The sequence below is a fragment of the Trachinotus anak genome, unplaced genomic scaffold (genome assembly GCF_046630095.1).
Source record: "Trachinotus anak isolate AG129_WGS33_773 ecotype Australia unplaced genomic scaffold, CSIRO_AGI_Tana_v1 ptg000015l, whole genome shotgun sequence".
In the NCBI taxonomy this organism is placed as follows: Eukaryota; Metazoa; Chordata; class Actinopteri; order Carangiformes; family Carangidae; genus Trachinotus; species Trachinotus anak.
In genome coordinates, this window is record NW_027273866.1 from 8,183,307 (window position 1) to 8,321,645 (window position 138,339).

General features: G+C 39.9%; 11 protein-coding genes and 1 long non-coding RNA gene across 22 annotated transcripts in view; 5 read left to right on the forward strand and 7 right to left on the reverse strand.

Moving 5' to 3' along the window:
* The first annotated feature begins 754 nt into the window (after nt 1-754).
* On the forward strand, nt 755-5,834 carry col10a1a (collagen, type X, alpha 1a). Its single transcript, XM_071498243.1, has 3 exons — nt 755-874; nt 1,271-1,415; nt 3,347-5,834. Exons 2-3 carry the CDS (start codon nt 1,286-1,288, stop codon nt 5,167-5,169), a joined length of 1,953 nt encoding a protein of 650 aa, XP_071354344.1. The 5' UTR covers nt 755-874; nt 1,271-1,285; the 3' UTR covers nt 5,170-5,834.
* Nucleotides 5,835-9,031: 3,197 nt separating this feature from the next.
* On the reverse strand, nt 9,032-14,971 carry marcksb (myristoylated alanine-rich protein kinase C substrate b). Of its 2 annotated transcripts, none has more exons than XM_071498245.1 (2): nt 14,836-14,971; nt 9,032-10,368 (listed from the first exon to the last, which is right to left on the reverse strand). In XM_071498245.1, the coding sequence occupies exons 1-2, from the start codon at nt 14,854-14,856 to the stop codon at nt 9,766-9,768; spliced, it is 624 nt and encodes a 207-aa protein (XP_071354346.1). In that variant the 5' UTR covers nt 14,857-14,971; the 3' UTR covers nt 9,032-9,765. The 2 variants fall into 2 exon arrangements, with proteins under 2 accessions (XP_071354346.1, XP_071354345.1); XM_071498244.1 differs by lacking the exon at nt 14,836-14,971 and adding an exon at nt 11,419-11,806.
* Nucleotides 14,972-15,489: 518 nt separating this feature from the next.
* On the forward strand, nt 15,490-34,749 carry fyna (FYN proto-oncogene, Src family tyrosine kinase a). 3 transcript variants are annotated; one of them, XM_071497976.1, is made up of 12 exons: nt 15,490-15,672; nt 24,100-24,356; nt 26,986-27,082; nt 27,426-27,524; nt 27,777-27,880; nt 28,298-28,447; nt 28,579-28,743; nt 29,753-29,932; nt 30,305-30,381; nt 30,907-31,060; nt 32,426-32,557; nt 33,141-34,749. In XM_071497976.1, the coding sequence occupies exons 2-12, from the start codon at nt 24,110-24,112 to the stop codon at nt 33,347-33,349; spliced, it is 1,614 nt and encodes a 537-aa protein (XP_071354077.1). In that variant the 5' UTR covers nt 15,490-15,672; nt 24,100-24,109; the 3' UTR covers nt 33,350-34,749. The 3 variants fall into 3 exon arrangements, with proteins under 3 accessions (XP_071354077.1, XP_071354078.1, XP_071354079.1); XM_071497977.1 differs by lacking the exon at nt 15,490-15,672 and adding an exon at nt 15,776-15,912; XM_071497978.1 differs by lacking the exon at nt 15,490-15,672 and adding an exon at nt 15,806-15,929.
* Nucleotides 34,750-35,386: 637 nt separating this feature from the next.
* Nucleotides 35,387-39,420, forward strand: LOC139632782 (uncharacterized). The gene is made up of 10 exons (XM_071497979.1): nt 35,387-35,528; nt 35,780-36,255; nt 36,366-36,499; nt 37,152-37,257; nt 37,510-37,709; nt 38,121-38,209; nt 38,321-38,389; nt 38,652-38,756; nt 38,841-38,915; nt 39,043-39,420. The coding sequence occupies exons 2-10, from the start codon at nt 35,813-35,815 to the stop codon at nt 39,211-39,213; spliced, it is 1,392 nt and encodes a 463-aa protein (XP_071354080.1). The 5' UTR covers nt 35,387-35,528; nt 35,780-35,812; the 3' UTR covers nt 39,214-39,420.
* A 1,048-nt stretch (nt 39,421-40,468) lies between these two features.
* LOC139632648 (axoneme-associated protein mst101(2)) lies at nt 40,469-65,720 on the forward strand. Of its 5 annotated transcripts, XM_071497717.1 has the most exons (44): nt 40,476-40,847; nt 42,751-42,957; nt 43,051-43,134; nt 43,223-43,327; nt 43,422-43,577; nt 43,743-43,886; nt 44,249-44,392; nt 44,528-44,647; nt 44,804-44,923; nt 45,054-45,098; nt 45,250-45,297; nt 45,403-45,429; nt 47,196-47,339; nt 47,437-49,425; nt 50,825-50,884; nt 51,059-51,211; nt 51,416-54,805; nt 55,106-55,201; nt 55,726-55,821; nt 56,198-56,251; nt 56,506-56,571; nt 56,823-56,870; nt 57,294-57,335; nt 57,458-57,514; nt 57,624-57,683; nt 57,804-57,851; nt 57,937-57,981; nt 58,091-58,132; nt 58,216-58,284; nt 58,447-58,494; nt 58,758-58,808; nt 58,931-58,975; nt 59,355-59,387; nt 59,481-59,528; nt 59,613-59,675; nt 59,907-59,951; nt 60,119-60,160; nt 61,049-61,096; nt 61,298-61,339; nt 62,475-62,513; nt 62,680-62,721; nt 62,794-62,838; nt 62,920-62,955; nt 63,087-65,720. In XM_071497717.1, exons 1-44 carry the CDS (start codon nt 40,838-40,840, stop codon nt 63,170-63,172), a joined length of 8,382 nt encoding a protein of 2,793 aa, XP_071353818.1. In that variant the 5' UTR covers nt 40,476-40,837; the 3' UTR covers nt 63,173-65,720. The 5 variants fall into 5 exon arrangements, with proteins under 5 accessions (XP_071353822.1, XP_071353818.1, XP_071353819.1 ...); XM_071497718.1 differs by lacking the exon at nt 56,198-56,251 and having other exon boundaries at nt 51,014-51,211; XM_071497721.1 differs by lacking the exons at nt 47,196-47,339; nt 47,437-49,425 and having other exon boundaries at nt 40,469-40,847.
* Nucleotides 65,721-67,634: 1,914 nt separating this feature from the next.
* fabp7a (fatty acid binding protein 7, brain, a) lies at nt 67,635-69,009 on the reverse strand. Its single transcript, XM_071497723.1, has 4 exons — nt 68,852-69,009; nt 68,414-68,586; nt 68,212-68,313; nt 67,635-67,932 (listed from the first exon to the last, which is right to left on the reverse strand). Exons 1-4 carry the CDS (start codon nt 68,922-68,924, stop codon nt 67,882-67,884), a joined length of 399 nt encoding a protein of 132 aa, XP_071353824.1. The 5' UTR covers nt 68,925-69,009; the 3' UTR covers nt 67,635-67,881.
* A 3,476-nt stretch (nt 69,010-72,485) lies between these two features.
* usp40 (ubiquitin specific peptidase 40) lies at nt 72,486-85,294 on the reverse strand. Of its 2 annotated transcripts, none has more exons than XM_071498393.1 (31): nt 84,570-85,294; nt 84,393-84,460; nt 84,195-84,308; nt 83,134-83,298; nt 82,754-82,900; nt 82,383-82,526; nt 82,063-82,191; nt 81,745-81,861; nt 81,302-81,409; nt 80,995-81,177; nt 80,708-80,843; nt 80,409-80,490; nt 80,030-80,201; nt 79,846-79,930; nt 79,682-79,752; nt 79,182-79,588; nt 78,952-79,105; nt 78,769-78,829; nt 78,209-78,262; nt 77,885-77,973; nt 77,607-77,693; nt 77,463-77,499; nt 77,251-77,315; nt 76,595-76,669; nt 76,309-76,506; nt 75,851-75,969; nt 75,652-75,717; nt 75,286-75,496; nt 74,862-74,957; nt 74,678-74,772; nt 72,486-74,435 (listed from the first exon to the last, which is right to left on the reverse strand). In XM_071498393.1, exons 1-31 carry the CDS (start codon nt 84,763-84,765, stop codon nt 74,327-74,329), a joined length of 3,840 nt encoding a protein of 1,279 aa, XP_071354494.1. In that variant the 5' UTR covers nt 84,766-85,294; the 3' UTR covers nt 72,486-74,326. The 2 variants fall into 2 exon arrangements, with proteins under 2 accessions (XP_071354494.1, XP_071354493.1); XM_071498392.1 differs by having other exon boundaries at nt 80,708-80,846.
* Nucleotides 85,295-86,330: 1,036 nt separating this feature from the next.
* On the reverse strand, nt 86,331-94,570 carry LOC139632900 (thrombospondin-type laminin G domain and EAR repeat-containing protein-like). Its single transcript, XM_071498171.1, has 13 exons — nt 94,203-94,570; nt 92,765-92,988; nt 91,819-92,186; nt 91,292-91,382; nt 91,005-91,161; nt 90,774-90,905; nt 90,615-90,685; nt 89,698-89,859; nt 89,393-89,600; nt 89,058-89,290; nt 87,680-87,858; nt 87,473-87,574; nt 86,331-86,992 (listed from the first exon to the last, which is right to left on the reverse strand). Exons 1-13 carry the CDS (start codon nt 94,291-94,293, stop codon nt 86,839-86,841), a joined length of 2,172 nt encoding a protein of 723 aa, XP_071354272.1. The 5' UTR covers nt 94,294-94,570; the 3' UTR covers nt 86,331-86,838.
* Nucleotides 94,571-96,595: 2,025 nt separating this feature from the next.
* Nucleotides 96,596-100,905, reverse strand: sumo3a (small ubiquitin like modifier 3a). 2 transcript variants are annotated; one of them, XM_071498215.1, is made up of 4 exons: nt 100,746-100,905; nt 99,711-99,839; nt 99,465-99,536; nt 96,596-99,282 (listed from the first exon to the last, which is right to left on the reverse strand). In XM_071498215.1, exons 1-4 carry the CDS (start codon nt 100,764-100,766, stop codon nt 99,220-99,222), a joined length of 285 nt encoding a protein of 94 aa, XP_071354316.1. In that variant the 5' UTR covers nt 100,767-100,905; the 3' UTR covers nt 96,596-99,219. The 2 variants fall into 2 exon arrangements, with proteins under 2 accessions (XP_071354316.1, XP_071354318.1); XM_071498217.1 differs by lacking the exon at nt 100,746-100,905 and adding an exon at nt 100,370-100,556.
* A 1,054-nt stretch (nt 100,906-101,959) lies between these two features.
* pttg1ipa (PTTG1 interacting protein a) lies at nt 101,960-108,631 on the reverse strand. The gene is made up of 7 exons (XM_071498196.1): nt 108,391-108,631; nt 107,411-107,463; nt 106,958-107,066; nt 105,478-105,580; nt 104,422-104,487; nt 103,308-103,354; nt 101,960-102,692 (listed from the first exon to the last, which is right to left on the reverse strand). Exons 1-7 carry the CDS (start codon nt 108,476-108,478, stop codon nt 102,655-102,657), a joined length of 504 nt encoding a protein of 167 aa, XP_071354297.1. The 5' UTR covers nt 108,479-108,631; the 3' UTR covers nt 101,960-102,654.
* Nucleotides 108,632-108,713: 82 nt separating this feature from the next.
* LOC139632917 (uncharacterized) lies at nt 108,714-114,753 on the forward strand. The gene is made up of 3 exons (XR_011693641.1): nt 108,714-108,845; nt 114,012-114,187; nt 114,615-114,753. It is a non-coding gene; the product is annotated as an uncharacterized lncRNA (long non-coding RNA).
* The window catches only part of myo10l1 (myosin X, like 1), a 48,794-nt gene continuing 20,031 nt past the window's right edge, over nt 109,577-138,339 (reverse strand). Inside the window, exons 3-43 of one of the 2 annotated variants that reach the window (XM_071498195.1) lie at nt 133,254-133,412; nt 130,712-130,899; nt 128,845-128,979; nt 128,176-128,300; nt 127,993-128,006; nt 127,793-127,877; nt 127,368-127,474; nt 126,632-126,761; nt 126,433-126,551; nt 126,169-126,315; nt 125,965-126,065; nt 125,350-125,416; nt 124,908-125,000; nt 124,715-124,783; nt 124,536-124,618; nt 123,860-123,962; nt 123,675-123,755; nt 123,458-123,582; nt 123,198-123,315; nt 123,003-123,109; nt 122,616-122,898; nt 121,656-122,519; nt 121,353-121,476; nt 121,125-121,263; nt 120,259-120,363; nt 120,025-120,120; nt 119,826-119,919; nt 119,624-119,679; nt 118,928-119,070; nt 118,281-118,475; nt 117,901-118,058; nt 117,675-117,795; nt 117,115-117,263; nt 116,688-116,836; nt 116,390-116,597; nt 115,901-116,037; nt 115,583-115,706; nt 114,600-114,953; nt 113,997-114,173; nt 113,709-113,900; nt 109,577-113,146 (exon numbers count right to left, since the gene is read on the reverse strand). In XM_071498195.1, coding sequence (XP_071354296.1) covers nt 113,042-113,146; nt 113,709-113,900; nt 113,997-114,173; nt 114,600-114,953; nt 115,583-115,706; nt 115,901-116,037; nt 116,390-116,597; nt 116,688-116,836; nt 117,115-117,263; nt 117,675-117,795; nt 117,901-118,058; nt 118,281-118,475; nt 118,928-119,070; nt 119,624-119,679; nt 119,826-119,919; nt 120,025-120,120; nt 120,259-120,363; nt 121,125-121,263; nt 121,353-121,476; nt 121,656-122,519; nt 122,616-122,898; nt 123,003-123,109; nt 123,198-123,315; nt 123,458-123,582; nt 123,675-123,755; nt 123,860-123,962; nt 124,536-124,618; nt 124,715-124,783; nt 124,908-125,000; nt 125,350-125,416; nt 125,965-126,065; nt 126,169-126,315; nt 126,433-126,551; nt 126,632-126,761; nt 127,368-127,474; nt 127,793-127,877; nt 127,993-128,006; nt 128,176-128,300; nt 128,845-128,979; nt 130,712-130,899; nt 133,254-133,412 — 6,129 coding nt within the window. In that variant the 3' untranslated portion in view covers nt 109,577-113,041. Of the gene's footprint in view, nt 113,147-113,708; nt 113,901-113,996; nt 114,174-114,599; nt 114,954-115,582; nt 115,707-115,900; nt 116,038-116,389; nt 116,598-116,687; nt 116,837-117,114; nt 117,264-117,674; nt 117,796-117,900; nt 118,059-118,280; nt 118,476-118,927; nt 119,071-119,623; nt 119,680-119,825; nt 119,920-120,024; nt 120,121-120,258; nt 120,364-121,121; nt 121,264-121,352; nt 121,477-121,655; nt 122,520-122,615; nt 122,899-123,002; nt 123,110-123,197; nt 123,316-123,457; nt 123,583-123,674; nt 123,756-123,859; nt 123,963-124,535; nt 124,619-124,714; nt 124,784-124,907; nt 125,001-125,349; nt 125,417-125,964; nt 126,066-126,168; nt 126,316-126,432; nt 126,552-126,631; nt 126,762-127,367; nt 127,475-127,792; nt 128,014-128,175; nt 128,301-128,844; nt 128,980-130,711; nt 130,900-133,253; nt 133,413-138,339 lie in introns of those variants that run through there. The other variant, XM_071498194.1, reaches the window with a different exon arrangement.

The following is a 138,339-nucleotide window of genomic DNA, read 5'->3' on the forward strand; positions in this document are numbered from 1 at the left end:
CCAGGAAATGTACACAACTAAATATATGAAAAACTAAATTTGTCGGTCCCTTAAATGATGGCATTACTTAAGGAATAAACATGATTTTTTTTTCTTTCAACCAAGGTACTCTAGACAAACTTTGCCCACCACTTCCCTTGTTTACCTTATCATGGCAGACATAGAGGTGTCCAGACGGCCAAGAAAGGTAAAGGCGTGCCTCCACCAGCTGGCTGGACAAGATGTAAATTTGGAGTCTGGTGCTGTACATCCTCAATGCAAGCTTTGTGAAGCAGCACAGGTACCACTACAAATCTGGTGTCTTTTTGTTTATTTATAGATGTGCTTTGACTATTTTCAGACATTTTCCTATTTGTACAGGGTGTCTTATAAACATCCTTTAATATAAACATAAAAACCATAAAAAGTTTAAAAGTTGCAGAAAGTGTGTGAATATCATGCTGAAAATGAAAAGGTGTCATCCCTTTATTCCCCTTAAAATGTTTGTGTTCTTAGTTTATGTATTCATTTATTTATTTATGTATTTATTTTGCTTTGAACATGATGGTTTTCTAGATCAGAAGAAGACTGAAATAAGTGATAATCATGTGTCTGGATATTCAAGACATGGAGGCACCCTGATGTGTCATGCCCGCTTTGGGCAGATCTGCCTGCTAATTACAGCCTAGTACTGAGGAGGGAGGTACTTGCATGGTGGGGGCCTCTTTTTTTTTTTTTTTTTTTTTAATGATGCGAGGGGTAGATATGGTATAAATACCCACATCACTGTACTGGGAGGCAGCATATCCTCAGTTGTGCTCCTACCCTAAGGATATACAGCAGCACCAGGAGTTCACTGGTGCTGAAGAGATTGGTTTCCCTCCTTTGGATGCTGGTATGTGTGTTTTCTCTTCCTCTCTAAACAGCTCTATCTTTAGGGGAGTGTAGTCAGCATCTTGGCTGTATCTAGGCCTACACTGGTTCCTATTGCACACTGGGGAGGGAAGAAGATTTTGGATTGCATTGAGTTTTCTGGGTGATATTCAGACAGTCCTGGAGGATCCAAGATGCTCTCTGTGATTCAAAAACTGAAATTTATACCCTGGTACTCAGGCTTATTCTATCTTATTTGTTGCTTATTGAGTTTCTGTAAATATGTATAACATGTACACTTAGCTGGGACAGTTTTTAATCTCTGTAAAGTAACTCAAAAAAGAGAGAAAACTAAAGCTTGCTGACACTTTGTACCTTGAGACTTGTTGTGCTGACTGCCTCCATGCTTCCCCTGCAGGTTTGACATTGCAAGATGGACATACGAGTAGCAAGCATCCTCCTCCTCATGGTGACCATGACAGCGGCCCATGGGGAGCGTTACGTGGTGAAGAAGTTTGTGAAGGCCGCCCCTCAGTACCAGCCCTACTCTGTGAAGAGCCAAGGTAAGAAATCACAACCTCCTGCCCTCTGTACAGTCTCTCTTTGACCGTGTTAGCATTTCTCTAGCAGATTTGTCTTCACAAACAAAGCCTCTAAAGTCAAAATTTCCTCTTTAAAGACATATTTTTCCGTGAGCAACATTTCATGACAGCCTTGCCTTACCTTTGAATCTCCAGTGAGGGAATAAGCATCTTTGCTGTGGCCAATATGAGCAGCACAAGCAGTCAGACAGATGCTAGCCACAGCCAGCCAGCTGCACTTTACTCTGAAAACTCAGCTCCACCTTGCTCTGAAACCATCATGTGTTCTGATTGGCTGCGACGGAGTGCATGCTTCTCCAATCACACAGTCCATTTAGATCTGGGATTTGAATAACACTTACTTAGTGCAGAGCTTTTCAGTTTTCTTCTGGTGGAAGTCTTCAATCCTCAGGCAACAACATTAGCAACGTTTTCAATGAAAGGATTTTCAGACTTTTTTTCATTTTGCGATTATGAGGATTAATACAATAGTCACTATTTAAATACTTATTGTAACTGTCTTTTTAAAATCTGGCACTGAATATTCATGTTTCACTCACAATTCTTATTAGTTGTAGTGTGCTGGTTTAAATGATCAAAACTGAATATTTTGAGAAGCATAATGTTATAAGACTTCTCTTGTTCTCTTGTACTAGTGCATTTTGCCTTTAAAATCTGTTTTTTTTTTCTCATTTCAGTCATTTTAGCTGTAAATGTTTCCAGTTCTTTTGCTTTCAGACACTCATACTAGTCAAAGCACATTTCACATATTTTCAAAGATAAATTAACTACTTTTTATGCAAGATGGACATCTTGCATAAATGAAAATATCCATATTAGAGTCCTGCAAAAATGTATTTACTACTTTATAAAAATGTTAATTACGGAGTGGTCAGTGCTGGCTAACAGGCATTACAAAATAAAAAAAATGTTGCTCTTGTGTGAGGCAACATACTGCTATTTTTATTTGAGAAAGTAGCTGTTAGTGAATTATTTTTAGTTTGACACTGACAATTACAGTCAAGTCACCCAGCATTGTGGTTTGATTGGGTGTGCCTGCTTAACACAGAAGTAGAAACATCTGTTTGGCTTTATCCAAACTCGGCCAAGGAGTGAGCGTTTTATACTCAAACACATGTGACCACATTAAGGCAGCAAATAAAAGACTCCCTCTCATCTAGACACACGATCTTGTAAAGCTCTGCAACCAGCACACATAAAATCATTTTATTTTATTCATAGATTTTTAAATAAATGCCTAAATATTTAAATAAATATATAATGTAAATATTTAAAGAGAAAGCAGAGACACATTTCTACATTTGATATGGATAATTTGCAAGTTTAAGATTAGATGGAGAATTTAATGTTGTTAATGTAAAGTTGCACCAGCGGAGCAGCTCCGTGTACTCATAACAAAAAATCAAAAATACAAGATTGCGTCATGGGACTAAAACCTGCCCCACCTCTAATTAGGATCAATTATCAGTAAATTATTTTGTATTGCACCCACAATTTTTTACTTTATGGAGCAGAGAGCTGGCCTTGTTCCTATATTTTCTCTCACCTAAATGGGATGTAATTAGATGTGCTAGAGCCTGTATTCTAAGATATCATTGTATGAATATGATGCTAAGAATACAGGTTCACATTTCTACTATGAAGTCATAACAAACTAAACAAGGGGTTTCAAAAAGAATATTATAGTTGATCCTAGTTGTCACTCACTCTTTTAATTTTAGTGCTACATCATACCAGCACATTTCAGTGTAACTTATAGTGACAATATCATGTAACACACAGTTAATAAGTGCCTCCACTTTGTGTACATTTTCACCTGTCAGTTCTGTGGGGTTTTGTTGTTGTTTGGTTTTTTGTGGTACTGATTAAGCTCACTCTTTCACTTCTCACAGTAGGTGAGCCTGGACCTCCAGGTGAGCCCGGCCCTGAGGGACCTGCTGGCCCTCCTGGCCCCCCAGGTGAGAATGGTGAAGGTCTGCCTGGACCCCAAGGACCTCCTGGGCCTCCCGGAGCTCCTGGCCGCTCCATCTCTGGCAAACCTGGATCCCCAGGTGGACCTGGCAAACCTGGCAGCCCTGGAGCACCTGGTGAGAGGGGAGACACTGGAGCCACTGGCTCTCAGGGACCTAGGGGAGCCCCAGGATCTCCTGGTAGCCCTGGACCCGCTGGCCTCTCTGCTACTGGCAAGCCCGGACCTTCAGGTCTTCCTGGAGCAATGGGACCTAGAGGAGAGCCTGGCCTGAAAGGACATCCAGGTGTGCCTGGACTGCCCGGTGCTAAGGGTGATAGAGGGGTAGGAGTTCCCGGACCTCAGGGTGAGACAGGACCTGAAGGGCCTGTGGGCGCACCAGGAGAACCAGGTGCAGCTGGAGTTGGAAAGCCAGGCAAACAAGGTGCACCCGGAGAGTCAGGAAAGCCAGGTAGCCCAGGTAGGGATGGTGCCCCTGGTCCCATGGGTCCACAGGGACCTAAGGGACACACTGGTGCCCCAGGTGTAGGTCTGCCAGGTAAATCAGGTGAGAATGGTGCCCCCGGTCTGCCCGGCCCAGTTGGCCCTAAAGGTCACCAGGGACCTGCTGGAGCCCCTGGTGCTCCTGGAGTCCCCGGATATGGAAAGCCAGGTGCAAATGGAGAGAAGGGAGAGAGGGGAGCTACAGGTAGCCCAGGAGCAACAGGTGCAAAGGGTGAGCAAGGTCCAACAGGATATACCGGTGCTACTGGTGCAACTGGCGCCACTGGTCCTGCTGGACCTCAGGGTGCAAGAGGTTTCCCAGGTGAATCAGGTGCTGTTGGCCCCAAAGGTGACACAGGTGCAACCGGAGCTCAGGGACCTAAGGGAAACAAGGGAGATCAGGGACCACAGGGTTTCCAGGGAAAGCAGGGTTACCCAGGCGCAGCTGGTCCTCCTGGACCTAGAGGAGCCACTGGATCCACAGGTGACAAAGGGGATGCAGGTGCCCCAGGTACCCCAGGTGCCCCAGGTATCCCAGGCCCTGCTGGACCCAAAGGTCTTCCAGGCCGTGCAGGTGAGCCAGGATCCGCTGGTGGTGATGGTGCTCCAGGTGCCAGAGGACCTACTGGGCCTCAAGGTCCCGCTGGTGCTCCTGGCCTTAAGGGACACCCAGGTCTCCCTGGTGCTCCTGGCCCTGCTGGTTTAGCTGCTAAGGGTATAGCCGGACCTCAGGGTCCCCCTGGTGAGCCCGGTGAGCCTGGTTCTGATGGAGAGCCTGGCCCAGCTGGCCCTCCTGGTCCCCCTGGTCCTCCTGGTGAGGTTATGTTTGAGAAGGGCAAGGGATACGGTGAGGTTATGGTCAAGGCCCCCATGTCTGCTTTCACTGCATCTCTGGCTACCCCCTACCCTGCTGCTGGCACTCCCATTAAGTTTGACCAGATAGTGTACAATGCTGAGAATCACTATGACCCCGACAGCGGCATTTTCACTTGCCAGATTCCCGGAGTTTACTATTTCGCGTACAGCATCCATGTTAATGGAGCTCATGCCCTGGTTGCTCTGTACAAGAATGGCCAGCCTGTCATGTTCACTTATGATGAGTACAACAAGGGCTTCCTGGACCAGATGTCCGGTAGCGCTGTCCTCCTGCTTGATGAGCAGGACACAGTCTACGTCCAGATTCCCGATGATGAGGCCAATGGTGTCTTTGCTGCCGAAAATGTCCACTGCTCTTTCTCTGGGTTCCTCATTGCTTCAACGTGATACGTTGATACAGTAGTTCCCAAAAGCCAACCAACTAAATTTGCAATCTATTTCTCAAACTAAAGTAAACTCCCTGTTCATTTTTCCTCAGCCAAACAGACAGGCAGTTCACCCTTCTTTGAGGAATAGTAGCATCCCGACTTGAAAACTACAAGAAATAGGTGCTTAGAAGAAGGAAAACTAATTTATGAAAACAGGTGATCAGGGATGGGGGAAGTAATCCACAAAGTTACCAGTGAGCTTTTGTAATGGAGACAGCATGTGAAATTGAGGTGTTATAACTGTGTTGTGTCCTGACTTTTTTCTTTTCCATTCTGTTCCTTTTATACTGACATCAACTGGCTAGTCTCAATTTAGTGTTTGTCTGTTTTTGTTTTGTTTTTTTTGTTTGTTTGTTTTTGTACAACCTTGTTCTTGTTTGGGTGACCAATAATCTTATTAAAAGTACAAAAATACTTTCTGTGCAACATGTTGTAACTGTTGTCCTTGTATGTGACTTGAATATTGTGAAATGGTAATGGTCAAATTGACTGTTATAATGAAATAAGTCACCAGAATACTGTCATAAAAACACCAACTGTTTACCTGCAACATTGTTATATCCCTGAACATGCATTATGTCATGTAAAGCATAATGACCAAAATAAAAGATGTCTTAACAAATATTTTGTCTCAGGAGCACTTTTTCAATGGGAACCATATTAATATTGACAATTAACTATTTTTTCTATAGTCAAATTACTTAGAGGGACATGTGAAATAATACAAAAATGTGATAATTCATTTATGCAAGTTTCTATCAAAAAAGTAGGTCCACTCTAATCTGTTTTGATAAAAAAAGAAGTATTTTACATTTTGTACCAGCCTTACGAGCTTCCTCATACACTGGGGTTAGAGGTCAAATTCAGAGCAGCACCTCTTTGTGCTGGGGGGTATTTCCTCTTCGAGAACACTTGGTAGCTTGAAGAAGGAGTGGGCGAGGAATTGTTTGTGGCCTTACTGGCTGCCCCATAGATTTCCTGTACAGCACTGGATCAAAGATCCACTAAAGAAAAAGGAAATGAGCTATGATCTCCAGAGTAAGTTGTTATCATTTCTGCAAAACATTCAGCTGCTGAAAAAATATAAAAGGTAAGATAAGATAATAAGAATAATAATAATGATAATAATAATAAGAAGAAGAATAAGATAATCATAAAGGATTATGAATGGATGCTGACATATTAGGCCCACACAGCCACATGGATAGGCAATAGTATTTGCCCATAGTTGACAACAATAATATAGTGTACGAATAATATAACACTTAAATATCACATTTATTCTCCTAAGTCCATGTCAGTGGTAGAAGAATTCAGTTCCTTTTTACTGAAGTAAAAGTTGTAATGTGCTGAAGGAAATATACTCTATTACAATTAATGACAGCAAAATTTGCTTAAATATCAAAAGTAAAAACCACTCACCATGCAGAATGACCAGCTTATTAATATAATATATATTATGTTATTTTATTATTAAATTTTAAAGCATTTTATTCTTCAACATATTGGATTTTTTTTCCTGTAACAAGGCACCACAATTTAGAAGTTTATCATATGTATCGTAAGCAAACCTGAACAAAGCAAAGTAACTAGTGTAGTAGAGAAGTATAGAGTAGCACAGAATGGAAATACAATGACCGAATTAACCTGTTAGGAGGCCCTGGGACAAACAAAATTGCTGCTGAGCCCCTGCAGAACCACCGTGTTCTGCCCTCTGTGCAATGTGTGTAGTCATATGCTGAAATATCTCTTTACTTTATTAGAAACCTGAAATGTGAACACAGTATAAAGTAAAAAAAAAAACAAAAAACATATTAAGAAACAAAATTAGCTCATAATGCAGGGTCAACCTCAGTTGAAACTGTACTTTAATAGTTTAAATTCTGTTACAAACCTGCAATTAATCAAATTACCATTAACGATGAAATCCGGCCTCTGGGGTCCCAGTTTGCCCAGTTGGTGAAAAAACCCTTGGGAAATACTCACTTAATTAAAGTACTTGAGTAAATGTACTTAGTTATTTCACACCATTAGTCCCTGTACAGATGCTGAGATGAAGATGAAGATGACAAAATATGAATCTTTTCCCCACATGATGGCCACTGGCCGTCTGCTTGGCAGCCAAAGTTTACAAAAGCTACTCTACCGTGCAAGCCTGAGTTCGGGTGTGCTGAAAATAGTCGGCCTGCAGGATGAGGCACAGGGATGGTCCTCTGGCAGGGCAGCAGCTCTTTGATCTTCCCTGGGAGAGAGTGAGACGGTGGTTAGGTGAGAGGCCCGAGGGACAGAACAGAAGAGGAAGCTGGTGGAAGGAAACCACTGGGGACTGCCATCTGAGGGGACTGCCATTTGGAGATGGTCTGTGGTTGGTGCATGAGGTGGGATAGACAGAAACACAGACAGAGGGCTGACTCTGGTCAACTCCACAAGCCACACTCCAAAATTATCTGCTGCTCTTAGAGGAATATTTCACTTTGATATATGTTTGTTTTTTAGAAGGCTCACTTTTCCGTATTTCTGTGTATGTATCTATGCTCTCATGTAACCATCTGCCCAAAAAGAAGCAAACAAAGGAACTGAGGAAGGAACTAGTATGAAGACACCCTGAGCAGGATGGAGAGCAGTGTGTGGCATGATGGGCTACATCATGGCTGTGAGGTGCATTTGAGCCACACCGGGGGCCAGAAAGGGAAGCAAATCCCTCAACAACGTGACCAAGGTGGGTGTGTAGACCAGGAAGCAGGAATAGAAATATTATGTGTAAAACACACCCTTCTTGCGGTGACCAAAGCTGCAGTACACAAGGTTAAACTGGGTGCAAAGGAAATAGATGGGTTGAAATGAGCATGGACACAGATGTGGGCGGCTAAAAACACCCAAGTTTGCTGCAATCTCTAAAAGTCCTTGTGTTTTTATGGGTTTTTGGATTTCGTAGAAGGAATCCCAACATGTTGACGGTGAGTAAAAGCATCAGTTAGGTCAGTGCTGCAGACACTAAAACTCTGCCCAGCGTAAAAATGTTTGTTAGAACAATTTATGGTGCAAAACCAGCAGCTCTATGATTTAATCAAACAACTCAAACGCCGAATCTCTTCACATAATTATGCTGTGGCTGCTCCCCAAGTCATTTCCTAAAAATATTGTAGGGTGGCAAACACTTCTCACTTTATCTCACAGCAAGTTAGAGTGGTGTAGAGAAAATAAATGTGCTTCTGATAATCACATACTTTCTAGGATGTGTTGTAGAAGACCTAAAATGGACAGTTCACAAGCTATTTTGTTACCTTTGCTCAAATTCAATCAATAGCGATACTTTTTGTGAAAACATATTCACTCTTGCACTCCATATTAAACAACACCTTCCCTACTTAATTTTAAAAGATGAGACTCCACATACAACCAAATGCAGGTTTTAAATGCTTAAAAGCTCATCTACATATCCAATTTCTTTTTTCAGTAATGAACCACATGGGGGCGCTGTAGAGCAAAGAATCCACGGGTGCATTTTTTTGTCTAGTGGCTGATCTCAGCCATGAGCCAGAGAGATTTATCTGAGGAACATTTGATATTTTCTTAACACTCTATAAATGAGCTCAGAGTGGTAATTCAAACTTCATTCCTTTATTCTTCAGTGCTCACAGAAAAAAAAAAAACTGACTGACTGACCTTAATACCACTTTGTGGGCCATGCTACATTCAATATTGAGGTGAAGGCTCATTATATACAAAAAGATGCTGTTTGAAGGCTGCGCCCCTGACTCCTCATTTGTGTGCTTTGTAGACTTTAAGTGGTGTTGTAGTCATCACAGCTTGATGCAAAATTTGCTTAAAACATCTCCCAATTTTATTCAATCTTACAAATGGTGAAAAACAAGAAAACTTCATTTACAATGGGTAATCTGTTAAAAACTTCAGTCATTTAGGTACATCTCAGTCATAAAACCAGTAATATCAAAGTCTATACAACGTGCATTACTACAGAGTTCTGAAATGGTGGAATCTAATGGAAAGTGATGAGCATCTATTGTTTTGACAGTTAACTAAATCTATTCATTCAGGAATGGTCGTGTCCACAGGAGCGTTGAGCTTAAAGAGTTGTAAACAACTGTGCACTGCAAAGACAACATTTAAGACTTGGTTTAGGACTTTCCCTTTAAATATCACAATGTGTCAAATCTTGCAGACACAGCTTTAGCTGCTACATCCAATTGCCCAGCACCAAATACTTTGATTAAATATGTCAAATTCAGCAACATGTCAACACAGTCATGGTTTCATGTAGAAAAACATTCACACTCACATTCGCACTTTCACACTCACCCACGTCACAATTGCAAGCACCAATGAGCAGTGAGGAAGCAGCACACTCGCCAGCACACCTCCTGTCCATCACTGCCACAGGACGCTGCAGTCATTATGGATGAGATGGTTGCAGAATAGTAAACAAACACCAACAAAAAAATAAACAAAAAAAATCCCTGGTTTTAGACAAGTCCTCGCATTCCTTCAGACGGGCTCCATCGTCTCCTTCATTCCGGTGTCTCGCTCAGCAGGATTACTCGGCGGCGGCTGTGGCCTCTGGACTGGCTGCCGTTTCTGGTTCAGTGGGTGAAGCTTCAGCTGGTTTCTCCTCTCCTCCTCCTGCTGCTGCTGCTGCTGCTGCTGCGTCTTCTTCTGCCTTCACTTCCTCCTCAGCCTTTGGCTCCTCAGTTGCAGCCTCCTTGGCGCCCTCCTCACCAGCCTCAGCCGGCTTGGTCTCCTCAGTAGCTGCCTCCTCGGATGCCGCCTTCTCTCCTTCGGCTGGTTCTGCTGCCTCTGCTGCCGCTGCTCCTTCCTCTGCTGCCTCCTCAGATTCCTTCTTGGTCTTCTTGAAAGAGAAGCCGCTGAGCTTGAAGGAGGGTTTCTTGAAGGAGAAACGCTTTTTCTTTTGCTTGCCATCCTCGCTGGTGGATGGAGTGCCTTCCTCCGGCTTGGCAGAGGCTTCTCCGTTTGTGGCCGCCGGCTCCTTCTCTCCATTGGCCTCAGCACCCTCTACTTTCTCGCCTTCTTCTTTTGGAGCCTCCTCAGTAGGAGTGCTGCCGTTGGCCTGAACATCAGCTTTGTTGGCCTCCTCTGCAGCTGGAGAGGCATCCCCATTGGTCTTGGCATGGCCATTCTCCTGGAAGAAAACAATGCAAATTTCATTCCTGAACAAGCACATCACCATGTCATTTAAGCAAAAACGAGTTGAGTGTTCATTGTTTGCAACCTTGCATTTGAGGCCAAACACTAGCCTATATATGATAAAGCTACCAGCTGCGAAATCTGACGTGCTCGTATTTAATAAAATGCATTGACTGGTAGTAACCAATAGGAAAATACTCTTAAAACTGCAGCAACATCTGTTACCAGGAGAGTGACGACAGATCTGTGGCCTTCAGCAGTAGGCTACTCGGTTAGACCGCAGTCCCGCCGGAACCCAGCAGGGGGCGTTCAATGTGAAGACGGTGGAAACAACACAGGAATTTGGGGATTTTTTTTTTCCTCCCTTCCTTCTTTTAATGTTCCATATAGTCAACCAAAGTGTGTAATTTTACGTTGGAAATACTTCTCTCATCCCATTCTCTGTGCTTTTTTTTTTTTTTTTTTTTATAACTGATTGATTTTGTGGGTTGCGTGTGTGTAAGAACGTGGCTTTCTTTCTTGGACCTGGCAACAAAGGCGTGGTATGGTTTTTTTTTTTTTTTTTTTTTAAATGGCCATGCCACAGTGAGAGCAGCCACAAACCCCCGCTGCAACACATTTCAACCGAATGAATTAAAACAACCCCGATGTGCAATGAGCTGAAAGAGCTGTGAAATCTTTATAAAAAAAATTAATAAAAATAAATGCAATTTCATTCATTCCGTCATAGACACTCATTTCCTACAAATTCAAAAGATGAATTGGAGAAATTTATACATGTAACTATTAAATGCATTTCAATTATGTAGGGGAAAAAAAAAAAAATGAGAGTTTGAAATAATGTGGCGTTGCATAAAACGTAAAGCTGGAACAAAGCAGCCGCCGGTGGAAATGGATACATGTGGCCACTTTCCCTGATGCCGGCGAGCGTGGGGATGCGCCACAGGGAACATGGAGCACGCCATTGACGCAACCCATCGCCAAAACTGAGACAAAATTCCGCCTGAGCGATTAAGATTTAAATGGTTCAAAACGTAAAATGTACCTGTCCGTTTGACTTTGCTGCGACGGCTGCACCTTCCGCTGGCTTTTCCACCGCAGCTTCCTCTTTTCCAGCGGTTTTGGAGATTTGTGCTCCCATGCTTTTGGTCCAACAAAGGAACCCAACCGATTCGAATGAATGAACAAAGACCGCAAGCTTCCTCCACCCCCCAAAAAAAAATTCAAGTCAAACGCCGCCGACACCTCCTTCTCCAAGCGAAACCGAGGAATCAGCCCGAAACCGATGTGACCGCGAAGGGGACGTGTGGGAACTTGCAAGAATATGTGGCGAAGATGCGAAAGGGACGAGAATTCTGTCGATTTTTTTTTTTTTTTTTCTCGAGAGCGGAGTTTGTAAATGGAGAAATTGGCCCCGCCGCAAATGAGATGCGGAGTACAACGCCCAAGTCCGCTGATGAATGGGCGATGGGGCTATGACGACACAGCCACCCCGTCTCCACCAATCACAAGTCCGATATCCAACGAGTGTGTGTGTGTGCGTGTGTGTGTGTGTGTGTGTGTGTGTGTGTGTGTGTGTGTGTGGGGGGGGGGGGGGGGGGGGGGGGGGGGGGGGGGTCACAGAGTGGGGGGGGCCATGGACAATGGGAGAGACACAACAACATGGCCAGCAACTTGTTTTATATCCTCGCTACAATGCACAAAGTTGATTAAAAAAAAAAAAAACTAAACTAAAATCACGACTGAGATTTAATAGAGCTTTAGAATGTCAAGTATACTTCATTTAATTCAATATCCCAGAAATATTCTCACTCCAGACATAGTTGCTCTTCCCATACCGAGGTAAACAATGTGTTTAGAGATGTTTTTTAAAAAGCTTTTCATGACGTTCAGCTTATATAGTTATTGTGGACTATTTACTTTGCACTGGCAAATGTTTTGGCCACTCTTTCATTTCTAAGTGCAGCAAGTGTCACAAACAAGTTCAATAGAATTGTCTTTATTTCATAATATAGCTTACAACGTAACTCAAAACTTGTAGGTTAATATATGCCAGCACCAAAACAACAGCATGTTTTGGACAGCTGAGCTGACAAAGCAGAGCTCAGCTGGTCTCACGTTATATCATCACGCACCCTCCTGACATATGCCCCGCTCAGTAAACAGACGTCCCCTGTAACTCTAAGCCCCTGTGCCCACAACGTCCCTCATCCCTCCTCTTGCATAATAGCGTCTTGTCTGCTTGTTGCAGCTGGAGCATCCCAGTGACCCAGATATAACGATAGTCTATGGCCCTGTGCTGCTGCTGCTGCTGCTGCTGCCTTCTCCAGCAGCCTGCAGTACTCTGACTCCGCCACCAGCCACAAGTCTCCCGTCTCCCTGCCATCACTGCATGACCCACATCTCCATGGTTACCAGTCCAAAATGGCCCCAAGGAAGAGGTTGCACGTCGAGGGCTGAGTGATCATGACTCCTGGTTATGGAGAAGTAGGGTGAGAGTGAGTTGAAAACTAAGCAGTACAGACAGCAGTTTGAGGATTAGGGTGACTTCTTTCACCCACCCTCTCTTCATCAGGCTAACTAGGCCACGCTCATTGTTGTGATATTCTGATTACATGCAAAGCTGTATTTATTATGTTGAGCTGCCATGAATAAATAAACCGAGGACAAAGCCAGCACGGCATGAACTGTCTTCAAAAACAGCCAGACATTTAGATGTAAAGATTTCACCTGCCAGGAAAAAGACACTGTTACCGTGTCTATGATGTGTATGTCAATATCCTCGGCGGAGCATGTGTGTGTGTGTGTGAGTGAGAGCAAGAGAAATTTGCACATAAACTGATGCCTTATCTTATAAAAGGCTTCAAATCAAATCACACCTCTTTTTATGGACAAGAGAATTGCTTATAACCAAAAAAAAAAAAAAAAAGATTTTACTAAAATCATATATCATATCATATCATGAAACTTTTTTAAAAGAGTTTTACAAGGAAACTTACTTTGAAACTATCTGGATTTTGATGCATTTACTAATAGAAAACTGAGAAAGTCTGAAAAAGTAGTCCGGAGTAGCTGGTCCACTCTAATCTGTGTAATGATACCTCCTGGCCACAAATATATAACGGTATTTAAAGAGGTTTGTAGATACAATATTATATGTGTTAGACACTAGAACAAGATCAGAAATTGTAGCAAAAATTTTAGGTAAAAAAAGAAATCCCTCATAGATTTCACCACACTGTGACAATTAGCCAGTTTACTGAGTAGTCATGCAACAAAAAAATTTGTCAGCAAAAATTTTCATGGATGATTAGGCCTAGTTCTAAAGTAAAAATGACAAGCAGATTATAAAGTGTGAGGATTTGCAGGTTTTTTTTCACTCTTCATTAACATTATTGTAAACTTAATATCTTTGTGTTTTAAACAGACAGAACAAGACGTCTGAAGACATCACCTTCTGTGACGGATATGTTTCACTATTTTTCTGACGTTTTACTGACAGAAGAGTTTGAAAAAGGAAATAACAGATCAGTTGATTGTTGCTGCAGTCCTGTAGTCTGATATTCTGGAAGTCAATGGAGTTGCTGTCTTAGGCGGCAGTGGGGGCCGACCATTAATAGTAGGGTTGGTAGTATCATTCCTGGCTCCCCCTGTCCCCATGTCAAAGTATTTTTGAGCAGGTCACTGAACTCTGCGTCTGTGTTTGCGAAATATGTAAAATTTTTTATAGCATCTTTCAAATGAATGTGATGTGTAAAGCAAACCATCCTTATAATAGTATATTTGAATGACAGTGATTTTCAATATTTCTTATTATCATCTAGGCTGATCAGTATGAACACCTGCAAACCAGGAGGATTGTCATGTGAAGGGAGGTCAGAGGTCACTGTCCTGATTCATTAATACTTTACTCAACAGCTCTTGTAAAGTATAAAAAGGTATATCATATTCTAATCTGGGCGAGGGTTGTTTTTTTGTCCTTCCACCCAAATTCCCTCTCAGTGTTTGAATGCTGCTGATCTTCTCCAGTTTCAGTTGCTTGGTAAACTTCTTGTGAAAATAGTTAGCATCTGAATATTGACTGAAACCTGAGAAACCTACATAGAGCATTTCAGTTTAAAGAGGTACTTTGCTCTGCTATTATTCATGTCATGTGGAAGGCAAACTGGGTATGCAGATTTTAATCCCTCAGCAGGTGATTTCACTTATGAGCAGCCCTTCAGGCAAAAAAGGGAAATCACCTGCTGTTGATTTTAGCTGGAACAAAAACTTACACACTCAGACCTGAATAGGAAATTGTTGAGCACAGCTGGATGATACAAACACCCAAAAGGTTTATGAATATTTTCTCTTGGTTCTAGTTTAAATCGTAGGTCTAATTAATGGTTCTGTTTATGTATGATGGAAATAAAAGCAACTGTGAGCTCTAATTGACTTGAACGAAAACAGACAATTTCCCCACCTTTCCTTGTTTTTCAGTCATTCCAAAGGCGAGGTGGCGTCCTACTAAATATTGTAATTTCTGGTTGGCGGTAAACGGTGTCAATCATACCTCTTGGTCGATGTGGATCCGCATCAGTCGTACGCAATAACAGCTGCGTGAAGACTACCATGGATAAACCGGAAAACAAAAGATTTTACAGGTCAAAATAAAATCAGAAAATTATCATTTTTAAAATTATGTATTCGACGTGCTTATTATAATCGTACCCGTACTAATGTAGGCTTGGTGGAATTATTACCTTACAGGTAAAAAAAAAAAAAAAAACAACCTTATAATAAACTTAATCCATATAGTACGTTTCTTAACAATGGTGTAAAGTGCTTTACAAAAATAAATAAAACCAGACAAACCAAAAAGGACGTGAGCATAGAGGAAGTAAAAACAATAAAATGAATTAGATAAAATAAATGGGAATAAAACTGCATACATAAAAAAAACTATGTACGCAACTTAACCTGTGTAAGGCGCGTTAAATTATTTTTTATTCGATGAAAAAAAAAATTCAAAAGAAAAAAGAAAAATAATAATAATATTGAGAAATGGGAGTTTTATTGTGAAAGGCTTCACTGGAAGTGTTGTCTGTTATTATCGCGAGCTTGCCACTAGTTCGCCATCGTCATCATCTGTACGCACGGCGGCGACAGGACTTCTTGAATCGGCAGCAGGGACGGGTCTCCCACCGCTATTCTGTCTCAATGCGAAGAAAAAACACTGACAGAAAGTAGAAACATCCCAGCGAATTACCACACGCAAGTCTCTCTGGAAACTCCGATGGATTAATCTGATTTTTCTGCGGTAAGTACGTCTCCCCCCCCCCCCCCCCGTGTTGAATTTCAATTGGTGCACCCGCCTCGTCCCCTGTTTTGCGCTGTGAACTGCGAGATGAATTCATCTCGGGAGAGCCGAGGAGATAAATAACACATTGTAGGTCGCTGCATTCAGGCCGGCATTCACTCTGGATATTCTGCACATGTAGCCTCGTCTCTTTGACGGACGACTTTGCCCTCAGATGGGGGAAGACACAGCGAGAGAGCGGTGATGGTCTCGTAATTGTGGGTGATGTTTTGCAGTGCTGTGATTCTAGAGAGGGGGCTCTTGTGTGTTGCAGCAGCAGCAGCAGGGATGGACGCGCTGCAGAGCCGAGCTGACCGCTGAGGCCATGCACACACATGATAAACGCCACGCCGGCCTACAGGCAGCCTCCTGTTGATTTTTTCCCCCAAAATAATTGTCATGGGCTTTGAGTTAATTGCATTGCCACGCTGTTAACTATCAAATTAAGGCTGCCCTAATCGGGTTATCTGATGTGTCTGGGGGTGCAGCCATCCATCTTGTAGGCAAACACAGGGGATGATATACTGTCTGTGTGTGTGTGTGTGTGTGTGTGTGTGTGTAGCTGGAAGCTAACCTCAGTTTTATACATGTGCAATAAGTTACGCAGTAGTGGTGTGTTGGTTTACAAATATGCACATAGCGCCCTGCAGCTCTGAGCATTCACTCTGTCACTGCTCCATGAGTGACTCCACAATAGTTTGCGTGACATGTATCAAGTCTGAATTAAAGGACTTGCACATTATGGTTCATGGACCATGTACATTCCCCCTCTGGCCCTCAGTGCTCATACAGCACCAACTTATCACTTACGCTGGCACATGAGCTGCCACTGGTGAATCCAGGATTTTTAGGTTCCCATGAAATATGTCATCATAAAGGTGTAATGTTTAGCCCAGTGAGGGGTTAATTAATCACTTTAGTTAAAGCAACATGTGTTGATTTACAAGATAACTAGTTGTCTGCTTGTTTTTGTGTCAGTCAACAAATGTCAAAACAGGCAGCCAGGGCTGTAAGTACTGACTTTCATGTAGGGTTCCAGTGATTGGAACGATTAATCAACTTCAATTTGACAGAAAATGAATTTGAAAAAACTAATATTGATTTTTGTTTCTGCTTTTTGAAGCCAAAATGCCAAACGTGATTGCTCCAGCTTCTTCAGTGTGATGATTTGCTGCTTTTCCTTGCCTTAACATTACAGCAAATTGAATATCTTTGGGTTTTGGGCTGTTGCTCAAACAAAACAAGACAGTCAAGGACATCACTGTGGCATTTGGGAAATTGCTTGTTTTGTTGTTTTCTGCTATTTTATAGTCTAAACGATTAATTGCGAAAATAATCTGTGGCTTAATGGACTATGAAAATAATCATCAGTTGCAGCCATATTTTCATTATGGATCAATCTGCCAATTATTTACTTGACTAATTGATTTAACCTTTGGTCCATGTCAGAAAATCGTGCAAAATCTCCATCCTGGTTTTCAGAGTCCAAGAACAAGTGCAGAAGTCTAGTTTTGTGTAACCGGAGATATTTAGTCTTTAATACAAAACAGAGAAAAACAGTAAATGCTCACATTTGTTATTGTTATTGTTGTCTAGACACAATTCTTAAAATAGTTGGTAATTAATTTTCTGTCAAGTCGACTGATCCATTAATCAGCACTTATACACCACGTGGCTCGTGGCTCAGTTTGCACTTTCCATCAACCCAAGAGTTATTCACTTCTGCCAACTTACATTGCTGTAGGCCCACGACATCATTATTTCCATTGGGTTCTTACATTGACCATTGCCCTGCTCTGGCACAAGACTTGGAAAGAATCATTTAAACCCCCCAGAGCAGACTGACAGGCACAAGCAGCGAGAATCTGCTCCTGTTTCTGGAAAAAAAATTAAAGAAAAAGAAAAAGTTAGTTCAGGTTTCTCTAATTTGCCCTTTTATCCCTTTTGGAAAATGTCCATATGAGGCACAAATCTCGCTGACTGACTGGCTGTTTACAATGGGCTCAGTGATTTAACAACATGACTCAACATACTCAACTGTGAACACTGTGACACCAAAGCACAGTAAGGCTTAAACCCACACATACGTACTGTATGAAGCTCAGCTGTGGGTTTTATAACTAGCTGTGTTCATTCAGTACGTGAAGAATGCTTTGAAAGCCTAAACACTGCATTTCATTGTGCAGATAATCTTGTAGCTGAGTGAAATGTGGCCATTGTCTTGTTGTTGATACACTGAATGAACTCAGTTGTCCGACACAAGCAAATATTGTAACTATTCAGAGAATGGCAGCCATAAGGAGGAGATTGTCAGAGTTGTACCAAATCCAGTAAACACTGCAGTGAGTTTTATACGCATTCAAATGGCACACAACTGAAAATGATCCTCACTGGGTCATTTCTTTGATAACGTACAACAAGTTGTATTTTGCAATTGAATAAGGTCACTGCAAATGCGACTTCAGTGGGATGGGTGTGGGTGGTTTGACCTTGTATTGAGGCATGTCAATGATATGAGTGTTAAGGGACCCACACTCCACATTAAACAGGCCTCTCTTTTCTTGAATTCCAAAATGACTGCATTCTGAGGAAATTTGTAAATTCAATGGGGTCAAATAATGAAGACATTCCTAGATGTAATAACCAGTTGAGCGCAGTCTCACAGTTTATTAGTCAAATTTCAAAGGCTCAAAGCTTTCTCTTTTACTTAGAGTTTTACTATGATTTTTGCATCACTAATAAAGAACAGAAATAACATCGGGTCAGCTGGTTACCAGTTAGATAGTGTGTCCCCATTAGAGTAATTAGCCTATAAATGGATTTGTCGATTGGTGGAAAATTAAACAGGAACTCATTTCATTCACTGGTTTCAGCTTCTTGAATGTGAAGGTTTTCTAATTTTCTTCGTCATTTATGAAAGTAAACTTAATATCTTTCCATTTGGACTGATGGGGAGATAAAATGAGGCATTTAAAGAAACCGCCTTTACCTCTGGCAAATTATAACGACCTTTTTTTTCCTACTATTTTTGACACTTAATAGACTAAACGATTAATTGACCAGCCTTGGAACATACAGCAATTGGAAGATTCATCAATAATGGAAGTTAATGTCAGTTTCAGCTCTAGTTTCCATTGTAGTATTATAAGAGAGATTTATTTTATTAATCCTCAGAGGGGAAAATGAATCTCATAGCAAGGTAAAAAGCAGTCTAAGGAAGTATGAAACAGATAAAGAAGTGTTTAAAAGATTACATCAGAGTAAGAAATTTCATAAAATGTAAAAAATGACATTGAACAAACGCTATATCCATATACATGATTTATGCGTTACATAAATAGCTGTGCAAATATACATGTGCAGAAGTAATGAGGCTAGTAGTGCAACTTCACAGGCCTTATTAGTAATGAATTAGGGCTGCAGCCAATGATTAATTAGTTAGATTAGATTCATCTGTAATTTATTTTTTCAATTATTTATAGTACATAAAATGTCCACAGTGATACATACCTCTCATAATTTACCAGAACTCAAGGGGATGTCTTCAAAATGATGTTTTTTTTTTTTTATCAATAGTGCAAAACCCAAAGATATTTAATTTGCAATTATATAAACAGAGAGAAGGAACAAATCCTCACATTTGAAATGAAAAATAACTTAAATGATTAATCAGTTGCCAAAATTGTTGTTGAATGCTTTTTTTTTGTTTTTTTTGTTGATAGATTAATCAGTTACTTATCCAATTGTTTCATCTCTACAGTGAATTAAAACCAGTGCTGGATGTGCACACACATGCAGATATCAGTTTTCATCTGTGTAACACATTAGACTGCACATATGTGTGTTTCTCAGGCCTGACTGACTGTCTCTTGTCTCTTGTTTAATCCATCAGTTACGCTGTGTGACCCTGACATGTCTGTCCTTTTAATTTAGTATATTGATCTCGCAGCTTCACTATAAATGGCAGAGTATCTCATTATGGCTCCCAGCTCTGTGTGTGTGTGTGTGCGCATGTGTGTTAGTATAGATGATTAACACTTGTGCACATACAGCATCAGTATAAAGGCCTTCATTTCAGTAAATTAATTTCCAGTTGAGCCCGACAGTTGTGACTAATGTAGTAGCACTGACCCTGTGCTGTTACTCTTTGTTCAGATGATATTGGCTTCTTCGTCTCGCTCCATTCTTCACTTCCTGATGTGAATGAATCCTGCAGCAGCGTCGACAAATAGTATCCAACAGACTTGGCCGGACATCAAAGTCAGATTTCAGACTGCGTTTTGAGTCAATCAAGATGGGGAGATTTTAATATGTGAGCTCGGCCCGTCTGTGTTTGTGTGTGAGAGTCAAGTCCACCCCCTCGTCTCCGCCTCGTGCTGTTAACTGCTACAACACATTATGTAGCTACGATCCTGTCCCCACTGGACCTTCCTAATGACGCCAGTGTGGTCCTCTTGGAGGCAGGATGTTCATTTGGGTCTGAAAATAGCGTGATGAGGTGGTCATGCGATACCCAGGCGGTGCCACTGAAAGGAACAAGCCCTGTGGCTGTGATGCCATCATCTGCTAGTTTTCCGGGGGGTGGGGGGTGGGGTGGGGGGGTTGCCACAGGTTAGGAGGGACAGAGCAGGCTAGCACGTGTCTGAAATGATGAAATGCAAGGAGAACACCCACGTTACATCATGGTGTTGCAGGGCTTTGTCTTGACATTTTGAGATGATCCATAGCGTTGAATCATGCATGTAATTGAATAACAGACAATAGTTGCCCCTCGGATCTCAAAGCCAGTGATGAATGCTTGTGAAGCTCTGATTATATTATATTGCATTGAAAATGTGATAAAGCAGCCAGTTGCTGTCAAATGCACTTCGCATGTTCCTGATCTCCAAAGATGGCGGATTTTCATTGCACCTATGCAGCGACTTCAGTCACAACACAACCTGTCCACAGACATGATTCATATGCAAATGCTTACTAAGCGAAGACTGTGCCAAAAAAAACAACACCACAAAGGGAACATGTGTATATAAACAAAACAAGATGGCCTAGATTCTGTGCAGCAGATACATACAGGTGTGCTCGAGCTATGGTAGTCCCTGGCCTTTTTACGACAAGAGCAGGAAGATTTTCATAATCCCCACAGGCAGCACGACGACATGAGATCTTCCCTCAATTACTCTGATCCCTCCAGGAGTGGGGGCAGTGCTATTTCGATCATTCCAGTTAAAGAGAAAATCCACCAGAAAACAGAGTCTTCCTCAACTATCCTGTCTCAGTCAGTTCATTTAATATTTCCAAGCTTGTGCAATCCCTCACCAAAATTGTCAGACTTACAAAACAGAGTTTTCATCAGTCAAGCTGATGGGCTGAACTGAATGTCTTTGGATTGTGTTGTTGTTTTTTGCGTAAGATAAGATATTATTCCCAAAGTGGTGAAATTTGCAGTGTTGCAGCAGCAAAGTGGAGACTGCAAGGAGAAGGAAAACTGCAAAACGTTGATGTAAATACTTTTAAAGACAAGACAAACAGTGTATGCATAGAGGTTTTGTTTTAGACTCATGCCTCCTGTTGTTATATTCCCATAACTCTGGAAAGTTTAATCAGTCTGCTGTGTATACTAATGATTATTTTTGATCATTTGTAATCTATTAATTGTCTAGAAAATGGTCTGAATGCCCATCACAATATCTCAAACCCCATAGTAATTTATTTAAGTCCGCAAAATTCTAACATTTTTATGAGATGTGAATTGTTTTTACATTTAAATTTTCTTTGACAGTCTATCATTTATCTAAACAGTTGTTTGCAATTTTTTATTGACTAATCAATATATTGTTGACAGTTGACAGTATAACAGTAAAACAGTAACTGTCACATTTCGACAGTTTTGGGGAGGCCTTTGTGTTTCCTAGAGGCTAAACATTTGTTTCAAAGAGGGTTTTTGCTTTAGATATAACTGCTATGAAGAAGGGTGCTGTAAATACCAGAAGATGGGAGATGTAAATATAAATGTCAAAAAAGATTATCTAGAGGAGCAGCAGTCATCCTCCTCTGCCTTCTCGTGTTTCAGGCTGTGGTCTCGGCTTTGGTCGGGGCTCATACTGTAATGCTACCGCTGGGCTTGTTTCTTCTTCTGGGTATTTAATGGGGTTTTATTGGCAGCAATGAATCACAGTGTTCTCCTTCTCTCTGCAGTGGTTCCCATCTTCTTGCTAGTGAGGTATGAATCCTGTATTTGGTGGGAATGTATTTCATCAGTTAGTCTCCATCGCGAAGTTGGATCATTTTAGTCTTTTGACATTGATATCTCAAAGACAACATAGATAAGAGAATGGCAACATAAAGCAGATGTTCAGATTTGAAATGAGTGCATTTGTTATAAGTGATATTCAAATAGTCTGCTTTGTGTTTTCTTTTTCTTTTCTTTTAAAGACTGTAACTTTCAAATCCACCATCACGTCCACAAATGGAGCCATTATAAAGAATCATGAAATTTCCTGCTTATTTTCGATAGACATTAGCAAAGAAACAGACAAAGAGTTGGTGTCACAATATTAAAAATGGCCACAGCAGTGGTGCAGTCCCTGAGAAGATGGTGGTTTTAAATGTGGTGGTGTAGTTTTTAAACTTCACTTTGTCTGTTGCAGTGCTCGTGGTGTGCAACGAGTGACACATCTGTTTACACTTTTTCCTTTTCTTGCTTGTAAATGTAAAACAGGCCTGAAGGAATCCAGTCATATACTGTGTAGCTTTCTTTGTAACCATTAAGCTCCGATGTCCTTCAGAACATGCCTCCGACTGCAGCTCCTTTAGGACTGAAAACTGAGAAAAGATTTCCAAAAAATGACAGTATCATTTTCAGATAGTTCCTTGGTTCCACATCAGGGCTGCAACTATTATTATTATTATCATTTCATCTACCAGTTACTTTCTCGATTAATCGTTTTGTTTATAAACTGTAAGCAAATAGCAAAAAATGCCCATCACAAGTTACCTGGGCCTGCGGTGACATCTCACAATGTCTTGTTTTGTCTGACTAACAGTTACAAACTCAAAAATATTCAGTTTACTAATCATAGCAGACCAAGAAAACCCAAAAATACATTTGCACATTTGAGAAACTGGAACCAGGAGTTTTTTTTTTTTTGCCATTTTTACTTGAAAAATGACAATTAATTGATGATCAAAATATTTAATTCTCGATGGACTGGCTAATTGTTTCAGCTCTAAATCACTCAAAGTATCTTCTGGCTGAAACCATTATCTTGAACCTTCATCTCTTCATCATCTGGATATTTTTACATATTATATATTAGTTATTCCATGTGCCGTTAACCCAACATTTACATTTTATTTTATAACACATTTCTCTTAAGATGATGATTCTTCTTGATAGATTCATTACTCTTAACAGAAAAGAGGCACCACCTGGGTGTTACACTGGATCAGGTTTTAGCTGGGGTTAGGGTTGGGGGGCAGGGGGGGTACTTTCTTCCTCTCTCCCTGCAGCAGTGCTGGCGTTTGCCCCGAGCACCACGTCTCTCCATGCTCAGCGACTGTAAACAAGTGTGTTTCCAATTAGTTGTTTCCGAAGTCAGCTGGCCACTAATGCTGATGAAAGGCGACTGTGCTGTCAGCGGTCTCTTCCCAGCCGTGCTGTCCTGGATTCATGAGCTTCCAGAAGTGAAAGGAGGAGGGGGGGGGGGGGGGGGGAACGCACGGTGAGCCAAAGTAACGGTGGTAAGGCTGTTCTTAATTGGCAAAGCGGACTGCCTCACTCATTACAGAAACTGGTTTCGCTTTGCTTTCGTGAGACCAAACACAGTCCCCCTCATGAGACTCTGTGTGTAAAGCCAAAGAGCAGTTTGCTGTTAAGGGTCTGTGTGCATTTAAACTCTGTGCCATGAATCTACTATAGATGGGTGTGCGGCTGCTTGTAAAGAAAAAAAAAAAAAAAAAGGAATAAATAAAGTGCATACCAACTTGTAATTGCTGGGTGTAAAGTGTAGTCTTGCTGTAAGATGGAAAAATAAAGCATGGTAAGTAGTGCTGTTAAATTCTTTTACAGCAAGTTAAGCTGGATATTCTCAGGACAAAGTATCACGCACCAGCATCAGTGTGTATGCATATTTACATCAGTCATCACATTAGCCATACACTGCAGCTCTCTCACATTATGTCCCTCTGTTTAATTAGTAATGGAGTTTAAAGTAGCGTGTTTAATTTCAGCCTAATTGAAAGATTTTTCAGAAGGCTTTGTAGCTCTCAGAGGAAGCTTTGAAATAATGGAATATTGAATCATAATTTCCCCCCGTGGAGATGGCTTTTGAGCTGTTACTTCACCTGCGTATTAATTCCATCTCTGTCTCTTTCTGCTCACGCCCACAGAGAGTAGAGAATGGGCTGTGTCCAATGTAAGGATAAAGAAGCAGCAAAACTCACTGATGACCGGGAGACCAGCCTCTCGCACAACTCGGGGTACCGCTATGGATCCGACCCCACGCCACAGCACTACCCTAGCTTTGGGGTCACCACCATCCCCAACTACAACAACTTCCACAGCGCCGCCACACAGGGGGTGACCGTGTTCGGAGGGGTCCACACGTCCTCGCAGTCTGGGACGCTTCGGTCCCGGGGAGGAACAGGTGAGGTTGGAGAGGATAGGCGCCTGTTAAGTAGCCGGTGGTTTGATTTATCCAGATTTTTGAAGGCTGCAGCTGTTTTGAGAATAATAACGTATTTGAAGATACTTTTTACACTTGGCCACAATGAAAAACCCTCTGGCAATGACATTTTTACAATTCAGTTTTTGTACAAATGACATAAACAATTATATCATGTATTCATTATTGAGCTTTAGAGGTGTTGGTAGGCTGATTTTGTTACCATTGGACAGAGCCAGACTAGCTGTTTCCCTCTGTTTCCAGTCTTTATACTAAGCTACGCTAACAAACTGCAAGCTGTAGCTTCAGATGTACCAGACAGACAGTGGCAGTGGCTGTCTTCTCATCTAACTCTTGGAAAGCAAGTATATTTCCTGAAATGTCAAACTGTTCCTTTAAAACAAGGTGACACTGTATCAGTGAAATACGCTCCTGTCACTAAATGGGGATCAAATTACAAACAGAGCAATTAAAAGAGAAATAAAACGTCAGTCTAGGTTGTAAAGCTGTAAACGTCTCTGAAGACCACTCACTGGCTGGCTCTTATCCAACATTCAATACAAGGCTGATGTCAGCTGAATATGTTGACTGACCAGTATGTTTGTCTAGTTAAGAGTCATCACTTTTAATTTCTCAAGTTTCTGAGATACTAGATGGTCTTAAATTAACTCCATGAAAGCTGGAATTGTCATCTTTATCTGTCTACTTTTATGTGTGATTCTTGTCTTGTTTGTGCATGGACACTGTCGTTCTGTGATGAGTTTTATGTTTCTTGCTGGGAATCAATGTCCACTGGCTGCGAGTTAATGGAAAACAGAGTGACCTAAATTATCGCCGGTGCTCTTTAAGGCACATCTGACGACCAGAAAGATCAGAGATCAGACATTGTGCTGAATTGTGCAAAAAAAAAAAAGAAAAAAGAAAAAAAGAAAACGTGTTTCTGGAGTGGAGAAAATGTGCTTCACAGCCTCTCACTTAAGATTTTAAAGATACATACGATGTGTGATGTATAAATTAACAGCATCTCTTGCTTTGATGTCAACTACTTTGGGCCTTTTTTTTTTCTGAAGGTAGATCCCAGCACAGATAAACACCCTCCATCTGTGGAGTCAGCACCACCAGCGTGTATGAATAAGAAATTATTCCAGGAGGGCAGCACAAAGCAACATTCATGTCTAAGATTGTGGACTTAAGTTAAAATAAATGAATAAATAAACACTCACAAGTCAACTAGGACAGACGTAGAACAGAAACCTGATCTGACCCCTCTGTGAAGATTTCAGCATGTCTGCGGAAGACGCAGTGTGCAGTTTTGGTCATTGTAAAGTGTGTTTTTCCGAGGTCACTGCGCTGACAGGGAACTGTGCAGGGTCTTCTTGCAGCTCTGTAGCTCAGGCTGTCCAGGGATGATTCAGATCAAATCAGAAAATGAAATCATTTTACAGTTTCAGGCTTATTAAGAGATACAGGGACTCCAGCGCTGTTGCAAATCACATCAGATAAATTTGATTGGCCCATAATCTAGACCTCGGCAGCATTAACTGTTCGCTCGCCATTCCCAGAGAGGCTTCGTCTGGTAAAGAGTTAGGTCAGTTTTCAGTTTTATTTGTATGCAAAATGAGGAGTTTTACTCACATGCATTTTAAACCTGCAATAATTTATTATTTATGTTTTGGCCACACTGGGGCAGCTCATTGTGCTGACATTACAAAGTTCATATGGCATACATGTCAGCAAACACACATCTGTTTACACATTCAACAGACATGGAGCAATATTGACATTAATTTGGAGTCGTCCTTTTAGCCACCAACATTTACTCCGCCTCTAGCTCTGTATTTGTGTCCACTAACTCTTGAGGGAAATATTTATATCTTTAGCTGCTAAATGTTCCACTATCTAACAGCTAGTCGCTGTGTTTACTTGCTGTTTGGCATTAAGCAGGTAGCGTACAGTCTGTGGCTAAAACCCAAACTATTAAAGCTGCAGGCCATAAAGCCAAAACAATGAGCTGAAAGACACAAAATTGTTAATGAAAAATATTGATTAATGCAGCTTTAAAATCAAACAAATAACAACGCATGAGGTGGGGAAAAAGCCTAAAAACTTTGTTACCTTCATCTGAACAACAATTATTCACAATATCACAAACATAAGTTAGGAAACATAAAATATTATTAGCGGGCTAAAGGACTTAAAGAAAGAGATTATTTTGACTAAAAAGGAGTTTCTTATTTGAGGATCTCATAATCTTTTAAAATGTACCTTTGCTAATGAGATAGTGGGAAAGATGCCGATTAGATGACGTCTTATTGGGTGAATTTGTAAGTTAGTTTGAAAATAAGATTTCAAAACTATCGTATCGTAAGTACATGGATGGAAAACGTTAATATCATAAATTGTAAGATTTTGAATTTTCTAAAATAAAGCAGCAGATGGGGTGTAAAGAATAAACGAAGACGACAGTAAATCTTATTGCCGTTACGTAACAAGCGGCCCATGTGTGAGAGAGATGAAACGACCCAACAATAAAAACCGCAATGAAAATCCCAACATAATACTTCATCCATATAATTCATACCACCACATGTAACGTTTTGTTTTCCTGCAGGGGTGACTCTGTTTGTGGCTCTTTATGACTACGAAGCCAGGACCGAGGATGACCTCAGTTTCAGAAAGGGGGAGAGGTTCCAGATCCTCAACAGCACGTAAGTGTGAAAACATCTGTGTGACACCATTTTAAGGGTGGCGGTCGTGTTGTCCTCTGTTATGTCTGAAAGCTGCATTTGAAATGAAATGTTGTTGAAAACAGATCTGTTACAGACTTGACCTGGTGTGTTTGCACCATAAACGTACGCAATGCAAATGTGGTTTTGTAGTTTGTTTTTATGGTGAGGTCTCAGAGGCATGCAGCCTGTAAATCTGTGTGTCCACCACAGTTGAATGTTTTATTTGTGCCTGTCTGTGTAATGTGTTCATCTTGATCTGTCTCTCTGTTTGTTCCAACCTGCCTCCATCCTCCTCCGTCGCTCTGTGTCCTCCTCTCCTCAGCGAGGGAGACTGGTGGGAGGCTCGTTCTCTCACTACAGGTGGAACTGGTTACATTCCCAGCAATTACGTAGCTCCGGTGGACTCGATCCAAGCTGAGGAGTGAGTGAAACTTTTTTTTTTTTTTTTTTTTTTTAATGTGAGGGCACACTTCACTCACACGCAAGTCTCGGAGATACGGCAACTTCACCAGCAGAGATCATATCATGAATATTTGAGAGCTCATCTCGCTGCCTTTTGTTAAATGTGACATAGTGGCACGTACAGAGAGAATAAGGGTCAGCAGATTGGAAAAAAAAAAATGTTCAAGCCAAATATTATACTCCATAACTTGATTCCTTTTTTTCCTTGCAGCTGGTATTTTGGTAAATTAGGTCGAAAGGATGCAGAGAGGCAACTGCTCTCCAACGGCAACGCCAGAGGCACTTTCCTCATCCGTGAGAGTGAAACAACCAAAGGTACTCTGATGTAGCTGCGTGCTAACATGCTGATGTTGGATGCTTTTAAACTTTAGGTAACAGTCAGATGTGTGAATAAATTGAGATTTAGGAAAGCTTTATTTTAATGTGTAAAATAGCTGTTTATTTATAGAGGAACTTAAAATGAAATCATCAGACGTCAAAACTTAAAATTCAGTCTAATATCATATCATTAACAATGCAGTTGCTCCATATTCATTGCCCTAAATCTTTTGCACATTTGTGCTATATATACACTCATTAAAAAAAACTGACACACATCACATGTTACATAATCCCTTATGAAAACCCACATGGTGAAGTGTCACCAGATATTTTCCTCTATTCTACATGAATCTGTTGGTTCTGTTTTTTTGTTTTTTGTTTTTTTGAATCGTTGTGCCGTCTCTGTGCCAGGGGCCTACTCCCTCTCCATCCAGGACTGGGATGACGTGAAGGGGGACCATGTCAAACACTATAAGATTCGCAAGCTGGACAGTGGAGGCTACTACATCACCACCAGGGCTCAGTTTGAAACGCTGCAGCAGCTAGTGCAGCACTACTCTGGTGAGACTCTGGGTGTACAGAAACTTCTTGACATGACATCTATTGTATTTCCTCTCTCTTAAAATCACATTGTTTTATGGTTTAATGCTTGTTTAATACAATTTTCAATTCAAACTGCATTGTCGGTCCAGCCAGGGCTGCAGGGCTGTGCTGCCGCCTGATCGTGCCATGCCACAAAGGCATGCCTCGTTTGACTGACCTGTCTGTCAAAACCAAAGACGTGTGGGAGATCCCACGAGAGTCGCTGCAGCTCATCAAGCGTCTTGGAAATGGCCAGTTTGGAGAGGTCTGGATGGGTGTGTACTTCTTTTTTTTTTTTTTGGCATACTCTTTTGGCACCAATGAAGAATTTGACAGCTGTGAGTAGGGTTGCAAAACATACTGTATGTGTTGGATCATTCAAAGCTAACACCCAGCTAATGTTACCCACAGGGAGTGTTTGCTTTCAGTGATTTCATTTAACAAATTTGAGTTTTTGCTGGATACGAGTCGGCATGATGTCAGTGTCCACTTGAACCAGATTTTCAACCTTCCCATGCTTTTTTGATCGGATTCAGGATCTGAATGGGCCTTTAGACCAGTTAAAACTTGGTTATATGTGGTAATTGATATATCTAAATAATTTTCTGTGATGATGGCTCTTTGAAAGTCAGTTCTGACACATGCTGATTTAGTTCATTTGAGTTCAGTAAACTTGATTTGTCCCGTATCCGGCAGCAGAATGCTCCATATGTGTTGGATTTGCTGAGATCTGAACATTTGTAGTTGGTGCCACAAACATGGATTAAACCAAATCCTAGAATAGTTTTTGAACAAAGTTTTCAATTGAAAACAATTGTTTTTCATCTAGCTTCAAGCTTAAGTCCTTTAATCTTGTCAAGCATCATTTTACTCAACATTAGAAGTAGTCTGTATATAAGGAGATGTCCGTTTGTTTGTTTTGTGTTGAACAGTGTAATATTTTGTTAGAATAGTTAAAAAAGTTGAATAAACTATAAGAATAATCCTTCATTTATTTTTCTGTTATTAATACTTTAATTTTGATAGATTGTAGTTAGATTGGTTAGCCTGTTGCACAACACTGTGCCTTACTAAGTTTGATATGTCAGCAGCCACTGTTTGTTGCCAGTTGTCTGCTCTACCCTTTATTTGAACACAAGCAATAACAATCTCAAGGTTGATGATAACTTGGACACATTGTACTTTACAGTACAGTGAAAATCTCACAATGCAAATGCAATACAGCTGAAGACCCACTTGCTAACCTCTGGAAAGCTTAACTTGAACTTAACTTTTTCTCGTCAGGCACGTGGAACGGCACCACCAAGGTGGCAGTGAAGACTCTGAAGCCCGGCACCATGTCACCTGAGTCCTTCCTGGAGGAGGCTCAGATCATGAAGAAGCTCCGACACGACAAACTGGTGCAGCTCTACGCTGTGGTGTCCGAAGAACCCATCTATATCGTCACTGAGTACATGAGCAAAGGTAGAAGTGACACTTAAAAAGACAGACTGAATATTACAGACATGCCTACATGCACACACCCACACAGTGTGTACATCATTTATACATCTGCATGGACAGTACACTGTGTGTGTTCTACTTCATGTGTGTTCTGCACTCAGTGCCTCAGTTACCACAGCGATAACTAACAAATAAAGATCTGAGCCAAATGTAACTCGCGTGGCAGGAATCCCAGAATTGATGTCACATTAACTACAACATGTTGCTTCAGTTCTGATCCAAATTTGAGTTGATATCTAGAAGCTGAAAATGATATGAAACATCAGGTCCTATCCTTTTTTTTATTCCTTTTTTATCTGTTTTCTTTCTTTCTTCTCTTTTTTTTTATTATAGGGAGTTTGCTTGATTTCCTTAAGGATGGAGAAGGACGAGGCCTCAAGCTGCCAAATCTAGTGGACATGGCAGCTCAGGTACACTGCTGAAAATAATCAGAAATCTTCATGCTGTGGACTTGTTACGAGACAACACTGACTGAGATTTTTTTTCAAAGAGCATAATCCACTTTAATCATCTCCAGCTGTTACCAGCAAGTTTACAGTTTCATTAGACAGCTTCTCACTTCAACAGGCAGAAAGGGCAGCATTTCAAAGGTTTTATGTTAAGTAAGAGCCCAAGGAGACTGTATGTGGCACATTGTAGTTAACCAGTCTGGCATATTATCTTTAATTAGTGATTTAACATGAGCAATCAGTCGCTGAAGTTTGTATTTTATTCAGAAGCTGTGACTCATCACTTCCTGTTGGTCGATAAGTAATTGGAGTTTATTTTGTAAATCTGGCAAATCTATGGGTTTTCATTGACAAGGTGCTCCTCTGAATTTCAGCCAGACTTTTATTTTGGGCCGATAAAACGGCTGTAAATCCACATAAAAATCTTGTTTAGCACAGATCACCTTGAAAAAAACAATCACTGGAAAAAATAACGTCATTTCCCAGGTGGCAGCGGGCATGGCGTATATTGAGAGGATGAACTACATCCACAGAGACCTGCGCTCTGCCAACATCCTAGTCGGAGACAGTCTGGTGTGTAAGATCGCTGACTTTGGTCTGGCCAGACTCATCGAGGACAATGAATACACAGCAAGACAAGGTAGGCATGTTGGATTGGGTTGCACCAGCTTTTTGTATAAAATCCTGTTATTAGCTACGGCTCGCCAGTTTTAAAATACTGATTCACTAAATCGTGTCGCACCATTAAAACCGACATCTGATGTGCATTTCAATAAAAGAACAAGACAATCAACCGTGTAAACGGGAAGTCACCGTAGCATCACGAGCTGTAACATAACTTCCAAATTAAGAGTTTCAGACCAAACTAAATATCAAACTCGTAAATGTAGATATTAATGATATTTATTTATTTTATGACTTATTTATTGACGCAATCTGCATCAAAATCGTACTCCTCCTCCTCAAAGTCATAACTCAGTCAAATCTGAACACACAGACATTATACACATATTTTTTAGATTCAAGGTGACCTGATCTTCCCGACTGATATCATTATCTCTGATGTTCGTCATAAATGAATGTCCATAAATCTGTTTTCAAATCACTAAAACAGATACTCCTTATAACTCAAGAGCTCCCCTAAGAAACATCAGGTTTTTAATTTTTCTTCTGTATTGAAATAATCCAGTGACAGTTGTCTGTATTTTATCTGTCGTCTCACTTTAATGTTTCTGTAGTCCCCAACCACAGCATCTTGTAAAAACCTCATCGTCAGAGGAAAAAGTTGGCGGGCTGGCAGATGATTTATTCCATGTAGTCAATTCCAAGACCCATTTTTTACACACACACACACACAGACACACACACACACAGACACACAGACTAATTTTCAGAATAAGTACAGTAAATGAGCAGGAATATGTCCTGGTGACACCAGTGGAAAACAGAAGCACATGTGGTTGCGCCATGGCACAAAGGCAACAGAATATCACATTTACAAAAGGCCACTGTGAGGGTTTAAGACAGTGCCCACTTTGTACATGCAAATCAATCTGTCACTGTGTATCTTGTTGGAAGGAAGTGGCCGTACCCTGAGTCACTCAAACGTTGTTCTCCTGAGTCTGTGTTGGCAGACGTGAACCACACCAGGAGGACTTCCAGACTCCGTTAGTCACTCTGTCAACATGCTCACTTACTCATTTGTTAGCGTTTTAAATGTTTACTTGTTCGACCTGGGCCAAATACAAACTGTGCCGGCTAGAGATAATGGAATCTTTCCTTTTTTTCCCTGGTGGGATGTTATCATGTCCTCATGTCTCTGCACTAATGAAATCACAGATGAAGGAAAAAATCCTCACAGAGAAGACTGACCTACTTATTCCTCAGGTTTTAGGAAAGGTTGCTTTATTTCTCTCTGTATTTCTGTTGAAATCACAAAAGGGACATTACAAAACTAAAGTGTCATTTCAGAATTTATCTTTTTTTTATTTTTTTATTTTTTTAGGTGCAAAGTTTCCCATAAAGTGGACTGCTCCTGAGGCTGCTCTTTACGGGAAATTCACCATCAAGTCAGACGTGTGGTCATTTGGCATCCTGCTGACGGAGCTGGTGACCAAGGGCAGAGTGCCCTATCCAGGTGAGAGTCAGCTCAGTGGATTATGCAATCACTTCTCAATTCCAGTTGATTGCTCATGTTTGATTAATGCAGTGTGTGTGTATGTGAGTGTTTAAGTCTGCTGGGACCTTAGCCACGGCTCTGTATGCTAAAAAAAGAGCAGCATCTTGCATAATGTACAATACATTGTGCATTATGCAGAGACATGTTGCCAGCTGCCTGTGTGAACGTGTGCAATGATTCGGTGTTCCCGTTTACCTGCCATACATATTATATTTGAGTCTTTTAAGCATCCAGCTCTAGTTGCAGAATAATCAAAGAGAAGAAAAAGCTCAATTTCTGAACCGTGGGTGGAAAATGACAGCCAGCTCATGTACTTTCACTAGTTTAAGCATCTTCTTAAATTAATGATACAACTTGAAATTAAAGCCCCTGCAAAGCCACTTAGATGTTTCACTTCCCCTGGCGAATTAAACACCAGGAAAAAAAACCCAATAAAATGAATGATGGCTGAATTCCATTCAACTGTTTCGGTTTCATAAAATATCCCAACATTGTTCATGTGAGCGCAGAAACTTCATGAAAAGAATGTTCCTCTCTCCAGGCATGAACAACCGCGAGGTGCTGGAGCAGGTGGAGCGAGGCTACCGGATGCCGTGCCCGCAGGACTGCCCCGCGTCCCTGCACGAGCTGATGGTGCAGTGCTGGAAGAAAGACCCAGAGGAGAGGCCCACCTTTGAGTACCTGCAGGCCTTTTTGGAGGACTACTTCACTGCCACTGAGCCCCAGTACCAGCCAGGGGATAATCTCTGAGCGCCGCTGCCCTCATCTCATGTCATTTCACTGGCTTTCCACCAGAGGGAGCCAGACTCCGCATATTCTCCTTCATCTTGTGGCCCTAACGATCTTAAACGCTCATCGACTGACTTCTTGACTTCCAAGCTACACACACACACACACACACACAGGGACGGATGGCTGCTCTGTCAGCAAACTGACTATCAATTCAGCGGGTGTTTTTGAGGTGGGAGGGATCGTTTGAGATGACTGAGGAGTTCAAAATGACTGCCATGATGAGTTGTGTAACTTGTATGTAGTGTAAATATAAATTGCTTGTTTACTTATCTCTTTTTTTTTTTTTTTTTTTGTTTCATTTTATATTACTTTTGATATTTTGGAAATGTGTGGATTTTTTTTTAATCCAAGGTTAAAGTTATTTCAGATTTACGGCTCGTAGAGAAACGTGTGAGGCTCACAGTTGGTAACAAATCGTGACATAACAATTGTAGGTATGGTAATAGTTAGACATCGTGGACCGGGATATCTCTGAAGTTTTTCTGGGAGTCCGCTGACCTTTTTTACGAGGTTAATACGATGATACTGCTCTCCTCTTCTCAAGGAACTTAGATGTACTATAATACCTGTTCTTGCCTTTTCATGTTTAGTAATATTCTTATAACATAAGGGAATGCCTTCATGCTTTCTACACACTAACGTAGTGCATCATGGACTCCTCCACCAAAACTTGTATGGCATCTGCACTGATGTTAAGTGCATTCATCACATTTCAGCTTCAGCTAATGATTTATAGATCAACTTAAAGTAACTTTTAGTTCAGCTAATCTCTGGGGGCCGACTACCCCTCCAACTGCAACCATTGTTCGGCTGACTGCTTATTATACTGACGATATTTTAAAATGTATGTTGCATTATTGTATGGCAGCAGGCTGTGTAAGAATACTGCATTGTCTTTTAGCTTCAGCGGCCAAACAAAACAAACTGCCACTTACATGACGGGAATGAAGGACACGTACCTGTGTTTGTCCCTCCATAATGTGTTCCATGTTGTTAACGAGACCAAACATGTTTATTTCGTTGCTTATTTTACTCAGCGTTTCGGCCAGTCTTACATGTCTTTTAATGTTACATGATTATGTGATTTTTGCCAGAGAAATCTGCAGCGCTGGACGACGTTTTATCATCCTCAAGCATCGGACTTCTCCCCCTGAGTGAGAAGGAGCATTCCAGGACGGTACACCATTTGTGTGTATTTATGTTGCTTTTCAAGTGAGCGAAAACTAGATTTTGTATCACTTTATTTACCCTAATTCAGTAGATATACAGAAAATGTTTTTGGTCTCTGCATTATTTATTGTCTCTGTCTGTCTGTTACCTGTACACAGCTGGTTTTGAAATAAACAATCTTGCCATCATCATCATCATCATCCCGTGACTTGGAAACAATCATCAACACTTGTCAGTAACTGGTTTTCAAGCTCCCGTGACCACTGACTTTGTCTAGAGAACACAGCGTGACAGGGTTTGTTGTTTTGTTTTTTTTTTTTTGTCCCAACACTGTGTAAATACATGCAGCTGTGGTGTCTTTCTGGTTTTCCTTCAGTCTGAACTTGACACAAAGGCAACGTGACTGAACTCAAAGGAATATATGCAAATCACTTTGAAGGTGTCCACCCTACAGTTAGAAGCCTAGAGGCCAGTCAGCCTTGTGCACTGCATACAACACAGTGTGGAAAACTCTGAATAAGTTCTTGTTTAATTAGATTTTTAATTTTTCTTTTCACCATGATTTGAGTAGTTTTTCTTCTTCACAGTTTTGATTTTCTGTTCCAACCAAAACTGATCTGTTAAGGGTTTGATTTTCATCTTCATCTAACCTCCTTATAGCCCTTTGCATGAGAATGTACTGTTGCTTTAATACATTGTAGCCTCTTTTTCTTACTCCATGTATAATACTCCCATAGCTAAAGAATATTAGTCAGGGCGAGATTACCCTGAATCATCATAAATTCCATTATGCTCCAAGACTAAGACTTCGCTCAACTTTCCTCGTCGATCTGGCTGAGCAACACACACACTACATTCTTGGCTGTGATTGGTTCCATTTCAAGCATGGAAGAATTTGCATATAACAGGCTGTCACACACACAAGCCTCGGCACCCGCAGGAGTGTGAAGAATCCAGCCAAGAACAGGTAAGTCATTGTTAATCTCTTTATTTAGACTGAGTCCTATTGGCCTGGTAGGTACAAAAGACATTTTATGTGAGAATACTTTCACGTGAAAAGATTTCTTGAGAATGATTCTTGTACGTTGTGTGAGAAAAACGTCTCAGTTCAACTATATTTTAATCATGCTGAAAACTTCCCTTGATTTGTTGTTTCTTCAAATTTGCTCTGGGTCTAACTGTAAAAATAAAGGGTCTTCCTGCCTCTGTCTGTTGCAGGACTGCAGGATAAGCTGATGTCACCTGGTAAAGATGAAGAAATTTGAAAAAGTACCAGAACTGAAAGTGTTTTCCGCTCCAGATAAGTCCAAAGATCCCTTTCAACTTTTGAGCCCTGAAGTCACCGCAAACCAAACTTTTCATGCCAACCCACATATTGAAAACATCAGGCCAAGCTGTTGCGTAGATGCACATTATTTCTGCCAAAGCCAGTACAGCGGTGGACAAGAGAACCAAGGGCTTCAAGGGAGTCTTGCTGCTCGTGTGGCGCAGCACGTTGAGCTGATGCACCACAGACAGCCAGAAGATAGAAGAGCGAGTTTTGCCCGTGTACATTTTCATCATCAACCCCCTGAAAGCTATTGTCCACATCCTGCAGGGGCCAGGCGGAGTGACGTGAGAGGAGAGTGCAGCTGCTGGAACTGTGGACCAAACCAATGTAGATCAACAGACGCTGCAAACAGCACTACATCTGGGTATCTGAGAAGAAACTGTCTTTCTCTGATTCAAAGAACAGAGTAAAATTTATGTTTGCTTCTAGGATAAATTTGGATGAAATGATGAGGGTATTTTTTTTGACACTCAGAGGGGACAACGGATACAATACTCAGCTTCAGAGCGATGAAGAGGAGCTTGAGTCTCCACTGCCGCTGAGATCTGATGATGAGTGGCAACACTACAGTCCCTTTCTACCTCCTCACCACTATTTCCACAACTATGGTAAGGGAGAAAATGTTTCTTGTTTGTTTCTATCGGTAAAAAGTAGTAGTAGTGTTAAGTTTTGTTTTGAAAAGTACTATATATCTCACTACAGTTGTTTTATCTTTTAGCAAGAAACAAAAAGCACAGTAATGAAAAACATTACCAGAGAAGGGTTACAATATTATTATTATTGTTATTATTATTATTAACCTTTATCCAGGTGAATCCTATTAAGACAGGAATCTCATTTTCAAGAGAGATCTGCATGTACATAAAAAAAAAAATCAAACAATTCATGAGGAGATAGTCCAAAAATAATTATATAGATACAGATACAAAATAAATATGTTTATAGTGTGTGTGTGTGTGTGTGTGTGTGTGTGTGTATATATATATTTATATATATTAGTGTAAGAAATTATGCCATTAGAAGCGCCTATATTTTTAATTATTAACCTACATTCTCATGCTTGTACTGGGATTAGGGTTTTACTCATTTTGTGTCTTAAACCAGTGTGTTTAATTTTTAGACACTGCTTTTATGAGTAAACCTACTTAGTTCTGCATAGACCACCGACTTGACACATGTGCTGCCACACAGACATGTTTGAACTGTATCCACAAGCCTTCATCATACTCTGAATGTCAGGTATTATGTATCATGCTGCAGGAGAAGGGCAGTACAACCTCAGCCCGGTCAACAGATACCCACCTCAGCCATATCACCACTCTGCTCCCTGCCAACATGGAAGATCCTGGGATGACAACCAAAACTGGTAAAAACAAAACCGCTCTTGAAAGGAAATACAGAAACAACAGTGTCTTTCACAAATAGGTGCACTCCCTGGCTTTGCAGCGTTATCCACACAAATCTCCAAATTCCCTCCAAGGTCACTGTTATTGTTTTTGAAAAATTCAGTGAGCCAGGTGCTGCAGCAGTCCCTACTTTCAATATTACACAGGCCTATCACATGTCAGCATGATTCAACTGTAGAGCCTTTGTTTGTTTTTCTTTCTTGCTGCCTCAGGCTCCGACGTCATGGCCTCAGCTGTATGTCTGATGGCGTGGCTCAGGGTAGTGTCTCAGTTAACGTGCCTCAGTTCTCCGTTCCCCCTGAGGACGGCGTGTCACAGGTCAGTGTGATGAACCTGAGCTCAGCCGGAGCAGAGGCGTCTGTCTCACATCCACATGAGAGAAGAAGGACCATCAGCCTGCCTGACGAGTGCCGTGAGTCGCTCTGTTCCTTCAATTAAACCTACTCTGCTCATGTTTTTGGAGTGTGGCCTATTTGGGCTGCTCAATTTATATTTGAGGAAAATAATACTTGTGAGCACGATACAATTCTGTGTAGGACACGTCACAGTAATTAGCCTAGTTTTCATAAAGTTACAGCACGAGATCAAAATACTCAAAAATACATCAAAATACAATCAGTATTGTCTCAACAAAACTTTGTAATAAAAATTCAGATTCACTTTAACCAGGATAGCAGGCCTATTTATTGCAGCATACAGGAATTACAGCATGAGTTTCTATTTTATTGTAATTCAGTATAATTTACTACTGTGAAATGGCACCATCTACAAAACAATAAATTCTGAGGTAAATATTTGATTTTATGATCTCCTCCCTTCTTAGGAAACATCTTTATAACTTATTCTTCGGATGTGTGCTCAGAGATGGTCCCTTTTGTGGACTTCCTCACAAAGCAAGGTTTTCGACCAGCGGTAAGCTACTACTCTCTTCACTTAAGAGTCCGATTTCAAAAAAAGAAAAAAAAAATCTGAGTCTCGTAAACATGTAGCAGTTCACTTAACGCCCTGACTTCAATTTCATAGATTGACCTATTTGACAACCCTATTAGACGCATGGACATCAACAAGTGGAAGGACAGTTACCTAAAAGATGTAAGTCAACCACAGTCACCACAGTTAAAACCTGATTTTTATTTACATTTATGTGTTGCTATTGATATGTTGTATCTATAATGTTTGGAAATAGTATTTACAGTAATTTCTATAAGACAGAATCAGACTAAATGTGACTTTGTACTTCAATTGTTAAATCAATATGTCATATTTCATGTTTTGTTTTTTCTTTTGTATTACACTTTTCTTTTTAGGCTGTGAATGAGTCTAAAATGTGTGTGTGTTTTCTTCTTTTTAACAGCCATCAAACCTGATTATCATCGCCATCAGTCCAAAGTATAAGGCGGACATCGAAGGATGTGTAGCAGACAGCCATGGTCTACACACTAAATATATTCACTCCATGGTGAGACAGCTTTGTGCTTTATTTAAATGAGACATAATTTTGTGAAGAAATTAACTACCTAATTCTTAAATCTAACTTTTCCAGATGCAGAATGAATTCATCCAGCAAGGCAGCTTGAACTTCAGATTCATCCCAGTTCTCTTCCTCAATGCATCCCAGGTCAGAGAGCGACTGAAAGCATTTTTACACACACAAATCTTTCCATAACTTTATATTTTTCCACTATCTACCTTCCTTAAATGAAAATGTAATACACAACACCTGAATCTACATGCACTCTTTACAGAAGCATGTCCCAAGCTGGCTTCAGAACACACGTGTTTACCGCTGGCCACAGGACACGGAGGATCTGTTACTGCGGCTGCTGAGGGAGGAGAGGTATGTTCCTCCTCCTGTGCCTATGGAGCTCACCCTCATCATCAGGCCTGTGGCCCCGAGTGCTGCAGCTACACAGTAAAATACACACCTGTGTTTATGCAAGTGTGCATGTCTTTGATGTTTCTGTTTCAGACTGATTTTATTTGGAGTTATTGTGCAGCTTCTGTATTTCATAATCCTCAGAATTTTTCCAGTACAAGTCAATAACAGCTCATGTTTTAAGTCGTGTTGTATCTAATTTACAGTTGTTTTTCAGATGTTTCAATAAAGTTTTGTTCTCTGTCTACCTGTATACACCATGTTAAGATTTTTAAGTGTGCTAGGGTGTGGCTCTATCTCTACGAATGGCAATGTCAGACTGTCAATCCTTCCACTCAGATCCAGACTGAAAGAGCTCAGCAAATACTGGAATTGCCATGAACCTTTGTACAAATATTTATTGTGTTAACTACATGTCTCAACAGCTTTTGGATGAAATATGAAATCTGGTACAGGCAGGCGTTCAGGTTTCCCTCAGGATGAACTGTAATAACATCAGTGATCCCTACTCTTTTCATCTATCACTGCTATCACGTCAAAAATGTCATTTGCATAGTACTTTGATGTAACTAATGACATTTCCTCTTGGTGTTTAGTAGTAGTTAGCAGATGTTAGAAAGCTAACATGCTTTAAGATGTTTAATGATGTAAACATTACATCTGCTTAGCATCAGCTTGTTAGCATTGTCACTATGAGCATGTCAGCAGTTCAGTGCCTAACAGAACTGCTTTTCATGCTTTTGAGGGAAAATGCGATTTTTACTTATTTACCTTGTTTTAAACTGCTTCTGGAGTATATTGTATGAATGCCCCGAGACTAACATAGGGTGCTAAAAGGAGGACTAGATGGTGCTGTTGAGTTGATGAGTTAATGGGTTTTTTTTCACGCTTGTGAACAAACAAAATATTTTGCAATCACACATAAGCACCAGTGGCGGTGGCAGGAAGCATGATGTGTCCCGCTGGGCAGTGAACAGTTTTCATCTGTGTCGTCCATTCCTCACCATGGGCACCTGCTTTGTTCCAGTTTAGTGGGCAGATTATAGTGCCCCACCAGTAGGGGTGCCCTATTCAGCCAACTGATCCTTCTCACACCCCTCCAACCGCCAAAAAAGGCCTGCCAGAGCGGCTGGTGTGCAGACCTCAAGCTAAGAATAACCCGGACTGTCCATCAGGGGGATAGAGTTACCTTGAAGCCTCCCTGTGCTCTGCTCTGACCTATACCCATGTGAGGCACCAATAACACGGGGTGGGGTATTTTGTCTGCTCCCCCTCACCCTATCCAGCTCTGTGCTTAGCTTGGCTCTTTCCTCCCCTGCGTTGCTTTCCTTTGCTCCACCATCCCCATACCCCCCTCTGCAATGCTGCCACACTGGCAGCTCCAAATTCCCCAACACCTGTAAACTTAATTTTCAGTTTTCCATTCTCTTCTTCTTTTTATTTTTATTTTGGAGAAGTTCAACCCGTGGATTACATGCATCAGGAAACAAGCCTGTGATCACCAAATGGAAATGGAATAATTTACTAACTGGAAGTTTTTTTCTACTGACAAGTGGATGCTGATTGGATTGGATTGCCGAAACTGTGTTTTTCCAGTCAGTTCTGCATGAGGAGGCTTAGCCCCCAACTCATAGGATTATACCTGAAATAGTCTCCATATCACCATGGCTGAAGGTAGGAGTGTTGCACCTGAATTACCCCTAAAACTAACAACACTTACTGTTTGCTATGGCAAAGAAAGCCTCAATAATATACGGTCTGTAATAAAGACAAGGCAATGTTTTGATAGGCTGTGTCCTCTTAGGAAATGTGTTGAGCGTTGGTTGCTATAAATACAGGATATCACATAGCCAGTGTATTAGCAATGCTCTCTTGTGACAGACATGACTGCTGCTGGGGTTGACCTCTGGGTTTTCAGCTGTGGTGGTACTCAGATTCTTAACTTAAGTAAAATTACCAATAAAGCAGTGTAAAATAACTAAATTTCAAGGAAAAGTCCTGCATTCAAAATCATATCTGGGTGGTATTAGTGGAATATACTTAAGCTAAAAGTCCTGGTTCTGCAGTAAACTGTCCCCTGTGACTGTACAGTGCTACATTATTATACATGACATTAGATTGTTAATAGTGATGCATCAACATGTATGTAACATTTTACTGTTTCTGGTTGCTGGAGTTGGTTTTAACATCTGGGGAAACTGCTTTCAACTCATGGTCATATGTCTAATCAGTTTTCTTGTGAGTTGTCACAAGAATTAGTTTCCAGACACTTTTTTTGATTTAAACTTTTTAGTCTTTTGTAATCTGACAATAGATTTTGATTTTGAATAAACAGTGTCCACATAAAGCACAATAACAAGAAGTTTTCTGTCGTAATTAGTAAAAGTTTATAGTGAAACACTGACACCAACTGTCCATTCTGGATAGTTCAGTTTAATGAAAGGGCTATTTTTTAGCATTTATTATGAGGAAGTGAATCATGAGTCCGGCATGCTCCGAGTTCACTCACAGGTGTCTCTAACATCCTGGCACCAGGTCGATGTTGGAAAGTACAGCAGTCTCTCACTCTCTGTTGATTAATGATGGCGAGGCTGTCATTAAGCGCCGCCACAACCATTTTCCACAGTACTAAACAGATGGGAATCATGTGTAGATATGTTTTTATAATCTGCGTGAAGAAATTGGAACAGCTGAGTTCTGTCAGATAATTGTTGATTAGGATACAACACTCTTTGTCGGTGTCATCTGACTGACATAATTATAAAATGAGCGTACATGTATTTGGCAACCAGAGGAATGGGATGTCATTAAAGTTGGTCACTTTGTGTGAGTGCTTTGGTCAAAAATGAAATATCCTTCACCTGTCGGGGTACAGCTGCAGTGTGAAGATGACAATACTGGAAATGTACAAGGTGATAACATCGTAATACAGTAGATTATATGGAATATTCAGGAATTTTGTTGGGAGGAGGAGGAAATTTTACAGTTGAAAAATGAACCAGCACTGTGGTGGACACGCTGTTTAATTTTGACACATATATTTGATAATTCTATACCATCATACACACTGATCCTGTTATATTTGTAATAAGCTGGTGTTGGGTGATGTATTGGCCCTGCTGATTTATTGGTTTAGCTCTAGTATTTTTCAAAAAAGCATACACACACACACACACATACACATCTATACTTGCTTTGAAGGTGTAGGTTTAAAAATAACCCTGAGAAAAGTGCAAAAAATTAACATCATACAACACTTTTCCAACACGCCTACTTTTTGCACTTTGTTTTGTGTATTTAGTTTGTACCATGAAAGTAGATGGTAAGAACTGGGCTGAATATACTGATCATGTTTACAGTCTGAGTCAGACTTAAGATTTATTTAAAACAAAGCATAATAACTTGTTTCATGGTCTCAGCATTAGCTTAGCATAGTTATATATATATATATATATATATATATAGTATATATATATATAGTATATATATATATATAACAGTCAACAATAGTTTGAAAAAGACAAGATCCTAATGATATTAAGAGTTCTCACAGTGACTTTGTTTTTTCATGCAAAAGGAAGCACGGCTGCCGCCTCCTCCTCTTCAGCCGGTGGGTCCAATGGAGCAGCGGCGCCACAGACGAGCTCTCTCCAGTCTAAAGGTCTGGGCCTCCTCAGGAAGGTGAAAGTGTCTGTGGAGCTGTTGCTCGCACTGGCTGCTCTGCTGTCCTGGGTGGTTGTGGGAGTGGTGATGTTTGACTTTGTGGAGTACAAGGCAGTCCCTGGTATGTAACAAATAACCTCCAAAATGTTTCTTTTTTAGTGTCAGTCTACTGATATGCAGAGTTATCAGTCTATGCATGTATGTCTTTTCTCAGACATTCAGCAAATCATTACGGACCCTGTGCAAGCTGTCAATGACGCTGTTGACGAAGTATCCAGTCTGCTCAATAAATTTCAAGGTACAGGAGAGAAACAGCACGCATGGCACACCTTTATGTGTTTAAAAGAAAGTGTTGTAACACCTGACTCTCCTTTCTGGCCCTCCAGAGTGTGCACCTGATTTAAGTGACCCCATGTCCACTGCCACTTACGCAGCTGAGGAAATATCAGACGCAAAAGATGTATTTGTTCGATACTTTTCAGATGAAGAGGGTATGACAGCTCATTCATACTCAAAAATTATGCACATTTTTCAGGAGGCAACCATGTCTGTAATAAACTGTAATAATCTCCCTCCAAACTGCAGGAAACTTCTATCTCAGCTATGTTGACCCTGTGGTCATTGGGAGAAAAGCTTTCCATTCAACTAATGACTTCATGTGCGGAGTGGTGGGCTCCTTCAGGGACGCACTGTGTGCTATTGTGGATACTGTATTGGACACTATATCAGATATAAATAAAGGTATGTATTCCATATTTTAATACTTTCAAACTAAAGATTTTGTTTGGCCTTATGTAAATAAACTGTGCTAATTACCTGAGTATGTCTTGATAAAAAAAAAATCTAGTTCAAGTATCAATAAATTAATTTGAAATTTTCCTCAATAAGTCTCTTTGTTTTTCTCAGGACGAATTGACCTTAGCTACATTGACCCTGTGGTCATAGGTAGAGGTGTCTTCAGTGTTACCAATGACACTGTGAGTGGAATAGTGGGCTACATCCAGGACGTCCTCTGTGCCATCTTAGACAGTATACTGGATATAATAAAAGGTACCTGCTGTGTATTGTTTACATGTCATATGATCTTGTCTGTCATTGTCTATTATTGTTCAGTCGGTATTTGTTGCCTACATGTATTGAAAACCATAATGGGAATCCATTACTAAGTCAACATCATAACTAAATAACTGTTTGCTTGTGTTTGTTATTGGTGCATAACAGTGTCAGTAGATCTAAAATGGTTGCTAAAATACAAATTTGATGGTAATTGTTAGCTAACCTCAACCCAAGATGTTTGTTTTTGTAGTGAAAATGATTCATTACTGACCAAAAGTGTTTTCTTTTTGTCTTTAATTGTCTTTTCTAATGTAACTCACTGGCGCGCTGCCCTAAATGTGTGTTGTTCTTCTCAGGAACCACTGACATTAGCTTCATTGACCCTGTGGTCATTGGCAGAAATGTCTTCAGTGTTACTAATGACTTTGTGAGTGGAGTAGCAGGATATATCCAGGATGTGCTTTGTGCAATCTTAGATGTAATACTGGACACATTCAAAGGTACAGTATCAGCCATGGTTTTTAACCTTTACCTAATCTGTGTGTCCCATTGTAATGTAAACTCTACTGTAGTCTGCTAACTAAAGTTTTCACAACCTTCACAAGCCTAATTGTTTTGACTTCTCTGCTGATCAGTTATCCAGGATGCTGCGGGATTCAGTCCCATGTCGGTTCTGAAGAGAACGGCAGAAATCACCACTGAACAGATAAACATGCTCGCGAGCTACATCTCTGCAATGCTGATCGGGGAACAAGGTATGTTTTAACACATGATAACATATGATTTACGTACCAGCTCAATCTCGTACAGTGACCACCTTTTGCAGAATTAAGAGATACAGTGACATAAATAAGTACAATGACAGATATTGTGAAGAGCAGCTTTTACTGATTATGTTGTGTGATTTTCAGGCATCATGCCGGAAGTGTCCATCGACCCCATGAAAGTTGTTGAAGATGCTGTCCTGGAGTTCACAGACAAGAAGGATTTGTTCGTGGCATACATGTCAAGCATGATTGTGGGTGATCAAGGTATGCTTTAGTTGTGTACAAAAGTATTCCAACTCAAATGCTTCAATATTATTGATCAGAAAAGATAAAAAGTCACACACTTTTAAAATATACTGACACCTCTCATGCATGTTTTCTTTACTTGTTCTAGGTGAACCTGTTGCCGCACCAGTTGTAAACATAGTAACTGAAAAAGGTTTCACTTTTTATTACAGTTTTAATACAACTAGAATCATATTATCAGCATATTATTGTTATTCATTATTCTTAAAGCTAGCTATTCACCATTAACAATTAATTTACAATTGCATGACATGTCTTTGTTTCTGTTTCCTCTCTCTGTTTAGATGAAACTGCAGCTGCTCCATCTGATATAAATCTGGTGAGAAGAAAAGGTAAGTACTGACATTATTTTTCTGCCTTTCTTTGCTGTAACATTTAAAATCATTCCTTCAAGATAAGGTAATTGTCTTCTATTACCATTTCTTCTTCAAATGTAGGTGAATTTCTGCCACCTTTGGAAAAAGGTAAGAGAATGCCATTATATGTCATTGATTTACACTTGTTCAAAAATGTTTTTTTTGGACAGGTGTGATGTGTGTTGCTAGCAAATAGTGTGCATAGACTTGTTGAGTCTCTTTTCCCCATATTATAGTGTGGCCTTTCATGCATGTTGGCATTGACTTTTGTTTTTCTTACCACTTTTTATGACCTGATTTAAGTCTGCCTTATAGTGTCATGTTCAGTGCAATACAACAACCCTGAAGTATTATGAAATTGTATGTCAGCCATGTTTGAATAAACTCCATTTGCACATTTTGCACTTATATTATGGCATGAACAACATGCATCATAACCACTGTACATTTCCATTATAATGAACCAACCCAGTTGTTGCAACTGCATCCCTCCCTCTGTTTGTCCCACTGACCATTTGTTGAATGTGGCTATTTGTTTTCACATTAAGTTGTTTTTGCTCCAGTCATCATGTTTTGTGTGTAATAGTAATATTTCACATGACTATTTGTCTTTAATATGTGTCCTTTTGATTTTCATTCCACTGTTGCCCTCTCATTTTCCAATTATCTTCTGTACAACTGACATCTGTATTCCAACAATTTACACATCTGTGATATACTGTATGTATGTACCTGGATTGTTTGTACGGGACAATGTGTGATTTTGTGTGGAATATTTCATTTTACCTTTGCATGGAATCATACAAGTTTACACCACATCTCAAAAATTAGCAATAAGAATTTATTGACTATCACCGTTTTAGACAATATTTAGATAATATTTTGGGAGGTGCTAATGGGAAGAAAAAACTGGGCACTGTAGTTTATTTTGACTCAATCCCATATGTACTGTCCTGCCATTCAAACACACTAGAGCACCAAATCTGTATTTCATGATTAAAGGAGCTATTTGTGAGTTTTGTCTACATAGCCAACATTAGCATTAACAATTGGTTACTGAACAGGATTCTCAAAAGCTTCAGCCATCATTGCGTTTACAATATAAGAGGTTATATTATGCCCTCTGGGAAGCACTACTTCTTCAGGGCAGACTGGATGCTACAGTGATTAGAAAGTGACCAGACAGTTAGGCTGGACTAAGACAAGCTGGTTAGCATGCTAACTTCAGTAGAAGAAAAGAAGTGATAATAGTTGAAGCAAAACAAGAGTTAACACTGGCATTGCTTTCCACCATTTCTTCTAATCTGGTAAGTAAACAGTTGTTAATGCTATCGTTGGTTAGCAAAATATACAAATAGCTCCTTTAATTTTTTTGTGGGTTTTTCATTATCTGATTTGGGGGTGTAAGGTCATTGGATGTTGTATGCTATACAGATTGTAAAATCCCTATAAAAATAAAATGACTTGAAAATGATTGTTATTATGCGATGCTAAAATAGTCCAGAAATGTACAGTTTACTCCTGTTTGATGTTTGGTTAAAAACTACAGTGCCCAGCATTTTCAATAAATTATTTAGCCTCACTAAAAGAGCACTTTGAGACTAACACATTATCAGTTTTTGTCTTTTCATGGGATTTGATGAAAAAATACAACGGGTTTCTCCTTTAAGTTCATTTTAACAATATCATAATCAAATAGGGAGAATCACTAACTGAAGAATGTAGTGTATACTATATGATGCTATGAATGGTCACTGTCATTGTTGCCATTTCATCCCATCAAATTCCTTCTGTACCTTTAACAAGACTGGATGAGGATTTCCATGTGAAATACCAAAGTCAGATAAGCGACATGACAAGGGTTGATGATACAGTTACAGAGATTATGCACGCTGCCAAAGATGAAGCTGCTCCTGCTGCAGAGCTAAGTGAAAACTCAAAGACTGAGGAGGAGGTGGAGGAGGCTGAGGTTACCACCGAAGCTGCCAGTGAAACAGCTGAGGCAGAGGAGGATGATGGTATTCACATAGTTTTTCTTTAATAGTCACATTCATTAGTGAGACACAAGATCAATAACAGGCATAGGCACTAAATCTGTTGCTATCACATCACTAGCAAAACATGTCGACCTCGAAGAAACTGAACATGAACTACCACTGGAAGATGAGGGAGACCTTGATGATGACAGCAAGGAAGGGGAGAAAACAGAAGCGGTAGATACTGAGGAAGAGGAGGAGGAAGAAGAGGAGGAGATTAAAATAAAGGAAGAAGCACAGGAGAAGGAAGATGAAGGTGCTGAAGAGGAGGGGGAATTAAAAACAGAGGAAGATGAATGCAAACAAGGAGAGGGGGATATTCAGCCAGAGGTGGTTGATGCAGAAGAGGAGGAGGAGCAGGAGGAGCCAAAAACAAATGAAGAAGTGGTGGACGATGACAAGGAGGAGGAGGAAGCCAAGACTGAAAATTTGGTAGAAGATGAGGAGGAGGAGGAGGAGGAGGAGGAGGAAGAGGAGGAGGAAACCAAAACTGAAGATTTGGTAGAAGATGAGGAGGAGGAGGAGGAGGAGGAGGAGGAGGAGGAGGAGGAAGAGGAGGAGGAAACCAAAACTGAAGATTTGGTAGAAGATGAGGAGGAGGAAGAGGAGAAGGAGGAGCAGGAGGAGGAGGCCAGAACTAAAGATATGGTAGAAGATGCGGAGGAGGACAAAACTGAAGATTTAGGAGAAGATGAGGAAGAGGAAGAGGAGAAGGAGGAGCAGGAGGAGGAGGCCAGAACTACAGATATGGTAGAAGATGCGGAGGAGGACAAAACTGAAGATTTAGGAGAAGATGAGGAAGAGGAAGAGGAGAAGGAGGAGCAGGAGGAGGAGGCCAGAACTACAGATATGGTAGAAGATGCGGAGGAGGACAAAACTGAAGATTTAGGAGAAGATGAGGAAGAGGAAGAGGAGAAGGAGGAGCAGGAGGAGGAGGCCAGAACTACAGATATGGTAGAAGATGAGGAGGAGGCCAAAACTGAAGATATGGTAGATGATGAGGAGGAGGGGGAGGAGGAGGAGGAGGAGGCCAAAACTGATCATTTGAAAGAAGATGAGGAGGAGGAGGAGGAGGAGGAGGAGGCTAAAAGTGAAGATTTGGTAGAAGATGAAGAGGAGGAAGAGGAGGAGGAGGAGGCCAAAACTGAAGATTTGCTTGAAGAGGAGGAGGAGGAGGAAATAAAAACAAAAGAAGATGCAGTAGAAGATGAGGAGGAAGAGGAGGAAAAGGGGGAGGAGATAAAAACTGAAGAGGTTTTGGCAGAAGAGGAGGAGGAAGTGGAGGAGATAAAAACTGAAGAGGTTTTAGCGGAAGAGGAAGAGGAGGCAGAGATATCTGAGGATGTTTTGGCAGAAGAGGAGGAGGCAGAGATAAAAATTGAGGTTTTGGCAGAGGAGGAGGAGGAGGAGAAAAAAACTGAAGAGGTTTTGGCAAAAGAGAAAGAGGAGGAGGAGGCGGCGATAACTGAGGATGTTTTGGCCAAAGTGATGGAGGAACAGATACAAACAGAGGAGGTTTTGGCAGAAGAGGAGGAGCCAAAAACAGTAGAAGAGCCCGAAGAGGAGGAGACTGACGATAAAGATCTTCATGTGGGTGAAGTAAGAGAAGAAGACAACATTGAAATATCTTACACTGATGTCAAAGATCAGTTTGAAAAAACTGATCAGGATGATCAAGATCTAGAAGAAGCTTTAGAGGAGGAAAGAGAAAAACATGACAAAATAGAAACTGAGATTGAGATAGATGACAAAGACGAAGATGAAGAGCCATTAGTCCAACAACTTCATCTTATAACTCTGTTGGCTGAAAAGCTTGATAATGTCACTATTGTACCTGAATATGATGATGATGAAGATGAGGAAGAAATGACAGCTTATCTACCTGGTTATAACCAAGATGAATACTCTGACATCATGGATCATCATGATGAAAACAACAACAACAGTGAGAACAGAAAAACTGAACCTAAACAAAAGAGGAAAGTTCATATTCCCTTTGAGAGGCTCAGAAGAGTCGGTTCAAGAGCGGCTCACAAAGAGGAAGTGCGCCACCACAAATTTGACAAAGGTACAACACTCTTCCCATTATCATCACATATTTGTCATCATTTCCTTCATTATCAGGTAATGAAAATGTTTCTGAATGGTGTGCTAATAATGATAAATGTATGTGGAATGACGGTGACATTGTTTGTGACATGATATGACAAGGTATAAGAACCTAACACAATTATTGACATAACATTTGTCATATCTTCATTTCAGTACTTTTTTTGTTAACATTGTGTGTGTGAATTTATTTTGCGACCGTGTTAATCATCAAGCAGAATATCAAGGTTTCAAACCAAAAGAATTATTTTCATCACAGGTGTTCCAACCTTCTAGTTTCAACATTTTACTAAAATAATCCTATGTGTTGTTTTAGAGAATCAGTTCTCAGAGTTCTCAGAATCAGGAAGAAAGTTGATTATCAGTTTAACGTCTGTGTGTCCAGTACCAACAGGTCCAGAATTTGTTTAACCTAGCTTAGCACAAACTGGAAACATGCGTTAATTACCTAAAATAGCTAAATTGGAGCAACAGCAATTGAATGCATTTGTGGTTATCAGGATAGAATTAAAGAAGACATTTTGAAGTTGTTGGAAGGCTTATATTTTCACTTTTGATGACGTTTTGCAGTTAAATGCATTCTGGAGGCAATATTTTTTTTTTTCCATGTATCCAGACATCCAAATACATTTGGGTGTCTGGCCAATCTTTGTACTGGAGACACTGGAGATTAAACTGATATTAACTATCTAACTATTATCTGACTGCAGATAAATGTTGGGGTGTTCCTTTAAGAGACTAACTATAGACAGTTATAATTGAAAAGCAAATAAAGATGGACACAATAAGGGCAAGTTTTATTTAGATCAAAAACTCATACTAAATTAGATGTGAATAGCTATGTGGGAAGATGATTCGAGGACTAATACAGCACAGCACCCATGAATTCCAGCTCCTTCAACTGTTTATTTTTTGTTGACTCAGTAAAGACAAATCTATTTTCCAAGGCGCTAATTGCGTACTTGAGTGCCCTTCATTTCAATCAGACAGTCTTTGCCTTAGGCAGTGTGCTAATATTAGTACAAAGTGCCACTAGATGGAGCTAATAGGCAAAGAAAAACATTGATAGGTTTCTGGAATTTGTCTATATACTGATGTATTGTCCAAACATTCCTCCACAGTGAATTATGTATCAATGAAAATAGTTACTGAACTATAGCAAAACTAAACTAAAGTCTGATTGTTTTAACAATGTGACATCTAGCATGTGGTGTGGATTTGATCATAGTGTTTTAGTGCTGTAGTGCTTCTAGTGCTTGTGCAAGCATGATATGTCATGGTCTTACAGGTCTGATGACTGGTCAGAACGCCACTGTTATATTCTATATTGTTTACATATTGCTGTATGATATACTTAGTTCTCAAAGAGGCCAAGGAAAGACATGCAATAAAAGAAGTTAAAGAGGCCATTATTAAAGGTAATCTTCTTGAAACCTTGCAATTTCTACACTGCTTACTTTCAAATTAATTTGATATCTCCTCATGTTCTTATTAAATGTAGTGATTTGGTGTAATTCAGAGAAAACAAGAATATGCTCAATGTGTAGGGGCACCTGATGGTATTGCTTATGAAGATTTATTGTTGCTTGCAGACCTCAAAGCAGCAGAAATTGAGAAGGTGGAGAAAAAAGAGAAGGAAGCCAAACTTGAGGAAACCATAGAGATGACATTAAAAGAAGAAAGGCCAAAGGAAGAGACCAAAGCTGAGAAAAAAACAATTGAAAAGAAACTAGAGAAGCCCAAAGGTAATCACACTAATGAAATTACAAAATGCTGTTCAAAAGTGTGTGTTAATGATGTGCTACCTTTTGTAGTACAAACTATGAAATGTGCAACCAAATACTAATACTGGTCACCCTGAAAAACAAAAAACAAATATGCTCCAGCCTATGTTTGTTAAAGACATCTTAAAGTACATGAAAAAATGACACTTTCACGATTGCTTTTAGAAGAAGAAGCAGTTAAAAAGCCTCCCAAAGAGGATAAAGAAGTCAAAAAACCACCTAAAGAAGACAAAGAGGTCACAAAACCACCTAAAGAAGAGGTAGAAGTCAAGAAACGACCCAAAGAAGACAGGGAAGTTAAGAAACCTTCCAAAGAAAAGAAAGAAATCAAGAAACCTTCCAAAAAGAAAACACTTAAAGAAGACAAAGAAGTAAAGAAACCATCTAAAGAAGAAAAGGAAGCCAAGAAACCATCCAAAGAAGAGAAAGAAATCAAGAAACCACCTAAAGAAGAGAAAGAAATCAAGAAACCATCTAAAAAGGAGAAAGAAGTCAAGAAACCATCTAAAGAAGAGAAAGAAATCAAGAAACCATCTAGAGAAGAAAAGGAAGTCAAGAAACCACCTAAAGAAGAGAAGGAAGTAAAGAAACCATCCAAAGAAGAGAGAGAAGTCAAGAAACCACCCAAAGAAGAGAAGGAAGTAAAGAAACCATCCAAAGAAGAGAGAGAAGTCAAGAAACCACCCAAAGAAGAGAAGGAAGTAAAGAAACCATCCAAAGAAGAGAGAGAAGTCAAGAAACCACCCAAAGAAGAGAAGGAAGTCAAGGTACCACACAAAGAAGTGACAGAGGTCAAGAAACCACCAAAAGAAGAGAAGGAAATCAAGAAACCATCTAAAGAGGAGAAAGAAGTCAGGAAACCACCCAAAGAAGAGAAGGAAGTCAAGAAACCACTTAAAGAAGACAAAGAAGTCAAGAAACCACCCAAAGAAGAAGTCAAGAAACCATCTGAGGAAGAGAGAGAAATCAAGAAACCACCAAAAGAAGAGAAGGAAGTCAAGAAACCGCTTAAAGAAGAGAAAGAAGTCAAGAAACCACCCAAAGAGGAAGTCAAGAAACCACCTAAAGAAGAGAAAGAAGCCAAGAAACCACCCAAAGTAGAAGTCAAGAAACCATCTGAGGAAGAGAAAGAAATCAAGAAACCACCAAAAGAAGAGAAGGGAGTCAAGAAACCGCTTAAAGAAGAGAAAGAAGTCAAGAAACCACCTAAAGAAGAGAAAGAAGCCAAGAAACCACCCAAAGAAGAAGTCAAGAAACCATCTGAGGAAGAGAGAGAAATCAAGAAACCACCAAAAGAAGAGAAGGGAGTCAAGAAACCGCTTAAAGAAGAGAAAGAAGTCAAGAAACCACCCAAAGAGGAAGTCAAGAAACCACCTAAAGAAGAGAAAGAAGCCAAGAAACCGCCCAAAGAAGAGAAGGAAGTCAAGATACCACACAAAGAAGTTACAGAAGTCAAGAAACCACCTAAAGAAGACAAAGAAGTCAAGAAACCGCCTAAGGAACAGAAAGAAGTCAAGAAACTACCCAAAGAAGAGAGGGAAATCAAGAAACCATCTGAAGAGGAGAAAGATGTCAAGAAACCATCTGAAGAGGAGAAAGATGTCAAGAAACCACAAAAAGAAGAGATGGAAGTCAAGAAACAACCCAAAGAAGAGAAAGAAATCAAGAAACCATCTGAAGAGGAGAAAAAGGTCAAGAAACCGCAAAAAGAAGAGATGGAAGTCAAGAAACAACCCAAAGAAGAGAGAGAAATCAAGAAACCACCTAAAGAAGACAAAGAAGTCAAGAAACCACCTAAGGAAGAGAAAGAAGTCAAGAAACTACCAAAAGAAGAGAAAGAAATCAAGAAACCGTCTGAAGAGGAGAAAGAAGTCAAGAAACCACCCAAAGAAGAGAAGGAAATCAAGAAATTAGTTAAAGAAGAGAAAGAAGTCAAGAAACCACCTCAAGAAGAGAAAGAACTCAAGAAATCACCCAAGGAAATCAAGAAACCATCTAAAGAAGAGAAAGAACTCAAGAAACCACTTAAAGAAGAACAAGACGTCAAGAAAGCTCCTAAAGAGGAGAAAGAAGTCAAGATACCACCTAAAGAAGAGAAAGAAGTCACGAAACCACCCAAAGAAGAGAAGGGAGTTAAGAAACCACCCAAAGAAGAGAAACAGGTGACAAAGCCTCTCAAAGAAGAAAAAGAAGTAAAGAAACCACCCAAGGAGGACAAAGAAGTCAAGAAACCACCTAAAGAAGAGAAAGAAGTCACAAAACAACCCAAAGAAGAGAAGGAAGTAAAGAAACCACCTAAAGAAGAGAAAGAAGTCAAGAAACCACCCAAAGAAAAGAAGGGAGTTAAGAAACCACCCAAAGAAGAGAAACAGGTGACAAAGCCTCTCAAAGAAGAAAAAGAAGTAAAGAAACCACCCAAGGAGGACAAAGAAGTAAAGAAACCAATTAAAGAGGAGAAAGAGGTGAGAAAGCCTCCCAAAGAAGAAAAAGAAGCCAAGAAACCTCCCAAACAAGAGATAGAAGAGGATGAAGAAGTCAAGACACCACTCAAAGAAGACAAAGAAGAAAAGAAACATCCAAAAGAAGAGGAAATAACACCCAAAGAAGTGGTAGACTTGAAACCATCTAAGAAAGAGACAGAACCTAAACAACCTCAAGAGGAGATAGTACAAAAAGAGGCCAAACCTAAAAAACTGGAGGAAATAAAGAAGCCCTCTAAGGAAAGGAAAGAGGTGAAAAAACCCTCTAAAGAGGAGAAAGAGGAGGTGAAGCCATTTAAGGAGGAGAAAGAAATTAAGAAACCCACAAGGGACAAAGAGGGAAAAGAAGTTAGGAAGCCCTCTAAAGAGAGGAAAGAAATAAAGCCTTCTAAGGAAGAGAAAAAAGTGGTGATGCCTTCAATGGAAGTTATAGAAGTGGAGGAACCTTCTAAAGTAGAGACAGAAGTTAAAAAACCCTCTAAAGAAAAGAAGGCAGTGACGCCTTCAAAAAAAGAGATGGAAGACAAGAAGCCTTCTAAGGTAGAGACAGAAAAGAAAATGCCTTCTGCTGTAGAGAAAGAAGTAAAGAAGCCCTCTAAAGAAGACACAGAATTGAAGAAGTCTCCTCTTGAGGCAAAAAAGCCTCTCAAAGAAGTAACAAAGCCGGCAAAAGAAGAACCAGAAAAGATCTCCAAAGAGAAGAAACAACCAGCTAAGCCTTCTCAAGAGGTGAAAGAGAAGGAGAAACAACCTTCCAAACCTTCCAAAGAAAAGGCAGTACTAAAGAAGCCTTCTAAAGAAAAACAAGAACCGGAGAAACCTTCCAAAGAAGAAAAAGAACCTAGAAAGGTAGAAAAAGAACCAAAGAAACCTACCAAGGAAGAGACAGAACAAAAGAAGCTCCTGAAGAAACAGGAACAGGTCAAGGTCAAGAAGATTTCTAAAGAAGAAAAAGAACCAAAGAAGATCTCTAAGGAAGACATGGAACCAACAAAGCCTTCTAAAGAAGAGAAAGAAATCAAGAAGTCTTCTAAAGAAGACAAAGAACTTCTCAAGAAAAGAGACACAAAGACAGGTACACCAGTTTATTTTATTATATTATATTATATTATATTATATTATAAATATAAAGCATAGCTGAGGCCAATGGAATTATCATTGCCATTCATAGAGCCAATCATAACAATACAATATTTGTCAACATTAGTTGTACTTTTGATGTGGTTACTTATAAAGGGTCCCAAAGAGAAGCCCGACTGGGATCTAAAGAAGGCTAAGTAGATTAATATGCTTCATTTGCCCAATGAAGGACATAGTTCTTTCTTCTTTATGATTTATGTGAAGTTTATAAATCAGCTTTTCTTTTTTATTTCAGATGCTAGACCTAAAAGTGCTGCAAGAAGAATTAGAGTAGTCAAGAAAGAGGTTGCATCTGTCCTGAAGAAGGAACATCTTAATGCTACAAAAGAAGGTGAGATTAAAAAGAATTAGTTTTTCATTTGTTCATTACCTCTGGCAGTCATGCTGATAAAGACTAATCTCACCATATAAAATGCCAGCTTGGCTCAAACTGCTTTAAAGGACTCTAAATTAATTAGATTTTTTGAGATGAGCAAACACAGCATGTGACTGTTGTTCAGGTCCTGTTTCTGACAGTGTTAGTTTCAGATGGCAAAGTTTCCTTACCTTAACCAAGTAGTTTTAGTTCCACCATGCTATGTCTTCATTCTATTGATCAAGGCACCAAATCAGTAAACACACAACCTATTTTTTCATTTAGGTATGACTTGTGTTTTTGATTATTAATAGACACAGGAACGGAAGTTTGTGCCCAAGATTCTGTCAAAATTCTGAAATTAAAGTGAATTCTATGTCATAATAATAAACATTCTAACATCAAATCAGGGTGAAATTCTGGGTATAAACCGAACTCAACAACACCCTAATTTAGCATAATACTATAACTGTGACATATCTTCACGCATTTCATTTCAGCTGAAGAGCCCAAGAGGCCCGTAAAGGTGCTGAAAGCAGCTAAAAGGCAGATAGTTCCTATTCTGAAAAAGGAACATATGAATGTTACAAAAACAGGTAAGCAATAGGTCACTTGGTGTGCATCCATACTGTGTAATAACTGAAAGCTACAGCATGTAGGATAATAAATGACCATCAATTCCAGCTTCAAATACACATCAGAATGTGCTGGGAAATTTACCACCACCTGGTGTACTGAAGGTGTTGCTGTCAAGGCTCTGGCGTGTTTTTTTCAACTGAGAATTAACAATGTAGTTAAGAGGCTCAAAACACACAATGTGATACCTTTTTATCACGCTGCAAAAACCTAACACTGAACTTGCTACCATTACAAGTTGCTCATGCCTTCGGTGATGCAGTGTTACGATTACAGTAGATGCGTGTGTGAGGTGACGATGATGTTATGGATTTTATCGTTAATTTTCCCCAATAGCAGAGGCTCCTGAAGTTCCTCAGGTGAAAGCCAAACGAGAACCTGCAAAGAAAGGTATAAGCATACTTCTGTAAATTCTGTTTAGATGCTCCATAATCTCATTTCCCCTTGGCCTTTAATTAGCTGAGGGGCATATATTTAACCATATTTTAGTCAGATATTATGCATAAGATTTATTTGCTGACAGTTATTTTTTATGTGGGGAACTCAAAGAGTGATATACTATAAAGTGTCACATACTGAGTAGAGATCTACTGTATACTCATGCCTTAAACTTAAGGTTTTTTGATGTCATAATTTGTCACCAGTGGCAGCTCCCAAGGAGCCCAAGAAGGAACCAAAGCAAAAAATCAAAGCTAAACCTGTAAAACCAGGTAATGAAAAGACTCACCGATGCTGCAGTCTAACCCATTTGGTTAGACAGCATATTCCTCTCTTACTCAGAGAGGAATATACAGAAAGACATCCCAACTGAAACACTGGAGATCCTTTCATCAACATCTCATATCAATATCCTATATAATACTAACTTAGGTAGAAAGGTAACTAAGGTAGTACTAACAACTGCTAACGCCTGCTGTAATAATAAAAATAAAGGCTACATGTGTTTTCATTTTATCCACAGATATTGATGCAGTGAAGGAAAAGTTAAAAACAACCCCTGCAAAGAAAGGTAGGATTTATTAATAAAACAAGACCTTTATCAATAATGTATAATGTAAGTTGATGATTACGGTATAACATGAAAATTACATATTCTGCTGTAGAAGATGAAGTTTCTTTACTGTACATTCAATATACCATATTTAAGAATGTTCCTTAACACCACGCAAAAAAATGTCTTTGTTATATGTGTTTGTTCTGAGAATACTTTGGTATAAAGAGAAAGCTTCTCTCATGAAGGAAAGTATAGATTCATTATACTCTGAGCATTGTTATTTATGCATGAAACATAGAGCAGCAATGTGGCAGTTTACATAATTCAGATAATTAATTAAAAAGCAGTGTGACCAGGATACAGGTTTTTAAAGTAAACTGACTAAAGATAACTGATCAAAATGCAAAGCTAGTACTAACTATGTGATTTTTGACACAGAAGTTCAAAAAGAAAAGGCCAAAGCAGCTCCTGTCAAGAAAGGTAATATTCACATTATTAGTTTGCAAGCTACAGTGATATTCTGGTCATCAAACAGTACAATTATTAATTGTCATAGTGTGAATAAAACTGGGTCATTGTAAAATTGTGCTTTTCACATACAGAGGTTGCTGCTCCAAAAGAAAAGGCCAAACCAGCCATGTTGAAAAAAGGTAAGAATGGTGTATGTCAAATAAACATAAAAATATCAAGCTTACTACATCTTGAACTGCAATTATTTATTCTATGTATATTTTATTCCCAAATCTTTTTTTTTGACGGAACAAGAAGGCACTCCCAGAAATGCCTCTTTGGTAAAAGAGAGAGTCAAAATAGTGCCGATGAAGAAAGGTGATTTTCTTTCATTTCATGTGTTTTATTGGTTTCACATTCATCCATGCTGAGGTGAGGTGACTCAAAGGTCCTAAGCATACAACTGTTTTTTGCTCTTGTGTTTTGTTTTTTTTTCAGAAGTCAAGGTACCAAAAGAGAGAGTCAAAGGAGTCTCTGCAAAGACAGGTACAGCACATAAAATATTTCAGATGAAAATACACATCTGGTGTCTTGGTTTTTCATTCAGAACATTATATGTTTTCTTCTGCAGCTGAGGTTTCCAAACAGGAGCACAAACCAGTTCTAACAAAGAGAGGTAAGACTGAGTGATATATTTACCTTTAGTTTCAATATCATCTTTGTCTTTATTTTATTCATTTATTTATTTATTTACTGGAATGACAATCCTAAAATCTCTTGAATAGAACGTGCTCCTCTCAAGACAAAACCAGCCCCAGCAGTCAAAGGTAAGACGATGCTCATCAGCTTTTATGTTCATGATTAAATACTCAAGCAATTCATTTTCATACTAATCTGTTATTTCTTACAGAGACAGAGGCACCGCACAAAAATGCATCTCTCACAAAGGAGAAGGTGAAGGTGGTGCCACTGAAGAAAGGTATGTCTTTTTTTCTTACACTACTAAAAAATCATTTAAATATGCACACCGATATGCTTAGCATCCATTTATTTATGACTTTTCAATATGAGACAATTTGAAAAATAAAATGTTTCATTATTCAGCTCTATTCACAAATTCAAACCATTTTCTCTGTCTTAGTGCCTGTAATTCCAAAGGACAAAGTCAAAGCAGCACCAACAAAAAAAGGTAGTTACAGTGACTGAACATTTTACAGGTCAAATATCTTAGAGGATGTTTTATAGACATCATTAATCAATGATTTTTCTGTATTTGTGTATTTATCGTACGTCTGATTGCATGTATTTTTGTGTACGTTTTTCTGCTGTCACCTCTTTGCAGCAGGTCAGTTTGCAGCATAGGAATAAAATGCATCAGTGGTAACTGTAATAAAATGCACGCTGTTACCATGTGCTGATATTTTTGTTGTTGTTGTTTTTATTTTGCTTTAGAAGCTGAAGTTCTCAAGGAGAAGAAGGCCAAGCCAGTGACACCCAAAAAAGGTTTGATTTCTTACAGTTTTTGTTTCTTTTTCATTGTTAGCCACATTATGCTAAGTGCAGTTATTTCTTAATGGGTTCTCACCTACATACATTAAAGTTAATAGGACTTTTTTTTATTGTAGCACCTGTTACCAAGGAAAAACCAACATCTACTGAAAAGAAAAAAGGTATACAGCAGAATTGTGTGTTTCTAGTGCAATTTTATGGTTTTCCACAGAGACAGTCATGTCCAAATCAAATTATATATTTTTTTAATGTCAGAAGATTTGGCTGACATGTAGCTGCTGATGATGCTTCACTGCCGTATGATAATGACCCAGCTGAAGAATGTTCAAATGATCATCAACTGGTTTATTTAAATAATCAGTAAATGTTAAAATAACTGCAAAGACATGTTTTTCGTGAATACCCAAAGTTTATTTGGTGGTGCCTTTGTCATTTTCAGTTTGGTCACTATTACATTTAAAGTTGACTTGAATATTTAAATGCTTCACTATAAGCTGCCAGATTTCAACATGCCTGTTATTTTTTCTTCTTTAACTCCAGAGCCTGAGGCCAAGCCAGTTCTTGCCAGAAAAGGTAATGCAGATACAATCCCCCATTATTTTGCAAAAAACTAATTATACTTAAAACATAACAACTGAAATAATTTTCATCTTGCCTTATACTCAGAACCAGAAGTTACAAAGGAGAAGCCAAAAGCAGTTCATGAAAAGAAAGGTACACCTTAAATCTTATGAAAAAAAACTCAAAGAAAACGTTTACTTCAGAATTGTGATGCTGTTGTTGTTGCATTTGAATTAGCTCCCTCTAGAGCAGAGGCTGAAGCAAGAAAGGAAAAAGTCAAATCACTTCTAAAGAAGAAAGGTATCCCACCACTGCCATCTGCCTGCAGATGATTTCCTGTGGTTGTACCTTACAAACATTATTGTTATCATCGAATTATATATAATTCGATGATAACAATAATATCATCTAATTACATATAATTAGATGATAAGCACATATTACATAGTATTAATAAAGCAACCATAACCAAACTAGATAAAAAAGCTACTTACTGAGTATCTTCAAATGCTTATATTCTTATTTACTCAGAGCCCAAAGCACCAGAGGAGAAAGTCAAACCAGCTATTAAAAAAGGTACAAAAATACAACATTTACATCTCACATTGTCATGTTTGGTGACAAATATATGTAGTTCTTTGAGTCAGTGGGGCATTGGCCTTTAATATCCTGCAATTATATGACAAGCATAATTGTAAATAGACTATAAAGATATAAAATGTATTTTCTTTTTGCTGGTGCAGCTATGTTGAAGGAAACGATCAAACCAGTCCATGTGAAGAAAGGTACATTAGTGGTGCTTCAGTGGAAGCAGTAATCCATATAACCAGTGTGAGACTGTGATTACGCTGATCTAGTCATGAAATCTAGGTCATTGTATTTTGTGAAAGCTCTGATTGTATTGCTCAGCAGGGAACAAGCATTTTGCCTATGAGATCAACAATAAATGATTGTAGAGGGTGTCATGCATAGTAGGAGAGTGATTTCTCTGCAGCAGCTTCATAGGCAAACAGCTGTTTCTATACAGTGATCCTCAGGAATACTGTATGCTTGTTTAGACAGGTGTCATGGTAGATCTGCAACGCACTGCATACACAGATTTTGTCGGGCTTTTATAACTGGCATCTTACCGTCTAAAGCTTAGGCAGTAAAGCGCTGAGACTCTGTGCTGTAAATGTTGAGATGTGTGGAACATATGCAGAGTGGCAGACTCCACCTAAAATAAAAAGATGTAGAGAATATGCACAGAGCCAGAAGCATCAAAAGCAACCAAACCAACACTAGACAAATGGTTTCCCCAGATAGATTTTAATACCTGACTTTGATAATTATGGTGAGATAACATCATATATCAATTTTATATTTGAAGAGAGGCTAAAAGTCTTGAAAGAATGCAAAGCCAGCATTGTAGAAATATAAGTATGAAATGTCTTCTGACTCTGACAGATGCACCAGTTTGTCTTTTTTCTGATTATTAAATGGAGAAATGAAGTGTATCTTTGCTCAAAAGTTATTAACCTTCTAATATTGATAGCTTTTTAGTTGTACATGCTTCATGCTCCAAACTGCTTTAAGCTTTAAGATCTTTTTTTGTTGTGGTAATGCTGTGGTTTGCGCTGCAGTGTACATCTATGTCCTGATTGCCCACATCTGACCTTAGTCTTCTTTTGCAGAACTGGAGACTGCTAAAGAAAAGGACAGACCTGCTGCAGAAAAGAAAGGTACAGTGCACAATCTGCATTATTTTATCCTGCCAAGGAGTATACTGGCACATGTTTCATTTCTGTGTGTCAGCAGTAAATTTTGGTAAGGATATTGCAGCAGATTTTATAGTTATATATATATATATAGTTATCAGAAATATTCCACTAAACTAAAGCAACTGTGTGTTTAAAAAGTATATTTTCTCCCTGGTGGTGCAGCCATGTTGAAGGAAAAGGTCAAACCAGTCCATGTGAAGAAAGGTACATCAGTTGTGCTTCAGTAGAGGCAGCATTTCATATAATCGGCTGAAGGCCGAAAATGTTTTCCTGCTGAATGCGAAATAGTCGACCAATGTTTTATGGACATATTAAGAATTGTAGGCTATTTTACATCAGCAAGAAATACATTCAGATTTATAGATGTATAGTATACTAATCTATTGTCTATAAATCTTAGTTTTGTAGGCAACAAACATATTAATATCAATTTCAGAGAATTTTCCGTTGTCTGTTGGTAACATGAGCAACCTTGAGGAGTTGCCACCATTTTCTGATAAGGCACACATTATAAAAGGTTTATAAGTTGTATAGATAGGTTATAAACTGTTATAATGATATACTAATAATATTGATGAAAAGTTTCGATCCATCATCTGCAGCTCTTTTGTGTTAATAAGTGGTCAAACAGCTTAAGTGGTATTTCATCACCTGACAACCCAAAATTTGCTGTAGCTTTCATGCTGACCTATAAAGCATTGGTAAATGGTTGATTAACCACTGATAAAGCCATTTGTAGAACTTATAAACTCTTTATGAGTGTCTGATTAGAAACTGGTCCTGAGAGGTCTCTTGGTTGTGATGTTTAATTTTTTTTGCTTTGCCACGAGATTCCTAGGAATTTCTTCTCATAACAATTTTGGTGCTTAATCAGCCACAACCATCATGCATGTTATATATGCTGAAACTAAAAAATATAGATCATAAATCACACTGGCTTATATCTACAACACAGAAAATCCCTTTTTACCTGCACTCAAGAATAAAATGGGATGTTAAATCTGGAATGTTACCTCTTTCTTTGTAATGAAACAACACAGTAACTGTACTGTTTTATTTGGTCGAGCTGGAGGCAGCTGTTTTAGATTCTGTTTGGTAGTTCAATCTGAACCAGTGCATCATATTTTCCAAATAATTTAGTGAAATAAAAAAGTGTAACATTTCCCTCTGAATTGTAGTGAAGTAGAAATATAAAGTATCTTAGAAATTGAATACTCAAGTAAAGTACAAGTTCCTGAAATTGTACTTAAGTGCAGTTTACAGTACACATAACTACTGTAAACTGTAGACCTGGATTTTTCATGGGCAAAAACAACCTTTTCTCCCTTTTTTGTGTTAGAAAAACCACTTGAGAAGAAGGCAGCCACAGAGGAGAAAGGTACAGTGGTACAGTGTCTAATCAGCTGTGAACATTAACATAACTGAACCAGCAGAAAGTCTGTGAAAATTTATGACTACACCACACTCACATGAACCATTAAACACGGCCAGGAAATTGTTTGAATGTCGAATAGTTATTGTTATTCTTGTGTTGCTATTTACAGAGGACAGAGTTCTCAAAGAGATTCAGCCGCCTGCAAAGAAAGGTATGTTGTTTGGGAAGTGATTAAAATTGTTGGGATTTTGAAATGCTTCACTAATGTCTGTGTTTGTTGTAGAAAAATCTGTTGAGAAGAAGGCTGCCAAAGACGAGAAGATTAAAGGTACTGTGTGGATGTGCTGTCATTTAAGATCACATATCACTGTATTGTTTTATGGTTAACATCATGCTCTCTTTTTAACAGCAGAGTCTGCTGTATCAGACAGCTTTCTTATGGACGGTAAGTGCAAATTCCCTTCTCATAAGCAAAATATCACACAAGTGTCAAATAGCAAGCTCAGTCATCTCTCTGGCCACCAAAGAAGGGCGAGGAACGCACTGTACTGACCTGTGTCTTGACTCCCTCCACAGATGAGTTGCCCTACTTCCAGTGTTTCTTTGTGGATGAGGACGAGGCCCAGTTCCCGTTCTACGCCTTCTCACCTCTGCAGATTTGAAGCTTCAGTCTGACTCCAGTCTGAGGTTTACAGTTTGGTCAATATCCTGATAATGACAAGGTCACATCACACCCTGTGCTGCTGAAACGCAGCTTTTCACTGTTGGTCTGCAGGAGAAAAGCCTGGACAACAGGGGATGATGGGTGATGGACCATTACTTTATTTCCAGATTTGGTTGAGCTCTCGTACCAAATACATGCAGCCAATGTCATTCCTTTTTTTTCTGATTTCTGTTTTTATTTTTTTATTTTTTGCATTAAATTCTTTTGACAGGTGGATATCATAGGAATATTTTACATGGAACAATCTAGTGTAAGATCATTCATTTAGATCCTCAAAGCAATATATGTGAATGCTTTAAATCTTATTTACTGCTCACTTTATTTGCTCGTAATGAGTCTGTAAAAAAGAACATCTGTACTACTGCACAATGGTGCAGTTTTCTAAGTAGGAACATAGTATTTCATATGTTCAACTGTGCTACAAACAGGGTACAAAAATGGACACATTTGCTAATCCAAGGCCGACAGGGGTTCAGTTCCTCTAAGCCCACATTTACTTGAAAAGTTGTTTGTATATTAATTTTTATGTTTGTTCATGCATGTAGTAATTTTTTTTCCTCATCACACAGTACATGGCAAAATCTTTAATACCCTACTCTTAAAGCCCTTTAGCAGTTGGGCTTTTATAGTGTTTCTGCATTATTCCATAATTCTTGATATTTATTCATTAATTTCAATGAATTTGTTTTTTCCTCACATTTTCATCTTTTTCTTCCCTATCGGCCGCTTGAAGGGAATCAAAGCATGAATAAAAGGAAAGTGATCTTCTTTGCATTTTTAAAGATTAAAGATTTTTTTTTCTTTTGTTTTGTATTTGTTAATCGTCAAAAGGAATGACTATGCACTGTATAAGAGAGCTCCCAATCTTATTGATGAAACACTACCTGACATGTTGACATTGAAAGTCTTATTAAACGTTGTCATCTAGACATCTGCACCAGCTCCTCATTTTGACATTGGTGCTGATAAGAAGCCATGCATTGCCTGAACACTCAGAATGAGGTTTGAGGTCATTTTTACATTTTAATTGTTTCTACCGTAACGTATCAGATTCATTCTGTAATTACACTGAAAGACCAAAAACACACTGTGACTGACGTTGGTCATTGTCTGTGTGCACAACGTAGAAACTTGACACATTTTGGAAACCATTTGAGTAGGTTCAAGGACATAGCAGAAACGTCAAAGAAAATATTTCCAGGTTAACTTTATAAAAGTCTTTGAATGTAATATTGTGTATTTCATGCTGCTGGCATACATAACATAATATTAATGCATATCTTATTTTGACAAATTTTAAATGCAACATAATATAAACAGGATTTATATTATATGGATATTCTGCATTTGAGATGAACAGGAAGGGCTACAAGATGTCAGATTGAATTTGAAAACAGATATTGGTCATGAAACCAAATCACGTATTTCAAAATCTCTGAAAAATGATATACAGACAGTAGCAATGTTGACGAGAACGGGGTTATGTTTAATAATGAAATATGAACATCTTTGATTATAGCTGCTGATCATGTGATCACACTCTAAGTTTTTGCATGTTCGGGCAGATGATCTCAGATGTAAATTGGAACATTAATTCTCAGTCAGCTTGTACCAGCTGTTGTTTACATATGGCTCTTTACATTTTGCTCCATATGCTTTGCTATGACAGTTATAACAGCTTGCAACACTAATCTGAGTCCACATTAATGTAAATCCACTTGTATTTTTTATTGGAATTATAGGAACACACTCTTAGTAAGTCCGTAGATGGTGCACACCACCCTCTGCAGCTCACGCTGAGCTCAGGCTCCAGTAGCTGTAGTGTAACAGCTGGAGTTTTATGGCGGTGCTCCACTATGACTGTTGAAGTTGTTGGGTAAAGACACTGCCCTGTCTTTGAATAGTTCTATAACTTATTGGATTTTAGTAAAGAAGATGTACAACTTAAAAATGTTTTAATTCATGGTGACAACAGATTCATATTTGTCTCAGTTGTGTTAACTGAATTGTGTCAAAAGACTCACTTTTACCAAGTGAATATGTGCAATACATAAATATTTGATTATCTCAGTGATGAAACCACTGTATGTTTGTCTACTAGTCCTCAAATTAAATGTGCATGACGTGTGTGTGTTTTTCTTTGATGCTCTCAAATGTTTATATTATATTTTTCCCCAACCGGAACCTTGACAATGGCAACACTAAATACTTGAACTTATGAATCCAGTAACTGACATTTTTCTCTGTGTAGTGTTGCTAACATCATATAATTACAATTACATAACTGTAATTAAAGTAACCTCATTGTAAATAGTTAAATGAAAGGAGAAATAGACTAGAGATTTGCTGAAAATTATGTTTTGAACCATTACTACTGAAACTGCTCTTTACCTTCAAATCACTTCATGTATCATTTGTCAGTTACACCCTCATTATGGCTGTGAATAGTAGCAATTTAACATTAAAACATAGCAATGCAATGCAAATTTGTAAATTTGTCTTTACTTTAACAATGCTTACCATTCTAACAGAAAGTATATGGCAACTTTGTTTTTTTTGTTTTTTTCTTTGTGACAGCAATAATTTGTGGTCAGTGCAGCTTTGCTCTCAGATGATTTCATTATCAATAAACAGCAGTGAGGTTTTTTTTTAAAATTGTTATTATTTTTCATCACTTAACAAAATAGAAAATCCATTAAAATCCTTGAATATATAAATATGCACACCTGCATAGGTGTCAAGGATACACAGGATTTTAGAAATACTGAGATAGTGAGTCCTAATCCCTCCAACAGAACCCACCCACGTAAGATATTATGAACAAGCCACCCACCAAACTAGTAGTAGGTAAAGTTTAAAGAAATCACAATATTTTTTAGATTTTATTTGTTCATTTAATATTTCAATTATGTTATCTCTGAATTCCATCTCCCTCTCTGCACTGCGATGAACAATTAATCTTTTACTTTAAATTGCCTAAAAACAGAACTCATTTTAGTAGAAGCCTAAAAAAAAAAAAAAATCAATAGCCACCTTAAGAAACTGATCATGTGTAATAATAGAACATAAGCTGCTCTTCGTATCATTAAAGTCCCCAGATTTTACCTCAAAAGTGACCTCAGTGGTAGCTGAGTGGATGCGTGTTTAAATAGAAAATATTAGGAGTCAGTCAATGGAGCCAAAGAGGACGTACTATACATGGTCAGGTCTTTCCCTAATGAGGCCAGACAGGGGTTACTACAGGTCGGCTTACACCACTGACACAGATTCCTCACAAAGAGGAAACTCCTGCTGCTCTGCTGGGAGGATACCGAGGACAGAAGAAGCTACACTGAACCACTATCTCTCACTGTTTCATGGAATGTGATAGGCTCCTATGATTTCTTCCTGCAATTGTGCTGCTGTGAATATGGTGACATTAACTCGTCTGAACCTGTCTTTCAACTGTTTTCACCCCAAATACTTATGCAAATGATTTGAGAGCAAGGGCAGATTTGGCGCACCATCACTGGAGCATAAAGACAGATTTTGATTTAAATTAATTCAACGGGGAACGGCCAAATGAGTTCCACTCCAGTTACCACAGTTTCTTTGTGTCACAGGCTATTGAGAGGTGGCCAGAAACTTGGCAGCCTGTGTGTTGAGGTGGGAAGAATGGCCACTTGTAGCGGCAGCATTCGGTAGACTACACACAGTTCACAGGAGTGGGAGCCTTTAACTTGCTCCTAGAAAGGTGGGAAAGATGGAGGGTAGATGAGGAAACTTTACATTGAACATGATCTTTACAACACTGTGAAGTCCTCTTGTTTAGAAACACTACCAGTTGGAAAAAAAAAGGTTTATTGACACACTCTATTTTTAGACCTTGAACTACTAAGTGTTGAATATTGGATGATGCAGCCTGTCCACATCCTACACAGTGTCCTCTCTCTGCCTGTCATGCCAGCAGCAGCATTAAGTCACGGTTGGTCCACACCATCGAATGATGCCTCTACGTAATGACACCACAACTTTAACCGGATTATCCTGAAGTGTGTGACATCATCACCCCCACCCCCACCTCTCCATCCCCTCCAGCTCCTAGCCAGCCAACCATCTCTGACCATCTGTGGGTTATTACAGGACATTCACGCCCATGAGTTCAATGGTCACACTGGCTGCTGCTGCTGCACGGCCGGCTCTGGCCTGCACCATCACCCTGCAGCTGTCACCTGGGACTGACCCATCACAGGGACTGCACTGTTCCCACAAGTTTGGCTGATATGTTTGAAATGAAACGCAGGACTGCATTCAAAGTTACATGAAAGAAAGACATCCTATGTGCATGAGTGTTGAGATAAAATGGTACTGATGGTGCTCTGGTGACTTTTAAATACCAACTGACACATCTGAGACATTAAAAAGTTTTAGTCAAGCAGTTTATTTTTTCCCCCTTTTTTCACATGCGATACTCTTCACAGTCTGAATTTCTTAGAAAAGATCTTATAAAAATGTTCCCAAAATATCTATCCCGTGTTAAAACAACAAATTAAATGCAAATCAATGCATGCAACAAAAACAGTTTTCTTTTTTTATAAAAACAGAAGAACGCCTTGTTGATCGTTCGCAGCGCTGGGATGATTAGCTCGTTCAAGTGGATGGTAAAGTTTAGGCTTTTTCGTATGTGCGGACCGCCTGGACTCCCTCAAAGGTCAAAGTCTGAAGCAGAGATGAAAAAAAGCAAAAGACGGCTCATTATACATGATGTCAGGTAACAGTGTCATTTTTAATGTAACGTCTGGAAATCATGGATGCTTTGTTTAATCCATTTGGGTTCTATGAAAACAGTTGTTGCACCACTACAAAGGAAAGGCGAGGTCAGTTTATTTTGTGCAGCCCTTTTGAATCCAAAGAGCTGTACATAAGCACTCTAAAACTTTGTTTACAGGGCAAAAGGCTCCATAAACTAAGAAATGTAACCACAACGACTGGACTCACCATCACCATCTTCCCATCCTTGATTTCTCTGACAAATTTGGTCTCTTTCCCATCCCACTTCTGCACATGCACCAGTTTGTCTCCATCCATGGTGAAGGTAGACTGCAAACACAAACAGCATATTTAAAACAAGCCCAGAGGTCTTTAACCAGAATCACATCTCGCGACGAAGACTCGGCTACACAGGAGCGACCCCACTTACTTTGACATGTCGGTCATCGGGTGTGGTCTCATCAAACTCCTCTCCCAGTTTGGAGGAGATCTCAGTGTTTCTGAAAGTGCTCAGGGTTTTCAGCACCACTTTGTCACCGTCTTGGCTGATCACTACTGTTGGTTTGGTCACATTACCCACTTGTCTTGTGGCAAAACCAACACCTGTCCAAAAAAAAAAAAAAAAAATAATAATAATAATAATAATAATAATAATAATAGTAATAATAAAATCTTCTCTGAACAGAGCTTGCACTGATGCATCACAAATTATGACAGCTATGGGTTTTATTTATTGTCTCTGCTTCAAATCAAGATATTTGAGCAAAAATACGCAGCAGCAATCCCAGTTAGTGACACAAATGTAAAATAAGTGTAGCCTGCAGCAGGCGACCTTGCCCACAATACAAATCAGCTCAAGCTCGCTTACCAAGTGCCTTCATGTAGTCATCAAAGTTCTGGCTGTCGACTAGTTTCCATGTAGCGCAGAAAGCATCAACCATGTTTGCAGATGTTAGCGGCCCAGCTCAGTGTCAGGCTGTCAGGCAGTGACTCCTGCGGCGCGTCCGCCTGCCACATTAATACTGTAACACTGGGCGGGGACGTAAGCCGCGGCGTGACAGCTGATTGGACGATCTGGGCGCTTTGTGGGCTGTAATTATTTACTACTGACTGCGCTGGATTGACAGGTTGACTTTTGCGACTTTGGAGGCGGGGACAATGGCTGATGTCCCGTACAATACAAATTGTAAATACCTACATACAGTGTGGTAGTGGCACCAAAATTAGGTCAGTTTAATATAACAGTCCAGCAATAAATACTAATAATTGAAGGTTGCAATGGTCAGTTTTTGTTGAAAAAAGTGTTGATTCAGCTGTGAGGTAAAGTGAAGGATGCAGCCTGTGCTTCTGTTCAGCTGCACTGCATTGCATTGGTAGGTGTTCCTTTTATTTTGTCCACCACATTCAAGTCATTGAGGGTAGGCTAAAAAAAAAAAAAAACAGACCCACCTCTCGGTAATGCAATACAGTACAACAGCAGCCGCTAAAATAATAACAGCTGAATCTGTGGCTGAATGCTGCCTTATTAGATGTGAAAAACAGTGATTTTAAAAATGCCCCTCTCCCTGTTTTCGCTCCATATTCAATGAACACTGGAGCCAGTGGGGCCAGCTGAAGAGCGCTCCTGTTGCTCAGAGGCTTGCAGTTAAAATTTCCCGAGTAGCCACATGGTGTGAAGACAAATTTGCCAATGTTCTGACAGAAATGATGAGGGAAGAGTGAAAAGATGATATGAATGTTGAGATGGACATTTTAATAGTTTCAATAGAGTTTCTACGTTGAGGCGTCAGAGAGAGATAAGAATCAAAAAAATGGTGGAAAAATAACAATAAGCACTTTTGAACCTGAGATGGTGGGATTGCATTTGCAGCAAATAAAGCAGATTGAAGCAGAATTGGAGAATTTCTGTAATATACTGTTACCGTACCTAATACAACCAAGCTCAACAGGACACAATTATGACATGATTTACCTATGAACAGCCATTTTTATTTGACAGTTTTATACTCCAAGACAATATAGACTACAGCTAAATTATGCTGTAATTAGAAACCACATATAATCCTGTATTAGATCCAAAATAAAGACAGTTAGACACTACCACACCAAATTATACTCTAATTACAAAGCAAATAGGAGACCCTAAAATACTACTAGACACCATTTTACAAGATCATAGACTAAAGAGAAATAAAATACAATGCCATATCAGATCCACAATATGCCACAGTTAGACGCTATTCTACAAATTATGCTGTTGAACGTTATCATCATGAGCCTATGACAGCTTCATTAGACAACACAGGATGTAATTAGAAGAATGTAATAGCATATTATGCGATGCACATATTATTTGGCAGTATATCTGTACTGCTTTGTTCCCAGAGGGAACCAACGCAGACGCGGGGAGAACATACAAACCCAGGGTTCCAACCCAGAACCTTCTTACTGTGAGGCAACAGCACCACTGCACCTCCATGCCACCCTTAACATTCACATGTTCACTCCAAATATTGATCCTTATTGTTTTGTTTGGGAAGAGTTTTAAACGCTGAATAAACTGAACAGAAAATGATTGATATTTTTGTTAACTGATGTCAGTGATGAGGTAAAACAAAGACACTGACAGAAGACGTGATGATGTTAGTGTCTGGGAACAGACACAGAGGAGAAAACTGTATAAAGCTCAAAGTTCCCACACAGTGTGACACAGAAGTTACATGTAGCATTTTGACAATATTTTTACACCTGAATCTGATTGGATTGTGACAGTCCAATCACAAAGCAGAGCCCAGAGCGTGGGCTTGAAAATCTACCACACCTCTCAGGATCTGGACTCTGATTTGTGATTGGACTGTCGCTGTCCAATCAGATTCAGGTGTAAAAGAATAAGATTAAAATTTGAACTTGTAACTTCAGTGTCAGAACCTGTGGGAACTTTAAACACTGAGTTTTATACAGGTTTCTGCTCTGTATCTGTTCGCTTACACTAACAAAAGCACTTCTTCTGTCACAGTGTCTTTGTTTTACCTCACCACTTATATCATTCAACAAAAATATAACTTATCAGAGATTCAGCAATAACTAAAAAGTGTTCTTCAATTCATTCAGTGTTTCTGAGTAACTCTCTCCCCAAACAAAACAATAAGGATCAATGTTTCATTTCCAGTTAATTAATTTCCTTTACCATGCAAGTGAATTATGGGGATAGAACAGTGACATTAACTATTGGAACTGAAAACAAAACCTGAACTGAAAAAGGAAACAACGACATGAAAAACTTGTATTGGCACTGAACAAAGGCTCCACTGAAAAATAAAACGCTGGCGTAAAAAAACTTACCTCATTTAATTCTGATATTTGTAATTACAATGTGTTTTATTCTCAATGTCATGTCTGTGTGGTGGCATTTTCTTTATTGAGCTATCACTATTTTTCTGTCACTGGTTTTGATTTGATTTGATTTTTATTTTGGTGGTCAAAAAGTCCATTTTGCTTCGGAAGGTACCTAACTGAGTGAAATGACCTGAAAATATCTAATGCAGCCATGATGACAACTGGGCAAATTCTCTAAATCAGGTGTTTTCAAAGTCTGAGATTGTCAGCCTCACCTCAGACAAACCTTGGAAAGAGGCACCCACTCACTCCACCTTAGTTTAATTGCTTTGTTTTGTTCAATTCCTGGATGCCTATGGGATCATAATTATGTTATTTGAACCCATATACTCTCAACAATTGAGCCAAGATAGACTAATACTGTTGTTTGGCATAACTTGTGACTAAACCAAATATATAGAAACTGAACATTATAACCTTCATGAATGAGGATTTATTGCTGGACTGTTATATCAAACTGACTTAGTTTCAGTGTTCCTCATAAACTGAGAACCACACTGTATGTAGTTGTTAACTATTTGTATTAGTTTTGTGAAGTATGCTGCTTGGAATTATTGTTAAGTGTGTTTAACAATGACGATGCCTGTTCATTTGAAAATGTTTAATAAAGATTTAAATATATATATATTTATACACGCACGCACACACACACACACACACACACACACACACCCTTTCCATAATGTAAGTAGTTATGTCAGCCTAACATTAATACAAAGACACTCTCTCTCTTCTGTCGAAATTCTAAGAAACTGAAGATAACTTTTCTCCTACTCAACATACATCAGAAACCCTATTTTATTACAGCACCATCATACAATTAAGGGTTTCTGTCTCAAAGATACTGTAAATGTTTGGCTGAATAATTACTGCAATGTGCACATTCTTTCCGAGGGCAACATTAATGTGTACATTTCATGCCAATCCATTCAACAGTTGTTTAAATATTTCACTAAAAATTATAAATGTCAGCTTCATGATGGCGCAAGACTCACATTACCATTCATAAAGCCATGCCGCCAACAAGGCTAAAAATTATTAAAGCCGCAAATTCCTGTGAGGTAAAATGCAGTGATTCTGCTTGAGCCTTATTAACATGACATGAGTGACAGTTTCTATTGTATACCTTTATTGTTGATAAAATACTTTCTGCAGATACAATCTGACATGGATACAAACAGATGTCCACTGTCATAATTCAGCAGATCAGTCCTTATCAATAACACCAAAAATGTAATCAATAACACTAGTAAATGATACATGATACAAAATTTAATTTCACTATTGCTGAGTATATTGTAGATTTATGCATCTGCTTCAAACAAATAGAAAAAAAACCCCAATAATTTCTACTTGCAAATTCTTGGCACTGATCAAGGCCAGATTAATGCATGAAGCAGCATAGAAAATATTTTATAACAAAATCATAACCCAATCACAATTCATACAGTAACACTATTATTTTGTCACTTTCTTCAAATAAGTTATCTAAATAATTATTTTTACTTCCCTGAAGTTCACATATAGTGCATGCAAATGAAACATTAAATGTTCCTCAATGAAAACTTGTGTGGTAAATCAGGGACCTTTACTTTAACATAATCAAGGAGAGAAGTTTTACACTGTTTCTGAAGCAGAGGTGGACAAATTCATCCGGCATCGTAAATGGTTGTATAACACAATGACTTTTTTTGCTCCATACATCTATTCATCTGAAATGTAAAATGAGAGAATGAGGTGAAGAGTGTCTGCTTTCATTTGCAGCTCTATCGAGAGTGGATAATGTCCAGTGAAGGACAATAAATCTGCCCTTTTAGACTTTGCAACTTATGTGTCACTTCACACCCAAATTGTAAAATACAGAGCCAAAACATCAAACAATGTGTTCTTGTCTTAATAGTTTAACTGTAATTTACTGTGAAATTACAGCAGGGCAACAGTTGAGGGTTAGGGAAATTACAAATAAGACCAAAAAAAAAAAAAAAAAGAAAAAAAAAAAAAAGAAAAACCAATGACAGGGCAGCAGAGGTAGCGTGAGAGAGGCAGAGAGTGAGGTAGGGAGGACAGAGCAGCACTGAGGCTTCTCCATGTTAAGGCCTGTCTCTCCTCTCCCTTGTCAACCTAAAATAGAGCCCATGATCCAGAGAGTTTTTGTTCATGGTGCACAGTGACAGGTTTATTGTAAAAATGAGAGTTACTTATTGTACACCCAGTTACCTTATAAAGAACATCAGGACTTACTGATGGTTGATTACCTATTGCAGTGGCTTGTTGAACTGGAAAACTGGTTAAAAGGAAGCCAAAATTGAAAAGCCACTGGCTATTGGCTACCATTATAAATTTTTCACCCTGATTGCTACAGTTTAACCATAGCAGTGTTCGAGATAGAAACTCCTGTTAGCTTCAGTGCAGTATTTCACTGCAGGTTTGTAATTGCAAAAGAAATTCTTACAGTAAAAAGGTTACAAATTAGCTACAGATTGATGCAACAATCTGTTGTCCTGAAGGTCACACTGTCTTCAAATCTCCCTCAGAAAATATAAAAACGAAGAAAGAATTTCATTTCATTAAATAAAGGGCATGTGTGGCAGTTGTAATTTTAAGAGCTTGTAAAGACAGTAAGCAAGACAAACATGGGTCATCCAATAAAAAAAAAAAAAACAACTTAGATAACTTGCATAGAAATAATGGAAATTACAGTCAGTTATTACAAAACAGCAAATCAAAGTGCCAAATATGAAATTCACTCTCTTCCTATGTCAATAATAAATCAGTCAGAAGGGAAGCAGAAAGGAATTTAGGGTTCGATTTTGTCAGGTTTTAAAAATATGTGGAGAACAAAATGGACATATGTCAAGTGGATTGTCCTAACTGCAACGTGGCATCTGTGTGTGTGTGTGTTTTATAGGTAGTCCTGATTTGTCCATGCACCTGTGGGAGCGGACTGCTATCTGAACTCCCCTACACTGATTGACAGTGCCACCTCTGGCTTCCTGGATTTCGTCTGTCCAGCCTTCTTCTGCAGTCCAGCAGCATCAGAGCCTGCAGCCTCCCCTCTAAACAAAAGAAAGAGAATGAAATTTGAATAACACATCAAATAAAAACAATAATAATCAGAACTAATGGACACAGGTTTGTGGTTTCACAGCTATGAGTCACTGCAGCCATGAGGTGACTACCAAATAATAAATGCTGTAGAAGAGCTTGAGTGACATCTATAAAGCCATAATCACAAATATTACACAAAGTAACAAACGTTTTCCCAGCTGCAGCATGTGAGAAAGTAAAGAAGTCCCACCCTTTCCTGCGTTGCTCTGCCTGCTCTCTCAGCCTCTGCTGGCCCTGCTCATCCTCCAGCGTGACAAAGTCCCTATTGTTGTCAATCAGAAGATTCTGAAAAGCAAAACCAGGAACAGATTCAGCGTTTCTAGCACAAAAACAAAACTGACTCTCTTAGAAACAAAAGAGGGTTCTATCAATACCTTGATGCCTATGGTGTCTCCATCTTTGAGGTGGAATGGTGCTCCCAGTAGTGATTCTGTTCTCTTCTTCTTTTTCTTTTTAGAAACCTGCTGGCTCTGAAAGTAAAAGAAAGTAAAAGCTTATTACTCACTGATAATGTTACTAGGAATTAGTAACACATACAAGAATACTGACATTTGGGGATAATTTCTTTACTTATGAAATAAAAATCCCACAAGTTTCTCATGAAATGATTAACTGAATGATCAAGGTCATATCTCCCATTATTAGCCACATTATACGCAGTGAAGATTCCTCTTTAGTGTTCTTCTAGAGCTCTATGATAACATTTTCTCTACCAACGTTTCTATTGAGCATAGGAGTAAAAACACAAATATGAATATACCTAAAACAGGTTACTTCTCAGGAACCTTCTAATCTTACCCAGTTGGATATTTCTTCCCATGTGTGTTTGTCTGGCTGGTGTTTGGCCAAAAGGAGAGAGTCAGGGGAGAGGCCATAGTGTGCAGCCAGACAAGTGCGTAGAGAGCGAGGGGAAGAATCACGGGATGCATCCCAAACCAGCTCCTCTGGAGGGTAGTAACACCTCTCCCCCGGTACTCCCATCTTAACATTCAGCAAAACCTCCTTGGGCCTTAGGAAGAGGGGGAAATAAGGGATGCACATGTATTACGAACACAAGTGAAAGCAAACAGTTCGACAAAGAGGCTCAATCCTGAACCATTTCTCATGGTGGGATAGTACTTAAGGTTTTGTATTATCAGAAATTAGTTGCACTCTAAACCTTACCCAAGATCCTCCTCTTTCAGCAGCTGTTGCACACAAAGATCTGTACCACTGGTTAACTTCAATTTCCTGATCACGAGAAAACAGAAGAAAAAGAAACTGAGCCAAGTAATGAATCTGTCTAATGAATCTGTCCTGATGAAAATAATCTGATGAGTATCAAGTATAAAACTGGAAAAAGGTGACTAGAAAGTTGTCATACCTGAGCGTTAGTTGTTGTCCTCTGAGGAGTCGTGCCAGCCTCTGTCCCTCCATCTGCCACATGCGCATAAACGCAGTGGTTGGCACACACACATTTTGGAGAGCAGGCAGCGTCATCACCTGATACAGAGGTAGATAATAAAGTACAGCAAGAGGAGCATCTTTAAACATTTGGTAGAGAAATGCAGCAAAATCACATGCTTCACTGTTACACCTGTTCCCAAGCAAAAGAACAATAGCAGCACAACTAATGACGTAGGACAGCAGAAATATTTAAATAAGAGCAGTTCTTAGACTACAGCACATACTGGAAGGGATCCAGAATTAAGTCAACAATCAGATTTAGTCCTGGACCACATGTCATGAAAAAAGAAAAGAAAACAGATATATAAAAGAAAACAGATAAAACAGCTATAAAAAGTTGGTGGTTTTGATTCCAGCCATCTAATCAGAATGTACCTGAGTCTTGAGATCCTCCAATGTGGCCTCGTCTGATATCTCCACCTGTCCTACACTTCTCAGATCCTCCATGTTGCTGCCATAAAGAGTCACAACCTCCGACATCTGCTCCTCAGCATGTCCATTGTCAGTGTGATTAAAATCTGTGTCTATGTTTTTGGGATCCAGATACAGCCACACGGATAACTTAAGAAAACCCTGAGGGAAAAAAGAGACAACAAGGGCTAAAGAGAGAGTTAAGTTATAATATATCATGAATCTCCAGACAAAAAAAACACTGAAGTACCTTCGGAGGAAGTTGTCCTTCCGTGACGACTAATGTCTCTCCACTGCTTATCTTCAGCTCTGACAGACAAGCATCCTGAGAATAAAAGGTTGTTGTTAGCATGTGGGCTGACATAGTGATGGAAAAACAACAGAGGAATTCATATAATAATAATATACCAGTATAAACATTTTATAATTGCCTTTTAGTTAGAGCTCCAATGCTTGACAGAAAAATTATCAGCAACTATTTAGATAATCAACTAATTATTTAAGAAATGTTTAAACTAAAATTTTCCAAACATTCCCCAGTTTTAGCTTGATATTTGTGAGGATTTTCTGCCTTTCTTAGCCTTTAACATGTTTTACATTTTTACCTGCTGGACGGACAATTCAGAGAATTAAGATGACATTGCATGATTAATCTATTGATTGAGAGAATAACAATAACCTAAAAATTAATCAATAAAGAAAATTTTTTATTTTATATATGCAAGTCTTCAGTCACAGTTTGGTATTTTTGTAGCTCTTTTCTGGTGCTAAACATCATGTAGAAAATAATGTAAAAATGCACATCCAAAAAGCAGGGTAACAGAAGCAAAACAAAAAAAAAAAAAAAAAAAAAAAGATATCTGCCAGCACTGTTCGATTTAGTTATTGCGTATTATTTACACTCACCTCATCCATAAGTGGCTCTCCAACCTCTTCACACCAGTCGAGCCTCCTCAAGTGCCAACAGGTACCTGCAAGCAAACATTTAAATGACATTACCAACCAAATTTTGCAGCAAAGCAGAGACTGATTACAGTCTCACAAAAGCAGTGATAATCTGCAGTACATGCAAGTTTCACACACTTTGGGAAAACAGAAAAAAAAACCTGTTGTTTTACCATCAAGTCCGACAGCATCCAGCATCGCCTTCAGACACTGCAAAAAATTAAATAAAATTAAAATAAGATTTTAAAAAGAAAAACACACAGTAATGTGAACACATTATGAATGTTGCAAAAAATAAGTAGCTTTTTTTCCCTCACCTCTTTGACAGTACAGGTCCCCTCTACTATTATGTCCATCTCCATCCCAGCAGAGGGCGCTGTGCCCACAGAGAAATGCAAGAATAGCTGCAACACAGAGAGAAACATCTCCAAACATCTATGAAATATTTAATATTTAAATGCTCACAACTCCTTGACTTGAGTTATTCTAAAATGTGGCGTAGGATACTTTACAGGCACTTAAAGGTTCTGTAACTTTTACCTGTGCAGCTGCAAATACAAAGGATCCATTGAAGATTTCAAATAAAAAGACACACCTGTGATGCCTTGGGGGCATTTCCCGGACAGAGAGTGAGTGTGGTCATGAGTCGCACCGCTGCATCCCGAACACTCAATTCTTCACACACTGTCAGGTAAACCAGAGTAACACAACACAAGTGCACCTCAGTAAATGTTTGCTGCAACTTCAAAGACTGATGATGAGAGGAAAAATTACAGGTAGGGAGTACCTTTCAAAAATTTTACAAGAGGACAGTGTAAAGGTATGTGTATCTTAATATTTTGTTCAAATGAGGGGGATTTCCAGCTTTTAGTTATCTGTACCATTAAACTCACCCCCAGGGTAACAAATGACTGAGTACCTGGAGGAAGGAGTTTCCCTGTGCAGTCCACCTGTCTCAGACAGTACTGTGCACCTGGTCAGTGAGACAGAATATATAAGATATAATGTAGTTCAATGTAACACCACCCTTATTATAACCTCAGTGACAAACACACACTTGAACTTTGAACACATTTTTAGATAATATCAACACAAACTGAACATTGTGAGTGTTGTAAAGACAGATATTATGGCAGGGCTGTTGTATTGGATTGCATTAGATTGTGCAGGAGTACCTAATTAAGCGGCCTCTAATGGACATTTCATTAGGGTTCTTATTTTATACTAATTCAGTGATATTCACTTGTTAACTACAACTGCATAAAAAAAATGTAAAAGCATATAAAAAAGGTCTTATAAACAGAAATTGCGAATAGTTTAAGAGACTTTGACGTACTTGAAGTATTCATGTGCTGCTGCATAATGTAAACAAATACCACAATCGAACTGGGGCTCAGCATCTGCATATACAACAATGACTGACCCTGACAAATACTGGAGGGTTTGGGACATAGCTGTGTGTAACACTGAGCATCTTGCCTGGGGGTTGCTCCTGGAGCTGCAGTTCCTCTATAGCCCTCTGTTTCACTTCACACAGCAGCTGTAGCAGAGACACATAAACAGGACTAAATGAATTTTTACAAAGAACACAGTGATACTTGAGTGGAAAGATATGGGGGAAGAAGAGACAACAAGAAAAACAAAAGCAGGAAAATTACCAACCATATTTCCAGTGGCTGGAACCTTAATTTTCCTCCTCTCCTCCTCCACCTCCCCTTCAGCTCTGCTTCCTCCATGTGGTCGAAACTCCACCTGGAGCCAGCGGCAGTCAGATGGTGTGGTCACAGTGACGACATCTCCATTTAGGGTGAACACACTAAACAAAGTTAAGAAGACAGCTGTAAAACACGCATTTAAAGAAAAACACATACATACATTGCAGAGGATTTTACCTGCTGTCGAACGACTGGGGTTCCAGCACCAACAGCGCATCTCCATCTTTCAGCGACAGCTCCTTTAGCGTCCGCTGCATGTCATCGGGGGGGAACACCCTCCATCCACTCGCCCCTCCTCCCTCTCCTGCCCCCTGATCCCCTCTCTTTCCTCCCTTATGCTCCTGGCACAGCAGACTCTCCTTAGGCTCCCCCAGCGCCTCCTTCACCTCCCCAAGTGTCACACCGCCTGAAAACCCTCTCGCCTCCCTTTTAAGTCCTAGCCCCCCATTTTCAAAACCACCTCTGCTCTCCTCACACTCCACCCCGTCCCCCATCTCCTGTTCCACTTCGCCCAAAAAGGGACGGACTACAGTCAACAGCACGGGCTCCCACTCAGCTCCAGTCAGGATAGTCGCACCACACACCTGACAGGATAAAAAAAAAAAACAGAATAAAAAGTGAGTTTATCTGGATCTGGACATTTGAGCATGTTTGTGATGGACTATGCTTTTCTTCACCTCTCTGCCGTTCCACACAAACAAGTCAGAGTTTGTGTAGATGCCTGCTCTGTACAGGGAGACGCTGTCATCTGAAAAGAGAAACACAACCAACATGAAGTCACAGAGATGTACAAAATGTGAACTTTTACTGTCCTCTTGAAGTATTTTCCTAATTGTCTCACCTGTAAGAGTATTGTAGAGGTGCAGACCTGCTGGAAAACTCTTGGCCACGGTCAAAGCCATATCCCCTTCCCAGAGTTCCTGCTTCTGAATAGACAAATTCACATGAAAACACAAACACACAGCTTATTTCTGCTTTTTTTCACAATATAAAACAACATATGTTGATTTTGGGAATGAAGTTACCTGGTAAATAGCTAATCGCAGGTCTCCTACAGTTTTTCTACGGTCAAAACTGAGGGTGGTGCTCCCGTTGTGCTCTTTGTTGGCTGGTTGAAGGGCCCCATTTTCCAGCCTATAAGAGGGTGCCAGATGCAGATGCAGCTCCACTGTGTTATTGGTGGCTTCAAACTTCTCACTGTAACAAAAACAAGATGGATTCATATCAGTCATTTTTGTAACAATCCAGTCTTTGTATACCTTTCCTTTTTCGAATCCTATATTCAATGGTTTAGTAATTATAGAAACCTGTACTGCCAATAGATTGTGACTTAACTGTCAGTTAGAATCAATTAAACTTAAGTGTAATGTGATAATAGTTTAATATATGAATGTGTTTCTTTACCGCATCTGTTGCAGTTTGATGTTCTCCTCCTGAGCCACCTGGACGAGGTGAGAAGGAACTTTATATTGTGGATTGTTCAGAGCTGAAAAAAACAACAAATATTGTGAATATACACAAATTAGTCATCTTATTACTTAATCTTCTATTTACTTGATAAATGCTAACACAGTTCTCAGGATGAAAACAATGATTAATGGACCCTTTTTTTTTTTTTTTTTTTTTTTTTTACATGAACCTTCTCAACCCAAATGAGCAGACATACATTTTCCATGACAAATGAAAAACATGGTGTCCATTACCTTCACTGGGCCTGTGCAGCTGTGTTTTTCTGTAGAACAGCATGTATGCACTCTCTTTGCCCTGGAACTGCTTCTCTATGTCAGACTCCCTGATGGAGGTCACCGTGGAGTCATTAAGGTCAAACCAGTGGCTACCCTGCTGGCAGACAGGAAGATACACCGTGAGAAAGAGGCATCAAAGAAATCACAAGATGTCCATGAGGAAACTAGATGAAAAAAAATATTTCAAAATATTTCAAAAGGTTTCACACTGGATAAATGTATAAAAATGTGACTTGTTCTTGTACCTCTGGTTCAGGTTCTGGTTTCTGGTCCGGTCCTCCTTTGTCTGAAGCTGCTGAAGGATCAGAGTTAGTGGCCTGCTCTGCTGGGCCAGGGGGCTCAGTCACTGGGCTTGGCAGGTTTGCCTTCAGTGCCACTCTGGTACCACCAGACACCAACATGAACACATCACTGTGGGACTGCAGGAACTTAATCGAAAGAGAAATTGGAAACTGGGGTTTATACACAGAAGAAATAAGAAAAATGTGGAACAAACAAATTGATGTTAACCCAAAGGTGCACCACTGATCATTTGCAAAAAAACAAAAATACCTTTCCTATGGGGCCATAGTGTTTCCTGAACCTTTTGCTCCACGATGATCCAATCTTATCCATGAGTCTCTGGCCCAGCTGGTCCATCAGGACACTCTTTGATGGCTCCTAATAGATGGAAAATGAACAGCATCTAATTAATTGATTTGTCCTGTACCACAGACTCCTTGCAAAAACTAAAATTACCCCCTCACCATTGTATGCCTAAACCAACTTGTCAGCTTGCAGTTTACATCCATGTCTGTCCAGACTCATACAGTATATACAGTGAAGTTTTTTCTGAAGCTGTTCTGGCAACGAGTGAGTGCCTAATGCCTCACTAAGACACTTTATGTTGTTTTTCCTTTAATTTGTTACCCACAGCTCCAACTTCAGTTGTTGCTGGCACGGAGGCATTAAAACATTTATGAGAACTAGATAAAAAAGAAATGCTGTTGCAGTACCTGGGCAATTATAGCAGTTAGGACAGATAAAGGGTCATCTTCTTGTAGTTTTGGCTCACACACTTCCTTGACCTCCTGCTTGACTTTCCTCTGAGTTTTAGGTTTGCAGTCCTCCTCCTGACAATGACACAGAGATGCTGCCATTCCTAATGCACACATTCAAAAGCTTGCAGATTTTTATCAACTTTTCTTAATGACCAATTAGCCATTAGTCAGTACAGGAACCTCATATTCTAAAAAGTGAGTACAACTAACAACTGCTTACTTGTACTAAAATATGTTTCCTGTTCCTGCAGTTTGCCGTTTTATTTTTCTTACCGGTGACTCCCATTGGCCAAGCTGGTCAATGTCCCTGATATAAACATGGTAATGGCCACCATAGCAGCCGCCCTTATGGATAATCACAGAGAACAGGTCGTAAGAGTAATCAGAGTCCTCTCCATCAGTCTGTAAGACAGGAACACATAACAATTAACTTTTCAAGGCATCTTCAAGTAACGTCTTCCAACATGAGGTTACACCTATGCCTGAAAACCAAGAAAATGGAACAAAAATAACAATAATTAAGACAAAAAGTTCAGCTAAATGTGCCGAATCTGAACAAAAGTGAGGTTACAGTGTTAAAATCTGTCATGTACCTGCTCACAAAATGGCCGTAGGTTGATGGTGAGGGGGAAGCTGTAGCGTCCCGTCTCCTTGTATCGCTCACATTTGGCAAAGTCAAAGCTGAATCTCAGCAAAGACATGGTCATGAAGGGAGGGAGCTTCTTCATCTTAGCAGACTGAATAATAGCAAATTGAGCAAAGAAAGGAAGGTGAGAAAAAGTTTTTAAAAAAGTATAGCTATTTTTGATGGAAACAAGAAAAATGTTTACATGACTATTTATTCTCTTCTTATTTGTTCAATATTAATATAAGGCTTGTTTAAAAGAGGGAGGTTGGAAAATAATTCTTTATTGCATTGTAGCCTCTGTTATTATGTTAACACAATCTGAAAGCTGGCACTGACCTTGGCAGCAGTGACCAGCCTGTCACACTGTGCACAGCGGTACAGGTTATTGCCCTCGAACAACTCTTCCTCCACAAACATGTTCCACAAAGCCTCCTCCAGGCTAGACACACCACAAACACACACTGTCAGGTCCAGGAAGTCCTCCTAAAAACAAGGCACAAACAAACATTTATATCAGATCTGGGTTAATTAGATATTTCTGTCTTTGAATTTAGTGTTAGGGTTTTTTTTTACTACAATATCTAATATTTGGCATCAATTTCATTAAATCTTTCTTGGCCAAATACATAAAATACATATTTCCAACACTTTTTAATGGACAAAATTTAACTTCATAAAAAGTAACCACGTCAGAAAGACGGAGAATATGGACACACCTGTCTCTGGCTGACATTTCCACACTCCTTGCAGACAATGCTGTTGACAATAGTCCCGTGGTAGAGCCGGCGAATAAATGTACTACCAGTGGTGCCCACAAGAGAGTGCTCCAGAGCACTGAACAGAATTCTGTTCAGCTCCTGCACATCATGCTGATTTGTCCCCTGAAAGAGGAGGATAACAGAAATAAGGATTGTATTAAGAATAGAAAGACATGTGCTGTGTCCTAATTCCATATTATGTACTAACAGGATACAGTACGTACTATATAACATTTTTATAGCATATTGTTTTGTTGTTATTGTAGAATAAATCAATGCATTTCACTGTTTTATACTTAACAGGAAAACTTACACCACTGAACATCAATCAAGCAGCACTGGATTTACTCATGTTTTCTATAATAATTAGAATTAGAATTAGAAAGTCTTTACTGTCATTGTACAAGAATACAACGAAACCGCTTGTTTTTTTTCCAGCGGAAAGCAGCTTCTTTATTTCTTTTAAGCTATCCACTATGGGACAATAGTGTCCATCAATAGATCACTCAAAATATAAGCGGATTTAGAACGCATATGGACTTTTTTGAGAATACTTAATTCTGTCACTTTATCATTATGAACAAAATATATATATTTCTAAAACCTCTGTAAAATCAGTCTGTAGTAAGGTATCAGGACACAGCATGTCACTCTTACACACAGCGACTTTTCAACATTTTCATCTATTATGTGCATAGTCACTCTCACCTCCCCAGCTAGGGCTTAGGTTACACTTTCCATTTTGATCGTTTTAGAGCTCTGTTTCAAGTTAGTGATTATGCACGTCCTGTGGTTTCGTTCTCTCCTTTTAATTTTATGTAGCATCATCCCTCTTCATATATATATTTTGTATAAATGCCCCAAGATAAAATCGACTATTTTGTAAGTCCGAAATCCAACTTTGTGACTTTCAGTACGTATTTACTGATCAGACTGGAGGACAATTGAATCATAGAAATGTGAAGTGTAACCTGAGCCTCTCTTTCCCCTTTTCACTGACAAAGATAACGGGAACAGACCTCACTGCTGTTCCAGCCAAAGCTGTCAGTGAGGTCAGCAGTGGTGGCGCTCTGCTGGTCCACCAACAACAGACGGGCAAACAGTCTCTGGAGCTCCAGTGGGATCACTCTGACCTGAGGAAAAGAAGGAAAAGCTTTATTACCCCTCAGCGAAGATACACATACATTACATCTGTGGTTACACCTTGCAATTCTTACTTTGGCCCCTGGTTTCTCTTTGTCTTCCAGGCATCCTAACTCCTCTGGCTCCAAACTGAACAGCTCCTCTGCAAACATACGCACCGAACAGTAGTTAGTTAGTGAACTGCACTGTTTACCTAGTGTACTGGTGAACCTCAGTATCTTCCTGCTAAAGGAAGAGTCACCTGTCCTCACCTCTGAACTCTGGGGTGAACAGCAGGGTCTGGAGCAGGGAGTTCAGGTAGCACGTCCCTCCCTGGTTCTTGATGCCACACAGATTGCTTCTTCCTCGGGCCGGGGGTGGCTCGTCTCCCCCCTTTGCAACTCTCCCTTTGGAGGAAGGGGAAGAGAAGCCTTCCTCCTCATCTTCTTCAAAAAGATTCCCAAACATGCCGTGTGAGTTTTTTTTTAATTTTTACTCAGTTTTCTCTCAGTTATGCTGGGACTCAGCCTCGTGGTAAACCTTGTGTTAGCACTCCGATGTGCCCTCTTGCTATCTCATCTTGGTCTTGCCGAGCTCTCTGTTGACAATGGCCGGGCTGACTCTGAAATAAGAGGACTTCACGGGGCTGAACATATCGACTATTACCGGATGTATGTGCGCTGGACTCGCAGGTATATTGTTCACCTAGCTTAACACGCTAACAAAGGCAAATCAATAGCAAGACACTGATGAGCAACTTGACAGCTCAGCGAAAATGTAAAAAACCAGGTTGTCGGTAAGGTTAACCGTCAATGTATCTACGCCTAGAAAAATGGCGTCCACATACCGAAACGCCAAGGACTGATTTCGATGAATTGTTACTCAAAATTTCTCCTGACACTGGCTCTTTCTTCCTCTGTCGGTCTTGCAACAGATAATAAACGAAACGTAAATACAAATATCGTCGGTGAACAGTAGGCAGCCATGTTTCTTCCTTGCAGAGAATGTAATGGTGCATTGTGGTACTTGTAGTATCACACTGGTTACCATACACGCTTAATAGGAATATAACTGAAGATATATTCCTCAGATATTGCCTGGCCAATACAAATAAGCATTTTCAGCCTTTTTCAATTTCTGTAATTTACTGTCACTTTATGGTACAGCTAGATCGTATAATAGCTATAACTCTAATTACAGCAAAATTATATAGAACTACAAAAATTACATTTCCCACAATTCTACTCTTAGCTATTACAAAAGGATCGTGGGACTTGTAGTCTGATAGCACCAAAACATGTTTCACAGTTGCCAGTGTAGTTGCTGGCAGTTTTGTGCCATGTGGGCCATGTGTGCAGGGTTGCATACCAATCAAAGGCTAAAGACCTCACCGTGTATCTGACTACTTGGAATTAAAACTTGTTTACTTTTGATCTTGCAGGGTATGTTTGCCACCCTTGTTGCCTATCCTTAACTAAGCATAGCTGGTGGTTAGACGATGCAAAAAGAACTCTTATCTTGCATATATAAGTCTGGTTTATTGTAATTTTAATAATTTACTTTCACTTTTACATATATATGTAGAATTCATGCAGTCAGAGGCAAAAGAAAAATACAATCAGTCAAAGTTTTTGAGAGAACACGTTCCAGTTGCTGAACAAAGTGTTAAATATAATTTCAATATAAAATGCTTTTATAGAAATACAGGAATCTTACAGAGGCCGTCTATTCATTTCTGTCAGTAAATCCACACAAATAGACATATTCTCATAGAAATCTTGTGCACACTAAACTTCCTTTTGAAAATGAGGTACATTAGTTGTTAACCTAGCACAAACAGTTGATACGGGGAAACTGTATGCAGTGTTGGTCATTATACCAAATTACCAAAGCCAGAACCCCTGTGAATTTTTCTTAGTAGCCCCCACAAAAAATCTGAAATTTTCTAATTATTTTACTTTTTTCTCTAATTTTTACTAATTTGTTTAACTGTTAAATTATATTTTCTGTAATTTTTATCTCCCTACACGATTGTTTAAATGCAGTTTCAAAACTCTCTCCACACTGCAAGGATATAACACCACTAAATTAATCCTTTTATCATATGTCAATTTGACTTAATGTTTCTTGCCTCAAACCATAAAATTTTAACATATTTACCCTAAAGAATATAAGAAAATATCTTCAAAACCCACTCTGTGCAATTTCTTTGTAGTTGTTGAATGCAGTGTCATCCAGGATGTTAAAACCCGCAAGATAACCCCCAGAAATAACATGAAGGACATGGCCATAAGTGTTGCTACAGCTCTGACAGTATATAATGGAGGCTGACCCTGAAATTGTGGAAAAGCACAGTTTTGGAAAGGCACACACACACACATTTGAAACATTATTGCAAACATTGTCTCACACAGAAACACAGACACAAAAGGACAATGTAAACCCTTACAAAGACAGACATGTATGTACACACACACACACACACACACAAACACATACACACACACCATTCACAAAGCCATTTGCACACTCTCTTTTTGCCTAATAGGTTTTCAGCTTGAACACTTTGGAGAGAGGTGCCTTGGCACTAGAGTAGATCAGATATGATTCTCCTTTAAAGCTGAAAAACTCCCAGTCACTGCACCCAATGGTTGGGAGCCAATGAACAGGAACAAAGCCTTCATATCCCTGCCATCTAAAAACAAACAGAGAGGATGAATCAAATCAAAGGCGTATTTGCATCTGCTTAAAAATAGCTCTAGATCAAAAATTAGTTGTGGACCATTTCCTAGTTCCTAGTGAATCCTCACGTGTCAAAAGTGTTAGTATGCTTCCACTGGTCACTATGGACTCTTGGTGTTTCATATCTTACTGTAATTTATTATTATGATGAATCTACTGTACGTTTGATGTTTTTATGTTTCTATTTATTGTATGATTTCTATTTATGATGTGTACTGTTTGTGTTCACTACTGTTGCAAACTTAATTGCCCCTCGGGTACAAAAAAGACTTTCTATCTATCTATCTAGTCTGGCTCACAGAAAGAAAATAAATCTACATTAAACAGTGTAGGTGTATTTCTCTGAGATGATTTCAGCATTACGTTACAGGGCAATCAGTATGGGTGAATTATTATTTTACACTGAGAGGGGTGTTGTTGACAAGTTGACTACCTGTAGAGAATGCTGTTGAGAGAGTAGGATTCTCCGTTAAAGGAGTTGGCGACAACCAGAAAATGTTCCTCCCCGAGGCTGAAGAACTCCCAGTCCACTGCACTGGAGAGACAGAAAGGTATGTGGTGATTATAAGAGTGAAATACCAGGAAGTGTTCCTGCAGTCCACCTGTGTGTATATTGTGTCTAACGCTTACAGATATGTACCTGTAAGTTACAATATCCTGGAAACGGACAAATAGCCGTCCATTCATGTCCAGCTCGTAGATAGTGGAGTTGATGGCATATCGACTTGGTCCGTTACCATGGAGTCTGTGTCCATTAGCAACAACCAAGAAGACTCTGCTGCCAATCTGAAACATTTCCCAGTCGGTGGCACAAAACGTCTAGATTGACAAGAAAGAAAACATACTTGGTGTGGTGGACAAAACATGAAAAGTGATAGCAGTGCATAGAGCTACGTGCTAACATCAACTTGTTAACGTTGTTCACAGTGACACTGCCAACATGTTGTTGTTTAGCAGGTATAATGTTTACCATGGTCACCACTTGAGTTTAGAGTATTAACATTTTCTGATTAGCACTTAAATACAGCTGATTCTCACATGAATGTCATTAGTTTTGTATTTGGTCATAAAGTATCTGACCATTTGAAATTTTTACCTGAAGGCGGCACTTGAGGTAAACCACTGGATCACCAAAGTTATTATAATTCATCTTGAGGGAAATATGAATGTCTGAACCAAATCAATATTATAACAATCCATCCAATAGTTGTTGAGATATTTCACTATAAAGCACAAATTTCTGGTGGCACCTGAGGGGGGGGTCAGTGTGATTTATCCTCATGCATGTCTGTATAAAATTTCATGCAATCCATTCAATAGTTGTTGAGATATTTCAGGCTGGGCCAAAGTGGTAGACCAACCGACTGACAGTTTGACAGACTGACATAGCATCTGTGCAGCCACACTGTTAGCACTTTCTCTCGCTTGATGATTTCTGGTGATTAATTTCAAATAGCCCCAAGGAGTTCTTGTGAAGCCTCACATCCAGCTGTGGAGTTTCCCTAAATCACACATCTCCTTATGATTTCTCATGTGACTATCAATGTGTCAACACTCTCTCCTCAAATGTGGCTACATTCAAATATATGATTCACTATCAGTTACATGTCAAAGCATTGCTATCGCTGAAGCAAATCATGGCAAACCACAACGCTCTATTTTTGGCACTGTCTTAAATGCTTAAACTCGCCTGTTCCTTGCTGCCCCATCCCTCTTTTCATTACCCCTTTATCTCTCCCTATTCGTATTCCCTTCCTTCTGTGTGTACAGACAAGATAGATGGTTTTTCATACTCATCTCAGATACAGATCTAATCAGAGGAAATCAAAGCCCAGCTGGTGAGAAAATGAGTAGTATGGAAATCATGCTGCAAAATGCTACATTAAAGTGCTAATTTCCACCCATGCTCAAACACCCTCTGACTTTATCCTGTATTGTGGTGTGTAACCAAAGACCTGGAACTGAGCGTCTTTTGTATTTTCAAGAAAGTTTCAAGACCTATTATGTTCACCACATACCTTAATTGTCTGGAAGACCTGGAAGCTTCCATCAACCCAAACATAGATGACAGAGTCTACAGAAGTGGTCACTCCATCAAATGCATTTGCGACCACCAGGAAATGGTAAGGTCCCACAGTGAAGAACTCCCAGTCATAGGCGCCGGAGGTCTGCAGCATCTGGTGGACCTCAAAAGACTTTGTTAACCTGTTCCACTTGTATATCACACTGTTTATAGTGTGATTATTATTACCTGAAGAGAAAACAAGAAAGACAAATTTAATATTATATACAGATTTAATCCAGGAATTCTGAAGATTAAAAGGTAGTTATTTGATGGCTATTTAGTTTTTACCTTGCCTATGATTGGCCACAGCAAGATAAGTTTGTCGATTGATGTTAAAGGCCTCCCAGTCTCGGGCACAGTGGGTTTGCAGTGACTGGAACTGCACAAACTTTTTTCTTTTCTTGCTCCACTTGTAAATCACAGAAAAGTCACTCTCTGACTCTTTGTTAAAACGATTGTATGGCCCTCCCCCAGAGTTAGACACCACGAGAAACATCTAGATCAAAAAAACAAAAAAGAGGGAATATGGGTTCAGAGCTTATATTGACTAATGTGTGATCTCTCCAGTGCTTTTTACTTCCTTTTCATCGTACTTTCTTTCCTATGTTGAAGTGTCTCCAAACCAGGGCTTCATGGGTGGTGATATTCTGGTAGAGCTTGAATCCTGAGTGGGTCCACAGATACACAGCAGAACCAGAGGCTTTGGAGCGGTGAGCCATAGCAGCCATCAGACCCATGCCAGGTACCTGGAAAACCTGATGATTGGGTTAAAGAAAAAAAGAAAACTGTAACTGAAATCTTAAACTTAGTAGACAGCCATATTGTGTAGAAGAATAAAATCACACAATAGTGAAAATTAAAATAAGATTTTATGTAGAACTCAGATCAACCAACAGTGGGGCAACAATAGAGAAGAGCATCAATCACAGCATGGGTGGATTTCACGAATGTGCGCCTCTTTACCTACACATAATTTACATCACATTTTATTCAGTTGCCGGACACTTTTGCTCAAAGCTATACATTCAAACAAGGCAGGAGCAAAAATCATATATCTTCTATAATTGGGAATGTATCCCTTTTAAACAAGTAACTAAAAGCATGTTCAGTGCTATAATACAAGTGCTTAGAGATGGTAGTATCACAGAAGAGCAAGGTACAAGTGATCTCCTAAATAGAAGTGAGCAGCTAGAACAGGGGCTCCCAACCTTTTTTGCTTGTGACACCTTAACAAAAAGATCCAAGGATACATATCTGTGAGTTGTTCAAGTGAAGAGATTTTCCTCTCACTTCAGACTGTTTCCTCTGAATATTTTAGAGACCTAAAGAGGTAAAACTAAATAGTATTTCAAAAGGAAAAAATAGAGTAAAGTCTGAAAATTCATTAAGACTCCCCAAAACCAAAGAAAGATATGTTTCTTCTCTTGTCTGTCTCTTGTTTCTTTAACTATATGTGCTGTGAGGATTCTAGCAATAGCAAATATTCATTTTTAAGTAAGTGGATAAATACCTCCACATCATGCGTCTCTGAGCTGGTGGTTAGGACCTGATGTTCCAATACATAATCCAGCCTTTTGTGATCTGAGTAGATGGAGAGATGCAAATTTCATCAATGTTCAACCTAAGCTGAGAAGAAAATTTCTCATGATGGTTGATGTACAGTTCTCACCCTCTAGCACAGTGATCCATGCTGTACCGTCGCAGAGGTAGAGGCCTTTCCTGAGCGGATTGAACCACAGCTGGCCTTGTTGCAGCTCTGAGCACAAACGCTCCAACCCCACTGACACTGGCCCCTCTGTTTCTGACAGTACGTGATCACAAAACAAAAAGGCAAGCAAACGATTAAAGAAGCAGAAAAGAAGAGAGATAAGTATCAAATGCCTTGTAAAATGCAAGTTACCATAGGAAGTCAGACGGCTGCCGCTTTCCTTTCCCATGACAGGCAGGTCTAAGAGAAGTGGTGGTACTGACAGAGCTGCTAGTTGGGGGTCAGAAGAGGGGCAGATCTGACGGGTGGCATCCACACCTGGCACCAAAACCAGCTGTCGTAGCAGGCCCTGTACACGGGCAGCACATAAGAGGGAAAGAATTAGACTATTTTAGTATTAAACATGTAATTTACAATGATTTGGCAGCTTATTTCTTGTTATTGTCATTAAATAAGTAATGGGGAAATGTACGTCTTACTGAAAACAAGCCTTTCCATCTCCCCCCACTGCCAATGTGGAATCTGGATCCCTGAATGTTGAGGTCTGAAGGGAAAGGCGTAGAGGGAACGCTGTTTGGCATAAAAAGACACAATTATTTCTAATAGCTGAAGTAAGTTGTTTTTCTTCTGTAAATGAACATGAAGTCTGTGTAATTAAAGCAATTGCTCACATTCTTCTGTTTTTGTCTGAGACAGAAAAGTATGAGACATGAATTGTATCGTATAAGTAGTGTATGGGTGCTGATATTCCTCCCTTCTATGCGCCAGAGGGAGTTTCCACTAAAAACCATCTATCACATACTGTCAGGCCACTATGATATGGCTGCAGGGGTGCGCACAGATTTGGAGCAGTGCCATTGTATTGTGGTGAAGGATCTACTATCCCTCAGGGGGATTCAGAGGGAACAGGAAGAGGGGATGGTGGGAGGCAGACAATCAACAGAAAACAGACAGAAGCACTCAGGAGCCACAAAAAGGGAAAAAAAAAAAAAAAAGATGAACTTACATTTCCACTGGTGGGTCGCAGTCCACTGTGAGTTTCACATGACTACCAATCGTCAGTACCAGAGTGTGCCACTGATTATCAGCCAGTTGGTTGCCTCGAAACACCCAGTGCTCCACGACCCCTCCATGACCTTTAAAAAGGAAGTGCAGATATTTTCTTGAAAACCTCAGTCCCAGGATGATCTGTCCACGCTCCTCATTACTTTTGCTTTGCCTCTTTTTCTTCTTCTCTTCTCCATCTTGTTCTTCTCCACTGACAACCTTCTCTTTGTTGCTTTCCAAAATGTCTCCTTTATCATTCTCCTTCTCCTCCACTGCTCTTTTCTCCACTGTTTTTGGCTCCATCAAGGAAAAGATGAATTCATTTCTCTGTACAACAAATGGGAAAAACATTCAGGCACATTGTATACAGCAGGAGTGGAAAGCAACAAAATAAATGTATTCAAATCCTGTGTTTAAGTCAAATTTGAGGGACTTGTACTTAGAACTGCAATGATTAGTCATTTAATAGAAAGTTAAATTGGAAAGTTAGTTGGGCATTATTTTGATATTCAATTTGCTTATTTTCAAATTTTCAAACCAAAAACACTTTTTTAAGCATTTCATAGACTAATTGTGACAATAATCTGCCGATGAATCAATAATGAAAATAACTGTAAATTGCAGCCATAATTGCATATTTCAATTTTATGTTACTTTTTACTCCTGCTCAATTACATTTTCATTACTTACCTTTCAAATTAAGAGGTTGAAAATCTATAATAAGCTTATAAACTCTACTAATACAATCATAATACAAATAAGATATATATCCTTCAACACCATTCCACCACTGCATAATTTAAGTAACTACTACCACATTACTTTAAGTAACATTCTGAATGCAGGACCTTCACTTGTGAGTATTTAAGTAAAGGATCTGAGTACTTCTCCCACCAGATACTCACCGTAGATGCAGCGTGAGTGACTTTTAGAGTCACAACAATGGAGAATTCTTTAGGGAAGAGGTCACAATTCACCAGCAGCTGGGAGGAGGGAAAGCTCATTGAGGTATGAGGGCTGGAGAAATGTACACCCCTCACCCCTCCAGCCTGCTTCATGTTCACCCCAGGCACGAGTTTAGAGGTGTCCCTTTCGAGGACAAAAGACAGGAGATCCAGGGGGAGTAAATCTGCAGACAATAAGAAAGTAAAGAGTCATTCAGGAAGACTGCTCAAAACTATTCTGCTAAGCTATAAACAAGTGGTTCCTAACCTGAGGGTTGGGACCCCCTGAAGAGGTCGCAAAATAAATCTGAGGAACCCCAGATGATTAATAGTACTTTTTGCTCCATTGCAGTTATTTGATGGCTTCAGTGACACGTTACTTAAGAAATTAAGATTTTTGCAGAGAAAACATGAAAAAGTGGTCAAACATGATGTGTTGTTATAAATTAAACCTAACATTTTATACAAGTAGATTAGTTGAATGACAGAAATAAATTGGTGACCACTTTGATAATTTTTCATGCAAAAATACCAAATATTTGTGACAGTTGCTGATTTTCCTTGTAAATTCAGGGAAAAATTGGTTGAGTAAATTAAGCATTGTGAAGGTTTCACTTTGGACCATGTTTCTACATTGAGTACTTTTACTTTTAATACTACTTCTTCTGACTACGCTTGCATACTACTACTTAAGTAACATTTTTAACAAGTTACTGGAGTATTTTACAGTGTTGGTTTAAGTACTTTTACTTGAGTAAAGAATCTGAACACTTCTCCCAGCGGTACTCATAGGTTAATATTTCTCATATTAAACCAGGGGTCACAAATAGACAGACAGTAGCTTTGTTTTAAAGGCTCAGAAGTTAAAAAGGTTGAGAACAACTGCTATAAACTAATGAATCAATGAATGACATAGCATGCTAAAATCCCTGACCCCTGGTGTGTGAGAAATAGCCCTGGGTGGTAGAGGAGCTAGAGGAGGTTTTAATAGGGTTTGTTATTAAGAAAGCTGTTCACTGGAAAGTGAGAATAATGGAGGAGAATTACTCTTCTTCATATAAAGGTGCAGCCTGTTAGTATCGATCTTCGTATGTCTATAGAATAGCTATGGAATCCTAACGACATCCAATGCCTGTACATGTTTGTGGATGTTAATTTAAGTTAATATTGCTTGCAGTACTTCACACACAAGCACTCCCACTGTACCGTAAGCAAATGCAGACAGTTGGAATTATCCAAAAGAATTTTAGCCAGAGGGGTTTCCCAGGATTTTAGATGAAACTGTAAATCTGTTCACTGAATAACCATTACCTGAACATCACGTGTTGAACTGAGCTGAGGTTACAGAAAGTAAAGCTGAGGTTGGGAGAGATCAAATAGAATAAAAATGGTACAGTACCTTTACAGTGTCTCCATGTGTCTGTGTCTGTGGTGGCACTGATGACCTTTAACCCCAGGAGAAGGAGCTGCACAAATATCAGCGATGACATTACAAAAAGCCTGTTTGGTTCAGTTGCCAGTTGATACAAATGTCTCCATACTGAAAGTATTTCTCTATGTTGGTCCCTTTGTCTCTATCTTAAGTGACGATATACACCAGACGACTGTGTATTCTTCATATTGACCCAAACGAGCATTTTCAGATCTTTCAGCCCCAAAGAAATATGTCTAGTCAACAAATTCTGTTTAAGTTATCAAAGCTATACTGGCTACCTAAGATTCACATGTACTTCAATAGCAGAAGTAGAGGATCTGTGCTTGGAGAGAAATCCATTCATCTGTGTGGAGAATCCTGCACCTGCAGCTCCTTTTAAACACCGGAGTCATGCAAATCACCAAACAGCCCGTCACTCATCCTCCCACAACCGCCTCTGATGACACAGGCCTGCCAGAGGGGTGAGACGCTCCTGTGTGTGAGTGAGTGTGTGTGTGTGTGTGTGCACGCTCACTTATGACAGACAAGAAGACAGACAGAATATTTTAATGTAATAATATTGAAAATGTCTGTCAAAAGACAAATTCCTCCAGACATGCAGTACACAAAAGGGGCCTGAGCAGACATAATATCTTTTTTTTTTTTTTTTTTTAATTAAAAGGCAACCTGAAAACAACAACAGAACATCTGTGACCTTTGGTCCACTAATGCATAGATGGATATGAGCTCAGCTATTATCATATTAGCTGTTATCCCATAGTTTATTACCTGAGAAACTGAGGTATGTGCATGAACTCAGCTGTAATATTAAAGTCTCAAACCTGGTTGTTTTCCTAAAAGATTTGCTTACTTACTTATTGAAAATGTAGTGAAATCTCAAGACAGTGAAATGAGATGCTAAATGGACTCAGTTACATATTTGAAATTAGGCAAACACTATCAAACTACACTGCAATGGATAGAGCACAAAGAGGGTCTTGGTCAAATGGTATTTGCAAATAATATTATTTGCATTTACTTTAACCTGCTCTGGGTAGTCTCTATAGCTCTCAGAGTTATAATTGTATGTGGTCATAGTCCAAAGAATTTTATAATATTATAATATTTGACCTTGTTTTGTTGGTTACTAGGCAGTCTGTAAATAATCACTGTGTTTTCAGAGACAGCGGCATCTCAGCTTGTGTCAGATCTCTCAGAATCATCTCATCCACCGACCGGCACATTTACAAGGCAAATGCACTCTGTCTCTCTTCCTCTCACCCACACTAATATCATAGACTGCACATAGACCAGGATACAAGATACCAACTCTGCCCTGTCCATCTTTTTCTCTATCCAGTCATTAATCTTTCTTCCTTCCAGGCACGGCAGGGAGTGGGTGTTACACTCTCCCGTGTGGTTTCAGATGGACTTGTTAGATGCAGAGAAGTTGATGTAGACTGGCACATGACTTTCCTTATTCCTGGTTTGACTCATCAGCCGTTGTTAATCTTATCACTGTTTCAATTGTACTGAATGCAACTATTCAGTCACTTTATCAGATCAGATCTAAGGTTCAGGATCAGGCCTCAGGTGATACAGGACGCCCTGGAAGTTGATATATTGTTAAGAATAAGAATTAATTAAAGAATTAAGAAATCTGACTTGGTTTGATAAACAAACATACATTTTATTTTTAACCTGCTTGATTTGGTTTGGTCTTTCAATAAAGTCTAAAGTACGTTTGAGTTTCAGGACCATTATAGAAATTCTTTTACCTTTTGGTGTACTGTCCTGCATCATATAGTTTTTCTTTTGTTGTGTGTTTCTACATGTTTCATGTTGGAGTGAACCTGCTTTGTTTTGGGAGCAGCAGGTATTTATACAAGACCTTATATTATATTGGTTCAGTGGCGCCACCTAGCTATCTTCCTACGATTGAGACCACGTTACGTTTCCATCCATGGCACCTGCATACATTTTCAGAAGTCGGGGGCCACAGTGGGAATTAAAACCCTTTCTTCCCTCATGAGCCACACACCAAGTAAATATATTTCAGTGACCGCCATGTTCTTACAAGTGACAAATTGTATACTATACTTAGTACATATGAATACAACAGGCATGAAAAAATTACCCACTAAAAATGTTTTTTTTAATAAAAACCTTATGGAAGGACATTTCAAATTAAGTTAGGTTATAAATTCTGTGGTTCCCATTAGAAATAAATGAAAGCACATAGCTTAACAACTTCACTACTTCTTTACCTCCCTCCACATCATAAAAACATACCGAGGGACATTTGTGAAACAACAAACATTTAAATACTTTACCTATTTTTGAATAGACAAAAAAATAATGAAGCTTTAGACAGCAAATCTGAGTACCAAACTATATTTATTGTATACAGTAGTAAAAGACCACAAATAATGTACAAATCAGTAGAGAAACAAATAACATGACAAGACCTGGGCCCCGTTCTTCGAACGTTATAAAGTTTAGCTGATGTTAGCCATCTCAAAATATCTTTGTCCAGCTAACTTGGTTCTTCAGATACAAGTGGAAGGCTGATTTGTTTGTCCTGATAACTGTGCTCTTATTTTGAGAGAGGAAAGGTGAAACCATCTACAAGTGTAATCAAGCAGATTTAGCAATGTTGACAAATGAGGGGAGCAGCGAATACCTCAAATACCAATAAAGTGAAATGTTTAATCATTTTCTTTCATATATTCATTCAAAAATATCTGAGTACTGGCACTGACTAATGTTTTCATGATATGGAATACATACAAAAATACAGCTGTAAAACATGTTGCAGACTAGTTTAATTACTTTTTTAAAAATTACAGCACCTGTCTAGTATGGCTAAACTACGACAAACTACATTTAAGGATATGGGAACATATCTGAAAGATTAAAACATGAAATTCACAAGGCCAGTTACAACTCCTTACAACTCCTCAAATAGTGCCACCTCAAGACAAGAATTTTGTTTGTTTTGCAAATGTCTGCACAACAATGGTTCACAATATATCAAACTTAAAATGGTCTTTAGCTTGGGTTCATACTGTACCAAACAATATTTTAATTTTTTGTTTCTAAATTGCACTGGTTTTATTTTGTTGTACTTTTTAGCATGTATAACTATTGGACTTAAAACCTCTTCAGCTGTAACAATACTAATCAGTTGGTGTCTCTAAAGAATGGTGCAGCCTTGTGTGAAATAAAACTGCTAAACTTAAAAGGGCTGTTTCAATCCAACTCACTGAAGAAGCTTATGCTTTTGCATGTTTTGAGCTCAAGGACTGCAATTTTAAGCCCGACTGAACTAAAAAAAAATCCAAGCTCATGTCAGACCATCAACAATCAAATCAAGCCATTTCAGTTATCTATGTACGAAGAACGGGGCCCTGTGGGTACAGAACACTTATCTCCCAAACTCCATCAGTTGACCTTCCTGCCCTCCCAATATGCAAACAACCACATGCATCCTTCTCTTAACTGCAAAATATTTGAGACATTCATCACCGCTTGAGATAGCTTCAGTTTTCAAAATTGCAGTTAATGGTGTTTAAACAAATGGCCTGCAACTTCTCCCTTGTGCACATCAGAAAACATTATCTCAACAGTTGACAAAGCAGAGAAAAGTGTCTTCAAAATGCATGACAAACACAGACTGACTTTTGTTGGATATCCTTGCTCAAACTGGAGGCTGTTCCTCTTCAAAGCACATGTGGAATCAGTTGTCCCATCAGCCTACATTCGCCAGGACAATACAGAGATGAGACAGCTGACCCCAGAACAGCACTGAGGAATCATCTCCCAGTCACTCCCACCCACAGCCCACCCTGAAAACCCACAAGCCAAGCAGCTTGTAAGAATAATATAGGGACCGATCACTGGCCCACTTCTTCAGAAAATGGGGGAAGAAAACAAAAAGTTATGTATTCCACATCAAAAGATTCTCCTTGCACAGCAGGACCCCAACCAACTGCGAATAAGGATGCACCTCAGTGGTGTAAATTAAAGTTCCCTCCCCCTAACAGGTGATGACTGCACATTGGGCAGATACCCCTAAAGAATTGATCTCAATTAGTAGCAGTCAAAAAGGAAGCAAATAACAAATGAATGAATGATATACAAACTCCCTTAAAATCTGACAGTTTTGACCTTATAGTTTGTGTTTAGAGTGATCCAAGTACAGCAAATATGAAACAGAAGTTCGGTCTTTGGAGTATTGGTCCAAGCCCCACGACATTTATCTAACATCCACTCTGATACCTCTGTACAGAAAAAGAAAACAAAAAATAAAAAATAAACAAGCCCAAACCCCCTTGGGTGTTAATTCTTTAAAGAAAAAACAAAATTACAAAAACATTGCAGAACTCTTTAGCAAAAGCACCTAAAAGGCAGAGAGAATTAAAATACATTTTTTTGACAGAAGAGCAGGAGTCACTGTTCAGACAAAAAAAACACACAAGAGAGCAAAGTGAAATGGAAGGCGGGTGTGTGTTAAGTTCAGATAGTGCTTCCACTTCAAAAACATTTTCATGCCCACTGACTGTGACCCCTGGGCAAAAAACTTGCAGAGCCCCTCATTCGACCCCGCTGGATGAAAACTGTGACAAACTACTGGATACTAAGCTTTCACTGGAAAGTGAACGAGAAGCACTGACAAACCAGGAGCCGCTGTGTCGTGCTGTTGGTCCAATCACAGCCTGCAGTGCCAGAAGGAAATTGTTGTCCTGATTGGCCAGCAGAGAGACTGTTGACACGCACTTAAGTTCAGTCCTGGCTGAGACAGTACATAAACAGCTGAGGAGCCGCCCCCCTACACCTGACGAAAAACCATGACAGACATCTTTAAACTTAAGGAATAATAATAATAATAATAATAATAATAATAATAATAATAGGTTGAGAGGGGCAATGAGGAGGGGAGGGACAGTGAGGGTGGCTGAGGGCGTGGTCTGAGGGTGGCCGTCAATGAGGTGGGGAGGACTTAGCAATGTCCGCCCGTCTGCTGCTGGAAAACATCTATGGTGTCTTCATCTTCCATCTCCAGCTGAGAGGAACAAAGGGTCAGAGGTTCCAGTTAGTAGAAACAATAACTGAACAGGCAAAATGATGGAGGGATTAAAATATTAAATGTAATAATTCAAGGCAATTAAAAAAAAACAAAAAACACTGAATGCTTGAACTGTGCAGTCAATATATCGTAATGGTGAATAGATCATAATGTCTTACCTGTGCAGGTGTATCCGTCTCATTGATAGGCTGGCCATCAAACCTGAACCTGATCTGCCTTATTGAGAGACCCTGCAGGAGCACAACAACAGACATCCATGTGCAGGGGATTTTTAGTACAGGAATAGCAAAGTGAAGTGCACAGTTAATGGAGAGGCTGAATGGGGCATTACAGCAAATCCACAATAATTACATGTTGCTGGAGAGGAGGAAATTTAAAAGCAGTCATTTGGGCTTTCAGCTCACCTGTCGTTCACAGTATGCCTTCATTAGTTTGCTGAGTGGTGTGTGTCTTTTGATTTTGAACTGGACCACCGAACCATCTTGCCCCGCAACCTTGAGGTTGATGTGATCATTCTCAGTCTTTACTCCCTCCTGCAGAGACAAACATGTTTAACAGGAGTTAAACCAGCAGGTCAACCAGAGTTACCTCTAACATTACAGCAAGAGGTTTAAACTCAAGTCACAGATACAATACAGGCAACAGCATTGCTATCAGAGACATGTACCAACCAATAAGTTACCAAACTGTGAGGTACACCCAGCCTGCTACTTTAAAAGTAATTTCACAATAAAACGCAAGTGTACCCTTATGTGTGGTGAAGGAATAATGTACACTACTTTGAAGATATTTCAACCGAAACAAACTTGCATGAGGCATAATAATGCAGGCAGGTTACATACAATATGTTGCTTCCCGGGCAGTCACAGAATGCTAACGTTAGCATGATTAGCTCCAGGCTAAGTGATCGGCACGCCAGCCCTTCAGAACCGCTGCTAAGTTTAGCTGCCGGCTAACGCTGCTAGCAGTTTTGTTTTTGTTGTGCTGTGGCCAAACGGGCACCGACACATTAAAAACAGCAAAAAATAACTGGGCTATATTAGTTTTTAAATTAGTGCGTCACCTCCATTAGCGCCCCTTTGTAGCTGCTGCAGTTGCGGCATTTGCTGCGTTGCGGACATAGCGTGGTCCCGTTTCGACAAAGAAAAAAATCCGCAAATGACAATCATGCTGTAATTGAAATTTCTACCCACAATCCTCAAGACCCTTGTTAGTGGGACAAAAGCTCTTCAATTCCCATGCACAGTGTGTTGTGTAAGCGCATTTAAATGTAAATATCGATGTGCGGGTTCTCATTCATTTGCGAAACAAACACTGCGCCGATTCGGAGAAACGTGCAAACCAGGCCATTTTAGATTGCACATCTGAGAAATGGTTTGGCAGGAACACGACCGAGCCATCACTGCAAACCTACAGCTCTGAGAGCCTTAATATCTTACCTTTGGCTTTTCCTCTGACATCTCGGCTGGATTTCGTGTCACGGTTTTCAAAATAATCGGTTAATTGGGAGTTATCGGGTCTTTCTGCCGCCTTCTGTCCTCTCGTCTCCTCCACTGACGGGTACGCGCTTAGGACCGCCGTCGCAAATAAACGATTGGATGTGAGAGGACCATGTGACTTCTAAATCGCGGGAGCGCGGACACGGGAGCGCGCAGCTGTGTAAAATCCTCGATCACGCGAAGCGACGAACTGAGGGTAATAAACTGTATCAAAACCTCTGAATCATCAAACATTTGTGCAAATATTTTTAAGAAATTATTTTCTTGATTTTTTTTTCTTGAGTGATTTTCTTTTGATTGATTCTTAAAGTGAGTTAATCACTTTATAAATAATCAAAAGAAAATCAGAACAAGTATATAATACTTCTACCATTGTTCAAAAAGGTTATTTAAATCAAACATTAGAACTATTATAGCTGCGGTGAAGCAATGTCTAACACAAAACAAACTTAATGTTTTTCATCAGAAATCGCATTGAACCATGTTGAAATTTGTCCAACTCAACAAGAATTCACCTGTAATCATATCAAGGCATTTTTTGACAAATGTAAAAAAAATGATATTAACAATTTAGTCATTACATCCTTTATGCCTAATTGGCATAATGGGATGCAAGTTCTCTTCAGTTGTAGAACATGCTCTTTTCAGTTGCATGGTAATATCAGTTGCCTCTTTGCAAACATACAGCGTAACACAAACATGTCAAATACTTTATGAACTCATTGCATATGTAATTTTTTACAGTTGTATTCTCTTATGTCAGATTTAGTTTCTGAGATAAAATATCCCAAACACCTAGAATGGGGAAAATAAAAATGACCTTTAAATCACACAGGTGTCATCCTTCAGCCTCTGAAGGCTTTGATGAATCCTGCTCAAAGTTAGGCACGTTTCAGATATTCATTACTGACATTCTTTAATCTTTTAATCACTCTTTGATTTTTAAAAACTCATAACACAAAAGACACAAAATATGAAGATAACAGCTGTCATTTTAATGAAAGCACTATGCAGGCAATACACAAGCACAACAAAAGTCTAGTGCCACTGGCAGAATTAATTATCAGTGTAAAGTCTTTTATTGGGCCTTTGTGTCTTTAGCCTACAGGATAAACAGGTAATAGTAAAATTAAATTGACTTCAACACATCCAACTTAAGTTAATTATTTCTTTATTAAGAGTGCAAAGATGAGGATTTTCATTTTCTGAACCTAATAGGTTACAAAAAAAAAAAACATTCCAATGAGTGGAACATACAGCCAAAAAAAAAAAAAAAAAAAAGAAAATGGCCTTCAAAATGTACATTTTACAATAGGAATGAGTTACTGTGAAACAAGAAATGAGGCAAATAACACCAAGTACAAAAATAGGTTATCATTTCTAAGCATAACTCAGCAAATAAAGGTGACTTCTGAAGATTTACAGATACAACAGATTTTCTAAAGCAAAAGGAAAGAATTGTTCAACTACCAGAGGATTCTTTCCATTCTGTACAATTATACTGAACCTAATAAAGAGCACGAATAGACTAATGCTATAGGAGTCACATGATAGACTACTGTAGTCTGAAGAACACTGCTGTTACATAAGTCTATTCTAGCCTTTGGTTACAGCCTCTTGGATCATTACAAAGAACATAACATTCCTGTTCATTGGCTGAATGACATTAGAGGCTGTCTATACAAAACTACTGTCACTTTTCTGGCGCTTTCTTAATAGTTTACATTAACTTTCACTTCATATTGTCACTTACAACCACAACACAGTCTGTTGCTGTTGCTCTGTGAGCCATCAGAGTTCCAGGAAAAACAGAAGGTTCATGGTGCAAATTGTCAGTTCGCTCGTACTCTCATGCAAACCTGGAGTAGGGGTTTTGCCCACTGAGACCTAGAGAAACATAAAACAATCAGTGAAGGTATGCACTGATTCATAGGAATTGTTTCACGTTAGGGAAATATGAGTATTTGTGATTTTTGCTGAGAGTTAGATGATAAAGTTTTTCATTCACAGCTATAACATAACAAGAAAGAATACTTGGCTAGTCTTTTATCCAAAAAAACACATAATGCAATTTAAAGTCTTGAGCAGAGAAACGTAAAAAATAAAAAGATCTAACAGAAGTGATGCATCTCACATAAGGTGCCCTACTCTCATGCCCTACTCTCTTCCCATTGGGCGAGCTGTTTCCCCCAGTTTCCAGTCTTTGTGCTAAGTTAAGCTAACTGAGTAAAAAGGACAAGACTAAGTGCATTTCCCAAACTGTTGGAATAGTCTTTTAATAATGTCTGTCATATGTAAAAAAAATAAAATAATAATAATAATAATAATAATAATAATAATAATTTTGTAGTTTTTTTCTTCTCCCATCAAAAGTCACATGTCCCCAATTAGCTTGTCTTTTAAAGAAACAAAAAAACACGTATCTCCACTATGTCAGAATATGCACGCGTGAAGAAGTGAGAGAAATAAAGGAAAGACGAGTCAGCAAATGCGAGAGCTCACCATATTTCTTCCTGATTTCATCGTGTCTTTGTTTCATCTCTGCCCTCCTGTAAAGACAAAACATTATCTCATGAGCTGCACACTAACTCATGATATTGTTTCACACTCTCAAACACTTCCAGAAGTAATGAGGCCACAAACCAGTCCGGGCTGATAACTGTATGACGTGTGCATTTTTCCCTGGCTTTTGTTTTGTGCTCTGAAGGAAACTGATATGGATCATGACCGACAATGCAACAGGGTCAGCTGGTACGTCAGGTGCACTGTGGACTGTAAACCATCAGACAAACACAAATATTGAGACCTAGGGGGTGCCTGAAAGCAGTAACACAGGGGAGTGGTAAAATGCACCCTAAGATGTGCATAAACCCATTTTTGAGCAAACTAATTGCAACACAGCAATCTTGTCAGTAAGTCAGTCATGACAGTTTACGTCTGATAAATGCAGCAGTCTGCTGTGCTGTAGGGAAAAGCTGCAAACAGGCTGAAAGGCTTGTGCACTTGGAAATGTAATTCCAGTATAGCAGGGAATCAGGGCAAATCAGCATGGGTGAGGAAGTCGGACTTTTTTGTTCTAGCTCTGTGCAAAGAAACTGTCCCTGTGATGTTGATGTAGCCCCGGTGTGGACAGACCTGTAGTGCTTTTGAGATGGGTTAACTAGGACAAGGTGGTGACAAGGGTAAAGGATCAAATTGAATTGTTTCACTGTCAGTTCTGCTCAACAGTATACGGCCACACTGTTGGAGAATTAAGTCCAGATTTGGCCTGATAATAGAATTGAATTGGTATGTGTTTCACTCCCCATTTCACAATTAGGGAGATTTTCAATTTGCTGAAAAAACTGGAGGCATAAGCAGCGATCCCGAAGTCTGCCAACAGGCTTGTTTAGATTAAGACTCAATGCAAATTCAAGTAGCCTACACTAAACTACACTGCATTTGAGGTCACTCGTGGAGATGGACACTGTCTCTTGAAACACTCATCTTTTAGCACAGAAAGGCTATTGGTAAACTATAGCTATATCAAATACACTCCCAAAAGAACAAACAAGGAAAACAGCCTTGAAACAGTGTTACACAGTCAAAGTCACATGCACAGAACAATGCTCCTCACCTTTCTTCCTGCTTGGTTTTCGTCTTATCGGCCTGTCTCTGCATCTTGGCCTCAAACCTTTTGGATCTGACGCACAAACACAAGACCGAAGTAAGGTCATGGTTAGTTACATCACAGGAAAGTACACAGTATGTGTTTGTATGTGTGAGTGTGCAGCACAGACACCTCAAGGTAACCACTCTGAAGTTTATCTATGTAAAAGGCAGCTTGGAGACTGATAAGATAAAACTATTCCACCATAAAACAAACTCCTTTCAAACTACAAACCACCTTCTACGCACCACGGTCCCTATTTAACCAACCAAAGAGGCTGCGGGCTTCTCGTGTTGATCAGGCAAAATGTTTGTCCTTGTAGTTTCTTCCTTTCAGGAAACAATATCACAAACCACTAGAAGCACCCACTGCAGACTCGTGTGATAATCTGTACATTCCGGCATATCTCACTGTAGTGTTTGTCGAGAAAGAAGTGGAAAGGGTGGAGTGAGGGAGATGTAGTTAATGTGCAAAATCCAGGAACCTGATAAACCACAAACCCTGATATAGCCTACATTATTCAAATACACTTTCAAGAAAAGTTGGTATTAAACAATAACCATTTCTTGTTAATGTTATTCCGTTGTTACTGAACAAGTGTATTGCATTAATTTGTTCATGTCTCAGGTGTATTGAAAAGAAGCCAGGAAATTACACTCGGTAAAAGAGAGCTTACGGTAAATAGTCCTTTAGCAACAAAACATCATGAGTAATGAGTGACCCTTTACTTATACTTAAATTTCATTCTGTAAGCACTCTATAAATGCAGCTGCTATAAACAACAGCAGAAAGGATGGAAAATGATGACCTGAACGGATGAAAAGCTAAAACTCTTGAAATATTTTCATAAAATACCCTATTGTGTAACCAGAATGTGTGTTAAGCCTTCGAACACAAGTCATGGTAGCACTGTTAAAACGATCCACAGTTTATATCCACAGGATCATATTGTGGAGGGTGATGCTTCCACACACTGCTCCTGTTCAATCGGACAAGGTTAACCACAGCTCACTGCAAACTTACCCGAAGTTCTCACACTTGCAGCAGCAGAACAAGCAGACCAGGAAGGCGATGATGATGACTCCGCCAATCACTGCCAAGGTGATTATCAGCGTCTGGAAGTTCACTACAGACAGAGACAGAAACAGAAAGTTACGCAGGAGTCCACAGACACACTTTCACAATATAAAAGGTTTGCTTGCACGCAGGAAGGGTTGGCATTTTTTAAAGGAGCTATATGTAAGTTTTGCTATTGTTACATAGCCAACAGTATCTTTAATAGCTGTTTACTTAGCCAATCAGTCCTGCCAAGAACTTATATCACTGTTGCATTTACAATACAGGAGGTGATAATATGCCCTCTGACAAGCGTTACTTCTTCTGGTAAGACAGATGCTACAGTCCAGTGGCATCAGGAAGTGAGAAGACGGGCCATCCAGGCCGGAACTAGCTAGTTAGCATGCTAACTTCGGCAGAAGAAAAAAAGTGATAGAAATAGAAGCAAAACCACTGGAGACAGGTCTTGGTGAGTAAAGGAAAGAAATTTGCTGCTGAATTTACAAGGTTTCTTCTAGACTGGCAAGTAAACAGCTGTTAATGCAATGCTAACACTGGCTATGTGACAAGAGAACGACTTTGAAAGTGTTTGTCTGTTTGAACAGCACAGATTTAGGGGTAATTTGATTTCATTGTTCCTCCATGTTTAAAGGAGCTGTGTGTTTTGACCAAATTTATACACAGAAAAAATAAACATAAAAAATATGTTTTTTTTTTTACAGTCATAAAAATGTGAAACTGAAGCATATATGAAGCAAGAAGAAGTGGTTTTGGAAAAAATATGGCGTATTCCCCCACAATTACATTTTTTTGGTAAACTTATTTTCGTTGATGTGTAAATATAATTAAAAAGACACAAATGTTATGATCTTTGGGGGAAAAAAATGAACTCATTAACTCATTAGCCACAAAGCTGTGTTGATTTATGTGTGATCAGTACAAACTGAAATCACAATTCCGTTTTATATCATTTTTGGACTACAGGTCATCTGAAGACATCACCATGAACTTTAGGAGACTGTGACTGACATCTGTTTCACTGTTTTCTGACTTTTGATAGATTGATTAATTGACTGATAATGAAAATAATCGTCACTGGCCGCCATACATCAGAGAAATGTAGCCGAGTAACTCATCAAACCTGATATTTAGTGAAGTAAAAGCAAAACTGTGTGTAATTGAATATAATTATGTTTTTCCTTCTTTTGTACAGTAATTGGGCATAAACAAAATGAACAATAAAAACATTTAATGAAAGAACTGATTGGAGTTGCTGTCGGGGTGTGATAGAGTTATTTTATTTAATATATAATTCAATTTATCTTGTCTTGAGTTTTTAGGAGATGACTGCACACGCTTTTGTTTACTTTAAATTAATGTATATCTAAGCGGAATAAAAGTGTGATTCTATGTGTGTGTGTGTGTGTGTGTGTGTGTGCTCTCATACTCCAGCAGAGCCCCCAGCGTGCATCATTCAGTGGGCAGAGTGCATGGGGTGGAAGGATGGTCCTCACTGGATATGTTACACACATCTTTGTTGTGATACACCACAAGCACTGTAAAAAAAAAAAAAAAAGAAAAAAAACAGAATGAACATTATGTTTATTATTTGAACAAACAATGAATCCAGAGGTATTCAGGGCAACTGCAGGATACACCATCGAACATGCATGCGCACAAAAAAGCAGAAAATGGCAGAGGAGGGTGTGGAAGGATGACAGATCAGTTACTCCTCAAACCAGTCTAACAGGTGTGGAGGTGGAGGAGGAGCCACTGGCTTTATTTCCTCCACCTGAGACACTTCTTTTTCCATCATGCACACACACACACACAAACAAACAATGTAAACCCGCAATTAAATCAGCACAGCAGGAACAAAAGGCCTTCTTGCAGGACTTACCGTCACATTTTTCAGACATTCCTCACAGCTTGTTCCGTTCTTTGCCTCACACGCTGTGGGATTTAAAAAAAAAAAAAAAGAAAGTTCGTTTTCTTAAGACACCCGAGATAATCTACAAAGACAGTCAGCATGACATGCACACACATTTTGCCTCACAAGGAAAAGTACAAGTGGCTTTAACGAAAGAGAGATTGGCAGAAACCCCCACAGGGAGCAGATTAAACGAGGCCTGCAGGTTTGTGCTCACTGTGGTTTTTGTAACCACTGCTAATCCTCCTGGCAAATTTTCCATGGGGACAGGACAGAGTAAACACACAGACTTCAGACCAGTCATATTACCATCAGCAGACTACGCGGGACAATAGATGGGTTTGTCTCAGTGTATACATGCATCTGTAAAATGGAGGTGCAAACAAACAAGGTTTCATTCTTGTGTGGTCGGTTTGTTTACTTCTGCTGGTTTAAGTTCCTGAGGGGGTTTGAAAGAGAACTGAAAAGAGACTCATTGTTCCAGCTGAGAGGTTTCAACAAAGCAAGGAGATATGAAACTAACAGAGACACAGTGGTGTCACTAATATCACTGTTTATCTTGCTTTTAGGTTTAGCTTTATAAGATGAAACATAACCTTTATCCAAGGTTTTCTACATTGTTCTATGATATCTGAAGCCAAAGAATGGAAACAACTGAAATAAAGTTATTATTGTTTCATGTTCTCTTTTGTCCCCCTTAATCAACAGAAATTGTAAGACACAAGAGAAGTAAAACAATACTGTCCTAAATAGAGGGGGAAAGTCATCGTAATCCAGGGCTAAAAATCAGAAGAATCAGAGGATTTTTGTTCTCCTGTTTACCTCGGATTTAAAAAAAAAAAAAGATCTAGCAGGTAGAAGCCATTAAATGAATGTTAAATAAATGTTAAAATACTTTTAGCTGCCATTAATTCCTCAGTTACCAAAGATCCACTGATTTCCACTCCTACCTTGGCCAGGTGCGGAAGACTGGGCGAAAACTGTCGCCAAACAGAAAACAAGCAGGAGAGCGGGGAGTAAAATCCGCAAATCCATCATCCGACCACTTAGACGCGGATTATTCCAGATGATGTTTCCCAGACTTCACGCCTGAGAAGCTTTGGGAAGCTCGGGAGCGTTAAAAATGAGGAAATGTTTCGGCCGCGCCGGTCGACAGCTGAAAGTCGAGAAGTGAACTTGCCGAGAAGGAACAGGACGCAAAAAAAAAAAAAAAATCCTGACGCACTCCTTACGCACCAAACGCAAAAGGAGGGGAAGGCTCGCTTGTGCGTCTGTGCGTATCTTTCTCGTCGGCAGTGATGGAAGAAACACTCAGATCCATTACCTAATATCACTCCACTATATTTCAGGTGGGAGTGTTTTCACGTCACCAACCAGGCTGCGTTTATTTAACAGCTTTAGTGGGGTGAGTAACTTACATGCAAAACGCATGATCCCATCAATTTATAGCTTGAATTACAAGGCATTAAAGGCTCTGCACGCCCACACAGGTGCTGATTAGACTGGAATATACTGCGCTTTAACGTGCGATTACCATAAACTAATAAGCATGAAAAAGCTGTAACTTCCCCTAAAGTACCAAAATGTTTTATCTTGTGCACAAGATTAAAAAAAATATAGGCCTATATATATCAACTAACTATATATGTATCAACTTGTATCAACAACACTCTGAGGCTGTTTTGCATAACTATATAACTTCAACTAGGCCTGCATTTTGCTGGTAATACTCAAGTAGGCCTATGCTCAAGTAGAATTTTCAGTTCAGTACTTTTACTTGTAACAGAGTATTTTCACTTTGTGTTATTGTTATTTTTCCTGTTCCTCCCATCACTGATAAGGCTATGACGTTGGTACTGATGCATTAGTGTGTAAGCAGCATTTTACTATTGTTGCTGGCCCGAGGTGGAGAAAGTTTGAATGAACTACTGAGTAGTTTGGTCCAGCAAGTTCCCAACCTGGGTCTGAGGGGTCATGAGACGATTAATAGAAAAAAAAGAAGAAGAAATTAAATTTTGTGACCTAACTTTTTTTTAATTTACATATTTATTTAAGTACAGAACTTCTGTTCAACCACTGTTTGTGGGTCTGCTGTAGCTATGTGTGTCAAAATAAATTCACACACAAACCATTAAATAGAGGACAATTTCCAATAATTTATTAAAGCATAATTTTGTAAAGCCAGTTACAAATAAAAAAAGAACAACACACATATCTCTCTCTTTCTCTTTTTTTTCCAACAAGCACAATGTTTTACTATGTAATGATGATAATAAGCATAACATGAGAAGGGGCCCCACTCTGGCCGCCTGCGGCTGATAACAGGACCCTTTGTGATGAAGTTGCCCTTGAAAACAGATTTGTGACCAGACAGGCCTACTTCGAAATCTAATTTCAGTTTATTGTTCTCTTTAGCAAACACACTGATCTCATTCCACCAATCATGGGGCAACTTCTTCCTACTCAGTGTAATATCAGTGACAGACAGAACCATAGATGTAGAATAACTAGAACAGGCAGCTCCAGGTTCCTTATTAATTATGGCTTATAAACTTGACCTTCTCCTAGTTTTGCACTCATTTTAGCCAAAACTAAAATAACCAAAAGTTTAAACTGGAACCTCTGAGTGAGTTCTTCTTATTCTAACTCTATAGGCAGGATCCCAGTGGGTTGTGTGTATGTAATCAGGGCCATAGCCACAATTAAAAACACTGAGGTCAAGTCCTTCGTATTTTTTTTTCTATGACAGGGGGAGGGAGTTAACATTCTACAAGTAAAAACTAAAAACTACTTTCAGGTCAAATAAATAAATATTTCAGTATTTCCCCACCAAAATTGTATTCACTTGGTGCCATGGTGGCCTAGACTTTAAGGTGCCAACCGTGAACCGCCACATCAGGCTGCAGGCACCTTTGACATCCTCATTTCTTTTCCCTCTTTTTTGTCATGTCTCACTATGAACATCTGTCTGATAAAGGTATAAAAATGCCCCAAAAATATATTTAGAATTGCTTTTTTATTTCTTGTAGTGTGGAAAATGCTTCAAAACAGCTTTTGGATGTAGACCAGATTTGGAATTAAAATCTACAGACCATACAACTGAACAATGAACAAATTATCGTTTAATTATTGCTGGGGTTTTTTTTCTAGATCATGAGGGTTGGCGGAGAGGCTGAGGGTCTCATACTCATGACCTCAGTATTTCTAAAATCCTGGCTAGGACCCTGAATGTGGCACTCCAGATAGACAACAGACAATGTCACCTTAAGGAGTACAACTTCACTTAAATATCTGTTGTGAAAGGCAGCAAATCATAATTGTTTTCAGGGCAAAGACTGAAATTCTTAACGCTATAGAAACTAGTTTATAAAGTTTCGCTCCAATTAATTGGACTGTGTTTTGATATTAGACTGTATTTTTCCATGCTATTGAAATATTCCCCCTGGATATCTGATGTGGGGAAACATTGTTTTTGTCCTCTAGAGGTGTTATACACAAGGGATGCTGCCATCTACCTGCAGTGCCACATTGTCAGGTGATGTTGACAGAGCAGTGACTTCATTTTCAGTCCAAGACCACACACATACACACAAAGCAGTGATGACTGTCGGCGTTTCCCAGTGCACATTTAAACCATTTCCAAGCCCATTTCCTCACAGTGTCTTATCTGTTCCTTTTTCACTGAGAAAAATCCCTTTATACTTTTAATACATTATCCTCCCAAACACACCTTGCAATACATACAAGTACAATAAGAAATAAATAACCCCCGGACCCTCCCTTTAGATCCCATGCTTTTCCCTTTAAATCACAATCACAACACCATTCTTTGCAAAGGTTAGTCATGTAAATACGTCTTATTTCCAAGGAATACACTCAGTAAAATTACTTCTCTTTTCTCATTTTTCATTTGCCTTTTCTTTTCCAACCATTTGGATTACACCATTAATACACACACTCACATTCACACACACACACACACACACACAGCAGCATTCCCAACACAGCACTTCAGGGTGGTTAAGATAGCAGGGGGCATACAGTAATATGAGTAGTATCAGTAATAAAAGTCACATAATCATAAACAGGTTGGAAACACAGACAAACTGGAGCTTTTAAGTCACTGATCTCCTCGATAAAGAAAAGGTGAGATTAGCATGATCAGACACAGATACACAATATTTTATGGCTCCGGTTGATGCTCTTTAGTGCGAGTCCCACATATGACAACAATGATAAATTCATCAAAACACTGTGAAAACATGACCACCATAGCAGCCAGTCTCATTTTAGTCTGTGTTTCTGCTAATTCGTACTTCTCTGTGAGTCACATTGATGGCACAGCCAGTGAATGATGTAGAGTATTGGCATCATATTCAGACATACAGCGGTCATTATTACCACCATTCACTTGCATGTATTTTACACAAGAGGTGTCACATTTCATTTAGTATGGCATCTATATACTGTACAGTGCAGTGGCCACTGAAAATTCAATAATAACTCTTATATTGTGTGATATACAGTACAAAACGATACATGTTCATTCAGTTTATGTTTACATGTATGTGAATATACAGTAGATTTATGCAGTGTGTGTTATATGTAGACGTAGATAGGGAAACATTTTTTCTCATACTATTCTGGTTGATATTGTTCTCTTTACGGAGCCACACGAGGCTGTTAACCATGCACAGACTCTTATCGTCATGACATGACCAGAGAGCCTCCAAAGCAAAAACCTCTACTCTTCCATTTCAAGAATATCTATTTGATATTGTTCAGAAATACTTAAAGCCGCTTCCTTTGGCTGCATTTTCTTCTTGTGGCCACACGGTGGCACTGACAAGTGAGCAAGTGAACACTATGTTGGGCGTGGAGCTTATTTTGCCTTTAGTAGCCCTGAAGAAGAATCATCAACGAGTCCTTTTTCTCAGTCACAAACGGATGTAAATCTAGCTGATGTTACAGATAAAAGACAGAGAGAGAGAACAACAGAGAGAAAGCAAGCAAGAACAAGAATTCAGCATTGTAACGTAATAACAACAGCAAATAAAGATGCAACAGGAGTGAGGACATGTGAAGAGAAAGAGAGAGACTGAACTTGGAGGAGGAGTGAGAAAGAACTTTAACTGAGAGAGTGTGGCTTTCTTCTGTCTGGCAGTGCACTGGGGGAGGGGGGGCCACCTGGGACAGACAGGGCGGCTGAGTTGTGCTTGTAAATTACTGAGATTTGTTTGTCCGGGAAGGAAAGCGGAGAGAAGTTGTGGAGTTGTGCTTGAACATCTACATGCAGGACTACAACTGGGGGATATGCATTTGAAAGGACCGTCCCAAAATACAGGTTGTTTTCTTTGTCATGCTCATTTTTAAATAGATCCCTTATCCCAAGTGAAACCCAGGCCAATAGAGTGTGCGTTTTGGCCCCTGTGTCCACTCTTCCCCATTTTGCTTTCGACGCTCATCCACCACTCTTGATTCAGCCTTGAGGATTAGCTGGTTGGTGCGACTACCTCGATCAAAACCAACCAACCAATGCAGTGCAGCCGGGGCATCTGTTTGCCGCTGGATGAACCAAGGGCTCTGACTGGTTGGTGGCAATCACCTGACCCAGGAACTGGTGACACTGGTTACTGACATGATGCTGCAACGTTTCTTCACCATCATATTAATGTAGGCCCTCATGATCTTGGTGATCTCTCCAACCTAAAGAGTAGAAACATCAATGAGCAATTAAGAGCCAAAATATGAACAGCCATGTCTTTCTGTCAGTCAGTCAGTCCAGCGCTTTGGTCCAGACTGAAATATCTCAAAAACTGTTGCAAGGATTAACATGAAATTTTGATATTCATGGTCCCCAGAGGATGATTCCCACTGACTTTGTTGATCCTCAAACCTTTCAAATGCAATCAGGTTTAATTATAAACAGGAAGAAAAGACAAACAAAAATAACAAGAGCAGGTAAAAGAAACATACAAAACAAAACTTAAGACAATTAGTTGATTGACAGAAAATTATTGGGTAACAATTTTGATAATAGAGTCATATTTTAATTTTTCGTCTAGTCATTCTTCAAGCTAAAATACCAACATTTATAAAACTGCTATTGGCATTTTTTACTGGTTTCCAGTGTTTTATAGACCAAGCAATTACTCAATTACTAGAGAAAGCAATCGATACTGAAAATAGTTGTTGCAACCCATAAACACACAAAGGAAGAAAAATATGGAAAATTAGATGAAATAAATAATGAATAATGAGCTCTCACCAGTGGAGTCTCAAAGAACATCTCCCTCTCATCCACGATGATCTTGTAGGTGCAGGGCTGCGAAGCCCCAAAGAAGGTGATGTGCTCGTACTGGAAGGTCTCCAGAGGTTTGGGTTCACCTCGTTTATACACAGACACATTGTCAGCACTTACACCTAACCACAGGTCATGAGGGAAACCGCCCTCCTTACACTGCAGAGAGAAGGCAATGGTTACTGGTCAGATTTTAAAAGAAAACATTTCAAATTGTATTTCGCCATCGTTCTTCTCTTCTAATTCTCCTCTCACCTCCACGTCAAACAGAGTAGATCCATATCCAGGCCACTCCTTGATGATGCTCATATATTTCAGCATGGCCTGGTGCTGGGGCATTCCCTGCAGCCGGGTCCACTTCTCCAGAACGCTGGTCCGTGTGGCTGACGTCTCCTCTTTCACCCACATCTCCAACATCTGCTCCTCCTCCACCTGAAACGTCACAGGTGAGCCAGTCGATGAAGAAAATTCTGTCAAACTGTCGGTCAGTCACAGAGTTACTCCACAATATTTATGTTCAAATAAACAATGAAATATTGGTTTCATTCTCAAGATGAAAATGCAAGTGGTCTTGTAGAGAAATGTGCTCACAAAATCATATATTTCTGCAATGTAAATTAAATGTAAAAAGTAAGTTAATAAGTTCTATATGCAATAGGTATAGTTTAACATGCCATATGTACCAGCTTCACCTAATGTCACACCACATACAATACTAGTAACATACATTTCACCAAGAATTTAGTTGGTAATTCAGTTTGAGTGGAGGCTGATTTTAAAACTTCTCCACTGCATGGGTTATAGTGGTAAGGTGAATTCAGGTGAAGTATCCAGGACTTGTATTAAATGGGCTAAAACCTTCTGTTTCTTCAGTGAACCAGTCTTGAAGCTCCTCCTCAGGGTACCATCCAGGAAGCTTGGGGTCTTTCGTTTCTCCACCCCGACAGGAACACCTCCTTGTCCGCCAATCAAGCCCTTTCCGTCTCCCACTCCTCCCCCTCCACCTACTCCAGCGCCACCTGCAGCCCCCACGCCTGGTTTAGTGGAGTGGAGGATGCGATTGCGGAGACGTCCGATTGGATAAACGCTTCCCAGGTTCCACCCGGCCCGACCTGCCCCGTCGCCGTGGAGATATTGGAGACGTAAAGCAGCCAGGTGCTGCAAAGTCTCCTCTGAGGCCGGGAAGTGACCACTTATCAGAGACTCATGAGCCTGAGAACACATTTAACATTTTCAATAAATGGATATAATGACATTATGCTTCCCAATAACAAAGAGAAAAATCACTGTTTAGTTTAGGGTAATCACATATAGTATTCTGTACAACTTACTTAACCTTAGTTAACTTTACTTTACTTTATATAGCATTAAAAATGCTATTTTCCTTACATCGGTACGGTACTATTGGTACTGCCTCGATATAAATATCAATATGAGTAATTGGTGCAAACTGTTGCCTAGCATGGTCTTATGTATGTAACAGGAAGAAAAAATAAGATCTGTGAGGAAAAAGATGGAAGAAGAGTCAGTGCCTCAAATTTTAGATAAATATGATAATTTTTTCTATTGCAAAAAAAGAACAAAGCTATTATGCGATACAAGTTCTGTCCAAGTCAGAAATTGCAGGATAATAAATGAGATAATCTGTTTTCTAATTGATTTTGTATCAAATTATCATGTTTCTATGAAAACATTTTATGGGTTTTAGAAAGTAGTTCAAAAGTAAAGAAATTGTTGGTGCAGTTATCTTTAATCAGAGAGAAATAAATGATCTCATTCTCAGTTCGCAGTTAATTATTACCTCTTGTGAATATTCGCCCCAGTTGTGGAGTAAATCTCACCTGCTCAAACATGAACGCGAACTCCACTCCCTCTTTGGGCATGCTCTCCACATCCAAGAAGCAGTAGAGTTTGAAGTAGAGCTTCCATTCTCCTTCCTCCTCCTCTTCTTCACTGCCTGCCAATCTGGAAAACATACACAGCAGACTCAGGTAAAATTTCCCAGGCACAGAAATATAAACCAAAGCAACCAGTCACAGCAAAACTTGCCAGTTAGAATCAGTATTTACACAATATGATATTTAACCCATCCAAACAAATTGAACTCTGTCTGTGTAGATTCGTGCTGGGCATGATTTGTATATAAAAAAATGTGCTACCTTTCAAACTTGGCCAGAACATCTGCCACAATCACTCTGCTCTCCAAAGCTCGGTCTGTGAAGGCGTTGTGCTCAAACAGAGAAAACAGGTTCTTGCTTTCCTCCATGGCCAGGCCTCTGATCAGCTTCTCCACAACCTGCAGCAGCAACATCAAAACACACATTAGTTTTCTCTCTGAAATTTATTAACAGGATCTTGAACTGGAGCTTAAATTTACATTTACTTTTTTCTTTTTCTCCTTCCATTAACTTGAACACACTTTCCTTGCAATATAATTTGTCACAATAAAACGGGACGATAAAAGGAAAAAGAACCCAAAAATGAGGACACTAATAATGGTGTTTCCCTTCAGATTAAATGAATGTATGACAGGATGTTTCAGGTGGACATTACTCACAACACATGGAGGGTTTGGTGCTACATAAACAAGCACATATCATATCTCAGGTGTGCCATGTCAGTGTATGTGTGTGTTTTCTGATGCGCACCTCTCCAGCTGTGGTGTGCGAATTGATGGAGATCTTGCAGGAGCCTCCGCCATGGCAGTAAACAGTGGTGCTCATCTCCTGTCTCACCAGCAGGGCGGCAATCTCCTCCTGAGAGGGAACAAACTCACGAGTCTTGGTCTTCTTCAGGGATTCCCCAATGAAAGCGGCATAGCGCTCGATCTCTGTGCCGGGATAACGCTCGCGCACCCTGAACCGTGTCACACAAACATTTATCACACCTTTATTCCATGAATGACATGTCAGAGAGGCACTATCCATACTGCAAACACACACTGACCTCTTGAGGTGAAAGCGGAGGTATCTGAGGATGGCTCGACTGGGCAGGAAGGTGCAGCTCATGCAGGTGAGCAGGTGCCAGTGTGCCCGATTGGCTGGGCTGTTAGGCTGAGGCACATGATTGGTCTGCTTGATCACCTGACAATATACCTGAAAAACAGGAATATGGAGGGGATTTGAAAAATCTGAAGTTCTAAATCAACCTTTAACAACTGATAAAAATGTCAAATCACACATTACATTTCTTACATGTTATGGTGGAAAAAGCACTGGGACGCACTGAGATATTTGAAAGTAATACCAAGAAAAATACTTTCTGCAGTACTTGCAATACTTGCAGTATCATCACTACAGTGTCAGTTTTAACACTTTGTAAACATCATTTTCTGCTGAGAGTAACTTCAGTTTATTTGTGACAAATGAAGTACCTCATCCCTGAGAGGGCGCAGGTCCTGGCAGGTCTGCAGGATGCCCTGAATGATGGGCACCGTGTCTGCCAGAGTCTCCATCTCCTGCAGTGAGTTGAACACTCGCACCGCCTCATCCTGCAGGCTGGCATAACCCTGCTGCCTTTGCACTGCATGGAGAAAGAGAAAGAGAAGAAAGGGTGAACAAAGACAGAGAAATGTTTGGTATAAAGGATAAACGTGATCTTGATGAGAGGGTTGGAGTAACACAGCAATAGAACCTAGAACTGATATTCAGCCATATGATCTATTTCAGTGTGGACATCTGCAGACAAGGCTTTAAGACCGGTCAGATCAAGGAGTTTCATCATGTATCTGAAGCAAAAATATTGATGGACTGAAAAGCAAATACTGAACTTTGTAAATACAGGTGGTGTATATCAGCTCATGCAGGTTCCAGCTGAAATGAAGCTTTCGAATGTGCACAGTATGTGAAAGAAGAAGAAGAAGACAAGGAGGAGGACAAGGAGGAGAAAGACTTGTTTTAAGGGTGTTTGTTGAAGAGTTGGAGTTTTACTTACAGCTGGTCACCTCTCCATAAGGGAGCGGCAGTAGAGGGGCGTGCAGAGGATGCTGAGTGTATCTGAGGATGGGGTTTCTCCTGTACATCTGCTCCACTATGTCTGGGTTCACACTGTTCTCCTGAGGAGAGGACAGAAGGGGATTAAAACCAACTCAAAAACACATTTTCTGTTGATGGATTTGAAATGTTCTCTTACTGTGTCTGTGTGCCTTTGTCCTTTTTACCTTAATGTCTCTGATGAGCTGCAGAGTTGGAGTTTCTATGGGGGTCTTGCTGTCTATGACTCCTTGTATAGCAGCTGTCCACCTCATGGCCTCATTCAGCATCTTGGTGTAGAGGCGGTATGAATGCTTCCTCCCGTACACTATGACGTTCCAGTAACCTGTAAAAACAGGACTCAATCAGCATTTATTTTTTCAAAATGGAATAAAAATATTTCCACTAAGGGGAGGTTTTATATCAGAGATATATTCTCTGTAATTTTGCTGAATGAAACTGGTACAATTTTCATGTGTATAATTGCATGTAGTCCCTCACCTCCTGTGTCTAATCCCTGATTAAACTTGCCCTTTCTGTCTCTCTCGCCATTTCTCTCCATCCTCACCTGTCTCCCTGTGCACTCGTTCATCCGGCTGAACGACGGAGCAGAGGGAGTTAAGGACCAGAGTTCCCATCTTGGAGGAGTTTCGCTCAGAGCTCTTGTAGTAATCCAGGGAGTTGTGGGTCAAAACAAACCAGCGCTTCTTCAGCTTCAGGGAAGTGCTCTTCGCATTGGTCTTCATCTCCTTCTGTAGCCAACCTGAAAGATGATGAGAGTAGAGAAGGAGAAGGGGGGGGGGGTCAGAGACAAGGAAGAGTATGAATGATAATAACACTTACAGCAGGGTCAGGCTGTAATTCAGTTTTATCTCTCTGTGTACTCGCATGGTGACAAAGTTCTCATATTGAGTGTCTGAATGTATAAGGCATTTTGCTAAAACCTTTCACATGAGTTTTTAAATACTTTTTCCATAGTATTATGCATATTTCAACACATTTTCTCCACTTCGTCACTGATATTTTGAACAATAATAATATACTTCTTAGCCCCCATCTTAATTTCATATACTGTACTAACCAAAACCATCTGTTAATGACACATTTTAGGTGTCTTATTATAGTTCCACAATCCATAAAAAGTAATGAAATCTTACAATAGAATGAGTGCGTATAGAAACTTAAACCTATCTGAAAAATAAAATCGGTTCTCACCTCTGACAAGGAACTCCTGCCCGTCGATCCTGGCGTCTCCTTTGGGTTTCTGCAGCAGACTGATCCAGTGATGCATCTCCTCTGGTGTGTCACTGTTGCAGTGGATCACACGGTTGGCAGTAATGATGACAAAAGAGTTGGGGCTGCAAAGGTCAAATGAGAGACTTCAAATTAAGGAATGCACCTTCAAATACCTCAGAACTTTCTCGGCTGCAAACATAAGATGGCATGCTGAGTTTTCCAGTTAAGAGAAAATAAGTGGCAACAGTTCTGTGTCACGTGTTCACATCTATTATAAATGGCACAAAAAGTGTAACTCAATAGTTACTAGTTTTGTTTCATTCAGCAGCAGAGTCGGAGTTAAAATGTTTTATTTTTATATAAAAGATATATTGAATTACAGTCTATTCAGACTACACTCTTTTCTACAATACATATTTTTTATGTATGTTTGGAGAACATTAAAACATCTGAACTGTTTATGAAGAAGCTCCCTGTCTCTTTCATTTTCAGAAACTGAAAGAACTGAAACTTTTTGAGATTTTGAATATTCTGAGATTTTCATTGACACTGAAAATATTCTGCAATCAGAATCAGTGAATTTGAAAAAGCTGTGCAAAGAATAAAACTTAGCAGGTCCCAGACCTGCCACGTTTCTCAGCATTTCCCTTCTTTCTGATGATCAATCCGACTTACCGATCAGGGTTGTCTGATGCACAAACAGAGTCAATCAGCCCAACGTCAAGAGTTCCCTGAAGGCAGAGTGGAGGAAGATTTAAGACTTTAATTAATCATGCTTCACAGGATATTGTGCGCACGTATTGTGTGGAATAAGTGAAAAGTGACAGAGGGATAATTTAAACTTAAAGTTATTGCATGATATTTTTTCAAGACTGACCACAGCGTTCTTTGGATTGGCCTGTTCATGGGACATCTCCAGCAGCTGCTCAGGAGTGCACACACGCACCTTACTGAGGACATTAAACCAGCCACTGCACAGAGAGACAGAGGTGTTATAATTATAATACATCAATCTACTCAGATATAAACACAAACATGTTGCTGTTTTCTACTCAAAGACTTCATCTCAACTGCACCTTGCATCCTCTGGTGACTCAGCAAACACCTGATAGGTCCTCTCATCTGTCACGATGTTCAGAGCATTCTCCTTTTCATGATTATCCACGATCTCCCTGCACGCACACGCACACACACACACACACACACACACAAACGGAATATCAATGCAGCTGTTGTCTAAAAAACAAATTACTCGAGAGTATGGCAATGTGTGTGTGAGTTCTGGGGGCTGGAGTCATGTTGTCTCTTACTTGGCAGCCCGGATGTCGATGGTTCCCTTCAGCTTCTCCTCACTGTCGTTGTCGTAGTACATCAGCTTGCTGTCCCTCAGCACAAACCAACGCATCTTCCAGTTTCTGTGGTAAAATGAGACACGATGAAAATAATGATCATGATAAGACATTAGAAAGATTTATCTGGCTTGACTATAAATGATCCTCTGCACATTTTGGGCTCTTTATATAGAATAAAATCTGACATGACATGCAAAACATGTATCCAAGGGTGGAAGTACCTATTTATAAAATCTATATTTGTGCAATTCAAAAACTTTTTAACATACATGTGAACTTGGATAATAATAATCAAAATAATAGTAAGCCATCCACTCTTTCCTATTAAGTAACTCACTATCTTTTACTCCAAAGGCATTTTAAATGATGAATTTTTATGTGGAGCATCAAATAACATTAAGTACAACATCAGTAAAGTCACAATACATCAGGACACTGTAGTTTTCCAGTTCTGCAGAGGGTTTAAAGCTTCAAGTTAGACAAATATCCCAGATACTTCAACAGAACACTCGACTGTGTTAAACAACATATTAACGTGGTCATATTCCTTTAAGATACTGAAGAGGTTTTTCCAACAGTCGAGCTAACATGCAACCACTGGTTAAACTGCTAATTTCATGCAGTGTGTAATGGCTGTCACATGAACACTGTCAGACTATGAGGATAAGGATTATACAAGGATTTTGCAGGATCTTATTAACCCATGGACAACTACATCATCATTACACTGACTCACAGCATCATTATACTGGACTTCACTTTCAGCAGAAATCTGGTTTCATCTAATTAGCATGCAGGCTTCACTCAGTAACAACTACAACAACCTCCGTGAGAGAGTGGAGAGGCCTCCTCCTTTCTTGTAGAGCCAGCCAGACTTCAGAGACTCTTGTTTGGACCGGAACCACATGAAGGTTTCGTCTTTCAGCACGCACCAGCGCCTCCTCCACGGGATCATCAGTCCAGCTGAGGGAGCGCGGCAGAAAGTGTGAGGTCAAATTTAAAAGATAGTAAAGGTTTGACTTCAAAATAAGAAAGAGATTATAAAAACTAACCCTTCATGTAGAGGTATCCATGGAAATATGGCGGTCCATTTCCATTAAGCAAAGTCACTCTGCCGTTTGTCACTTCTTCATCAGTGTCCATCATCCCATCGTGCTCATCATCACTGTCTGCATACTGGAGCAGCAGACAATAACATTCATTAGTTGCTATTGTACATTATAATAAACGAAAAAGTGTGTCACATTTCCAGTTTATACTGAGTAACATTTCAGAAACATCAACTGTAACTGCAGAGCTGCTCATACATATCTGCGTGCACGCGTGTGAGGATGCGTGTGAGTGTGTGTCCTCACAGAGTCAGAGCTGCCTCTGTAGGACTCGATGCTGGCGTTGGTGCAGGTCGACTTCCGCGGGTGCTCCTCGTCCGCCACGGCGGTGCTGCCGCGGTTGCTCCCGGATACAGAGCTGTCGTCTCCAGCATTGACTGACCCTTCCTCCTCCTCCTGGTCGTAATCCGACTCTGTGTCGGCCGGCATGCTGTAGATCGGCTCCTCCCCATCCACCAGGCTCTCCACCATGCTCACCTTCCTCTCTGGCTCCACCTTGGCTCCCTCTTTCTTCTCCCCCTCTCCTGGGGGAGGTGGAGGCGGTGGAGGAGGAGGAGGTGGAGGTGGTGGGACAGCAGAGCCTTCTCCAGGTGGAGGGAGAGGAGGAGGGGGAGGAATTCCAGCGGCAGGTACACCGTCTGCGGGCAGAGGAGGTGGTGCAGGAGGCACTGTCCCCTCGGCAAAGGCAGGTGGGGGAGGAGGGAGCTGGGCAAATATGTCCTGATCCATAGGAGCATCGGTCTCAGCAGGAGGAGGGAAGTCAGGGAGAGGGATGCACTCCTCCTCAGCGTGGAAGCCTTCGTCAACCTCCTCCTCTTTGGACGCACCTCTCGCGGCACTTTTCCTTTTTGGAGTTTTCACCTCGGCAGCAGGCTTAACTGCCGCTGCTCCCAGCGAGGGATCCACGCCTCCGAAGTTCAGGAGGTCGATCAGCTCCGTGGCCTTGCGAGATGCCTCCTTCTTCATCCGTTTGAGCTCAGCGTCCCGGCGCAGCTGCAGCTCCTGTTTGGAGGACTCACACAGCTGCGACACCTCGTCCTCTCTCTTCTTCTGCAAGCGCTCGATCTCTCTCTCCAGCTGCAGGATCTCCTCCATCTGCCGGGCCTCATCCTGCAGGGGAGATAACGTTTGCGTTAATCTGAAAATCAAAGAGAGCAGAATGAGCCGAGATATCCCCGGTGAGACAATGAAAAAAAAAACACTTGCCTCTGATGATTTTGTGTTCTTCTCTGCTCCTTCACTCGCTTGCTCCTGCTCCCCTTCACCAAGTGTTTTCTTCTCTTCCTCCTCTTTCTTCCTCTGCTCGTCCTCCCTCCTCTTCTTCTCCTCTCTGAGCTTTCGGACACGTGCACGCGCCACCTGACCTCGCCTGTGTTTCTGCAGCACCAGAGCTGCCTTGCGTCGCTTCACGAACCGCCTGCGTTGGATGTGCTTTCGGAAGTGTTTCTGGAGGGTGACGACACAGGCGCGGACACGCTTGAAGTGCTTCCTGTGGACAAAACAGGGATACATACGGGATAACTTTAGTGAGAACAGTGTCACTGAGCTACAACTTTCTTCCCAAATGCCAAAAATTTCTGTTTCAGTTCTTACTTGGCGGAGAAAGTGAGAAGGTGAGCTCGGATTATCATAGCAGCCTGGCATCTCACTTCATCCCTGTCCTTCTCTAAACGCTGCTCCAGAGACTCTTTTAAAAACACCTGCAGAGCAAAGGGAAAGAGTTAACAGGAAGAGCTGGAAGAGTGAATGACTGGATAATGGTGCTATCCAACAGCACCTAAATGTTACCTTGGTCTTGCCTAACTGCCACTCCTTCTTAGTCTTGTCATATTTCAAGAGAAGGTCTGTGCTCCTCTTCTTATCGTCTCCAGCTGCGGCTACTTTTTCTTTCAGAATGATCTTATACCTGGCAGGCAGAGATGACAGGAGACAGACTTAACTTAAACAGAGGAAAAACAAAAGGCAGCTCCTCAAAAGAAGATAAATTCAAACACACTTGCACAAACAACAAAAAACTGAAAGATTAATTCAGATTTTGAGACATTTACCGAGAGAAAAAGTCTTTGAAAGTCCTACGGACAGGGAACCCAGCACGACGGATCTTCACAGTCTCCAGCATCCCAGAATACCTCAGCTGGTTCAGGACGACCTCCGGGTCAAACACATTTGGATTCTACAAGTAAGATTTTTTTAAAAAGTTTCAAGATTAAATTGACACCCTATGAGACGATATGCAGTCATCCCGTGAGAAAGAATGAATGTGACCTTTTTCATGTTGGGTTTAATGCAGCGAATGAAGAAAGGGTTGGATACACTCAGAGTGGCCATGAGAGCATGAAGGGAGTCCTGAGGAGTCAGAGTACGAGAAGAATTGTTAGCACTTTTCTCCTCCATTTACAAGTCCTTCCACATGTCTTTCAGCATCAATGTGAATTGCATCGATCACTCACCCTGAACTGGGAGCTCACAGTAGGTTTGCGCCTGGCTGTTCCCATCTTCTCCTCATTGTTCCTGCTGCCAACTTTCTCAAACAAGTCATAGATGAAGTCCAGTCTGTGGAGCAACAGAAACATAACATCTACTTATGAGTCCTGTCAGTGGAAATGACGATGATCAGAACAAGCAGTGTTCAAAAATCACAACAGAAATCAACTATAGCTTGAGTTTATCCCTGATTTCCAGACAAGTAACAACTATTTGTTTGTATAAATCACATTATATTGCTGGCAAGTGGAAATGTGACATTTCTTGGTGAGATTTTAGTTTAGTTTTTACAGTTTTTGTGAGAATAAATGGTCCTCACACCTGTCTAGGTCTTGCCATTTTTTCAAAGCCCATCAGACAGTGTTAGATACGGATTTCTATTTGTTTTCGGTACTTGAAAAGTTGACATTCTGGATGTGACTATAGTTTCCACAGTAACAGTTTGAATCTACTCATTGAAACATGTAGAACGAATTTGCAGCAAAGATTCATATCAACTCAAAAAACTGCACAAACTTAAGATGTATTTAGCATTCAAAGCATTTCCCCGTTCAATGACTAAAATGAATCTGTTGCTTAATGAAATCTCTGACTTATCATGGTCCCAATGTACTATTCCTTCAGTGTGTCTGAATGTCCCACCTGCTGTCCTTGAGCATGTTCAGGATGTCGTCTCTGAAGGTGTCTCTGTTCTTCTCCAGGATTCCTCTAACATCATACAAGACCTGACGGACACACAGGTTCATCATAAATATCCCGGACTTCACACCGTAACAAATGCAGTGTGTTGACCTGAAGTGGCTAAGTTTTGTTTTACTCACCTCCCCGGCGTAATGTTTGATACCAAACTGATGATCAGCAAGTCGGGGCTTGACATAGTAAGGGTTTGTCTGCAGCAAACAAGAGGAAAGAAAAAGGCAGTCAAATATAATGTAATCTTTAACAGCCACACAGCAGCTCAACATTTTTGTGAATTATGCATGAAGTGCTTGAACAAATGTGTAAATAACGCACAGAGTGTCTGCTGTGCAACTTCTCCAGCAAAGTGAAGTCTGTTCCTTTGGGGAATCGACTCTCTTCATTCACTAGTGCCAACAAGCCCAGTTTCTAAGAGAGAGAGGGAAAAAAAAACCATCATGTTATTGCAACTGCATTATCAAATCAGCACCACTTTCTAAACCATCAGCCTAATATTATTAGATCAGTTTCCAGAAAGCAACTGAGGCAGGCATCCAACACAGTTCTTAACTGACAGGGAAGCAGCTTTTATTTTGACCCACTTCAAACCCAGGTCTGACGGAGAGAAGACTGAAGTTTGGCACTGCAACATCATTATATTAAAGTGGGCCGACATTTCTACTTCCCTGGCCACATGCCCAGAAGATATAGCCAACTCTCATTATTTCAACTCTAAACACTGTTTGTGTCACAAGTTGTGTAATAGCAATTTTATTACCTTCTCTATGAGGTCAAGACACTCAGCATTGTCCATCCAGTCTATGGCATCCCACTGAACACCCTCCCTGTGGAGAGTAAACCCAAACAATCATGCATGGAAAACCAGTGTGCAGGATTTCTTGCACTGCATATCACTGCACGGTCTGTGCAGACTCAACAGAACAGTCGTTAAACACAACACAGACGAGGCCGACACTGCCACCCCCGTGCTAATTTGGCACTGGAAGACAAGAATGGCAGAACGAAATGTACAATTATATTCTCAAACTCACTAGACTGGATGATGTTTGAGCGCAATTTAAACTGAATTTGTTCTCAAGTGTCTCTTGTAAAATAGATCTTCATTTCACTGAGTCTTCCTGAATAAATGAAGATTAACTAACTAACTTAATTACCTAATTGACTATTTCTTATGCACAGTGAAGAATATTATAATGACCTCGCTGGATCCACATCAGCAAAGTGTAAAGAATATTACTTAAACCTAATGGTATAGTGGTATTTAATACTTGTATAGATAATTAATAAAATTACATAATTGTTTTATTTTATTCAATAATCTAACTAAGTGTGTTGTCTTTGTTTGTGCAGGCCTGTATATGTAGAGATGCACCTGTTGTACTCCAGCTGCTCCAGGGAGAAGATGTGCTTGTTGAAGTACTCCTGGAGTTTCTCGTTGGCGTAGTTGATGTTAAACTGCTCAAACCGATTCACCTGGATTGAAAGATGGAGCACACCTTATTTGCAGATCTGCATCTGGTCCGCATGTAAGTCACATACAAGATGTGAGTCTCAAATGAAAGCTCAGAGTTCAGACCTCAAAGTTCTCGAAGCCGAAGATGTCGAGGATGCCAATGGATTTAAAGTTTTCCTTCCCTTTGATTTTCTGGTTGATCTTGAGGATGATCCAGGAGAAACACTGGGAATATAACGCCATGGCAACAGAGTCCCGGGAATCCACAGCCTGCAACGATGAGAAGGAGACCCGAGGGGTGGTCAGGAAGGGTGTGTGAGTGTCGGGAAGAGGCAGAGATCGATCAATACAGGGAGGAGAAACGTGTGTACACGTGTGTACATGTACCTGCTCTATAGTGAGCGGAGAGCAGATTTCCTCTCCTCTGAGTATTATGGATCGCTGAGTCAGGACTTCAGACAGCTGGAAGGCATCCAGTCCCAGCAGTTCACTGGCATTAGTGACCACTGGAAACATGAACAAATATGTGTTATACTTCTGCAATGTATCTATGTCAGTTTTAATTTCACATGAGCTATTCACTGACCTTGTTTTGTGGTGATCTGGGCTCCTCCTGCAGTCATGAACTCAATGTTTCCCAGCTGTAAGACTCCTGACAGCAGCTTAAACATGTCTCTGATCTCCTCCTCTGTGAACTCTAACACCTTCAGCGCCTCCTGCGCAGACGAAAGAACAAAAAAAGACATTAGGCCCTGCCAGAAGATGAGGAGGAGGAGGTCTTTATTTTAGAGTCTCAGTGACGGGGAGGCTTAAGACAATATATTTACAGATTCTACATCAGTGCACCAAGTCAAAGACATTTTATAAATACTGATTGAAACTTCAAATCACAAATAACAAACATGCCATAATTTACTGTAAACCTCAAGGGGCAATGCAAAATATTCCCAACTTTTTACTGTAAGAACTCTGACGAAAACACAAGTAATTCCTGACAGTTGTATTTTATGGTAAAATTACTCTCTGACCCTTTGACCCTTAAATCTATTCATAAATCTTTGCTATAGCCAGACTAACAAAAGGAAAAACAACCTCCCTGCAGACATAAAAACACTAAGGACATTTTCAGCCATATACGACCATAATGCTATCACATCAGCAGCAAACTAATCAACTAACTTACACAGAAAAATTTAGCAGAATGATCAATATAACTTACAGTAATATGGACTGATTTCTTTTTAGTATAATTTTTTGCCTCCATATCTTTTAATGCTAGAATATTGGAGACAGTCAAAAACAGTTAATGTAGATAAACTGACCATGACGCTGTTAAACAGTTCTTTGTCATTCAGGCTCTTGTCCTTCAGACATCCTGACTGGCTGAGGTAGTGGAAAGATTCAGCGGGGTCCTCGAGGAAGTAGAGGCCTGAGAGACGAGATTTACAATGTCAGTGTGACAGTGGGAGAGATGTACATTTAGATAATTAACTGGCCTTTATATTTAGACATAGTGACATTATACAAACACACTTTGGTTGATTAGAACATTATTTCTGTTGACCAGAGGTCAAGTGCATTTCCTGCAGTTTAATTTTATCTCCAATATGCCGTATTGATTTGTAAATCATAAAAAGCTCATGTAACCATGTAAAGCCAAAGATACGCAGGTTTGACTAAGGAAAAAAATAGATATTAGCTAGTTTTCAAACAAAAATGTAGACACTGGTTACAGAGCTTTTCTTACTTTTTTGCTCTTTGCTAGCTCCCGCAAGCAGAGCGTAGAAGATGTGGTAGTTTCGTTCTCCAGGGTTTTGTCGTACCACGCGGTTCTACAGCAAAATCAATGCAGCAAAGCCTCAATTATCATTTCATCATGATTCACTAAACAAGACAGACAACTCAGCAGTAAATTTAAACTTCACATGAGCAGGCAGACATAGTTACCTTTTCAAGTAAATCTGAAAGGTCGAGAGTCAAGGAAACAATTAAACCTTGTCATTGGTCTTCAGATATATTCTCTTTTAAAACCCTTTTCTTTGTATCTGCATATTAGGCAGCACATAAATGTAAGAGAATACTGATATGTCTGATACAAATATACAAATTTTGAGTAAAGAATAAGGATACAGTCGATGACACAGCCTCCCTGGATGTTGCCACCCTCAGAGAAGTGAAGCTGGATGAACTTCCCAAAGCGACTGGAGTTGTTGTTGTAAACAGTCTTTGCGTTACCAAACGCTTCCATGATCGGACTGCAAGGAAAACAAAAACCTGAGGTTAGTGTGTTTTGTTGCATCTGCATTTATCAGTGCATGGCATTTAGATGATAGAACATGATTATAAATTCCATGTCATTTTAGTTTTATTTAAGTGCTGGAAAATTTTCAATCAATCAGTTTATTTTATTTTAATTTTTTTTAAGCAAAAAATACCAAACAGGCTCAGGTTCCAGTCTCTCTATTGTGGTGGTTTTTCCTGCTTTTCTCTGTTTTATGTTTGCAAACAGAATAACTTTGCATTTTGAACTGTTGATCAAACGTTGTCAGCCTTTTCTTTTCATTTCAGCCCTAGTCAGCAAGAAAAACCCATGACTAAATTTAGACCTACTCTCAAAGACTCGAGACTTGCTATTGTAAAACTTAAATGTCTTCTGTCACGTGACTTTAGACTTAACGAAGTACACACACTTCGTTAAGACTCTAGGTTTGACCATTTGACCTGGTCTTGTGCCAAAACACTCCTGCAGTAAAAGCAGAGGAGAGAGGAGGTGTGTCTTCTTCACTCATCAGTATGTACCTGCTCTGTACGATGGCCTGCTCCACACGTGTGGTTTTCTCTGATGGAGGAGTCCCAGATGATTTCTGGCTCATCACCGACAGGAACTGCAGCAAGAGTTTAGTGCTCTCCGTCTTCCCTGCACCTGATTCACCACTGGACCATGCACGCACACACACACACACACACACACACACACACACACACACACACACAACCCATTTTAATTAAATACACTGTGACCTTCTCTGACATTCCCATATCTCAGACCGGTCTTGTTGTTTAATTGATATTGAGGTTTGATACCGTCAGCGATATTGCATTAGCTCCCAGTCTCTCTCAATCAGGACACCAAGTGAAACAAAGACTGAGCGTAATTGAAAGCACGATGAGATGTCTGACCCTCCAACCAGATCAAGCCTGTTAGCAGAGCAGCCCAGGGAGCTGTTCACCAACTTCACCGAGTGGGCCTGTGTGTGGGCCATGATTTCATCCTCTGATTCTTCTTCAGCTGACAAAATTCAATATTTAGTATTGACTCAGTCTCTTTCCCCAATAAACCACTGGAATCAATATGTCTCAATTTCTCATTATGTGAAATAGCTGTTATTGTCTGCCAGTCTCTGCATGAGGATGAAGGGTGGTGAAAAAGACATTTACATGAACAAATTCTAGTGGTTTGATTTTAATGTTACGATAGACACAACAAATGCTTGTTTGTGGCATAATGAAATTACTCTAAACACTTTCAAGATTATCATAAAAATTGCTGTTGATATTTGTTTTCATCTGATGCCACTGTCAGAGACACATTTCCTTTTTAACTAGCACTTAAATCCATGACGAGGTTTCTGTGACATTATAGTTGAATCTGTAGCTTCTACTGTACGCATGTGACACATGCCCACACATGCCCATGTGTTTGTCTGCCTTGGTTGTTGGTTGTGAGCACATGTAAACAAAACATGGATCTGAATTTTTTTTCTGGCATCTTGCTGCTTTTTCACGATTATAACATGAATACAGCATCCACCAGTCTTTGGATTTGTTTACATTTCACCTTCCTTCTTGTGAAAGAAGCTGCAACTTAAAGACATCCAAGAGAACCTATAGGCAAAGCTCACCCTTAAAGGAATAGTTCAACAATTTAGCTTAGCACACCTGTTATATTTTCTTTATGACACCCACAGATGATTTGTCACTCACAGTTTAGCTCCAGAGGACAAAGGTGCAATCTCACTGCGGATAACAAGGGCAACAAGGGCAAAGGCAAGATTGGATTGTTTATTATCTGCAGAATGTATATGGATACAGATTGCATTTTAATACCAGGTGTAAATAGGGTGTTAGATGCACATCTGTATAGTAAATATGAAGTTGCACAGTATCTGCATAAGTTTAGAGGGTAAGTCTCTGCTCCTGGCCAAGAAACAGCTTGTTACCTTGTCGCCAGGCTAACACCTTCCCCTTGTTTCAAGTCTTTATGCTAAGCTAACCATTTCCTGGCTGTTGCTTCGCACTGAATAGACAGATATGAGAGCAGAAGGTGAATAAGCATATGTTCCATAATGTTGAACCTCTCTTTTCAATATACATTCAGACTCCATGCGAAGACATAAAAAATGCATGTGTAACTCTGGGTAAGTAGGACAGTAAGAATAGTTGGAATTTCCAAAAATGGAACTACCCTCACGTCCAGTGCATGCTGGGATAGGCTGCAGTCCCCTGAGAGCCTGAACAGTATAACCACTTACTGCATAGGAAATGGATGGATGGACTAACTTTTCTTCCAATGAACCGGCCTGAGGCCATGAGACACGAACTACAGCTTAAATCAGTTAATTACCAGTGTTTGTGTTTGTGTGTGTGTGTTAATGCATAAACTCACCTGATGAGAACACACTGGCTGTCGTGGCGTTTCCAGATGCAGCGGTAGCATTCGTTGGCCACAGCAAAGATGTGTGGTGGCAGCTCCCCTATGTGGTGCTTGGAGTAAAGGTCCACCCTCTCCGGGTCGTACATACCTGAGATCTGCTTGTAGGGGTTGACAGCTGCCAGGATGCTACCGATATTAGTCTGAAAAGAGTCAAGATATGACATTGCAGATTCTATCTTTGTATTATTTTTGAATCTTTCCTTTTGTTTATATACTTCCTTTTGTTTCAAATATACAGACATGAAGGTGTGCCCACTTACACACTTAAAAGCTGTGACACACATGTGCAAACAACCACTCAGGAACACATATGGTACGTTTATGTCAAATATTAGAGCAGTCTTCTGGTGATATTAATCTGGAATGGAGGATAAGGGAAAACAGCAGGGTGGAGATATGACAGCAGGAGCGATGAATGACAATCAGATTTTTATTAGAAAGCTGAGGTCAAATGGGTAAGATGGTGGAGGAGGGAGGCCAGATTTCCATTTTTGAAACTATTTGTGCTGTAACAGTCACCTTGTTTTCCAGCCTTCTGCTCTAGAAACAATAAAAACACTTGAGGTCAGCATCCCCTCCATTGTGTCACATTGCCCTGTCTGTGCATTTTGTGTACTACACACATATAAAACTGTGCTAAACGACACATACACATGGATGCATGAACACACAGTGGCTGCTGATCAGCTTAAGGGAAATCTGTGTGTGGACAATATTTCATCATCTAGATTAGGTCACATCCAAGGCAACTGTTATTTGTCTGTCGTCTGGTAATCCTCAGGTTTCCAGGCTTTCCAAATGTCTGACTTTCAACATAGCTTAACCATGATCAAAATGTACAGGTTTTATATATTTGTTCTTTGCTTTGATCATAATTAATTGATCTCAATATCAATTGTATAACTGCAAAGATAGATCGTTGTCTTTTCAAGTCATCCATGGTCATGGGTGAGGAGCGTTAAGGGCATCAGCTAATGCTTCCATTCATTACAGACAGTTGTAATGACGCATCCACTGATGGTAAGCTAGGGCACATCATCAGTGATGTATCCTGAGGTCATTGGGTTTTTCAGATCTTTCGAACATCAGACACCCTCACTCAGGCGACCAAGCCGAGGTTGATCTTGTGCCCTAGCTGCACTATCCCACGGATCGGTTTGAGGCTTTCTCAGCTCTCTGTGTAGATGGCCCTCCTCTGGGAAAAGGAGCGTGCTGGTGTATCTACCAAGCCTCAGCAAAGCAGGTTGGACAGTCTAGGGAGGACATTGTAGATGGCCTGAACCAAGAACCTGATGGTCCTGACCTCCAGAGGTCAATCCACAAGATCTTCCTCTCCACAACTTGTTCCAGTCTGATCCAGGCATCTTTCTGTCTCATTCCCACTGCTCTGCTGGACCTCTCCTCCTCCACAGCAGCTCTCACTCTTTCTGGACCAGTTGCTGCTGCTCCTTTCCCTGAGCCTTGTCATACTGACAAGCCCTGCTTTTCCTCTGGCACCTCCAGGACTGGAGTAGCCATGACCCTGCGTGCTCAACTGCAGACTCTACACTCCACTTCCTTCTTGGTCTTGACTGCTTGCCCCACTCCTGTGACTTTAGTGCCATTAGACTCTCTGAACTACAGCGCCTCCCTTGTGTGCAAAACATTTGAGGAGGAACCCTACGTTTGGCATTTCTATCTCCTCAGGAAGAGGCTGACTCTCTTCCAGGTCTCAGATGGTGAGGACTGGATATTCATCAAGGAGCTTCGGCCACAGGATTCTTGGCAGAATCATATTCGGTAAATCCAGATTTTGAATTTTCCTGGAAGGCCCATCCTGTCAACCTCTTTCAGCCACCCCTCCAACTCCTCGCAGGTGTTCTTAATGGAGACTGTATCTCTGAGATTCATTCATTCAGTTTGTCGACACTGCTAAAATTTACATTGAAAGTGTGTTTGTCATCAAAGTAGTGGCCAAAAATGTATCAAAAGGGCACTATAACATCATGAAGCCAACATACAGTATTTGTTATTGTAATGATTGTCTATGTTTAAGAAAATGGTCAGCAGCAATTTCATTTTGCATATTCTACCAATAGCAAGATAATTCCAGTTGTTACCGATGCAGCAGTTTCAAACTTCCCTACAAGAATTACTGTCATTGCCTGTAAACAATAGGAACAAGGCAATCATTTAAGTACACAAGTATTCAAACAACAAATGTATGGATGGGTCATAAGATGAAGACAATGTAGTTCAGTTTGTATATTTTAACAACAAATTGCTGCACATCTGTAACAGTCTGTCTTCATAAGCCTCTGTCCCTTCTCTTTTTTCCTCTCTTCCTCTTGCCACCTGCTCCACTGAGTAGTAGATGGGTTTGTTCAGATGATTTGTGTTGCCCACTAAAAGCTTCATGCATGCAAAGATTACGGGAAAAGGAAAGGGTGGGGGGGGGGGGGGGGGGTACACATAATGTACACACACTATGTGGCTTGACATTCAGTTCACTTACATAGATGTTATCCTTCTGATAGCGCTGGTACAGATTGTGCATGATGGCGGCCTCATGCAGCTCGGCCAGTGCTGACATGTCCTCCACCCCATCGATGCTGGACTGGTGCATAGCATACACCCGCTCCCTGGTAACCTCAGCCTGCTGCAAGTACAACACCTGGGACACAAGAAGACATACAGACATACAGGCTGTCACTTATGATGTTTGCTTAATTCCCTGAGTTACAACGTATTGTAAGGAAATGTTGTATGTTTTTTTTCCAACCATGGCTTTCAATAATCCTGAGAAAACACCTGAACCTGTTGCAGTTGTGCTTGTCAGAACTTTACAAAACAAGGAATGACAGCAATGTAACCCAAACCAGGTGCTCCTGAAGGGAGGCAACCAATGTCCACAAGAAAAGGAATGATTTCCTGAAGAAATTAAGACACACTGCTTTGTTAAGGTACAAAAGTTAAAAAGACTTAATTATACTTAGAGTCACTGAACGTGAGCTTTCTGCCATGTTTGTGGTGTTGGTGCCTTTTGAAGGATTTTTAGTTCAAATAGCAGACAAATAATATGGCTTACTGAGCTCCTGTTTTTTGAGTTGAGTGAAATTTCAGTATTATTTTATTTATTTGTTATTGGTGTCTGCAGTCACCATACCTGGCTTTTTAGCTTAGGTTGTTAACTAGCTAACTAGCTGTGCTACACGCCAAACATGCCCCTCCTCTCTGCCCATTTTTGAATTCGCCAGGAATTACACTGAGACGGCCACCGCCAAGGTCACGACAGTGGAGCAGCCCTGGCGCTTCAAAATCACTCAGTAACCTATGGGGATGTCATGGAGGCTACGGCCATCTCTATATACAGTCTATGATTTACCATTTATATTTTATGTTCAGTAGCTGAAAAACTTTCTGTTGTCAATGTGCTGGAGACTCTCTTGTTGAGCCAGCAGAACAACTCCACAACAGCCCACTCTATGCGACCCGGCTGCTGGTGGTAGCCTCATGTTTACTCTACAGACGTCAGCGTGGTATCGATCTTCGCAGCAGCATTCAAGTGTTTTAAAGGGGATTTTCCCTGTAAAATATCACACACATTGACAGTGAGTGATGTGCTTAGCTGTATTGCATTAAGAAGGACTGCACTGCATTGTGTCTATTATGCTGGTATTACTAGGCACTGTGTGCACAAAGACAAATGGGAAGAAAAAAAAAAAAAAACATCAGATAAAATACTTGATTTCCAGTTGTTAAGCTGGTAGTGCTGCCTACTGGATCATAAAGGTATGTCAGAGTAGCCAATGTGTTGCAACATGATGAGAATACAGAGCTTTGTGGCTCTTCTTCCTCTCCCCAGACCCCCATCTCAGCTATGTCATCCATCGCCATGGCAACTGGAGAGTCGGGGACAAGACGGGGTGGGGAGCCTGGCTGTGTGAGGGGAAGAAGAAGAAGAAGAAGAAGAAGAAGAAGAAGAAGAAGAAGGAGGAGGAGGAGGAGGAGGAGAGAACAAGAGAGCGAGGACAGTAGCAGAAAAGACGAGAGAGTGAAACAGATCTGAAGTGGCAGGACCTGACAGGTGAAAGCAGCTCGGTGTGTATTCAGGTCAGGCACACACACGCTGCTACAACGATCCCTGTCTTTTCTCCCAGTGTACAGTCTGAACACATGTTGGTGCAGGAGATAATTGTGATTGTATTTCAGCATAAAGGTCGTTTATTCACTCCAGCGATATCTGCTTGTCTAAGAATAGAAACCACGGCCTTTACAATCCTGGGTTGTTAATATGTCGGCTCAGCCTCACCGCCAGCCGCCACCCTGTGTGCGTGTGTGCGTTTGTGTGTGTGTGTTGGTGTAACAGATGTGTTGGAAGTCTGTTGAGAGTGGCAGAGGGGGCACGCTGTAGGCGCTCAGGCATCCTGTTCTTAAATAAATCTATTTCACTCCAGTAACACTGTCTTGAGTGTGCAGACAGATCTCCCAGGGCGAAAAAACGTACAGCAGTATCATCGTTTCTGTCATCACCAACTGTATGCAAATAAAATGTTGTGTGTGGACTCCAAATGGAAACCTGTGAGCCATATACTACTATGCTACTATCCAATAACATAATATTTATTTCTCCAACTTGAACTGCTATATGCAGCAGTTTCCCTCTCTTCACTCTCATGTTTTGTAAAAGTACAGACATCTTGTGCATTACAGTGATGGTAACAGCTCATCGAGTCTCTGACCTTTCTCATTCACTCAGCTGGGATGAAATGACCCAGCCATCCCTCGTCCTCCATTAGCGAGAACATAACTTACGGAGGGTTCACCGACTAACAGCTCACCATCTTCACTGTGCCCCCGTCCACTTGCCCCTTTGTCTTCACCTTTTACAACCGCGGTACTCAGTCAAGGCAGTGACATTATGTTATCCAAGCACAAGTGCACCTTTACATGAGTATTAAAGGCAGGACCAATTTCAGTGGCCAGTACTGGCAGCACACATGGAAAAGAGAAACTGTGATTAAGTAAACTGCAACAATATAACAAGTACGGGCTGCAGTTTGGTTGTTTTTCTTAATTCCAGTGCAAAAATTTATGATTAAAATTTTTCATTTACCTTTTCTCTTTAATTGATCACAACTTGAGAAATCCTTGCCAAATATATTTGAGTTATCCATTTTTCTAAATAAAAAGACTGAAGTATCAGTTAATGTGGGCCTTTTGTTATTAGATTTGTTCAATTATTCTCAAATATCAATAGTGAACACTATTATTATCCTTCTCTTTCTTGTTGGTTCTCTGCAATATAAATAAAAACTCCAGATTTATTAGCTTATTCGGCATTATCTTAAATCTGAAAGAATCCATACTTTATATTGACAATGGTTCAAATGGCCCAAAGATATTTATCGCCACCAACTCTTAGGTTCAACTTAGCTCTACAGAGTTTAAGCATCTTTCAGCTCATTGTTTTGGTTTTAATACTGCTCTGCTTCATTCTCACCACTCTCATAGCGTTATTTCTGGCCACAGGCAGCTGTTCTTGGTAAATAAGCTCTAAGACTGTACACAACCTTGAACTCATACCACCCCAAATTAAATAATTATACTGATCTGAAGGATCCCAATGTCAACTCTATGTCATGACAAAATGTCAGTGTTGTGTTTACAGCTTGTTTCAGCAGCACTCGTGGCTTTCACACGTATGTATGTGTGTTTACATGTGTGTATGGCTGTGTACTTTTCAGTGTCTCATGTGCATGGAAGACATGCTTGTCTGAGTAACGATAAGATGTTTTAAAATGCTTGTTAGTCATGGCTTGGAGAGCTGTACACGTGCAGAGGCACTTTCAGATTGACTGTATTACAACTAGAGCTGGGTGTTTCCCTGTATCTGTGAGAAAGCAAGACAGAAAGTCTCTTAAATTATATCAAAGTCCATTAGCTTCTCTCCCCCACTCTCTTTATGTTCTCACCTTATTAAATTCCCCTCTCACCTAATTAAATCCCTCTCTCTAACTCTAACGCTGTCTGAATTCTTCTTTTTGAATTCTGCATGTCCTCATGTCTCAAACAACATTATTTCTCTCATCTCTCTTTCCCTTTGTACATCGCTCATCTTTCATCCCTTCCCCCTCTCTGTCATCCGCTGCTCTTTTCTCTTGCTGTCTTCCATCCCTCTCTTCATTAATTTAGCCCTCTCTCCTCTGCCTGCCCCACACTGCATTTACCCACATTTCAACCTCCTACCATTCTCCTTTTCTTCCTCCACTTTTCCTCTTTAATTCATTATTGCTGGTTCCTCTAACCTCCATACTGTATTTCTGATGTATCCTCTCATCCTGTTTTATTTTATTTTTCCTGGTCTATCTCTGTCAGCCTCTGCTCCCTCACACAGACTCACTAAATGCCTAAATGGCTCAATCTGAGACGCCTGCCTGTAATTGAAGGCTCACTGAGAGCAATTTCAGCCAGAAAGTTAAGCACGCCTTTGCAATCCAGGGTAAATTATAGTGGAACAAAAGCTACACACACACACATATACACACACATCACATCTGCACATGTGATAAGAAGAATAAAGACACCATGGTGACTGATTTGGAGGCCTGGGTCTCAGCTGTCAAATTTTTTTATTTTTTTTTATTTTTTTTTTTATTTTCACTGTATCTTTGAACTAAAAAACAGACCCCAACCTACAGGTGAATGTCATCATTAGCATTTACATGTAGCAGATAGTGTACATACATTTCCATCAAGAATATATATGGCATGAAACAACTGTTTCCACAGGCTGAGTGGTACACTTCATGATCGGTAAAGTGATTTCTGAGAGTGAAATCTGTGGAGTGCCCTTTTAAATGACGATCTATCTCCAGTGATGTTCTCTCCGAATATTTTCACAGCAAGATTACAGCAAATAAACGTCTCGGCTACTGTTCTGGATTTTACAGTTGCTTCTAATGCCAAAGCTGCTTTCACATATAAAGACCTTAAACAGCAGATGAAGCGGAGGAGAGAAAATCGTTCGGGACAACCCATAAAACAAATGATTCAGAGAGAGAAGACGCTATGAAGAGAGAAAGTATGTCAGTGACTGAAATAAAATGCAGCGGAAGTGGAAGAAAAAAAAAAACCTTATTGAAAACTCTCTTTTCCTTCCATTGCCCTCTGGTGGGTTTTAACACACATTTTGTGCATGGCTTCTTAGTGTACATTAACACACACAAAAAAGGACACGTGCACGCACAAAATGTACCGCAGATGCACACACAATAAGTTTTTCTGTGAAGAGAGTCTAAAATGGGATACTTCATGTTTAATAATTCATTACTGGAGAGCGGAACAGAAGAAAGACATGGGATTATTGAGAGAAAACACAGAGAGAGAACGAGGGAGACCAACATACAATGAGCTGACAGAGAGAAAGAGGCAGAAAGAGAGTAATGTAGAAGCAGAGCATGGTGAACCAACTCTGATTGGTCTTCAGTAGTATAATCTCTCAAGGACCTGAAGAGTGGGAGAGGAAGTTTCTTTAAGGCTGAGCCTGGTGGTGCTCTCAGACTCACACCCCACTTCTTTCTGTTTCATCTTTTTTCTGA

Bases quoted from the DNA above. Each gene is read 5' to 3' on its own strand.
- col10a1a (XM_071498243.1), top strand. From the start codon at position 1,286: ATGGACATACGAGTAGCAAGCATCCTCCTCCTCATGGTGACCATGACA. The intron at 1,416-3,346 runs GTAAGAAATCAC...CACTTCTCACAG, and splicing joins CTACTCTGTGAAGAGCCAAG to TAGGTGAGCCTGGACCTCCA.
- marcksb (XM_071498244.1), bottom strand. From the start codon at position 11,514: ATGGGAGCACAAATCTCCAAAACCGCTGGAAAAGAGGAAGCTGCGGTG. The intron at 10,369-11,418 runs GTACATTTTACG...GTTTTCTTCCAG, and splicing joins CAGCAAAGTCAAACGGACAG to GAGAATGGCCATGCCAAGAC.
- fyna (XM_071497976.1), top strand. From the start codon at position 24,110: ATGGGCTGTGTCCAATGTAAGGATAAAGAAGCAGCAAAACTCACTGAT. The intron at 28,448-28,578 runs GTGAGACTCTGG...TTGTCGGTCCAG, and splicing joins GCTAGTGCAGCACTACTCTG to CCAGGGCTGCAGGGCTGTGC. The intron at 32,558-33,140 runs GTGAGAGTCAGC...TCCTCTCTCCAG, and splicing joins GGGCAGAGTGCCCTATCCAG to GCATGAACAACCGCGAGGTG.
- LOC139632782 (XM_071497979.1), top strand. From the start codon at position 35,813: ATGAAGAAATTTGAAAAAGTACCAGAACTGAAAGTGTTTTCCGCTCCA. The intron at 37,710-38,120 runs GTGAGTCGCTCT...CTCCCTTCTTAG, and splicing joins CAGCCTGCCTGACGAGTGCC to GAAACATCTTTATAACTTAT. The intron at 38,390-38,651 runs GTAAGTCAACCA...TCTTTTTAACAG, and splicing joins AGGACAGTTACCTAAAAGAT to CCATCAAACCTGATTATCAT.
- LOC139632648 (XM_071497717.1), top strand. The intron at 42,958-43,050 runs GTATGTAACAAA...GTCTTTTCTCAG, and splicing joins GGAGTACAAGGCAGTCCCTG to ACATTCAGCAAATCATTACG. The intron at 62,722-62,793 runs GTATGTTGTTTG...TGTTTGTTGTAG, and splicing joins TCAGCCGCCTGCAAAGAAAG to AAAAATCTGTTGAGAAGAAG.
- fabp7a (XM_071497723.1), bottom strand. From the start codon at position 68,924: ATGGTTGATGCTTTCTGCGCTACATGGAAACTAGTCGACAGCCAGAAC. The intron at 68,587-68,851 runs GTAAGCGAGCTT...TTTTTTGGACAG, and splicing joins TGACTACATGAAGGCACTTG to GTGTTGGTTTTGCCACAAGA. The intron at 67,933-68,211 runs GTGAGTCCAGTC...TCTCTGCTTCAG, and splicing joins AGGATGGGAAGATGGTGATG to ACTTTGACCTTTGAGGGAGT.
- usp40 (XM_071498392.1), bottom strand. From the start codon at position 84,765: ATGTTTGGGAATCTTTTTGAAGAAGATGAGGAGGAAGGCTTCTCTTCC. The intron at 82,192-82,382 runs GTACATGACAGA...CCTGTCTTACAG, and splicing joins TACGGCCATTTTGTGAGCAG to ACTGATGGAGAGGACTCTGA. The intron at 76,670-77,250 runs GTGAGTGTAAAT...TTTTATTCTCAG, and splicing joins GAGAGCCACTTATGGATGAG to GATGCTTGTCTGTCAGAGCT.
- LOC139632900 (XM_071498171.1), bottom strand. From the start codon at position 94,293: ATGTCATCGCTGATATTTGTGCAGCTCCTTCTCCTGGGGTTAAAGGTC. The intron at 90,686-90,773 runs GTGAGAACTGTA...CCATCTACTCAG, and splicing joins ATGGATCACTGTGCTAGAGG to ATCACAAAAGGCTGGATTAT. The intron at 89,860-90,614 runs GTATTTATCCAC...CCCAATCATCAG, and splicing joins CAGAGACGCATGATGTGGAG to GTTTTCCAGGTACCTGGCAT.
- sumo3a (XM_071498215.1), bottom strand. From the start codon at position 100,766: ATGTCAGAGGAAAAGCCAAAG. The intron at 99,840-100,745 runs GTAAGATATTAA...TTGTCTCTGCAG, and splicing joins TGTCAGAGGAAAAGCCAAAG to GAGGGAGTAAAGACTGAGAA. The intron at 99,537-99,710 runs GTGAGCTGAAAG...GTGCTCCTGCAG, and splicing joins AGGCATACTGTGAACGACAG to GGTCTCTCAATAAGGCAGAT.
- pttg1ipa (XM_071498196.1), bottom strand. From the start codon at position 108,478: ATGATGGATTTGCGGATTTTACTCCCCGCTCTCCTGCTTGTTTTCTGT. The intron at 104,488-105,477 runs GTAAGTTTGCAG...TTTGTGCGTCAG, and splicing joins TGCAAGTGTGAGAACTTCGG to ATCCAAAAGGTTTGAGGCCA. The intron at 103,355-104,421 runs GTGAGGAGCATT...TTGTCTTTACAG, and splicing joins AAAACCAAGCAGGAAGAAAG to GAGGGCAGAGATGAAACAAA.